The following is a 144,179-nucleotide window of genomic DNA, read 5'->3' on the forward strand; positions in this document are numbered from 1 at the left end:
AGAAGTTGAATCTCTGAATAGACCAATAACAGGAGCTGAAATTGTGGCAAAAATCAATAGCTTACCAACCAAAAAGAGTCCAGGACCAGATGGATTCACAGCCGAATTCCACCAGAGGTACAAGGAGGAACTGGTACCATTCCTTCTGAAACTTTTCCAATCAATACAAAAAGAGGGAATCCTCCCTAACTCATTTTATGAGGCCAGCATCATCCTGATATCAAAGCCAGGCAGAGACACAACCAAAAAAGAGAATTTTAGACCAATATCCTTGATGAACATTGATGCAAAAATCCTCAATAAAATACTGGCAAACCGAATCCAGCAGCACGTCAAAAAGCTTATCCACCATGATCAAGTGGGCTTCATCCCTGGGATGCAAGGCTGGTTCAATATACGCAAATCAATAAATGTAATCCAGCCTATAAACAGAACCAAAGACAAAAACCACATGATTATCTCAACAGATGCAGAAAAGGCCTTTGACAAAATTCAACATCGCTTCGTGCTAAAAACTCTCAATAAATTAGGTATTGATGGGACGTACCTCAAGATAATAAGAGCTATCTATGACAAACCCACAGCCAATATCATACTGAATGGCCAAAAACTGGAAGCATTCCCTTTGGAAACTGGCACAAGACAGGGATGCCCTCTCTCACCACTCCTATTCAACATAGTGTTGGAAGTTCTGGCCAAGGCAATTAGGCAGGAGAAGGAAATAAAGGGTATTCAATTAGGAAAAGAGGAAATCAAATTGTCCCTGTTTGCAGACGGCATGATTGTATATCTAGAAAACCCCATTGTCTCAGCCCAAAATCTCCTTAAGCTGATAAGCAACTTCAGCAAAGTCTCAGGATACAAAATCAATGTACAAAAATCACAAGCATTCTTATACACCAATAGCAGACACACAGAGAGCCAAATCATGAGTGAACTCCCATTCACAATTGCTTCAAAGAGAATAAAATACTTAGGAATCCAACTTACAAGGGACGTGAAGGACATCTTCAAGGAGAACTATAAACCACTGCTCAATGAAATAAAAGAGGACACAAACAAATGGAAGAACATTCCATGCTCATGGAAAGGAAGAATCAATATCATGAAAATGGCCATACTGCCCAAGATAATTTATAGATTCAATGCCATCTCCATCAAGCTACCAATGACTTTCTTCACAGAATTGGAAAAAACTACTTTCAAGTTCATATGGAACCAAAAAAGCACCCGCATCACCATGTCAATCCTAGGCCAAAAGAACAAAGCTGGAGGCATCACACTACCTGACTTGAACCTATACTACAAGGCTACAGTAACCAAAATAGCATGGTACTGGTACCGAAACAGAGATATAGATCAATGGAACAGAACAGAGCCCTCAGAAATAACACCGCATATCTACAACTATCTGATCTTTGACAAACCTGAGAAAAACAAGAAATGGGGAAAGGATTCCCTATTTAATAAATGGTGCTGGGAAAACTGGCTAGCCATATGTAGAAAGCTGAAACTGGATCCCTTCCTTACACCTTATACAAAAATTAATTCAAGATGGATTAAAGACTTACACGTTAGACCTAAAACCATAAAAACCGTAGAAGAAAACCTAGGCATTACCATTCAGGACATAGGCATGGGCAAGGACTTCATGTCTAAAACACCAAAAGCAATGGCAACAAAACCAAAATTGACAAATGGGATCTCATTAAACTAAAGAGCTTCTGCACAGCAAAAGAAACTACCATCAGAGTGAACAGGCAACCTACAAAACGGGAGAAAATTTTCGCTACTTACTCATCTGACGAAAGGCTAATATCCAGAATCTACAATGAACTCAAACAAATTTACAAGAAAGAAACAAACAACCCCATCAAAAAGTGGGTGAAGGATATGAACAGACACTTCTGAAAAGAAGACATTTATGCAGCCAAAAGACACATGAAAAAATGCTCATCATCATTGGCCATCAGAGAAATGCAAATCAAAACCACAATGAGATACCATCTCACACCAGTTAGAATGGCAATCATTAAAAAGTCAGGAAACAACAGGTGCTGGAGAGGATGTTGAGAAATAGGAATACTTTTACACTTTTGGTGGGACTGTAAACTAGTTCAATGATTGTGGAAGTCAGTGTGGCGATTCCTCAGGGATCTAGAACTAGAAATACCATTTGACCCAGCCATCCTATTACTGGGTATATACCCAAAGGACTATAAATCATGCTGCTATAAAGACACATGCACACGTATGTTTATTGCGGCACTATTCCCAATAGCAAAGACTTGGAACCAACCCAAATGTCCAACAATGATAGACTGGATTAAGAAAACGTGGCACATATACACCATGGAATACTATGCAGCCATAAAAAATGATGAGTTCATGTCCTTTGTAGGGACATGGATGAAATTGGAAATCATCATTCTCAGTAAACTATCGTAAGGACAAGAAACCAAACACCACATGTTCTCACTCATAGATGGGAATTGAACAATGAGAACTCATGGACACAGGAAGGGGAACATCACACTCTGGGGACTGCTGTGGGGTGGGGGGAGAGGGGAGGGATAGCATTAGGAGATATACCTAATGCTAAATGACGAGTTAATGGGTGCAGCACACCAGCATGGCACATGTATATATATGTAACTAACCTGCACATTGTGCACATGTACCGTAAAACTTAAAGTATAATAATAATAATAATAAAGACTAAACTTTTATTTGCTAGTCTCACAGTGTGATTGAAGCTTGGAGGCCAACCTCAGTTGATCTCTGATGGCTGATTTGATGCCCCTTCTCAGAAGAGATCTTACAGAGAATGCTGGACAAGGGTAAGAACATTGCCCAGAAAAGCCTTAGGAGGGACAAGCTAGGATAAGAAAAAGGAAAAACAGACTTGAAGATAAAGTAACTATTTATTCTGTGAAATGAAACTAATAAACAGTAGCCAGTTGACTTCCATTTTTGTAAGATCCATATTCATTAATTTATGCAGTAGTAAGGACTACCATGTTCCAGAAACTCTTCTGTGGAAAACAACAATAAGTAACTCACATAATGATAGGTACTTCACACGAATGAACAAAAGTTCTTGCCCTTGGGAAACCTGTTTTGATAGGATTCAGAATTGATTCAATGTATATGGGAATGCTTTATACATTGTAAAATAGAATTATTGCATAGCATAGGTAATACTTTAAAGATAAAGGGATTGTTTTCCATGAAATATTTCTAAGAAAAGATGTTCATAACACGAATATTTGGGGGAACAAAGAAAACAATAAGAAAACACATAAGATAACATCAATTGAATGTGTACCATACATTCTCAAAACCTTGCTATGAGATAAGTACTAGTATTTGACAGATTTCTAGCTGGAAAACGTATTTTAACAGAAAAAAAAACACTCTGTATGATTACATAGTTATTTTAAGGCAGAAACATGAGGTGCCCCTGTCCAAGGTACTGAAATGTATTTGGTTTTGACTAATTTGAACAATTCATATCATTAATTTTTCTCACTATGCACTTTAAATATTTTCTGTGATGCACTGTTTAGGAGAGTAAGACTTTATGAATGATTTTTCTGATGATAGCATTGCTTATCAAGAGCATTTAATGAATGATATGACACAATCGGTTTTTTCTTGCTGTGAATGTCTAGAAACACCATTTATTATAAAATGAATAATGTTTTTACCTTTTAGCCCCCCATAGTTTACACCTGAATATACTAAGTAATATTTAAAATGCAAAAGTTTTATTTTTAAGATATTTATTAACAATTGTTTCATGTGATGTATGTTTCTGTTGTAGAATTTTATTTAGTATGATTACTACATTGGCAGGTGTTTCTTCATCTCTGATTCCTCTTCCACATTTTATATTGGGTTTGGGAAACCTCTATATAGATATATCAGGACTCCAAAAATTAAAATAAACTCAACAAATCTCATCACGTTATCTCCAAAATTTTCTCCCATTGGTCTCAAACTCCTGGGTTTAAGATTTGCAAGATCATCTCTTACATGCAAAAACAGTCTCTCACTTCAACCTCCCAAAGTGCTGGGATTATAGGCATGAGCCACTGAACCCATCTTATGTCACAGGTTTTCAATAAATGGTAACTATATCCTTTCTCCAACTAAAGTTATCTTCTTAACAGCCTGTTTTCTAAGCCGTAAACATCTTCCAGGTAACTCAAAGACCAGAGAGAATAATAAAAGAAGGAGGAATTGGTCTCAGCCATGAGCAATTGAGGGCTTAATCTTGCCATAATCTTCTGATAAGTGTATAGGATACCTCCTATAATTTTCCACTTGAGAGATACCACAGAAAGAACCACTGATTCATCACTACCCTTTCCTCATTGATTGAGAGTTTACTCAGACATTTTTAACTACCAGCACTTCCAGGTAGCAACTTTGTGTATGATAATCAGGCTGCCATCTGACTGTTTCTCTCACCATTGTACCAGAGCAGAAAGCAAATGATGGAAGTTACAGCATTGAGTTGAGGAACTGTCATCTTGAAGAGATGCCAAATCTGCACATAAGTATTTCTTGACTCTAGGACTAGACTGAGTGGCCTCAAGTATATGAAGTTAGCCTCAAGAGACATTGGTCCACCAGATAAACTGTTAAAGAAGCAGAATATTTGAAGTTCCAGACTTGGAAAGAACTGGGAACATTTAAAGGAGTTAAAGAAAGCCAGTGGACCTCGAGACAAGCAGAGGGAGAGAAAGGTGGAATATCAAGAGAAACGTAAAGGATAATTATGTGACATAGTTTTGTATTCTGTTATCAATCAAACCAGATTTAAGTCTTTGAAATGTGCCACACAGGGGATGGGTTTTTTTCCTGAACCATGATCTTGTATTTTCAGTACCCATTGCTGAATGTATAATTTTCTGTGTGTTTCCCAATTTAGAGTCTTGAAAGTGAGGATTAGACTGCCAAGATTATTTTTTACGTCCAGAAATATCATTTTGGATTATAGGATATTCAGAAGAATAGCTGCCCTTGGATCAGGAAGTCATTTCTGATTTGCAATCAGCTGTATTTAGAGAAGTTCAAGGGACAGCAGGTGCCATGATTGACATCTCTAATGTACATGGTGTAGGGAGTTTCTGAATTATATTAACCCACTAGATAATAGGGAAATATGTTCGAAGACATTCTTATTCAGTCTGCTTTGGAATGCAGAGAAGCATTTGCTTTTACTGATAAACTATCAGCGGCATCTACATGATCTATAGACAAAAAAGCGACTTGAGTGTTCTATCATTGAATGTGAGGAAACGGAAAAAAAAACCAAAGCAGTGGAATTTAGAAACTAAGTAATAAGATATATTATTTGCTAAATCTTTAGTTCAGAAATCTTGCTGAATTTTATATGTGAAAACCATACTAATGCACAACTCACATCTCCTGCCATGGAAAGCATAGTTGACCTGTAACCCACACTGCTGCCCCTCTGAATCTACTACAGTGCTTGTACTGAGGATACTTTTCTTTCAAGTTGTACCCAGCCAGTGAATGGGCATGATGAGCATCACAATTCCGAGACATTTCTAGAAGACTCAGTACTCCTCTCACAGGTGAATTGGCTTGAGGACTCCTAATTGACCTGACCAAACGTTTCTTGGAGCTGTGCTGCAGTCACAGAATCCTCCTACCCAATTCTTTCTTCATTTCCATCACAGGTGTTAGACATGCATCACAGTCTGAGGCTCTTCCTGTCTTCTCTGGCTGTTTCTTTCATCCTTCTCTGGCATTCCTCCTAATGAATCTCTCACATATCTCTTTTCATGTTGGATTCATCTTCTTGAAGAATCCAACTATCACAAGATACATATTTCCCTGTACTTCACTGCTACATATGCACCAAAGAAGGAAGTAATTCCTTTATAGGATGAGCTTCTAGTATTTACTTCAAAGAGGACAGATAAGAAGGATAAATAAAACATACCTATTGTTTGGAACCCAGTAATATAAATAAAAAAATATTTATTCTCTGGTGAGATGAGATCATCTAGTTATTCTCAATGACATCAACTGTTTTTAAATGCTTTGGTAGTTCTTAGTTTTGAAAGTTGAATCTTAAGAGTCCAAGTGTTTCTACTCTTATTCTTAGGGCTGGAAGATGTCACACTGTGTCTGAAAAAAAGTTACTGAAAAAGTAATGAATAGCAGATGGTATTGGAAGGACTTTGGATTCAGAATTTCAAAATGAGATTCAAAATACTTGGACTGTATCCAAATGAGAGGGAACTGGGAAATGAGAACTGTAGTCATAGATTTAATGTGATTGTGTAGAGTAGATGAAAGGTGTTCGGTTTGGCTCTAACTAAACATTTTTTCCTGGTTTTTATTAAAATGCTAAGTTTAATATATATAAAATGAATACTATTAGAAGCACAGTTCAGAGTTTCATAAACCAAATAAACAAAACAAAAAGCGTTTTATAACTTGAAACTAGTTAAGCTACCCTTGTGTAAATGTCCATTGAAATTCAATGTTGAACATTTAGTGAATGTGTTTTATAGTTATTTGTAAGCATTGAAAGTTAGAAGTAATAATAGAATAATCCAGGGAGGCAAAAGGAAAGAAGCCGAGTCCAAAGTTTTCACGTTTCTTTGATTTTGGTGGCTTCTGACCATTAAAATCACTGCCAAAGAAATCATCATTAGATTTCAACAAATTTGAATAGGAACAAAAACCATAGCCAGAGTCCTCAGGTACTTTCTGATTATCACAAACATGTTAATTATTTCCATTTTTCAATTTATTAGAAAATTTGAAGTTTGTTAAAATTGCTCTTGATTTTTATGACTGTTTAAAGCATTAGTTCATTAATAGCTGTTCTCATTAATGCTGAAGGAAATTTGGCTTCAATATATTACTTTGTTAATGTATTGAGATAATAGTATGTTTATGGTATTTCACTAATTTGGAAATAAAATATTATTCTAAAAAAAATCACTTAGAAAACTATTCCATTATTTTTATCACATCTCAAATACACAGCCACAGTTCCTAATGTTTCTGTAAATTGCTTCTTGTTGTTTTTGTTTTGTTTTGTCTTTATGGAAGTAACCACATTTCTCTTATTGTTCTCCATATCAAAGCATAAAAGAAGGATGTCTACACACATACAATCACTCACACATGTGCATACACAAACACACTATTTAATTTGAGGTGAATATAAAATTAAATAATATGTGATTTGGAGCAAAGACCATGGATATTGGTCTTGCCACCAGCCTCATCTAAATTCAATTCTCACTCTACCATTTACCAGCAATATGACCTGAAATACACAACTCTAGTATTGAGACCTTCAGTAGTACTGGAATTAAATGAAATCATGTATCGAACATTGCCGTTATTTAATCCCATGTTGACAATGAGTTTTCTCTTTGACTTGGTTCTATTTCCTACCTTCGCCCTCATCTCCAGCCGGGAAGTTTTCAAATAATAGAATTCAATAAAAACAGTTCATATGCTTTTCCAGCTGGCTGTGAAAAACATATACTGCATGAAACTTTCTTGTGGGAAAGAAAATTAAAGAGAAAGGTTGTATAAGCTTAGATATTCAACTTGGAATTAAGTTTTATCAATTGCAAAAAATAGTATTTATTGAAAACCTTTAGCACATGTTTCCTCAATATATTACTTGATTTGAAATGTCTTCAATAATGACAAATTTGCCTGAAAGAAATAATTAACAAATTGCTCTTTTTGAACTAATTTCCTTGAAATACTAGAAATATATTTGTATATGAGCACGTTTATTACCATAATATTTTTTCTAAGTCTTGAGCTAGCAATATTACTTTAAATTGCCACTGTACGAGATGTCATACTAAATATTCAGCCTGCAGAAATGAAAATCTAGCATCAGGAAAATGCTCTCTGAAGCTACATCTTCGTGATCTCTGTGAGGAATTGCTGATCACACTCGTGGAGTGCCATTTCAGAAGATTATGGTAATATGTACCCCGTAATATTCTCTGTCAGCCATGGAAGAATGTTTGCTGAATTTTATTTGATTGAGATTTCTGTAAGAATGTATTGCTTCTACACAGTAATGCAACAGAGTTGCAGTTTTCTTAGTTCTATTTATTTTCTTAATTTAAAATAAATTTTCTCTGAAAGACAAATAGTTTTAAACTATATTTCAATTGTGTCCATTGAAATATTGAAATTATTCACTGTTCTATTTCTCCAGCTTCAGTGCCTTTTTCCCTTAATTCACATTGCTCTTGTTTTGAAGCTAATGCTTTCATGTCAATCTCAAATATTCCACACTGCCTCATTACAATTGTGTAATTGTACAAATTGTGTACATTGTGTAATTGTACAATGTATTCTCAGATGCTTCAAGTAGTTCTCTGATGTTTTATCTTCCGTACATTTCCAACTTTGGTTACATGAGTGTTGTTCTTTATTTTCACTTCATTTGTCAGTGTTTCTTGTTTTTGTTTTCTATTTTACTTTTAATATTGCTTATCTGTGAGCAGAGAGAAAAAAAACAAAGTGTTTCTCCTACTCTCTTATACAGTCCTTCAGCACTACATTTCTGACACCAGATGCACGGCAGTATTTTTCCACACACCAGACAATTCTCCAGCAGGCATTAGCTGGGTGCCACTAATTTGATTCAACTCTAACACTAACTGCCTATAGATAAGGTAAGATCCCACAACTGAAGAGCTCAGTCCCACAAGACTGCCACCAATGTCTGACACCAGTCACAAGAAGTAGTAGGTTGTCACCTATACTTCTGACCTACCAGCCATAATCTGAGATCCCATTGCCCCTTTCTTGGATTTGATTAATTTGCTAGCGTGGCTCACAGAACTCAGTAACATTTACTTACATTTACTGATTTATTAATAAAAGATACAGATGAACAATCAAATGAAAAGGTACATAGGGCAAGATCTGGTAACATCTGGAGTGCAGGAGCTTCTGTTCCTTTGGAGTTGGCAAACAACACCCTCCTAGCCCTTGCCGTGTTCACTAATCTGGAAGCTCCTGAACCTCACAGTTGGATGGATTCAGGCAGCTAATGAATGATGGATTATTAACTGAATTTCTAGTCCTTCTCTCATCTCTGGAAAATGAGGTTAGGGCTGAAAGCTCTAAGTTTATAATCATGGCTTGGTCTTTCTAGTGGTTAGCAGTCATCCAGGGGCACACCAAGAATCAACCCATTAGATGAAAAGATCTCCTATCACCGAGGAAATTCCAAGTGATTTAAGAGCTTTGTATCAGATTCTTCTATCACTCAGGAAATTAGAAAAGTCTTAGGAGCTCTGTGTCAAGAACCAGTTCAGATATCAAATATCAGAACAAAAGATTCTCCTGGAACCCCTAACTTTCAAGAAATCCAAGGGTTGTAGAAGCTCTGTGCTAAGGATTCTGGGCAGAGATCCAATATTTATATTTATTATTTCTTACCTGTATTTATCAAATTGATTCTTTTTTTTAATCAATTTATAATGTTCTGTCTTCATCTGTATTATTTTTCTATTTTCCATTGTTTCTTCTGTTTGTTTTATTATTTTATTGAATTATTATTCAATTTATGTTCTTTCTTTCTAGTTGATAATGATAGCATTAAATATTGTTCATTTGCATGATTAAATACAGCTTTCATTCCATTACTTTTAAAAATAATTTTTCTAACATTTGTTACATATATATGTGTGTGTGTGTGTGTGTGTGTGTGTATGTGTGTTTATATGTAATGTTTAACCAGTATAATTATGACTTTTAGTTTTCTCTGGAACCATTATTTCAATGATACTTTTATATAATAATTATTAATTACTTCTTCTGTGGTAGCTGTTTTGACCCCTGGTTTTATTTATGAAGTCAATATGGAGGACAGACATGTATATATATATGTGAAATATATAAATGTGTGTTTATTTGTAAAAGTTACTGCCTATGATAAGTGCTCTAATGTGAATAATTGGGGCTCAATGTCGGGGGGATTCCCACATTTATAGGGTACACACAAAGGATGCTTCCTTTGGAGTACAATTAGGCTTAGATTTAAAAGATAAGAAGGGGCCTAGAAATCATAGGGGAAAGAACAGTCTAGGCTGAAATAACAGGTTCTTAGCTGTGAACACCTTAGGGTCTTTAAAATGGCACTAGACAAACTTGTAGATATTGGCAAGGCCAGATATTGCAGAACTTTCTAGGAAATAAGTGCCTAATTTAATTTATATTAAAAACAAAAACAGAAAATGGCTCAAGTTGCTGTGTGGAAAATTGATTGCAGTGAACAAGAGTGGAAGTGGAAAAACCAGAATATTGAGCCAATTTAGTAGTTCAGGAGAAATCATGAAAATGGTATTCCTTAGTCTGGAGCAGTACAGCTAGAGAAAAATGAATTATGGAGATAGAAACAACAGAAATACAGTATAGGTGTATGTGTTTTTCCAGAATCGTGAAATAAATTTTTATGTCAATGCCATTAGTTAGGATAAATGCCACTAGTTAGAAATGCATATTCTTTGCAGTTTGCTGCCATATCTACCAGTCTACCAGTCTCAGCTAGGCTGCTTCAGAAATTATATATTTAGGTAACCTATTTGGCTTAGAAGGCATTTAAGGAGATGAATATACATATTCACGCATTCATGAAGCTCACATGCATTCAGCATAATTGGAGGGATAATATGTATAAGTATATAGGTTACAGCATTCCTATTACTAAGGAATCCTGGCTCCATCACTCAGAGTTTCTTAACTTCCAAAGAAATGAAGTTGTAGCAGTTACTATTACTGTTTAACAAAGTACACCATAACTTACTGCATGAAGCAATCACATTAACAGACTCAGTTTTTGTAGATCAAGAATCCAGATATAGCACAGTGGGGAAGGTGGGATGGTTTATCCTGATTATACCATGCCTTGGGCATCAGCAGGGAAGATTAGAAATCTAGAGGTGATTCAGTACCTGAGGGCAGGAGTTTTCTGGGGTCATCTTTACTCAAATGTGGAGTAGTTGATACTGATTGTCAACCGAGACCTTTGCTGGCCTAATGGCTAGAAAGCCTATGCATTACCTCTCTCATGTGATCTCTGAGTATGGACTATTTTGGGCTCCCTCACAGTACACTGGCTTGGTTGCTTGACCAGGTACCTCAAGAGAATCAAACAAATGTGTTATCTTTTATGATCTAACACTGCAATACTCATAACCTTACTTCTACCAGAGTCTCAAGTCTACCAGGATTATAAAGAAATAACATAGGTCTGACCTCTTAATGGAAGTTAGGTCAAAGTTGCATCGTAAGAATGCATGCATTGGGGAATATTGTTGGAACCATTTCTGGAAAATACAACTTATCATGCATGTAGTTTTAGTAAATAATGGAACTCTGGAAGTATGATAGACTATACCTACCTTTCAAAAAGCCAGAAACATCTTTACTTCATTGAATATATCATTTTAGTTTAAATGTTACTTTAATTTTCATCTTGACAGTTTAAGGAATGCAGGTCATGGTTGAAAACTACATCATTTAAAGACCATTAAGAAATATACATTTTCCAGAATAGTAGAAAAAGCATTTCAGTTTCTTATTAGATTCCCTATGATGAATCACAAAATGAATCAGCTTTACACTAGGAAGTCAGCATGGCTCAATAAACCAATCAATGAACTAAGGCTTGAGCGTATGGTAAATATACCCTACTCTCCCCAAGATATTTTAAGCCTCATCAAAACAGTCCAAACCAGATGCATGTCTAATTTTTTTTACTGCAACTCTAAAATCCATACCAGAAATGATTTTTAACCCTATGGAAGTTCTTAAAATATATTCATATCCATTCTTGAATATCTGCTTTCCTAACTTTTCAGCTTATCAATTAGAATATATTGGAACTAGCTCAAGAAAAACTGAGAAAACCTGTAGTACAACTGGCTTTTCATGGTATTTACTGGCAAAGATTAAGAGAATGATAAAAGTATTGAATTATGACCAACATGTATATTGATACCAGTACATTCTTCTTCTAACCTACACTCAGTGTAATAGAATATGGAAGAGAAAGGTTATAAGAAGCACATTAAACTATCCATGCCTGTCATTTAATAATACTTTGCTGCAAGCAAGTCACCTAAGTACTTATCTCCATTTACTTACTTTAATGTTTGCAGTAAGCCTATACAGTATCTTAAATGAACAATTTTTGTGTGTTTTTTATTCTACCCATCAAGACAAGAAATTCTGGGATACACAGCCTGAAGCACATATGGAAATTTAGAAGTGGATAAATAACCTTTCCATACATTCACTTTTGCATCTCCAAGATTTGTTTCTGAATAACAGAGAAGAAGGTGAAGACCAAACCTGAAATTCTAAGGACTGATGTTACACATCAGCCTAGTATATTCCTTAAGAAGAAAGAAAAAAAAGAAAGCTTAACAGAAAGATCACTCAGACAATTTCTTATCATTAGACCTGGGTCACATGATCACCTTTAGACTACATAAAAATATTTGGTACAACAAATACTTTTTCTTCCTTTGCCTCTATAGTAGAGAAACACTAGGGACTGTGTATATGTTAGCACCTCGCAGCGTCTGCTGCACATCCTCTATGATCAGGGCTGTTATTCTTATCCACATTTTACAGCTGAGAGGAGTGTGGCTTGGAGAGCTTAAGTAGGTTTCCCAGAGTTATATTGTCACTTATTAATGGAGCTGGGCTAGAAACGGGGCTTGCGAATTTAGAGTCACATTTTCAGTGGGTACACAGTATTGCTTCTTATTACTGTCGTGGATCCAAAAGTCATCATTACAAGAAAAGGGTTGAAAAGGGCATTTCATGCAAATGGATACAAAAGGGAACAGGAGTAGGTATCCTTATTTCAGACAAAACAAACTTTAAGGTAACAGCAGTTAAAAGAGACAAAGAGGGACATTATATAATGGTAAAATGTCTTGGCCAACAGGAAAATATCACAATTCTAAACATATATGCAACTAACACTGGCACTCCCAAATTTATAAAACAATTACTAATAGACCTAAGAAATGAGATAGCAACACAATAATAGAGGGGGCCTTCAGTACTCCATTGGCAGCACAAGAGAGGTCATCAAGACAGAAACTCAACAAAGAAACAATGGATTTATAGTATACCTTGGAACAAACGGACTTAACAGATATATACAGAACATTTCATCCAACAACCGCAGAGCACATATTCTCTTCAACAGTGCGTGGAACTTTCTCCAAGGTAGGCTATATGATAGGTCACAAAATGAGCCTCAAAAATTTTAAGAAAATTGAAATTATATCAAGTGCTCTCTCAGACCACAGTGGAATAAAACTGGAAATCAACTCCAAAAGGAAACTTCAAAACCATGCAAAGACCTGGAAATTAAATAACTTGCTTCTGAATGGCATTGAGTGAAAAATGAAATCGAGATGGAAATTTAAAAGTTCTTCAAACTGAATGACAGCAATGACACAACCTACTAAAACTTCTGAGGCCAGGCACAGCGGCTCACACCTGTAATTCCAGCCCTTTGGAGGCTGAGGCAGGAGGATAACCTGAGGTCGAGAGTTCGAGACCAGCCTGGCCAAAATGGTGAAACCCAGTCTCTACTAAAAATACAAAAAATCAGCCGGGCATGGTGGCAGACACCTGTAATCCCAGCTACTTGGGAGGCTGAGGCTGGAGAATCGCTTGAACCCCGTAGGTGGAGGCTGCAGTGAGCCAAGATCACACCACTGCACCCCAGCCTGGACACAGCAGAGCAAGATTCTATCTCAAGAAAAAAAATTCTGGGATACAGCAAAGGTAGTGCTAAGAGTTCTGGGATACAGCAAAGGTAGTGCTAAGAGGAAAGTTCTTAGCTCTACACACCTATATAACAAAGACTGAAAGAGCACAAACTGACATTCTAAGGCCACACCTCAAGGAACTAGAGAAACAAGAACAAACCAAACTCAAACAACACAGAAGAAAGGAAATAACCAAGATCCAAGCAGAACTAAATGAAACTGAAACAAAAAAAATGACAAAAGATAAATGGAACAAAAAGCTGGCTCTTTGAAAAGATAATTAAAATTGATAGACCATTAGCAAGATTACCCAAGAAAAGAGAGAAAATGCAAATAAACTCATGAAGAAACAAAACAGGAGGTATTACACTGACACCACTGAAACACAAAAGATCATTCAAGGCTAGTATGAACACCTTTATGCACATAAACTAGAAAATCTAGAACAGATGGATAAGTTCCTGGGAAAATACAACCCTCCTAGCTTAAATCAGGAAGAGTTAGATACCCTAAACAGACCAATAACAAGCAGCAAGATTGAAATGGTAATTTAAAAATTACCAACAAAAAAAAAGCCCAGGACAAGACGGATTCACAGCAGAATTCTACCAGACTTTGAAAGAAGAATTGGTACCAATCTTTGTGACACTATTTCACAAGACAGAGAAAGAAGGAACCCTCCCTAATTTATTCTATGAAGCCAGCATCACTTTAATACCAAAACCAGGGAAGGACATAACAAAAAAAAAAAAAAGAAAGCGCACTAGCATGGCACATGTATACATATGTAACTTACCTGCACATTGCGCACATGTACCATAAAACCTAAAGTATAATAATAATAATAATAATAATAATAATAAAAAAGATTAAAAAAAAAAGAAAATTACAGACCGATATTCTTGATGAACATAGATGCTAACATCCTTAACAAAATACTAGTTAACCAACCAAATCCAACAACATATCAAAAAGACAATCCACCATGATCAAATGGGTTTCATACCAGGGATGCAGGGAGAGTTTAACACACACAAATCAATAAATGTGATACACCACATAAACAGAATTTAAAACAAAAATCACATGATCATCTTGACAGATAAAGAAAAAGCATTAGAGAAAATCAAGCATCCTTTATGATTAAAACTCTCAGCAAAATCAGCATACAAGGAACATACCCTAATGTAATAAAAACCATCTGTGACAAAGCAACAGCCAACATAATACTGAATGGGAAAAAGTTGAAAGCATTCCCTCTGAAAACTGGAACAAGACAAGGATGCCCACACCCACCACTGTCCTTCAACACAGTATTGGAAGTCCTATTGAAAACCCTAAAGATTCCTCCAGAAGGCTCCTAGAACTGGTAAAAGAATTCAGCAAAATTTCCAGAGATTAATGTACACAAATCAGTAGCTCTTCTATACACCAACAGCGACCAAGTGGAGAATCAAATTGAGAACCCAACCCCTTTTGTAATAGCTGCAAAAATAAAAATAAAAATACTTAGGAATATACCTAACCAAGGAGTCAAAAGACCTCTACAAGAAAAACTGCAAACACTGCTGAAAGACATCATAGATGACACAAACAAATGGAAACATATCCCATGCTCATGGATGGGTAGAACCAATATTGTGAAAATGACCATACTGCCCAAAGCAATCTACAAATTCAATGCAATCCCCATCAAAATACTACTAACAGTCTTCACAGAATTAGAACAAACAATTCTAAAATTCATATGGAACCAAAAAAGAACCCACATATCCAAAGCAAGACTAAGCAAAGGAGACATTACACTACCTGATTTCAAACTATACTATAAGGCCATAGTCACCAAAACAGCATGGTACTGGTATAAAAATAGGCGCATAGACCAATGGAACAGAATAGAGAACCTAGAAATAAGCCCAAATACTTACAGCCAACTGATCTTTGACAAAGCAAGCAAAAACATAAAGTTTGGGAAGAAAAGGGTGTTCCCTTTTCAACAAATGGTACTGGGATAATTGGCTAGCCACATGTAGGAGAATGAAACTGGATCCTCAACTCTCACCTTATACAAAAATTAACTCAAGATGAATGAAGGACTTAAATCTAAGACCTGAATCTATACAAATTCTAGAAGATAACATTGGAAAAACTCTTCTAGACACTGGCTTAGGCAAGGATTTCATGACCAAGAACACAAAAGCAAACGCAATAAAAACAAAGATAAATAACTGGGAACTAATTACACTAAAGAACTTTTGCATGGTAAAAGGGGCAGTCAGCAAAGTAAACAGACAATCCACAGAGTAGATGAAAATCTTCACAATCTATACATCTGACAAAGGACTAATATCCAGAATTTACAACAAACTCAAACAAATCAGTAAGAAAAAAATGAAACAATTCCAAAAAAGTGGCCTAATGACATGAATATAGACAATTCTCAAAATAAGATAAACAAATGGCCAAAAAATATGAAAAAATACCCAACATCACTAATGATCACGGAAATGCAAATCAAAACCACAATGTGATACCATTTGACTCCTGCAAGAATGGCCATAATAAAAAAAAATCACAAAACAGTAGATGTTGGCATGGATGTGGTGAACAGGGAACACTTCTACACTGCTGGTGGGAATGTAAACTAGTACAGCCATTATAGAAAACAGTGTGGAGATTCCTTGAATAACTAAAAGTAGAACTACCATTTGATCCAGCAATCCCACTACTGGTTATCTACCCAGAGGAAAAGAAGTAATTATTTGAAAAGGATACTTGCACATGCACGTTTATAGCAGCACAATTCACAATTGCAAAATTGTGGAACCAACCCAAATGCCCATCAATCAACAAGTGGTAAAAATCCTGTGAGACGTATGTATATGATGGACTACTACTTAGCCATAAAGAAGAATGAATTAACAGCATTTGCAGTGACCTGAATGAGACTGAAGACTATTATTCTATGTGAAGTAACTCAGGAATAGAAAACCAAACATCGTATGTTCTCACTGATATGTGGGGGCTAAGCTATGAGGATGCAAAGGCATAAGAATGATACAATGGACTTTGGGGACTTGGAGGTAAGAGCAGGAGGCAAAGAGGGATAAAAGACTACAAATATGGTGCAGTGTATACTGCTTGGATAATGGGTGCATCAAAATCTCACAACTCACCACTAAAGAACATACCCATGTAACCAAATACCACCTGTCCCAATAACTTATGGAAAAATAAATAAATAAATAAATAAATCTGTAGACCCAGTTTAGTGATTGCCTGTTTGTCCCCAATTCATCCCTGTAATCTTGTGTTTGGACATTTAACATGTGGCCTTGATTTTCCAGTTATATGGATTAAAGTAAATAATGTTGTTTCTCCAATTTTTCAGAACCTTAATTAAATATTCTGTTTTCAGTCTTATACTGGACATGTGTATGCTGCTGATTCTGTACTCCAATGTTAGTGACCACAACAAAATAAGTTCATAATAATGCTTTAGGGTTTAGTCTGGGTATGTGGGGCCTGGATTCATAGACAGGCAATCTGGTAAACTGCTCATGAGAATAGGATCAGTCTGGCATGCCTGGGTTTAAACCCAGTTGTACCACTGCAGTCGCTATCTCTGTGTCCTTGGCAGGCATGCCAACCACTACATCACTATCTCTGTGTCCTTGGGCAGGCATAGTCAACCACTCTGTGGCTCAGATTTCTTCTGTGAAAATAATAATAGTAGCTATTTCTTAGGGATGTTGTAAGGATGAAACTGGTTATTATAAATATAGCTCTTAGGGCACTGCCACATATTTATTCAGCACTGGCTATGATTATGTTTTCTTATTGTCATATTAATTTTTATGTTCCCATTCTTTATTCCCAAAAGCCATTCCCTCACATAAGTCCTCATAGAAAAACGTGTCTAACATGACTCCTATTCCCATTTCAATTTCATGTATTACAGTTATTTGTTAAAAGTGGTCAGATTAGATTTAAACTAAGATGTGCCTGTGTGGTAGGCAAATGTTCAATTGCAGGGCCAATCGATATTATCAATAACTTTGGTACATGCCCAATTATGTTTTTGTAAATAATTTTGTGCACATAGTAAAAACTCAGTACAAAATATTTTGCTCTATAAAAATTAATGATTCTTCTCTCACTGGAGTGTCTGTGTGCACATGCGTCCATAGGAAAAATTGAATAAATATGCACCACAGTGAGAAATGAGTTGTATTAAATTTATACTGAAGTACATGGTCATCTTAGTAATTCTAGAACTTTCCATAAACTGTTTTATGAAATGCATCAAAGTTTCTATTTTAGTGTCAAGACACAAGAAAAAATTAAAAAGGATTCTACTGTATTTAGTCCTATGATCTATCATAGGACTATTCATCGAAGTGAAAATACTGGCGCTAACAAAAGCCAACCTTTCAAGAAATGATCTGCCTACAGTGTTCGATCCAGTATCTATACACGTAAAACCAGCTGCAAGATAAGCAATACAATTTAAAACAGTTGTTACAATTTCAAGTGAAATTGGTTGCTTCCAATAAGACTTCCTTTTATATAGAGGGGAAACTCACAGTGTGGCAATAAATTCATATTCATTTAAATCAGTGCGTAAATATAATGTGGGTGGTCTGCCAAGCACTCCTTGGTGAAATATTGGCTAAGAGGTGTTTGGAAAGTCTGGAAGGGTGGGTAGTGATCATGGGTGATAGATACTGTCAAGAACTGAGGACAATAAGGAACTTATATAGTTAGAATTCTAGGGAGAATACATGTTTAAAGGAGTTTTTTGGATAAAATACTACAGAATGCCCAATTAGACATTCAAAAATAAGGAATACTGCCTTTGAGACTCTGAAGAAAGAGGATAAAGGAGCATTAAAATTAAAATAATCACTTTTTATACTCTAGAATATTATCCTGCTTCCCGCCATACCATCACTTAAATGGCTTACTCCTAATAATCTTTTACATCTCAGGTTAGCTTCCGAACAGTTAAGCTTGGATTGTTTTCACCTATATGGGCCTCAATTTAGTTCTTCTACGTAGCTCATATCAGATTGTTCATAATTTTCTGGTTATTATTTGTTTTTTTTTCATTTGATTCTAAATTATTTAGCCAGTAACTATGCCATTTGTATTGTTGTACTTCTAGCAAGAAAGGAATAGCCAGGAAGACCACGACCTTGTGGTGGTCCAGGGTTTGTTTTTTTTTTTTTTTTTTTTTCCCTCCTACAAATTGTCCAAGAAAGGTGTGTAGCGTAGACCAAAATATATATTCTTGGCTAACAGAACCTTTGGCAACACATGTAAATTTAAGAAATCTAGTAAATTAGATTTTGGCTCTTACAACAAACATATGTCTCAAAATTTACTATACCAATGTGCCAAAAATTTTATTTGCCAGTATCCGAAAATACAGAGCCAGAGGGAAAAAGAGCAATCTTCTTTGATGCACCGGTCAAGCTTGCCAAGGCATCCTGGCTAAGCCATGGCTATTGGACCCTGTAACATGAGGTTGAGAATTGAGATTTGCTAGGGGTGCCTCTAGCTCTTGTTTTTCATGTAGGAAGAAAGAATATATGTGACCATAAAGTGCACTAACTTTAATCTGTTCTGAATCCTAATAATATCCTGACATACTCTAAGTATTTCCATTTTCCCTTCCAAATCTTCTCTCTACCCTTCTGCCCTCTGCACTGTGTCCCAGAAAAGAGATGTATGGCTTAGATCAATGGCCCCCTCGCCATCTGGCCTCTGCTTAGGGTATTCCAGTTGGGAGTGCTAGCAGAAGAGCAGAGGGAGGAAGGGAAGTTATGCCACTGGAATATTTGTTCCACAGGTTCCCTACAGCAGCGTTGTCACAGCTGCCTAAATCCTTAGCTGATGAAGGCCACACTTCATGTCAGATGTTCTTTTGCACACGGTTTTTTTTTTTGTTTTGTTTTTCCCTGAGACTTAACTCTTCCTGGCCCCGGCTACACGGCTATAGTGTAGTGGTGCAGCGGCGCGATCTCGGCTCACTGCAACCTCTGTCTCCTGGGCTCAAGCGATTCTCCTGAGTCAGCCTCCAGAGTAGCTGGGACCACAGGTGTGCACCACCACGCCCTTGGCTAATTTGTGTGCGTGTGTGTGTGTATTTTGTAGAAACGGATTTTCACCATGTTGGCCACACAGCGTTTTACAGCTTTTTACAACTACTCCCTCCCCTTGGTTCTTTATCTCCACCTTCTCCTTTCGTAATTTGTTTCAGGATTCTGGAAGAGCCTAGGGGGATATCCTAACTCTAACACTTTCCTATACTTTTGTTAAGTGTCCTTTCATTAAACCCTCCGCAAATTACATGATTTGAACATCTGATTCTTCTTCTGGGATCATTACTAAAAAACACATAAAAAACATCTTGGGATGAAAACAAATTTTCATACCTTCCTTACTCATCCTTAAAGAGACAGTCAGGGAAGATGGGAGAGATTATGCATGTGGTATAAATCATTTGAATTCTTTTATAATATGCCTTAAAACCTGGGGTTTGCCTTGTAAACACAAAACATATAAGCAAAAGTCTTGAGCTTGCTATGCATAATATGGTGTAGGTCAGCCAAGCTCCCTGGCTCATTAGTTTCTTCTTTGTCAAGTGGAGGGCTTAATATTGGTCCCTCATATTCCATAGACTTTGATAGTGGCCAGCTGATATCACTAATATGAAAACGTTCGTACAGTAAAACAATATGCTAATATTAGTTATTAATGTTAATGCAAACAGAGATCTTCAAAGTTTCAAATCTTTTTTATTATGATAGTAATTTTAAAAAATGATAGAAGGTAATAATTGAGATTTTAGCTAAAGTATTTGAAGGCAAAAAGTAAAGACAATTAAGTACTAAAAATCAAATTATCAGTATGAATGTAAGAAAATTTTAGTAGTGACTTGAATCAATATTCAGGTATTTTATTTAAAGTAAACATAGAGTATAGCATGTCTAAACTTCCCTACTCTACGGTGTTAACTTGAAGAGGCTCTCCTATTTTATTCAGAGTATACAACTGTTTAACAAATGACTCTTTATGACTATTTTAAATATAAATTTTAATAATTGAAATGCACATACTGAAATGTAAAAGGAAAGACTATGAGTAATGTACAAAGTGAATTAAATATTTACTCTGATGAAATCATTAAATTATTCATAAAGGGCTGCTTGGGTTTTAGTGCTGCAAAAAAATATTGTTAAAAGCAAGATTTCATATTGACACAAACAATCTTAATGGGAAAACATACCTTATGCTGCTTCTAGAGGAAAAACATTAAAATTACTTTAATATTTGCATTTCTCACTTTTCTTTTACTTAAAGCATCTTGTGTCAATTTTAGTGGTGACAACAACCTTCTGTCTAGATTAACCTACTTTATCTACTTCAAATAATATGGAAATAATTGTGAAGAAGCATGTATTTTCATTAATGAAACAGATTTATAATAATTTTTTACACATCTTAAAAAAGTGGGCATAGTTTTAATTAATGTCTCTTTGAGAGAAGTTAAGAGGATGAAGTACAGTGGAGAGCAATTAATTGCATTACTTCACACCTTCAACGAAGATCTTTTCCTTTTAAAGTTAAAAATTAAAAGAATTAAAAATGCACTTTAAATATGTGGTGCTTTTTAATTAGTAGTAAAAATTTTCTAAAACAATAGTTGGCAAACTTTTTTCTGTAAAGTGACAATGAGTAAATATTTAGGCTTTATGGGCCATTTAATTTCTTTTGAAACTACTCAGCTCTGTTGCAATAGCAAAAAAGCAGCCATAGACAATAGCGAATGAACAAGGTGATTGTATCCTATTAGTCACTGCTATGGCCATAGTTTGCCAATACCTTCTTAAAAAGTGAGTTCTCTATATTTTGAGTGAATATCAAGATTAATTTTTAAGAACATACGTAGTATATGTTTAAAATGTTCCAGCTGAAATGAAATCCACTTTAGAAATAAAGGATGAAAAGAGCATGCTATTATGCTGTTACTAAATAATATAGTGTTTTCATGCTTTAAGCAAAGGGAGTGGGATGTTTTTCAGGTCTTTGCTTCTCTTTTGTGAAGGAAAGATGTTCTAGTGTTGGAATCAGTCACTCTACCATCAGAGTCCTTCCATGTAAATGAAAGAGAAGGTCTTTACAGATACAGGTACCTAAATTTAATTTTAGGTAACAGGTACATGAACTTGGAGAATGTGTCTACTATACTGAGCTTTGGTCTTTTCACCTGTTAAATAGTGTTCTCTGCTTTGAAAACTGTTATTAATATATAATGCACTTGTAGTTCCAGACACGTAGCAGGTACTCCAGAAACAGCAGTCATCCCCTGCCTTCTTCAGCTTTATGAAAATAGCATATCTGTTATTTGGACCTGAGAGAAGAATCACAAAGTTTTAAAAAATATTGTACTGTGGCAACAGGGAAGGGAGAACTAGGAGAATGAAGCAGATAATACCTTATCTCTTGATTTTCTGACTTTTAATTTTCCTTCAGTAACTGTTCCTTCAAGTGGAATAGAGTTTTTCATAACATGGGATAGTTGGAACGGTCTAGATATTCATCCTGACTAATATATATTGCTCTCACTGGCACACCTACTGAAGAATACCTGGCCATTCAAATCAGGGTAAAATCACAAATAGTTAGAATAATCTAGACATTCATAGAGCAGTGAAAACCATGCATAATCTTCAATTATCTTTACCTAAGCTTTTCTAGTTAAATTCCTTTCCAAAAGTCTCAGTCAAGAAGAAACTTTTTAAGGCTCTTAATTGAAAAACTAATGTGAAATTACAAGAATCAGAAATGAACTTCAATACTGAAGCTATGATCACATACTCTGAAACAGTGAAGGGATATATCTGTATGAAAACTATCAAGAAAGACACAATTTAAGAGAATGTGACTCTTTATTTATAACAAGTTACCGGTATTTTTTTTGTCCTAAGGATCATGAGAGTAAAGAACACTGAGAAATTGATACACCTTTGCCACAGAATTACAAATGTTCCTCAAAACAATGAGGCAGTAGCAGAATAACAGAAGCCATTATAATCACAAGTCATAAAACTTTATTATACAAAGTGACTACATACACTTAATAGATGCAAATAAGTATTATTACAGTGAAGGATTGAAAACCAAACTATTTCCATTTAGGTAAATCATGTCTTAAAAGTCTACTAATTAGCCCTTTTTGCTTAGCTGCGTTTCAGTTATCACAGCCTTTACTATTCACACACTCAAAAGGTCCGGTATGTTTCATTGTCCAACAATAACAATTCTTTTATTTATTCTGACATAAATATTTCAGAAATTGTTTGAGGAAGAGAAATCAACTTGCTGGATTTGTCTACACACAGTAGATTATTTCTACCCGCAATTCTCTTATTCTGTTTGTCCAAATATATATATAATTTTTAATATATATATAATTATATATATATATGTATTTCTCAGTTAGAAAACTGGAAATGGTTATTTGAATAGAAAACCCTTTTAGTGAGGAAAATTTTTTAAAAAATAAGAATCTAGACAGATCGCCTTAGGATTTACATTTCAGATTATTTTTTCTTCATCTTTTATGTGTGAAAAGGATAAATCAATAGGAAAAATAAGCCTTTGATCAAAATGGAACAGGAAACAAGATTGCATTACACCCAGAATTTCCTTATGGTGTCTTTGTACCCATCTACATGCAAACAAGTATCTACTACAGGATCCCTTCCACCCAACACACCATGTCTCTCAGTTATGTTGTCTGTTAGTCAAAGCTTAATGTCTGCCACTTTTCTTTCTATTTGGGGCTATCATCCCCCATCTCCGCTGAAGACTTCTGTCACAAGAGTACGGATTTCATCCTCATATTAGCCACTATAAGCCTATACTCCTAACTGGCTTATTATATTCCAAACCATCACACACAAATAAGATGAAACTTCTGCAGAAATTTTAATAATGTCTCTTTTGTACTCAAGTATCTCTGTGAACTTTTTATGACTTCATAATTTCTCCTAGTCTCCTGAAGTCCACATTCGTACTTCTCAGTTTATTGTTCTAACCTAACCTTTCATTGTCTCTATATGAATCTTAACTTCCAATTAATATGGGATTTTCATTTGTGCCCATGCTTCTGTTTCTCTTTTCAAGCTGTTTACCCAATTAGAAATTGTGATCTCTTTCCCTCTCGCCTGTTGAATCCCCAACTCACATCTCTAAATGCACATCCTCCACAAAACCTTCCCAAAGTTATCCTCCCTTCCTTAAATTGTAGAACTAATCCTCTCATCTTTCTGACTACATTATATGTTCCTTGAAAGTTCATCTTTATATTCCCTTTTGTATTTAAAACAGTACTTTGTACACAGAAAGTGCTGCATAAATATTTGAATGAGGTTACCTCACTTCCGAAACGCAAACACAAAAAGTCAGAGCTGACCTTACATTAACTAGAGCAATGTGGTCAATAGTGTTTGAAAACTCCATTTGGAAAGTCCTTGATAAAGATTTGGTAATGGTTTTTGTAACGGTATAGAAGCCTGGCAAGACCTCCCTACCAGTAAAAAGCAATAAAGAATGACCAACAGAAATGGAAACAGCAAGTATGTCTTGCCATCATATGGTATAGCACTGAGAAGCTGAATAAATTTGATTATGTGAAGAAAACTTGGTAGGTCAGAAATAAATGTTTCTGGTAAGACAAGCAGTAAAGGCTTAAGAGTCTACTGGGTACTTTCAATGCCAGTTCTAAAACCAACGAAATAATTTCAAATGTAGTATTTTTTTACGGAAATTTCGTAAGAGTAAAAATAGGCACTGGTATAGAACTTTGAAAATATTATGCATGTATTTATTCATTTGTTATACATTTACTTAAATACTGGTTATTTATTTCAGTCTACTAAAATCATCTTATTTAAAGCTCCTCTCTTGTAAAATAAAAGTGTTTTGTGTATTTTTCACAAATTTTGACCTGGAATATAATTTCGCATTTATAACTATGCGGCCCTTGGAGTGAGAGAACTGTAGCCTATTCTTTTTTATGCTGAATTGGCATGAATGCAGATTTCAATTTTATTCTTGTCTTGAGACAAAAACATTGTCTATTTTATGATGATATACCAATGCCAGAATATGGAAACACAAATAAAAAAATCCTTATGATTGCCTTCATATTTATACACATTTACTGTGCTTCAATTTAAAGTTGATAAATTTTAAAAATTTATTAGTGAAATCTGTCTTTAACTTAAAATAAAATGCCTCCAATGAGTTGTCTAATTCTCACTTATATCAAGACTTCAGACTTACTGGGAAATTTTTCCCTGTCCCTGCTAAATTCTCAAGTATTCTATGTATTTTTTACTTTTTTTTAGAACTTACTGGGGTTTACGAAAATTAATTTAAGTGAGCCTAATTTTGTCTGTGGAATTCAAAGATAAATAGAATATTACCCTGTCATTGTAAATCCAAAATCACATTTTCTCCTCTCAGAATTTCTAGATCCTGGTCACATATTTAGAGGATATGTCTACATAAACAAACATTTTTACAAATGATCCTATTCCTTTTGCTCCAGGTATCCTTTCCAATTCTTTATATCTAATTTTGGGGTCTATGTTAGCATTAAAAACATTGAAATCATCCAGGAAAATCAAGTTCCAATAAATTCAATAAATTATCATATAACTCTCTAGAGAAAGAGGAAGATTTTTTTTAAAAAAATTATTTCTCAAGATGGTGAAACTTATACTTGGAAGAGAGGAACAGGAAATGAACTGAATCAGCTTTGAAAAAAAGCTGTATTTAATTTCTTGAAAAAGAAGTCTAAATGTAGTTTTACCTTTTTATTCTTATTTTTAGAAATAATACAATTTGTACACCATTCTTTCTGATCACACATTTAAATAAAACTGATCAAAGTACCACTTGCTTTGAAAACAAAGTGCTTGCTTTACGGTATATACAAGGAAACGCATCTTTCATATATTTACAAATTTTATTTCCACTTGTAATTATTGTCAACATTTAAAACCAAGTTAATGAAACACCAGTGAGAAAATCAAAGCTATTTTTTTTTCTTTTACACAGAACTGTGGTTCAGAAGGAAAAGCTATTTATATCAAGCACTTTTAAGTATTTTAAAATACAGTCATGCTCAGATACACTTGAAAGAGTCCCAAAATCAAAACTGTCTCATGATAGTAAGCTATAGCTTCAAACATGAAAATAGACATACGATATTTTAGTAAAGTATTTTATTCTTTATGAGTACTTTATTTTTTATTTATCCTAAATGAATGCTCACTTTCAAAACATCCATCAGTACTCAATGTTATTAAAATGAATGTATGAATAATCTGTAAATGAATATATAGATGGCCAAAGTTTAGTTTGGCTGTTCATTCAAGAAAAGCAGTGTTGGTGGATATTGGGCATTACCATTTGATTCATGCTTATTTTTTTTCAGAAGTTTATGAGCAAGTGAAAAAAAAATAGAGTTAGCTGGGAACACACAGTAAACTATAAATAAATTAATTAAAAATTTAAAAAACTAGATGTTTCCAATACATGTGTATAATCATGCCAGACATTCACTAACCATGTAGCAGAATTATAACATTAAAAACTAGAGTGACAATTGCAGAGGTGACAGGTTCCCTCTCAAACCTTAAGTAAGGTAGGCTGTGATCATAAAACTCTTCATCATGGTCATTGGTCTTGGCAACAGAAACAATCTTTAAAGGTTATTTCCAAGCTAAACCTGGTGGTTCTCCAGAAATTTATGTGATGAATCTTACAAACAATTGATATGTCAAGCTACTTACAGGATTATAATGATTGAAGCCTAAATTTAACTCTCTTCTTAACAAAAGAGACGTTTTTAAAACTATTAACTGATAGATTTTACATTCAGTGAGATGCTAAGAATTTAGAGAGCTCTCACACTCATGTTCATTAAAGATGCCTCTAACAAAACTCCCTCTTTAACATGATTTTGAGGCTGCCCCCAGTTTCTAGAAAAAAAAAGAATATTATAATAATGTATAATGTAATTGCGAAACTGACAGGGTCCAAAACTTTGGAGCTGGAAGAGGCAATATGTAACGCAGGCCTAAAACTGTTTTCTGCATATTACTAGTCTAAAAACAATGCTAATAGCACATATTTAAGATTTTGTCCTCAATATGACCTGCAACTCAGTTTGCCAGGTAATAATTTTTTAACCACATGAGTAAATACAAGCAATGTTCCTCAATATTTTCATTTTAGGGACTGCAATACTTTCATAAAACATAAAGAAAAAAGTAATCATTTCTCTCTGCATTTAATTTGCATTAATGTGCATTTGCAGATTTTAATATTTCAGTGTTAACCTCATCATACATTATAAATGCTATGAAGCAGAGAATAAAATGGTTAGATTTTACCTGATTTTTTCATCTTGCATTCTTAAAAAGTGACTGGTGGCTTCCTTCCAAGTTTGCGAATCACCAAAGTAAATGCAACTGGCGTTCTGTTTAATATTGGATTAAATGGACTGGATTAAAAGACAAGTAAAAATTGACCTTTTCATAAGTCTTCAGTAACTGATAGTTTAAAAATAAATCAATTTCTTCTTGGGAATACAATATCTTGGAAGAAAATCCAAGAAAACTATGGCTTTGTGTTATCGACTAACTATATTTCAAGCAGGGCAATCAAATGAAAAGCAAGAAAAAACAAATTAACAGTCTTTTTTTCTGGCACAAAAGTTGCTACATAAATATTAGTAATTAGTCTTACATTACAAAACAATTATAGATTATATTTAAACAAAATATGTATTAAAATTATTCCATCTTTAAAACATGAATCATAGAACTCAAAAATTCAAAAATTATAATAACATATAAGTAAATTTTTAACCTACTGGATTTTGCAACTAATCAGTTTCACGTAAATTAGCCTGAAAGCTGCTACTTTATTTACTTCTGAAGGCTGTAAAATAGTTACAATACTATTCACATTTTAACCATTGGTTTCTCTGCATTTTAAATTTAAACTTCAAGTTACTGAAGTACAAAAGATTCTATTGAATTTAGTCAGACTTCTTTTGATTTTTGCTTATGAAGTAGATTTTATAAGTAAAGATAGCCAACCCAATAAACCAAGTTGAACAGGGCAAAAGCTGTTGGGAAAAATATTCTAGAATAAGAGTCAATCTTGGCAATGCGTATGTGTATCCTTCCTTCCCTCCAAGATCCTGTTCTGCAGTCTTCAAAGCAACAGAAGAAGCTGGCACAATCTTTGCCCTCCAAACACTGATACCCATAATCATCTTCTTGCGACACAGAAATACTATTCATTGGAATCAGAGTGGATCCAGGATGGAGACCAGGAGTCATCTGAGCACAATAATAAATGAATTTTTGACATCAAAAAAGTAGCATAAGGAAAGATCAGTTTGCTCCTTTAACGCAAACTCTAGGAGACTGATAGGTAATGAAAATAATCTTGATTTCAAAAAATCCAGTATTTTCAATTATAACATGTTTTATATTATAATTTGCTCTGTAATAGAACATTTGTTACATTATATTAAGCAGAAATGAAATACCCCTGAAAAATAAAATATATTTTTATACCTTTAGAAAGTTGACCCACCAAAATATCATTTACCATGGATCTAATTCTAAACTAAAATGAACTGTATATTCTATTTTATATTAAAACATTAACAGTGCTATACACATCTTTTTTTGCTATTATATATTATTTATCGACTTTAATAAAAATGAGAATAAATAGCAAAGAAGACTTTTTTTTTCCTTTATTATTATTATTATTATACTTTAGGCTCTACAGTACATGTGCGCAACGTGCCCGTAAGTTACATATGTATACATGTGCCATGCTGGTGTGCTGCACCCACCAACTCGTCATCTAGCATTAGGTATATCTCCCAGTGCTATCCCTCCCCCCTCCCCCCACACCACAACAGTCCCCGAAGTGTGATGTTCCCCTTCCTGTGTCCATGTGTTCTCATTGTTCAATTCCCACCTATGAGTGAGAATATGCGGTGTTTGGTTTTTTGTTCTTGCGATAGTTTACTGAGAATGATGATTTCCAATTTCATCCATGTCCCTACAAAGGACATGAACTCACCATTATTTATGGCTGCATAGTATTCCATGGTGTATATGTGCCACATTTTCTTAATCCAGTCTATCATTGTTGGACATTTGGGTTGGTTCCAAGTCTTTGCTATTGTGAATAATGCTGCAATAAACATACGTGTGCATGTGTCTTTATACCAGCATGATTTATAGTCCTTTGGGTATATACCCAGTAATGGGATGGCTGGGTCAAATGGAATTTCTAGTTCTAGATCCCTGAGGAATCGCCACACAGACTTCCACAATGGTTGAACTAGTTTACAGTCCCACTAACAGTGTAAAAGTCTTCCTATTTCTCCACATCCTCTCCAGCACCTGTTGTTTCCTGACTTTTTAATGATTGTCATTCTAACTGGTGTGAGATGGTATCTCATTGTGGTTTTGATTTGCATTTCTCTGATGGCCAGTGATGGTGAGCATTTTTTCATGTGTTTTTTGGCTGCATAAATGTCTTCTTTTGAGAAGTGTCTGTTCATGTCCTTCGCCCACTTTTTAATGGCCCTGTTTGCAGATGACATGATAGTATATCTAGAAAACCCCATTGTCTCAGCCCAAAATCTCCTTAAGCTGATAAGCAACTTCAGCAAAGTCTCAGGATACAAAATCAATGTACAAAAATCACAAGCATTCTTATACATCAATAACAGACAAACAGAGAGCCAAATCATGAGTGAACTCCCATTCACAATTGCTTCAAAGAGAATAAAATACCTAGGAATCCAACTTACAAGGGATGTGAAGGACCTCTTCAAGGAGAACTACAAACCACTGCTCAAGGAAATAAAAGAAGATACAAACAAATGGAAGAACATTCCATGCTCATGGGTAGGAAGAATCAATATCAGGAAAATGGCCATACTGCCCAAGGTAATTTACAGATTCAATGCCATCCCCATCAAGTTACCAATGACTTTCTTCACAGAATTGGAAAAAACTACTTTAAAGTTCATATGGAACCAAAAAAGAGCCCGCATCGCCAAGTCAATCCTAAGCCAAAAGAACAAAGCTGGAGGCATCACACTACCTGACTTCAAACTATACTACAAGGCTACAGTAACCAAAACAGCATGGTACTGGTACCAAAACAGAGATATAGATCAATGGAACAGAACAGAGCCCTCAGAAATAATGCCACATATCTACAACTATCTGATCTTTGACAAACCTGAGAAAAACAAGAAATGGGGAAAGGATTCCCTATTTAATAAATGGTGCTGAGAAAACTGGCTAGCCATATGTAGAAAGCTGAAACTGGATCCCTTCCTTACACCTTATACAAAAATCAATTCAAGATGGATTAAAGACTTAAATGTTAGACCTAAAACCATAAAAACCCTAGAAGAAAACCTAGGCATTACCATTCAGAACATAGGCATGGGCAAGGACTTCATGTCTAAAACACCAAAAGCAATGGCAACAAAAGCCAAAATTGACAAATGGGATCTAATTAAACTAAAGAAGACATTTTGATAATGCAAAAGGTTTGTGAAGATATGAATGGATAAAAAAATTATGGGGTTTGTGATGGGTAAGCACAAGGCACCATATTTGGGAAAGAGGATGTGTAGGAATTAAAAGCTCAGACTTGGGAACAATTGGTGTTCAAATTCTGCTCATTCTACCAATGTAGCTGTCTTCATAGCTGGAATTATATTTGCACCTAATTTCTACGATAGCTATGATAAGTAAATTTCAATGGCTTATGTAAAATGATCAAAGCTCCATCATGCTCAGTAGTAATAACTACCATTATTAACAGTTTTATTTGGAACATGTTGAATTAAGTGTTTATAATACTTGATTTTGAATAATACTTAAATAATTAAAAAGTGAAAGTATTATTCTTTGGCTTCTATGTTTTCTTCTGTACAAAAATGGCAATAAAAACATTGTAGGTTTGCTTGATTATTAAATGGGATGATGGACATAAAACACTAAGCAAAATACTTGAAACATAGCAAGTAATCACCTGCCAGTAGATAACATCATTACTGTTGTAATTGTTACTGTTTATTCCTGATGAGGCCTATATCACAATTGGTTATAAAATTCATGCTAAGATAAACATACAAACAATAATAATAGCAACAACAAATAGTCCTAGACCACAAAAAAATGTTACTGGAAAAAAATTAATGACTCCTTTAATAAGCTGGCAAGTAAAATATGAGTATTTCAACTTTAGCAATTCTTCATTTTTCAGAACTCAACATATTTTGAGGGTTATCTTAAGATGTGAATCTTGCAACTTATTGTATTCAGCAATTTCACTATCTAAACACTAAATATAGTGCCAATTTTATGAAAATTGTTTTAACAAGCTCTTACATCTTTTCCCATGCAAATATTTGTTAAATGTTTTCATCCTAAATTTTGAAATAGGTCAACAAAATTAAATATTTTATGAAAAACATTTTTACAATTATATACAAAAGTTTAACATTTCTTACAACTTGAACTATATTCATGTCCATTTTAGTTCTAAAAAGAAACATAGATTCCAAATCACCAAATATTAAAAATCCAGTAGATGCAAAAGGAAGCAAATATTCACATTTAGTGATATTTTTAAAAGATTAAAGCATCATGCAGGTCACAATATTCATATTAGAGACAAATGTGCACCTTGAGGATAAGGAGAAATGCCCAAAACACAAATAAGTTCATGATTAAACTTGCTTAGCTATATCATAAAAAGCAGAGGCAGTATCTTATTAAATGTTAATGACAGATCTTTTGAGGATGGAACTTGGGGATAGTTGATTACATTCCTAAATTTTAATGGAGCACTAAAATCATGTAAAAAAAAGGAGAGAGACGAATTGGTACCTATTTCCTTGTCACTTGATACTTGAATAGCATATGCTCTTATGCTAATCAGAATGAAAATTAATTTTAAAGTATTGTTAGGAGGCAATTTTAAGATTATGTGGTAGAAAACACATTCCATATATGAAACAGCATTATCATAAATGGAAATATGGCATGTTTTTCAGAGGATATTAGTTGCTCATGAGAGAAATGATTAATTTTTTAAGTGCACTAAAATGAAGAAAAACTGCAAGGGGTTTATTTAAAAAATGAACTAATCTCTGGTGAGCAGTGTCATGGAGAGTTCTATTGCAAATACATTTTAAATTGGCAATTTTCTAGATTTTTGCTGCCTCCACCCCTATCCCCTCAAAACTCAAGTTCATGAACTGAAAGAAACTACACATCGGTGAACAATGAAAGTAAACAGAAATGGACATATAAATGCTGAGAAAAATAGACAAAAATCTAACACAATATCAATAAAATAAAATATTGATGAAACACAGATTTCTGACGTTTAAACCACGAGAAATTAATCAGAAAAATATATACATTCCAAGTCTTATTTATCTGAAGTGCAGCTATGCTACCCATCTTTTAATTTCCCAAGTATAGACCCTGCCTTCCCCAAAAAAGCAAACATTAAAAAACAAATCAGTTAGAGCAACTTAAAAAGTAGCAACATAGTTGAATAGAATATTCTACCTTAAATAAAATAGTTTTTAAAATATACTTTTAAAAAATTTCAAAAATTACTAAGAATATAGCTGAGCTTACTATATTTTGAGAAATTCATCAAATTTCACTATTAAGGATATATCTCTGTCTAGTTATATACTAATAAAATATATTTTAAGCACCAAAATATACTAATATCAAATAAATATGAAGTGATAAATAAATCAGTATTTACATACAATTATTACTTATACCATCTGCTAATTATACCATCTGCTAAAATTATTAAATATTAGTAATATGAATAGTAAATATTATTTGATGATTATATTATTATGAAATACTGACTATATAATATTATTAATTTCCCATTTAAAATATTCCACGTGAAAATGCCAAACTAAGCACTGTTTACCACTCCTTCACAAAATCCTGTTTAAGTTGGGATGTTCAAAAACTGTAGATTATACCATCAACATTAAAAAATCAACAGGAGAAGGCTGGGCACTTTGGCTCACACCTGTAATCCCAGCACTTTGGAAGACCAAGGTGGGCAGATTTCTTGAGCCCAGGAGTTTGAGACCAGCCTGGGCAACATGGCAAAACCCTGTATCTACAAAAAGAGGAAACAAAAGAAATTTAGCTGGGTGTAGTTGCATGTGTTTGCAATCCCAGCTATTTGGGAGGCTGAGGTGGGAGGATGGCTTGATCTCAGGAGGTTGAGGCTGCAGTGAGCTGTGATTGCACTACTGCATTCCAGCCTGGGTGATGGAGGGAAACTTTGTCTTAAAAAACAGAAAAAAAATTCCAGTAGGTGAATCTTGGGGACGAGGAGCTGCCAATCAGCAGATTGATAAATTTCTGAAGTACAAGATCTGATAAATTTCTGAAGTACAAAAAACAGATGGAAATAGGCCAATGGATAAAGCAGACCAAAAGGAGACACATCTCAGAAAGGCTCAGTAAACGAAAACATGACTGTGGAATCTACTCTTCCACTCAATATAAGGAAAGAAGAATGAGAGTAATGAATAGAATGGAAAACATGGTGTTAGCTAAATGTCCACCTCCAGATCAGGTGCACTCCTTTGAACTATAGCTCACCTACTGTGCATGTAGAGAATAAAGATGACGATGGTTGGCATTCACTCATCTCTAAACTCTATAACTTCTAAAAAATGAGAAGAACCTTTCACTATCCTAGGAGAAAGGTTAGGGCTCTTGATGTTGGAACTGAAATGTCCTAGTATTGTGCCATCATCCTATCATTTAGAATGTATATGTGTATATTTGGAAGGAATCAGATGTCATGCCCCACAAACACACGTATGAAAGTAAAATTCGATGGTTGCAAACTTGACAGTTACATACGAAACTTACCGGGCCTATTTGGGGAACAATCAGGAAGAAGTTTTGAGGTAAGTGAGCAATGCAAAGGAGAAAAGTGAAAATGAACAGCTGGAATTACTGATTCTAATATTTTAGGAAATTTGAGAACATAAATCTAGTTAGTCCACTCAGAAATACTTGAGGAAGTAATACATCCACTTAAGGAAAAATGAACAAAGAACAGTTAGAGAATATGACCTCTCTGAAATTCATAAAGTTATTGTAAATTTTTAACAAGCTAAAAGTTTTAAAATGAAATCTTGAAAAAAACTGCTCATAGTATGGAAAAATGGCTTAAAATATGATAAAAAGAAAATCTGGAATATATGCTGAACCTAGGAAGTCGAAAATCTAACTACCAGTAGTTTCCAAGGAGAAAATAGAAATAAATTGGAACAAAGAATTGATAACATTCTCAAAAATAAAACATAAGAATATTAAGTAACGAGGAAATGAAAGAGGTCAAAACACAGAAAACATATGAATCCTTAAGAATTTTTTTACACTGTAAAAAACAAGATGATGCAAAGTTTCAGGTAAGAAAAGAAAAAAAGTTTTATCTGCAAAGAATAATAATAAAATTGGCACTAGAATTAATCACAATCATGAATTCAGAAGTAGAGATTTAAATATATTATTTAAAGTTTTAAAATTAACCAAGTGCCTGACTAATTTTTTGTATTTTTGTAGAGACGGGTTTTACCATGTTGGCCAGGATGGACTCAATCTCCTGACCCCGTGATCTGCCCACCTTGGCCTCCCAAAGTGCTGGGATTACAGGAGTGAGCCAACGCGCCAGGTCAATAACTATTAATAGTAAGTTAAAATACTGAGAAAGAGAATAAGAAAGACACAACAGAAGAGCTATTTTTTCTTTTGTACCAAAGAGTTATAGATACCTTGAAATTTGGTACAGTAAGAATCAGAAATACAATGAAAATACTCATTACAAGAATGTAAAAACAGAAATGGTTACAATGTAGTTGATTCTGAGATTTGGGACAAAATGTTCTAGGTAGAGAATTTTCTTTATTTGTACATTTATGAATTGTTCTATTTGTTTATTAGTTTCAACCATGCTCCACTATTACTGTTAAAATTAATTTTTTTAAATGGGAATTTTACTCAATGATTAATCTGGTCCCTTTCTGCTATAATAGTCTATGATGTTTTAAATAGAAATATAAATATTAACGAGTGTTCTTTGGAAGCCAAGGTAGAAAAAAGAGCTGTTATTGGTGGTCTCTATACACTTCAGGGAAGCATCATATGGCCATTGTCACAACTGGGACTAAATGGTTACTCTATCTATTGAAAACATTCCACCATGCACCGACACTTTACAATTGTTTAAGTAACCTTCTTGCTGTATTTCACATTTCACCAATATCACATAATCCTTCCTGGGAGCTTTGCCAAATACTATTATAAGAAAGAATCTATAAGTTGTGACACTGTGGATTGATACAGCTTTTCATTAGTTTAGTACTCCGAGAGGTAGACAAATGTTTATTCAATAGGCATGCACTGACTGAAATGAAAATCTTCTCTTTGCTGAAGGAAGGTGGGGTGGGGCGGTGCCGGGGGGACCCAAAAACTTGCTATGCATTATTTTCAGCCTAATATCTTGGTTTCAGCTTTTAGTATTATATTACTTCTGGACAATTGCAATAGTCTCCAAATTTATCTCCCTGCCTATTTTGCCATCCAAGTATATACTGTATATTATTTCTAATTATCTTCTCAAAGCATACATAGAAATATACCACCCTGCTTAAAAACGTGTATAACTTGCCAGTGCTAACAAGACAAAATGTAAGTTCTTAGCATGGCTTTAAACATTTTGCACAACCTGGCCATAAACCACTTTTCTATCCTCAACATAGGTTATTTTCTTTCCTAAGAGAAAATGTTTCTTTCCTATTTTCAAGATAAACATTACCCAATAGCACTTTCTGTGATGACAATGTTTTACATCTACAGTCTTCAATATGATAGCCGTAAGTCACATGTGGCTATTGAGCGCTTGAAATGCTACTAGCGCTACTAAGATACTGAATATTATATTTTATTTAATTTTAATTAATTTAACCCAACCTATCTATATGTGGTTAGTGGCTATTATATTAGACAGCACAGCTTGGGACCTATACTAGTCTACTTTTGTTCTCACATGTAAGGCTCAGCCCAGCTGACATAGTTCCCTCTATCTTAAATGTTCTTCCTAATTTGTTATCTTAAAAACTGCAACTTGTTCTTCAAGAAATTACTTCAGTGAAGCCACACTTTCTCTGGAATTTTCCTTGCCAAACTTCCATTAGTTTACATGTTTTATGAATGAATTATTTACACATGAAATGAAAGGAATCCTCTCCTCTCCACAAGGTTCTCTTCAACACTGTGTGCCTGTTCAATGTTTCACAGGCCATGTAACATGATGTCTGAAGACCGCCTGGGATGCTAAGCATAGGCCACATAGGTCTGGCTTTGTGATACCTGTCTGTTTCCACAAGAACAGTTCCTTTAAAAATACATTTTATGTTTTTATAAAAAATAAAAAAATATTGTTATTTAAAAATAATAAAATATCTTCTGTGTATTTGTTATCAAAATACCCTACTTCTGAAAAATATGAGAAATTATTCATCTAATTGTTAATTCCCTCACAGACTCTTTGTTTAATTTTGATCTTTATCTTGGACTATTATTTATATTGTATCTTATTATGTTTGTATTTGCAATGCATTTTTTCACAACTGGATGTAATCATCCCTGAAAGCAAAGAATACATTCTATCTCTTTTTTGTCTCCATAGTGTCTCATCCATAGCTGGATAAATAAATTTCTATAATTTCACATCTTAATAAAAGCAGGAAACTAAAAATAAGTAAGTTCAATCCTCAAATGGCTATAGCAGGCCCCTGAAGTAGGTACAACATGGTTTTCTGAGATTTCTGCTAGCCTATGGGCCGAATATTCAAGTTTCAACTACTCTTCACTTGGCAAAGGCTAATTTATTACTAGTGCCTTTCGGTTTATTACTAGTGGCTTTATCTGTTGCATAAAATGTCTTGATTCCATAGTTCAACATATTTAAGTTAACTTCTTAGACTTTCTTGAAAATAAATTTTGGCACAAATACACCTGAATTATATACTTACCGATTAGTAATAATATATTGGATGGACATATGAAACAATCTAAAATGTCATTGACATGTACAATCAAATAGAAGGAAGAAAAATTTGGTAATAATGGAATAGAGAAGGAAGGAAAGAAGGAAGGTTCTTCCAAGGTAGAAAAAAGAGCTGTTGGTGGTGGTATCTATATACTTCAGGGAAGCATCATATGGTCATTGTCACAACTGGTACTAAATGGTTACTCTATCTATTGAAAATATCCCATCATGCACTGACTCTTTACAATGTTTAAGTAACCTTCTTACTGGAAGGAAGGAAGGAAGGAAGGAAGGAAGGAAGGAAGGAAGGAAGGGAGGGAACGGAAAGGAAGGGAAGGGAAGGAAAGGGAGGAAAGGAAGGAAGGAAGGAAGAAAGGAAGGAAAGGGAAGGGAGAAAGGAAAAGCAAGGAAGGAAAAATAGAAAGCGAGCATAAAAGACAAATGAAAGGAAGAGAATGAGAGAAAGAGTAAGAGAGAGCAAGCAAGCTGGCCCGATATTTCATGTGGCGAGTAAGTTAAAAAGGGTGTTTATCAATTTATATTTTTAGGCAGTTCATTGAAGCTAAAAATCTATTTTTTTCAAGTATTATCTCTTTCAAAAAAAATCTGAACATTCTGAGATTCTCAGTTAAGCAGTCAACAAGATGTCAGGAAAATGATTTTCATTTTGCTTAATAACAGACTTGTTGACCTTTCAGCAACTCTCTAGCCAAAGTATTGCATCCCAGCCTGATTATAGCCCTAAACAATTTTTTTTAAGAGGGAAAATGCTGGATTTTAAACTACTCTGAATTTTAATAAAGAAATGGGGAGACTAAAGAAAAGACAAAGAGGAAAGGAGAGAGAAAGGCGGAAGGAGGGGGTGAAGTCACAAACATTTAATACAGGCTTAATGGCAAGATGCTACAACATCTTGCAACCAAAGAAAAATGTAGATGCCAGAAAGCCCTTAAATAGAGGATTTGAGACAACAGCAAACAGAGTTGCCTATTCCTCATAAAAGTACATTCTGATTTACCTGATTAGCAAGACCATATGGCTGTACACTGAACCATGCAAGGAGTCAGATTTGATTACTGATCCTGATTTTTCACTCAAAATATCATTTAGGACCAAAAGAGCTCATAAAGTACATAACTGAACAAAGAAAAGAGACTATCAAACTTCATTATCAATGGCAGTAAAGAAAATATTTTTGGTACTCAAGTAGTCAATTATAATATGTCAATTTAACTGTTGCTATTTGCCATTTAGTACTTCAATATTATCATTTAATTTTTGTTCTTTACCTTTCCATAATTAGTAGTTTGCAACCTGGGCTTGATGCTAAATTTGAAAGACTTACTTAACATATGGATTAAAAATAATAACGATTCTGGAACAATGCCTAGATTATGGAAGTCCTTAATAAATAGTTAATGAATGATTGAATAACATCATAAGTTTGAAGTCTACACTAGAATAATCCAGCTCTCTTGAGTAAGTGTGCCATTGGAACTGTGGCTGAGTGTACATGATCTGCAGTCAAGCTGATTAGCTATCACACTAGAGTAGCCATGTTTTGGTTGTGTCCTTTGATAATATAATAGTGGTACCTAAATTATTTACTCTTAGAATGAAATTAGAGAATGGATGTGAGATTGTACATTGCCTGGCCTCTCTATTAGTTATTTTTATTCTAAACGTCTCCATTCAAACTTTCCAGAAATAAAACTTTCAAGGCAATAATCCAGCTTAGATATAGATGAATAAATGATAAAATGGAAAATCCAGAGAAGATGCATGGCTTTCATGAAAGGAAAATTGTAGAAAACATTCATTTTCATAGGTGGGAATTGAACAATGAAAACACATGGACACAGGAAGGGGAACATCACACTTCGGGGACTGTTGTGGGGTGGGGAGGGGGAGGGATAGCACTGGGAGATATACCTAATGCTAGATGACGAGTTAGTGGGTGCAGCGCACCAGCATGGCACATGTATACATATGTAACTTACCTGCACATTGCGCACATGTACCATAAAACCTAAAGTATAATAATAATAATAATAATAAAATAAAATAAATAATAAAATAAAAAAAAGAAAGCATTCATTTTTCTTTATCTAAAAATTTAACAATGGATATTACAGTTGACTTCTGATTTGTCCATTCAGGAGCCAAAATATATCTGGTAGATAAGAAAAAATGATGTGAAGTTGACGGAGTCATGGGCTAATTCTACAATGCAAGTAATCAAATTTGTACTGCTAGCAATGTGCTTTGCTTTCTTGGAATATTGTGGGTATCTGAAAGCAAAATACACCAGGTTTTTCTCTTGGAATATAACATGAAAAGTAAAACATAACTTAAAAGTATAGCAGAGTTTTATCAAGAAACCAATGAAAAAAGATTAGGGAAAAATGCATTGACTCCTAGAACTTAAAAAGTTGGATAATATGGAAAACTCATTATATATACATTAAGGTAGGCTTACAAGCTTGCCACTAATGCCTGGTTATTTGATACATTCCTTATTTATTTGAGTATTTTGAAACAAATCTTTGAAAGCATTTATTAAATTAAATGTTTTCTTGTTAATTTTAGAAAAATAAATGTCTACTTTTCTAAGCCCTATGAGAACAGGATATATAAAGGAAGGGTCACAAGCTTGAGTTCTGGCACCAAAAAGGACCCAGGTCTGAGTCTTGCATCTTTCACTTACTAAGGCTGTTCTTGTGCAAATCACTGAACCTCTACTTAGATGGTTGCTCTAAGCATACATGAAATCATGCGTGTAAAATGCTCTGCAGAGTGTCTGGAACATTCAACATGTGTTAGATACTACTTTCAGGTTGCTATAATTGATAATATAAAATATAATCATAGTCAATAATCCCATACATGAGTATATTAGAATCAGTAGAATCCATTTTAATATATTAGACTTGATGTCATATAAGTTAAGGTAATTATATGATTGAGATGGGAGAGTAAAATAATACAAATATACAAAAACAAAAAAAGAACGTTGTGGTCATGACTTTTGAACACAGCTGGATACTACCATTAAAGAGGAATCTTCATCACTAAAAGTAAGGTAATTTTGTTAGAAATGTAAATCCTAACACAAAAATCGAATCAAAGGTAAATCACAAATAATGTTTGAGGTATAAAGAATCTACCACTGTGGGAAAATTCAAGCCATAATAAACCACTCTTTACACAGGGGATCCAATGGGAGATATTTAAAAAACAGAAATACATTTTTCTTGGTGAGCAATGTTAGGTACTCCAGTTTCATCTTAACTTTATTATTTGTCTTTGGTTATGAGTCTCAAGCATCCCTATTTCTGTAAACAAACACATAAATATTCAAAAGAGTATCTCTAAGTAAGTTGAGGTTTATGAAATAGAAATTTTTCTTTTTCACATACCGAGGCTTTATTTTTTAGCTTTCTGTCTTTAGTAGCAGTCTTTCCTTTTTTGTTGCTGGTAAAATAATGCAAGGTTCCATATTCCATCAAGGCTGCAAAAACAAAAATGAAACAAACAGAAACAAAGAGATCCATCGCAGTCACATAAGAAACCTTAGGTAAAGACTTCCTGGCAATTGTACTCAGGGTTGTCATTGTCAGAACTGTAGTGATACCTATGGAGAGAGGAAACAAAACAGGAAATGAAAAATAATAGACCACATTTATTCTTCCATCTGATTTGGCAATATTGTGAGTGAAATTAAAAAATAGAAACAAAAAATATGATTACTAGTAATTTATATTAATAATTATTGGTAGCCATAGCAACATTGTGTCCAGTGTGCTCTTTGTGTTTCTGTGAGTTCTAATCATTTAAATTACTGCGGAGTGCAAGCTGACTCCCGATATCCTTTCTTCCCTTCCTCCATTGTAATAGAATATGAAATATTTAGCTGGCATGTGATTGCCCAGAACAACTTTATTTGCCATCTCTCTGCAGCTGAGTGTGGCCACAGGCTGATTTCTAGCCAAAGGGAACCAAGTCAAGAATGTAGGCAGCACACAATATCTGAAAGACAGCATTAAAGAGACAAGGAATTCCCTTCTTCTCATTGCCTTCTGCTGGAATACAATGGCCAGACCAACAGCACTATCTTAAAACATTGGATAATATTGGAAATTAAATTTACTCACAATACAGGAGAAAGCCAGAAGGAGCCTGAATCTCTCATACTGTAATGCACTCTATCGCCATGAAATAAAAAAAAAAAAGAAATACCTACCCCTAGACTTCACATAAGCAACAGATATTCTTCTATCTAATTGAAGTGACAGTGACTTGACATTTCCCACCATACATATACAGTCAAAATTAATCCAAACTAACATAGCTTTTTGTTATATAATAACTTGAGTTAAACCTACTTTTTAATTTCAATGTTTAAATGAGGAATACTGGCACAGTTATATCAAGGGAATACTGCTTTGAAAGCACAGAGTAAATCCTTTTATTTTTGAGAAGTCAGCATGTATAATTGGGATGTCCCCCAATCCTGTATGTGTATCCTTGAAGGGATCTGTTTCTCATCAGTCTTCGTGTGGTTCTTACCACTATTAATCTTAGGTCTCCTAAATTACAGATGCATATGCTAATATTTCTTTTAACCTAAACTTTCATAATCCTCATTCGTTTTCCCAGTAAATATGGCCCCATGGGGGAATTGTTTACACTCTTAAAAGTACTAAATATAATGCTAAATGCTTCTTAATTTGACCAATATTTACTGTGACAACATTTACGATGAAAAGTAAATCAAAAACAGCTGCAGCAACAGTCTCTTTGGTATAGTGAAGGCAACAGCCACATCTTCCCCTCATGTCTCCATTGAAACACACCCTAAAAATTCTACTCACAAACCTGTCATTTCACTTTTATCATTTCTTAGGATTAGAGAAAATATTAAAGGCGATAACAATTGTCATGAATTTGGAATTACGAGACAAATTTAGGTTTAATCTCTGACTCTTCTACCTATTAGCTCTATGATCTTAACAAAGTTTTTCAACTCCTTTGTGCCTCTCATTTAAAAAAAAACAAACACAGTAATATCTTGCTTTGTACTTGTAGTAAATATACACAAAAGGTACTTAATTTAATTATTTGTCTTTTTAAAAAATTTCCAAATATACAAGGCCATTGTCAGTTATATTATTTTTATTAATTTTTAATTTACTTCCTTTTTTGCTAGAAAATATACTCTGAAAATTTTTGTGTTTTGTATTTTAGTAATATCTTGTTTAATGACCTATATGCACTTGAAAATATTGTGTGCTCTGAAGTTAGGTATAGTGTCCTATAAATATCAATCAGGTAAAGTAGTTGACGATGATTTCTTTTCAAAGTGTCTATATCCTAATTAACTTTTTCTTGTAGTTCTAACAATGAATGAGAAAACAGTATGGTTGCAGATTTGTTTATTTCTCCCACTATTCCTTACAGCTTTAACTTTAATTATTTTGAAACTAAATGTACATTTTAAAGGCTTTGTTATGGTAAAGGCTAAAAAAAAATGATATATACAAGTCTCCCTTTGCCTCATCTCCCACACAAGCTTATTAAATCACATTGTTCCCAGCGTCAGCCCAAGTAGGTTTCCAAAGTGTTTCTTGGCTCCACAATTATGTCCTCTATCTGAAAAATCTTAAATCCAATGTGTGGTTTCATTTTATTATCCATGACTGCAGTAAATTTTACTTTATTAAGTTTCTGTTACATTCTTTTTTAATAAGGCAAAAAAACTAAGCAGAACTTTGCTTCCAGACATTTATTTAATTTAGTAATTATTATCACTGTCATTATCTTGAGAAGAACATGGTGGATTTTCTATTAGAATATTTCTGAGTCCTTGATAATAAAAAACACTTAGGATATTAACAGGATATTGAGAAAATATTTTGGATATCATTGATATATTCTCCATGGCTTCCCCTACTCAAGATCCTACAATAGTCTCCCATCACATTTGAAATAAAATTTAAAGTCCTTAAAATGGCCCACAAAAATTTACATGATCTAACTATTGGCCCCTTCTCCAAATTTATTTTCTGTGACTATTCATTCAGCTCCAACCACATTTGTCATTTTTCTGAACCCCAAAGCATGGCATAGCAGGAAGATCTGGCTTCAAAAACCATATGGTTCCCCCTGCCTGGAATATCTTTCTGCCCAATATCCACCAGGTTAGCACCACACTTCACTGGGTCACTGTTCAAATGCCACATCATCAGAGGTATCTATTGAGACTCCACAATATAAAATATCAAATATCACACCACTCACACCCTGTCATTTTCTAAACATTGATTTTGCTATCTCTTCACAGCCTTCATGACTCACTAAAATTTTATTGTATGCCTTTTACATTTGTACATTACCTGTTTTCTCTACTAAAAAGTAAACACCATAAACACGAAGTTTTAAAATTTTATTCACTGTTAACACTGCAGCACCAAAAACACTGCTTGTTTTACAGAAAGCATTTGATAAATTTTAGTAAAAAGCAAGGTTGAGTTCATTGAGTTCAGGAAATTGTCTTTCAATGATATGTGTGTGCATGTATATTTAAAGCAATTGTAATTCTCTATCTTAGGGTACACAATTACAAGAGATATTTGTCAAGTTACATCTGGCTGTGCTTATCTTTATGATTGATATGCTAATACTGAACAAAAATAAGTTTATGCAAAAACGACTTCACAGTTGGCTTTTCTCTTCATGACACTCTAGCATATAACTTTATACAAAACCAGTGGCATAAATAATCCATTCAAATTCTTTTAGAAACTTCCAAACTGTTATGCATAGTGGTTATACTAATTTACATTCCCAGAAAAATATGGAAATAGAAACAAAAATACTATGTTTAAGTTATAGTAGCATACAAAGAACCTAAAATAATTTATACAACTTATAAAATAATTTTAAACAATGAAAGGAAACAAAATTAAGGTATGAATGGATTTTGTCCACTAGCTATGTCAATACCCCTGTTTAGATGCCCAAGAGAACTTCTTTTTCAAATATAGACCCATGTGCCTCAAGCATTGTTGTTGTCACTTTTATGTGACCTGCATTTTACTGTACTTATTAGATGAAATCATTTATAAGCTATCATAGAAATCACATATAAACTTCTTTGTGGTTAAAAATAGAAACTGTCTCATCTTTCTTTACATATTTTTAAGACACAATTATGAGCAGTGTGATTCATGTGTCTTTCACTGATTTTGGGGGTAAATCAATTGATTAACAAGTTTTCTTCATATATCAATACCTGATTGCAGGTTATCATTTTCTTTTAAATAACTATACTGTAATTAGTCGCTTATTTTGTTATATGATTTGATTATTGCAATAGATTGTTACAGAAAAATAGTAAAAGTCTATTTTGTCAAGTATGAATCACAATTACCCTGTTAATCAATGTTATTGTACAGGCAACTCCAGGCAACTCTCAAGTATTCACAGAATAAATACACATTTTATACATGACAGAAGCCACGGAAGCCAGGGAGCATCTTGTTCCTTTCAGCTACTTGCCCTTTGGAAAAATTGACTTCATTAGCAATGTTATAAAAGCAGGTTATTTTAAAGCCATCTGCACACCTCAGTAAATAAACAGCAGTTATTAGTGACTCGGCTATAACATAAAATAAAATCTTGATGAAACGTGATAGAAAAACAACCAAAATAAGATTTAGGAATTATGTATGATTTTCATGTATTAATTCTCGTTATGTATCTATGCTTCCCTTGGTCTTCTTTAGCAGAAAAAAGAAGGAATTTTCTGAAATTTCAAGTTCTTTACAATTCCATTTTCTACTTTTCTTTTTTTACATATCTCTTTCAACATGGTATTGTCCCTTAGTTCCTATCAATTTTTTTCCTGACTGTAGTCTAGAAGAATATATCTAATAAATATGACTACAAACTTTTATGACATCAAAATGATTTTTTAAAGTTCTATGGCATTATAGCATAATATTACATGTCATACCCAACGATGTTCTTGCAGGCACTGCATCTTTATTGATCCAAAAAGACACCCAAGAAAGAACAACTGTCAGAATGCATGGAATGTAGGTCTGAATAGTGAAATATCCCATTCTTCTGCTCAGGTCAAAAAAAATTGTCATGATAACATAATCCCCTGGAAGAAAAAAAATGTTTTATTTTGGCTATATAATATAAATCACAATCCATATATTTTAAATAAAAATGTCATTTAATGCTAGTATCATTCACTATTTGAGTATTCCTTTTACCAGAGATTGTGTGAGTGATTTCAGTTGAGTTCCGTAACCCTACAAATGCAAACTGATATAATCTCCAGTATTTAGGATCAGCCACTTCTACGGAGGGCTTTTTCCACTTATACTCAATTTCATTTTTAGGGTATCCATCTATAGAAAAAAAATATGTAGATTAGCAAGATCCAAATTTGATACCATTGCAATGCCAACATTATCCAAAGGTAGATTCTCGGAACTTTTTCCTCTTTTTTTATTATAAGATATGCCAAACATAGAACATTTGAATACAATAAATATTAATAAGCAGAGTTTAATGACTAATCATACATGGATCAAATAATGATAACCCATGTAACCTACTTAAATTAAGAAATAGAAACTTGCTAACATATAGAAAACCCAATATGTCCACCCCAATATAGTACTCCCTCCCCAATCTAGAGGTAATAACTATCCTGATTTCTGCGATGATCTTTTCTTTTTAATATAGATTTTTCATATGCATCTTTGAAAAGTATAGCATAGTTTGGGTTCCTTTGAATTTTATTTGATCATTGCCATACTTAAGGCATTCTTTGGCATATTATTTTTTTCTTCTTTTTCCTCATGCTACCTTGTCTAAGAATGTCTTTTTTAATATATTGTGATAGTCATCATTGTACATAGCTAAATTTCTTCCATTGTAAAAACACACCAAAATTTATCCATTATACTGTTTTAGACATTTGTGATATTTTCTTTTGGCTACAACCAACATTGCTGCTAGTAACATTATTATACATGCCTCCCGAAATGTGTATATGCAAGGGTTACTCTAGGATATAGTATGGAGTAGCTGGTTCATGGGTTACACATAATATCAACTTTATGAGGTAGTGCCAATCTTTTTTCCATAGAGAGTATACTAACATATTCTCCTTTTTTTTAAGACGGAGTCTCACTCTGTTGTCCAGGCTGGAGTGCGGTGGCGCGATCTTGGCTCACTGCCAATGTCTGCCGCCCAGGTTCAAGCAATTCTCATGCCTCAGCCTCCCAAGTAGCTGAGACCTATACAGGTGCTCGCCAACATGCATGGCTACCCTTTTTTTAAATTTTCTTTTTATTTTTATCTTAGAGACAGGGTTTTGCCATGTTGGCCAGGCTATTCTCAAACCCCTGACCTCAGGTGATCTGCTCCCCTTGGCCTCCCAAAGTGCTGAGATTACAGGCATGAGCCACCATGCCTGGCAACTAACATATTCTCTTATCAGCCAGAGTGTGAAAGTTAACATGAATGCATATTCTCATTAATCTTGATATATGCAGTCTTCTTCATTTTTACTCATCCATGAAGTGTACTTTATTTCACATCCTCCTGATTAATAATAAAACCTATCCTTTAAAAAGTATGTTTATTAGACTCTTGGATTGCTTCTTTGAGGAACTGCTTGTTCAACTGCCTATTATTTATTTTTTACATTCTCTCATTTTTTCCTCTCTTTTTATATTAATGCTTTATGTATTCTAGATACTAGTCCTTTGTTAAGGAAAATGTTTTTGTCTACTTTGTAGCTGTCTAGAATGGAGGTATATCCTTTCATCTTTCTAAAAAATATTTTTGTTTCTGGCTTGTGTCAGGAATATCTTTGAGGACTTTTTGAACCAACCAAGTGAAAGAAATTTGGGCTAAAAATCTACTTGAGGGTAGGCTTGTAATTAGATTCTCTCAAAAAGAATCATTTCACCCTGTATGCTGATTTCAGAGGCAACCTCCCTTTTAGCTTTTGGTGGTTGTGTGTGTGTGTGTGTGTGTGTGTAGGAGGTAATTCTTCATGTGATCTCAACTGGTCAGGCTTTTGTATCCCAACTTTATGTGGAGATTATGTTCTATTACACTACCATCTTACAATACCATCAAAGCAAAGCTTGAAGGAAATTACCATGTTTTGTCAATGTCCTCAGGTCAAAATCGGCTGCAACTTTACCTTTCTGGTTTACAGTTTTCATGTAGATGTTTGTAGCTAAAAAGTTCTCTCTACATATGGTCACATACATGTGTTAGAATATTTTAATGGTATAAAATTTTTGTTTTCCACTGAAAGATTGGTAGCACATTACATAAACAAAATTCAATAATTAACTTGAAATTTCAAAAATAGTATATCCAATATTTCCAAAATAACATGTATTTTGCACTAGGATCTCTATGAGTCATGCAATGAAATAGTTATCATCTCTGCTGATCTATTTAATAACCTATTTTATCTTTCCTTTTCTCCATCTTCTTTCACTTGCTCTCTAGGGTTGTAGCCATTTTGATTTCCATAGTTTTTGTCTTTACGTTTAAAAAGTTTTAGAGTCAATAGAGTATAGACATAGTATACAGTAATGTGGGCACAAATAAACATGATTGGCTAAATAGCCACTCTGAATCTCATGATATTAATTTTTAAAATTGGGGCTGTAATGAAATCTTCCACATATATTTGTTGTGAAATATTAGATGCAGATGGCTTAATTCTCTACTGGGCCCATTGTAGAGTGCCTGAAAAAAATTAGCTATGATTATTATATGTTTGTTATTGACACTCAATTAAACTCACAAAGATAAATGATTAATTACCATTAACAACAATCAAAACCAGAGAGCTATCACACCAAAATTTAAGAATGGCTTCTAGAATGAAAAACAACAACTGCTACATCAATTATTGCATATGAACTTCTCCTTGAGTTCCTTGAATTCTATCAATCGAGTATTTGTTGCTATTTGGCTGTTTTATCCATTTCAAAGTTGCTGTTTAAAAACCAAAGCAGTGAGATAGATCATTAATATAAAAGAATGCTTTAATGAGACAAAATCATTAAGAAAATTCAAGAATATCATTAATAAAAGGCAAAAAATATGTGGAAATTTAGTAAGTGAAGAAGTAGGGTTATGCTTATGAATGAATTGTCATATCACACTGTACCACATTCTAGAATGTGATCTGTGAAAACTATAAATTTCAAAAGAAAGAAAATAGCATTAGACAATTTGTGGGTAAAGGCAACCACATTTTTATAAGCCATTTGACATATTTTTAAGACAATTGTATGTATCTAGAAAAATACTTTTATAAAAATACATGTGAGGATACATATGTTAGTAAATATAAAATAAAATTAATATGGCTCTGGAAAGGTTATAATTATTTCCTTTAAAGAATATACCAGGTTTTTATACTCTAATTATTCACCTCTAACCACTTCTCTATGAATCAATCTTTTTTAATTAAATCAACTTATTTCTACCTTGGTTTTACTGACTTATTAAAGTAGTCTCAAATATTTGCTATTCATATGGTAAATACTATTTGCCTAACCAATTTTTGAAACACATTTCAAAATCTAATATAATAAAGTTAAATCTTGCCTCCAGGAAGATGAATATAATTTGAATCACCTTTTTTTGGTGACTGTGTAAAAATATTTGAATACAAACCTATTTTCAATACTCCCTTATTTAATAAAAATAAGCAAATAGCATTGGAATAAAATTAAAAGTTGTAAAGAATGTTTTAATAAAATATATGCATTCATTACACATTTATTGTAACCTTTTAGTTTAAAAGCAAGAAGCAAATACATTATTTGTAATTATTTTATCTAAAAAAATTGAACATAATTTACACTTTTGAAAATCCTATTTTATTTTCTTTCATTTCATTTTTAAATAAACAGCTTGTAAGGTTAAAATTCAGTGAAATTATCAAGCGCTTTGTTACTTACAGCTTGAAAATTCCAGTGGACAGGAATGTTCATCCATAGGAAAGTTATGAAGCTGAAGATAACATTCTGCATTAATTGTCAATCTATTTAGATGGAAAAAAAGTATTAAATAAAGATAAATAATTTGAAGCATTAAAAATCTCCTGTCTAATTTTAAAACAAGATTTTGTCGTATGATAAAAGACTGTGACATATTAGAATATAATAATAATTCTAAAGTCTCAAAGTTTTAAATAGCAATAATATTATAACATTCATGTATGAGTATGAGAATTCTAACAATTTCCTCTTCAGTCAACTAAGTTACCTCTGTATACATTTCAATATGATCTCTGTGTTTACACATAATAATTCATACTTCAGTATGTCAACAAAAACATGTGCAAACACAGCAGATTAACAGATTATAAATGGTTAAGTATGGTAATTTTTTCTCTTAATTTATTATGAATATCTTTCCATGAAGGATGGTTCTTAATAAGCAGATATGTTTAAGTCAATGAGTTAAATAAACTTGAAACTTATACGTCAACCTTCATTTAATCCTTTCTTAGGGATGTTTTACTACACCATTCAAAATAAGAGTATTATAAAATTTTATAGCAGGGTGGGTTTCTAGAGGAAATCTTACTCAATTATTTGCACTGCAGGTTAAGAAAACCATAATCTTTATGCTGTAACCTCTTCTGCTTCAAAGGAAGAAATTCAAATAATTTTTTCTCTTTGCTTTTAGTCCTTTTCACATAATAGTAACTGAGCTTAAAAAAGTATTGCCAAAGTATTTCACCATTTTATATTTTAGCATGTGAAAGGAGCTCCATATTTTTGGTTTTGCAACTTTGAGAAATAAAAATTAGGAGTTGATTAAATATTAGTATGGAAAATAAATGAGAGTAACTACAGATTTTTAAACCAATATTACCTTAGAGTATATAGAACTCGTCCATCATTCCAAATTCGAAGCAGACGATTAGGAGTTGTTATCCAGTGAGCATCAGATTTTCTTGAGTTTCTGAAGAAAGTGTCAGGAATCCAAATTTTTCCAACCATATTACTGTTAAGCATAAGCACTTTCATGGTACTATTGAATTTTAAACGACTGTCAAACCAGGTTTGGGCAAAAATTATATCTATTGTGTATTCCTAAAATATAAGAAGAAGAGTAACAGCATATTAGTAAAGCTACTGTTTTAGTTGTTTTCTCGAAAGTTTGAATTTTTATATTGCAAAGTTTCTGCAAGTAACAGTTAAACTCAGTCTTTTTGGAGGAAAATAATGCCATTATTTTAATTTTTTTTTAGTATTTTGCTTTTTTTTCAATTTTTTTCAGGTTTTATTTTGTTTCGTTTTCTTTTTTTTTTTTAATATTATTATACTTTAAGTTTTAGGGTACATGTGCACAATGTGCAGGTTAGTTACATATGTATACATGTGCCATGCTGGTGTGCTGCACCCATTAACTCGCCATTTAGCATTAGGTATATCTCCTAATGTTATCCCTCCCCCTCCCCCCACCCCACAGCAGTCCCCAGAGTGTGATGTTCCCCTTCCTGTGTCCATGTGTTCTCATTGTTCAATTCCCATCTATGAGTGAGAACATGCGGTGTTTGGTTTTTTGTCGTTGCGATAGTTTACTGAGAATGATGATTTCCAGTTTCATCCATGTCCCTACAAAGGACATGAACTCATCATTTTTTATGGCTGCATAGTATTCCATGGTGTATATGTGCCACATTTTCTTAATCCAGTCTATCATTGTTGGACATTTGGGTTGGTTCCAAGACTTTGCTATTGTGAATAGTGCCGCAATAAACATAGACTTAAACGTTAGACCTAAAACCATAAAAACCCTAGAAGAAAACCTAGGCATTACCATTCAGGACATAGGCATGCACAAGGACTTCATGTCTAAAACACCAAAAGCAATGGCCACAAAAGCCAAAATTGACAAATGGGATCTCATTAAACTAAAGAGCTTCTGCACAGCAAAAGAAACTACCATCAGAGTGAACAGGCAACCTACAAAATGGGAGAAAATTTTCGCAACCTACTCATCTGACAAAGGGCTAATATCCAGAATCTACAATGAACTCAAACAAATTTACAAGAAACAAACAAACAACCCCATCAAAAAGTGGGCGAAGGACATGAACAGACACTTCTCAAAAGAAGACATTTATGCAGCCAAAAGACACATGAAAAAATGCTCATCATCACTGGCCATCAGAGAACTGCAAATCAAAACCACAATGAGATAGTATCTCACACCAGTTAGAATGGCAGTCATTAAAAAGTCAGGAAACAACAGGTGCTGGAGAGGATGTGTAGAAATAGGAACACTTTTACACTGTTGGTGGGACTGTAAACTAGTTCAACCATTGTGGAAGTCAGTGTGGCGATTCCTCAGGGATCTAGAACTAGAAATACCATTTGACCCAGCCACCCCATTACTGGGTGTATACCCAAAGGACTATAAATTATGCTGCTATAAAGACACATGCACACGTATGTTTAAACTTTTTTTTTGAGACAGTGTCTCGCTCTGTCTCCCAGGCTGGAGTGCAGTGGCGCGATCTCGGCTCACCGCAAGCTCCGCCTCCCAGGTTCACGCCATTCTCCTGCCTCAGCCTCCCGAGGAGCTGGGACAACAGGCACTGCCACCATGCCCAGCTAATTTTTTGTATTTTTAGTAGAGAGAGGGTTTCACCGTGTTAGCCAGGATGGTCTCGATCTTCTTACCTCGTGATCCGCCCGGCTCAGCCTCCCAAAGTGCTGGGATTACAGGCATGAGCCACCGCACACGGCCTTAACTTTCTTTTTGTTTGCGTGAGTCATGTAAAATAAAATCCAAGATTTCCAGTAGTTATTGCTGCTCAGTGTTGCTTTATTCTTTTTTATTTTTTGTGTGTGAATTTTACTGAAGATTTTGTAGTATGTAGGATGTACTCTTTAAACTTAAAAGCAAATTGTCTTAATGTTAACAATTATATTAATTTATACATAGAGTTTAAGTCACATAAACAAAAAAAAATCTAGATGCAAAAAACAACCAAATTTTTTAAGAGCCCTTACATTGTTTTTTGTCTAAAAAGTTAATTCCAATTGTTTATATCTACTGTTTTTAAATGTTTTAAAGCAACCACAAACTAACTTATTGAGCAATTCTAAAATGCCAAACATATGTTAAGAGTTTTGCATGTTCATGTCACTAAATCCTTATTGCAACTCTGTGAAATATGTACTACTATAATCATTATTTTTCAGGAACATGTATTAATAGAAATATAAAATAATTCTTCTCACATCACAGAACTAATAAGCAGTTGATATGGAAACTGAGCCACTGCAGGCTAAATCCCAAGTCCACGTCCATAACAAATGCATATAATGGTGGTTATAGTGAAGTCTGATGGGTTCCAAGGTTGGAGCAAAGCCTTTGTCCATAGTAACTGTAATTAGGAAATTCCACGATTAACAGAGAACCTTCAGGAGTAGATGATTAGATATTATCTACCTTTGTAGCCTGACAAAATGTCTGCCATATTATAGGCATTTAAAATAAATAAAATGAACAAGAATGCAGCAGTAATCAATGCCATGGAGGAAAGGAAATACATATACATATATATATTATATATATGTACTATATGTATGTGTGTGTATATATATGTGTGTGTGTATGTATGTTTGCATGTGTATATACTTTTGATATTTAAAAGAATAAGTAAATTGAAAAATAGGTATTATATAAGTTACTTCTGGTGGGAGGGATTGATTACTTGCACTTGATGTCATATTAGCAATTGGCCAATTTTCCTGAAGGAAAATATTTAATATAAGAAATGGAAGTACAATTGGGGAAGTGTCCAATAAATGAAAAATGGAAAAAATATTACAAGTGATTAATAAGTAAACAAACTAGATTCAACTTATTTATAGGGAAATTGAATCAAATCCTAGGTTCCAGGCAGACTACTTATAATTACAATTTGCTTAACTGGAATATAAAAATAAATTGAGAAGTTACCTCATTTTATCTATTTTTGATGAACAGTGTTACAATTCTGGAAAAGTATATACATAATAATTATTTAAAATCCAATAGGTACCAGAAACTATGTAATTGAGTATGAGATGTATGTTTTATAAAGGGCTTAAAATATATACACTTATAATTCTGAATAATTTATTCATATAATGAAGTAATGTGTAATCATTCAATAATCTACCTATATATTTAACATCTATATTATGTCAGTCATTGTTTTGAATGGATTTAAAATATGAAGTTTTTGTGCACAAAAATGCTTGCATCATGACTGTCTCTACATAATTTTGATTGCTGTGCTAGAGTAACTTAGGGACATAATTAAAATTTGATTTTTTGCAACTTAATATGGGATGGCACAGATCAAACTGTGCTGTGGAATATGGACTGAAAGTACTTTTGCAACCATGTAAGCCTTATAAATCTGATAGCCACAACCTTGCTTATATACTGTGTTTAAAGCACAGGCTGAGTCATAAGGCAAACCACATCCCATAACACATAGTAATTCGTATTTATGCTGTAGATGTTTAATCGTCTTATTGAGTAACATTAATGGAGTAACACATAAATTGTGCATGCATTTAGGAGGTCCAAGAGACCCTTATACACAATATCACTGGTGTACCTATTCTTTGAACCTTGTGAAAAATTCTTGGACAACTTCACTGAAGTTATCATTAATCCCCACTCTGCCTGCCTGTATCTCAGGCCAGATGTCTTGTCTTTGGAATCAATTATAATTTATCCAAGCAGCCTCTTCACCTGACACAAATGACTAACCATTCAGTCTAACTATGTAACCTACGCTAATGACGTGGTGTCTAATTTTAATGGCAAATACAAATAGACAGAAGGCTCATACTCTACTATGGCAAACTAAATGCCCTGGAAAGAGCATTTAGTCAACTTTATTTGCCAGAATTATGCTGTACTTTTGCATAGGATCAAGCAGCAGAAACTACTTAAGATACCAGTAAGGATTGCGGCTAGGCAAATATTCAACACTGGTTGGTAGAGGGAATGTAATGCTACTCAGCAGTTATACTTAGCTGCAGTATTCCTAATTCACAAGGCATTAAATGTGGCACATGAGAACCAATTTGTCTAAGGCTGGGATTTCCAAAGCAGCTGTCAATACTGCTTAGCAGCTGCAGGACCTTCTTTAAAATCCCTGATTCTGGAAGTGTTAATCACTCTTGGAAGACTTATGATTTCCAAAGGATCAGAAATGGAAAAAGTTTTCTACTCACAGTTGTCCCCTCAATCTAATATCAAGAAGAGAAAGACTCAGAGCATGTGTCTTGATAATCCATCCATCCCAAGCCCTTTGCAGAAGCTAATACTTATAAGCCCTTTTAAATTGCTAATTTTTAATAAATGCCTCACTGAAATAAGAAGACCATTAAAATCTATGCCATGTTACATGTAATAAAAATAATCCAGTTTTGTTTGTCCATTTGTATTAGTGTAATTTCCAGAAAACGACCAAACTGCTCTGGTACTTCATGTTCCTGTTCACAGGTTATAATGATCTACACAAGAAATAAGCAAAAGAAAAACACAAAATGGAACTTCTATTTACTCAGAATGACAAATACAATAGCTTCTAAGATAAACATTTTGAGATAAGGAACAGTGCATTAAAAATTTGACATCCAATGTACTTTACAAAATGTACTGTATCTCCTTGCAAGTTAGCTGACAAAACAGCATTAGTGAATAAATGTGAAGTGAGCAATTTTGATTCCTAACTTAATAAAATCAAATAATAATTGATAAGTGTGTAGTGCAGTCTCATTAATACATTGTCAGTTTGCAATTAAGCACTGTATCTCACATTTCAAAATACCAGTTAATTCAATATTACTGTCTTTCTAGTAATAGGAGAAACTTCACAAAAAATTCAAGACCTGGCAAAGCAATTAACCTAGGTGCATAATTTCATCATAAAATTTGATTGATGCTGATTTATTCTTCCTTTGTTGGCATTAATCTCTTCCAAAACTGTCTAGTCACATGGCCAGAAGAGAATGGTGGACCTAATAATTTTTAGCAGTAATGGAGCTATAGACATGTAGAGAAAAAGTACAAGTACAGCTAACCCATAGGACAATTAAATACCTTTAGTGGTAAAATTTTATAGGTATCAGCTCCAGTTTGCTTAATTATTGCAAAAGCACCAGCTTCTGAATTCTAGCAGGAAGAGGTAAATAAAAAATTTGGTGTTATTCTAGGTTTGAGATAGAAAAAGAAATAGGGAGCAAAGAGGTTATGCCAATTGCTTAAATCATTGAAGTCATCAGCAATACAGGAGACAGATTCAAAAAGTAGACACATATTCCGGATTCAGCTACTAACCCTTTGTGCTCTCTTTTTATATCTATGAATGTAGATTGCCAAAGGCACATAGCATCGTGTGCATTCATCAATTAATTTTTTAGCAGAAATTTTTTCAGTGTTCTTGTTAGTTTTATAATGTACTTGGTTTACAAAGATGAAAATGGAACCTTCTTCAGATTGCGTTATTTCATCTTCTATTTTATATAGTTTAACTGTTCTGTGAATATAATGTTTGATATTTTACTCTTTTGACTTTTATACAGAATATTATATAATATATATTCTGGAAATATGGTTATATATTTCCAGTAGGAAACGTTGATTGAGCATGATGCAGAAAATTAACACATGAAATACAGGATTTTCAGTTCATTATTCTCAGTGCAGTGTTCAGAGCTGTTTCTAGGCTGCAGGGTCAATCATTGGAAATTGGAAATTAATAAAATGTAGAAGGGGTATAAAGAGAAATAGAAATAGTAGAGGTTATTTTTAGTTAGGGGAAATTAAGAAAGATTTCATGACAGATGTTGCATTTAACCTGAAACGTGTAAGATTTGGAAATATTTCGATTTATGCACCAATTAGTAAATGGTGGAGGGAAGGGAGAGGACAAAGAGGCAGTAAAGGGCACGGCAGAATGGAAAATAAAGAATGCAAGCCATATATAATGAAAAAGTAGCACATCTTCTGTATGTCAGGGAATGTGCATTCCTCAAATACACAGGGTATCCTACATCTGGAAGAGCTTTTTAGCAACTATTATCTAAAATTACCAATTTCCAATGATTGACCCTGCAGCCTAGAAACAGCTCTGAACACTGCACTGAGAATAATGAACTGAAAATCCTGTATTTCACGTGTTAATTTTCTGCATCATGCTCAATCAACATTTCCTACTGGAAATATATAACCATATTTCCAGAATATATATTATATAATATTCTGTATAAAAGTCAAAAGAGTAAAATATCAAACATTATATTCACAGAACAGTTAAACTATATAAAATAGAAGATGAAATAACGCAATCTGTAGGGTTTTATAAACCCTATGAATGAACTCCCAGTTCTTAAGAAGTTACAATAAAATAGGACAAGGTCAGCTTCCAGACCTTGGAATATATATAGTACTTGAGTACCTGAATTCTGGGTTTGGAGCAAGCTATTCTTGTGAGCTTGTATTAGAAAGGTACTCCACAGAAACACAGCCAACAGGATAAATAGGTGGACATATAGATGCTGACTGATAGGTAGAGGGATAGATAGATGAGAGACAGAGAGAGAAAGGGAAAGAGAGTTGAATCATGTGATATTGTAGGGGCTGGAAAGTGCAAAATGTGCAGGGAAGACTGGTAGGTGGGGAGGCAGGGAAGAGTTTATGATTCAGTCTTGAAGCCAAAGGCAGTCTGCAGCCTGAGCCTCTTCTTCCTAGAGGAACCTCAGTCAATCTTTAAAGTGCTCATCTGACTGGTTGAGGTCCAACTACATTGTAGAGGGTAAACTGTTTACCCAAAAACTACTGATTTCAATGTGAATCACATCTAAATAATACCTTCACAGCAACATCTGGACTGGAATTTAGCCAAATACAGTCATGCACTACATAATGACATTTTCAGTCAATGATGTACAACGTTGGTACCATAAAATTACAATGCAGCTGAAAAATTCCCAACACCTAGTGATGTTGTGGCCATCCTAATGTCCTAGCACAACAGATTACTTACATCTTTCTGGTGATGCTGATATAAACAAACCTATTGTGCTGCCAGTTGTTTAAAAGTATAATACACACAATTATGCACGGTGCATAGTATTTGGTAATGGTAATAAATAACTAACTTAATACTGGTTTACATATTTACCATACAATAATTTCTATCATTATTTCAGATTATACTCTTTCTACTTTATACACACACACACACAACAAATATATATGTTAACTGTATTATATAGATACATAACACATATATATGTTAACTGTAAAATGACAGAAAGTATAGCATAATAAATACATAAACAAAAATACACACACATATGTTATATATGTAATATATAAATATATTATAATGTAATGTATATGATGTATTTATGTATTAGTATACAATATGTATATGTACCATTATATATGTTAACTGTGAAACATCCTCAGGCAAGTCCTTCAGTAGGTATTCCAGACGACATATTGTTATCGGATCAGATGACAGCTTTATGCATGTTATTGCCCCTGAAGACCTTCTAGTGGGACAAGATGTGGAGGTGGAGGACAGTAATGATGATGATACCGACCATGTAGACTAATGTGTAGGTTTTTTAGTTTTTAACAAAATGTTGAAAAAGCTAAAAAAAATAAATAAATAGAAAAAAGCAAAAGCTTACAAAATAATGACACAAAGAAAATACTTTGTATAGTTGTAAAATGTTTTTAAGCTGTTATGAAAATGTCAAATTTATAATAAATTTATAAAATAAAAAATTCAGTAAGCTGATAATAATTTGTTATTGAAGGAAGAAATTAAAAAATTAATTTAGTGTATTCTAAGTGCACAGTGTTCATAAGGTCTAAAGTAGTGCAAAGTAATGTCCAGGCCTTCACATTCACTCACCACTCACTCACTGACTCATCCAGAGCAACTTCCCTGTCTGCAAGCCTTCAGTAATAAGCCCCTTATGCAGGTATACCATTTTTATCTTTTATACCATATTTTTACTGTATTTTTCTATGTTTAGGTATGTTTCGATATGCAAATGCTTATTGTGCTACAATTACCTATGACATTCAGTTTAATAATATTCTTTTCAGGTTTGTATCCTAGAAGCATTCGGCTATATGATACAGCCACAGTATGTAGTAGACTATACCATGTAGGTTTGTGTAAACACATTCTATGATGTTTCCACAATGGTGAAATTGACTAAAGATGCATTTCTTATAATGTGTCTCTGTCATTCAGTGATATATAACTGTATTTGGGTACCATAACCTGGCTAAATTGACATGTAAAATTAACCATCACAGAGCTATTAACAGTAGGAATAGACACCCATGGATTCAGAACGCTTTTACAAAAATTATCCATGCGTTTCTTTTCCAGACAAGGGAAAATTTATACTGTGGCAAGAAGGAACATATTCCTGCATCTCATGTTCTCTATGAAAATCTGTATTCTTGTCATTTTGTCCCATCTCTTGGTCTCTCTGAAGTTTGCTTCATATTTCTCAACTGAGTGGATGTAATATATTAAAAATCCATTACCTATAGGTTATTGTCTCTGTTTATTTCTCTGCACTTTGCACTTGATCTGAATGACCATGAAATCTGAAAAGAAGTGACCTACACTGAAAACATAAGAGTATTGAGTGACGTTTCAAGAAAATAAGGACAGAAAAACCATTGTGATACTAGCTTCGCATGTGCGATGAATTTTTTAATTAAGTGAGATATAATATAAGTGCGTTTACCTGTTTTTTAAACCTATTTTAAACTTACTTTGCCTCTGCTGAGATTCAGTACTGATTTAAAACGGAGCAGTTCTTAGTAAAAATACTAATATTTGACAGATTTTAGATATATTTATAATATAATTTTTATTTAAAATCTAGCAATCTGGCAAAACAGTAAAGAATTTCATGAAGTTAGTTTATGTCAAGAGTTGTCATATGCCATAAAATAATTTTAAAAAAATATCCCAAAACATGTAAATAACTGAGCCTATTTTTGATAAATTAGAAATGTTTTCATAAACCTTTATTAAATTCAAACAAAATTTGTATTTGATAGCCTTTAAGCAGAGAAAGCTAATGTAATTCCCTTCACAATATTTTCATTTGCTTTCCAGATTCCATCAAATTGTTTTTGCCCAGTGACTATTCTATATTGCCAAGCTCTATCTTCTCATTTTTTTTCCTGCTTTTCCCTCATTTTAATTGAGATACAAGGAAGCCTTTCTAAGATCATACAACGTGTAAGAAATTCTGATCATGTACTCCACAATTTTAACCTCTTTATTATAACTCAGGTCATCCATATCAGACAAAAATTTTTAAACCAGAGAAACGAAATTTATATTTTGACAATTAGTAGTTTTGGTCACTTATTTCACACTTACCTTTCTTTCATCTTGTTTTTTACTTTCATGGCATTTGTATCTATGTTATCACTGTGGGGTATTTGGATGAATAAACGATTGAATAAGTCTAACCTGCATGGAGCACGCTTCCTAAGTATGAAACAGTATGATAACAAATATACAAAAGATCCCCCTTATTCATGGGGATACATTCCAAGATCCCCGTTGAATGCCTGAAACCTTGAATAGTTTGGAACCCTATATATACCATGTTTTTCCTATACATAAGTACCTATGATAATGTTCAACTGATAAATTATGCCCAGTAAGAGACTGACAACAATGAATGATACAATATAATTTTAATAACAAAATACTGTACTGAAAGTTCTATGAATGTGATCTCTACCTTCTTCTCAAAATATCTTACTGTACTGCGCTCACCTATTTTTGGATCATTGTTGACCATGGGTAACTGAAACCGCAGAAAGCAAAACCACAGATAAGGAGGGACTATTGTATAAACACACTCAAACTATACTTCCCCATTACAGTTTATTACCAATTAACAGCATGATAAGAAGTTCTCTGTGGCAAATGATTGATATTCAGATGAAGGTTCTGCTTCCTAGAAAAGCTTCATCGCCAATAGGCGAACTTGCTTTCTATCCACATGTGCAACATTTGTTATAGATTGGTTCAATGCTAAATAGCTAGACTAATTGCTGTATGATCTGAATGGGAAAAGTGTTTCTACATCTGTGACTGCCCTGTACTAAAAATATTTTCTTGATGTCTGAATTAGTCTATCTGAGCAAGAGAGAACACTATATTTGGAAATGATATATTTAGAAATAGTCCACATGACTCATGTTTTAAATTATTTATATTATTACCAGTTTATAAAATGCTTACTGTTGTCCACAGTCCAGCTGCAGAAAATGAAGAACTTTCCAACATTGGATCCTGCTAGTGGGGCATTATTTGCACTGCTGTCGGAAGCACTGGCTGCTTCTGTTTACCTCAGGCGTTTGAATCCTATTGCGCATGTCACAAAGCTAGGTACCCCTACCAGGAAATCCAAGGCTTATCATACAGTTTTAACAATTTCAGTTATGGTAATCTGTTACAATTTTTATTATAACAAAATGTCAAAAGTCAAGATATTTAAATAAGTTTTCTCTACTTCACATTTTAATTAAACTGAAGAGCAGCTGGTGTTAGTTCAAATTCATTGCCAATCTAAGACAAATTTTTACTACATTATTTTAAGGCTTTGCTAGATATAAAAATAACACACTGAATAAGGGATAAGGTATTGTCTTTTAATTACATACATAATTTTAAATACTTTCCAGATAATCAATAGAACAAATACTGAATATATCCAAAGTATGCATTATAGTAAGAGTAATGTGTAGTACAAAGAACACTGATTGGATGGAATGGGAAAATTTTGGCATAATTCTGATTCTGAGACTTACTAGAGTAGGTTGCTGACCGAGTCACTTATACACTCTTATTGGCGAAATGTGGGCAAAAGGCAAGATCATAATTATTATCTTTCCCAGCTCTAAGACTCTATGATCATGAAAACATTATAAAATATTAGAAATTAATATATATTTTTTAAAAAGTCCTACCTATAAGGAGGGATAAAGTCTAGGGTGAACATGGTTTCTTTCAATGACTCTTCCTCATACAAATACTTTCAGTGTATAAGTATCAATGTTTATTTTCCTTTAATCCTACCTAATCCCTACTAAATTTATAGGTGAAAATGGCCTAGACTAGTAATCTCCAAACCTGGTTGACTGGAATTCTCTGATAAGCACTTTCAAAATTCTTTTTGTTAATTTTTAATTTTTTTACTTTTAACGTTTTATTTTAAAATTTTACTTGCAATTTTATTTTAAAAAATTAGAGGCAAGAGCTCACTGTATTGCCCAGGTTAGTTTTGAACTCCTGAGCTCAGGTGATCCTCCCGCCTCGGCCTCCTGAAGTGCTAGGAATACAGGCGTGAGCCACTGTGCCCAGCCAGCATTTTCAAAATTCTAATTCCAGGACTCCATCTGAGATTACTGTATTGGAATCCCCTGGCCTGAGAACTTTTTTTTTTCTTTTTCACAAAATTGCCTTTTTCCTGTCTATCATTTGGGGTTATGAAGGTTTGAAAACCTATGGCTTTATATTCCATTTCTTTATCAGGGTGTTTATATCTACAAAAAAAAATCAAATAAAAGAAGAAAGAAAGAAAGGTCCTTGCACCAGCATGGCACATGTATACATATGTAACTTACCTGCACATTGCGCACATGTACCATAAAACCTAAAGTATAATAATGATAATAATAATAATAATAATAAAAGAAAAAAATAAATATTATAAAACACAAACACGAAAGTTCTAGAGAAAGAAAAAAAAAAAAGAAAATTATATCTAATTGCAGAATTCTAGGACATTTAAGTTCATTTTGGAGTTTATATAATATCTTTTGCAGCAACATGGATGGAACTGGAGGCCATTGAGTGAAACAGCTCAGATAAAGAAAGATAAATACAAATATTTCCATTTATAAGTGGGAATGTAAAACTGTGTACACATGGATGTAGAGTGTGGAATGAGAGACAATGGAGATTCAGGAGGGTGGAGTGGCAGAGTGGTGAGGAAGATAATAAATTCCCTAACGGGTAAATGTACATTATTGTGATGATGGCTACCCTAAAAGCCTGACTTCACCACTGCACAACCTATCCATGTGACAAAATTGTACTTGTACCCCATACAATTATATAAATTAAAAAATCTACAGATGAGAAAATTTGTCTAGGACTCTTCAATCTGAATCATGGAGGCTACCACTTTTCTAAACAGTAGCTCTTTATACTAAAATCTATATGAAAATATGTGTGTTTGTGAGTGTATGCATATGTACATTTAAGGGAATTTTGGTTTTTAACATTCAACTAATATATGTAGCTCTACACAATTTTAGAATGTAATCTCCTAACATGACAAAATATGAACTACCTAAATTTGTCTTAGGTCATGTTAATATATATATATATATGTGCTAAATTACTTTTTCTTATATATGTATGGTTGGGTGTGTGTTTATATTATTAGCAAAGTCACTCTTTTCCGATAAATAAATGTGTAAATAAAGGTGTAAAAAATTAGGAATCATAAGGGTATGTTTGAATCAGCTATAACATCTGAGATTTGGAATAGTGACTTGGAGCAGCTGGTTAAAGCAAGGCCAAAAACCAAGTTTTAAGTACATTTATGATAGTCACGAGCTGAAGCAAACTAGACATTCTTTCTGTCAGAACATTGCCCACAAACCTGCCCTGAGGCCAGAATTACCAAGCAGTACATTCTACAACATTCTATGATTACTAACCCATAAAAAACTAAAAAAATTGTAACCAATTCAAGACTGTCTGCCTTGAGGTATCTATCTTGCAGTTTCAAAAAATTCAAAAAATTTTTGAATTTGCTTTCTAAACATTCAAAATATTCACTTTCAATATTTGACCAAAATCTATGAGAGGTCTAGGGTGTGTATACACATAGCCTGAAGAAATAATAATGGTGGCTAAAATATTTAATAATAATGTTACTCTTAATTACAGCAAATTGGAAATATTCCACATGTAAAATAATTCATTACTAAATAATATGCAACATTTAACGGATTTTTTAAAAGTAATGACATAGTATACAATTACTTTTAAAAAATCCGTTAAATGTTGCATATTATTTACAATGAGAACACATGGACACAGAAAGGGGAACATCACACACCGGGGACTGTTGTGGGGTGGGGGGAGGGGGGAGGGATAGCATTAGGAGATATACCTAATGCTAAATGACGAGTTAATGGGTGCAGCACACCAACATGGCACATGTATACATATGTAACAAACCTGCACGTTGTGCACATGTACCTTAAAACTTAAAGTATAATAATAATAAAAAAATATTTTAAAAAGTAATGACATAGTATAACACACAGAAAAACATAATACTATAAAATAGTGAGGTTAATAAAGCATTGGGTAAAACTATGTACATAAAGTTATGTAACAATGGTGACCACTAGATATAATATTTCAGGATATTTTAAATTTTTTCTTTTATCTAAATTAAATTTCTAATTTTCCTAGATTGAGTATGTCTTTCTTTTATAATAAAAAACTATTTTTATGAAAACATTTTTAGAAGAAAATAGCTTTAGGATCACCATTTACAATTTAAAATAGGTGTAGCTTCATACACAGCATTTTTCTTGCCTTTTCCCTTCTGTCTCAGTCTAATTTGCATTTTTAGTCATCTTCCCTGGTAGGTTTTATGTCTTCTGAAGAAAGGATGACATATGTTTTCTGATATCTTTTTTAACAATGAACCTGTTGTCACTATAATAAATGGTAAATAAACATATGACAGACAAAACAATGAAATATACATATATAACGTGTCTTTGAATTAAGAAATAAAATTATTTTGATAATTTTTAGAGATTCTAAGGTTAATCTAATTTCCTAATACTAGGAACTTTCACTTCATATTTATAGAGTCAATGAACACACTGGATAAAAGAAACAATGATGAAAATGACTTTTATTTACTTCTAATATTTAATTTTTTCTCTACAAATGTTGAATCAAAAGTAACTAAATTTTTTATTATTTTAAAATAAGATCTGTTAAAAATGTATTTTATGTTATGTAGTGGCAAAAAGTTAATATATGCAGAAGAAAAGAAATTAAAACTATAGTTCCAAGCTTTAAAATACTGAAAACACCAAGAAAATAAACTTATAATAGATTTTAAAAATACAAATGTGTTTCCTAAAGTACGGCAATTAATCACATCTAAGAAGACTAATACCTTTTTCTTCCCCACCATTAGCATATGCAGGTCAGTTATCTAAATAGCAAACAAAATCTTATTTCCAAGCATTTGCCATTTCAAAATTCTTCAGGCTAATGTACTTGGCAAGAATTGACTCTTTCCAGTTAATATAGTAAAATGCATAAAAAGGACTTCTTTGATATGTAGAAACTATAGCTAAAGGTTTTATCTCCTAAAACTAGAAGCCCAGAAACATACAAGGGAGAGAGGGACAGAGTAAGGAAGGGTGGGAGGGAGAAAAAGAGAGGGTGAGAAAGAGATCAGCCTATGGAATGCTAGAACCAATTGCATGAACCACCCTAGAAACATGTGTTTCTTGCAATGTAATAAATTATATGGGAAGAATATCTCTATGAGCACCAGTTTTCTCCATATGTTTAGAATGCTTAAATACAAGTTATATGTCTTGAGAGTTTATTATCAAAATGAGTTTGAAAAGTTAAAGAGGCTTACTTAAAATCAGTTCTCACCATTTTGAACTGCCTATTAAATCTATTTGACCATAGATTTTGGTCAAATATTGAAAGTGAATATTTTGAATTTTTAGAAAACAAATTCAAAAATTTTTTGAATTTTTTGACACTTCAAGATAGATACCTCAAGGTAGACAGTTTTGAATTAGTTACAATTTTTTCTAGTTTTTTATGGGTTAGTAATCATAGCCTATCCACAATAAGGTTGGATACTTGGCCTTTTCACTTAAATGAAGGAAAAACAATTATTATTGGGAAAAATCCCTTATTTACATTCTATAATAAATAATGTTTGTGACTTCTGTAGCTCCACATACATTTTTGTTTAAAAAGTTTTTTTTTTGTTTCCTTTTGTAGAGAGCAATTAGATTTTCATTTTCTGTTAAAAAAGATTCTGAAAATGGGCATTCCTGTTACATATTTCTGCACAGGCCAGAATGAAAGCATTCTGTCATTTGCTAAGTTTGCCTGATCCTCTTTGCCTACTGCTCACCCCCTTGTAGTCCTCTCCAGCATGCAGTTATTTTGAAGTATAGCCCAGGTGACTTCCCAGCTCCTTTTTATTTTTTTTTTTTTTTTTTTTTTTTTTTTTTTTTTTTTTTTTTTGACTTTGGAATCCTTTATTATAAAGGCAGAGAGCCAGTTATCCAACCACTCTTTTTTTTTTTTTTTTTCTTTTATTGTAATTATTATTATTATTATTATTATACTTTAGGTTTTATGGTACATGTGCCCAATGTGCAGTAAGTTACATATGTATTGTCGTCTTTGTAACTGGTGCCCTTGTTCCTCAGCCCTGTCTCCATTACTAAGACGAATCAGAATTTCTAGCAGGAAGATTCTATCCAGTTTCAATTTCTAGCAGGAAGATTCTATCCAGTTTCAATTTCCAGCAGGAAGATTCCATCCAGTTTCAGAAATATATTCTAGGACTGTGTGACATATCACTTTTGCAATTAGAAAATATTTAAATTAAGTTCTGCAGTTGCGAACTGGGATCTAGTAGTTTTTATTAGTTGTTCCTTGTCCCTTACTTTCAAAGTTTCCATATTAGTCATCTCTTAATATTGGATTATATAAGGGTATACCAGTTCCTACAATTAAATTCATGTCCAGATTTTACCTGGAATTTTTAGTTGTAGCTACTTTCGTACTTACTAATCTTATGCTGTAGCCTCCTGTTAGATACCCATAATATCATCTTGAATTTCCTGGAGCTCTTACCAATTTTGACTTGGCTTTAAAGAATTGCTATGGCCCTTGAGTGTTGTACTTGCTAGTCAGAGGGTACCCAACACCGTGAGATATTTACTCAGAAGAGTAAAGATACAAAATCTCCCCCAAATCTGAAAGGTTACAAGGTTATAACTATTTTGTCTCATAAACTCTAGTAACATGTTCTTGACTTCAATTCTGATTGCATATTTTTGTTCTGCTTATATTGAAGATAGTTTTAATCAAACCATATATAAAATTGAACAGCTTCTTTCCAAGTCACTCTATTTTTCCCCAGTCTTCATTAGTGCATCTGTTACTCATTTTGACTATAAAAAGAAAAGCATATTCCATTGTAGAATAATGTCGTTTTAGGCGTTATTCAGAAATCTATGGAAATGCTATTTTATGTATCCAAGTTTAAAAAGAAACACCCATTTTACAGCAAAACAAATTTTGGCTAACTTAAAAAAAAAGAACTAATATATTAATTTTGTTTCTTACTGGTCACTTAAATTATATGAGTACTTAAGGGGGTGGTGCCCTCTTGCTTAAATATGCTTAAATCTGCTTCCTTGATTACACTCACATTCAAAGCAATTTTGCTTATTTTACGAAAAGTGAATTCTAATTTCCCTGTATTGTTTAGTTAAAATAGTCTTCTACATAACTTATTTCTTATTCATCCCTAGTATTACAATGCTTTTCTTTTTAATAAACATTATCAAGTGTTCCATGCGGTTCTTTTATTTGTTTATTTTCACCTGTTTTAGTATCACTAGTTTCAATAGCAATTTTATTTAATTCGGTTTTTTTTTAAATGATCACTGTTGAAGGTTACAAGTGTGTAATTTGCTCCACTGGGGAAACTAAATCTTTAATACCATTAAACTTTTATATAGGAAGATCATTGTAAAAGTCTGTGATAGCCATTCTTGTCAAAGTGTTTCTAGAATACCAATACATCCTTGAATCTTGTTTCTCTTTACTTTAATGACCATATTTTTATTTAATGTATTCATGCAAATTGAAAACATAAACCCCAAACAAAAAATATACAATTCATGAAAATGCAAACATTCCCATATGCTCAAACAGGCTTATTTTCTCTAGGCATTGGTTACTTAGAAACTAAACATTACAATGTTCCTCTAAAGAAAAAAATATAACATTTTAGCAATGTATTACTTTATGAAATCTGATATTTGCGTATTGTTAAAAAATGCACCTGTTACACATGTATATTAAAAGTTTTCTGTTTGCAAAAATCAACTTATTGTATAGTAATTTGTTTGAGTAGAACTAATACTAAGAAGATTTGTTGAAACTTTCTCTTCCCTTGGTTTCCACGTCATTGTTTTGTCACTTTCTTGCCAACCTTGATGTTTCATTTACTATCTCAGCTTCATCTTTCAGGTCCTTAAATACATGTGTTCCCTAAGGTCTGCTATTCATTTCTTTGTTCTTCTCTCTTCACTTTAAGGCTGTTTTCCCCCATCTCACAGAGGTTTAGCAAATTCCTGACAAAGATTTGGCCCCAGCCTCAACTTTTCCCTGAATGTTAGCCCCTAATTTAAGACTAACTTCTAGGTCAGTCTATTGGAACACTCCTTCATCCTCTCAAATTCAATTTATCCACAGCCAGTTCATATTTTCTTGCACTAATGTGACAAAGATGTCACTTATGGCATGGCTAGAATGCTGTCACTACAGTAATCAGTGCAGACAGCTGTAAAAGTTAATGAGAGTCACGTGAAGATTACATCGAATAGGAGAAACACTGAGTGTGACTGTCACACCAAAGGAGTAGGCAGACATAGGCAACTGTTAGGCATATTATAAAGGTTCACCAGCTATAAAGTGGTAAAGCCTGCAATAAAGGGATGATTTGACTGTTATAATATTGAATATATAAAATGAAGAAGAAAATCAGCAAAATATTTGAGAATTATCTTTGGATGTCTTATGGGCTGAACTGTGTTACCCCCTAAATTCATATGTTGAAGACTTAATCCCAAGAACTTCAGAATGTGACTATATTTAAAGGCAGAGCCTTTAAAGTCAACATGCGGCTTTTAGGGTGGGCCCTAATACAATGTGACTTGTGATAAGAAGAGAAAAATTGGATACAAAAAGAGACACCAGGGATGCACAGGCACAGAGAAAAGACCATGTGAGGACACTGTGAGAAAGCAGCTGTCTGCAAGCCAATGACATAGACCTAAAAAGAAACCAAACCAGCCAAGGCTTTAATCTTGGACTTCTGGCCTCTATAACTGCAAGAAATAGATTGCTGTTGCTTAAACCACCAGTCTGTGCTACTTCGTTGTGGCAACCCTAGCGAACTAATACCAAAGGCAAAAGCAAAGGAGAGGAGTAGAAGACGTTATTGAATGCATTCCATGGGACCCAGTAGTTTGAACTCACAGAAATGGGATTATTAGCATTTGGAACTGAACATTATGAAGTCTTTTTTTTAAATAATGCTGGGTGCTTATATTGGCATTGTTAATTTTGCTCTTCATTAGTAATAAAACACTGTTTATTCTATGTATAAAACATAAAAAATGAATATCGCACTTTCTCAATTTTTATTCTAAATGGTCCTGTCTTGATATTTTCTCAAATTATCTCTCCCTCCCTTATTTCTCTTATTCTCTCCTCTACCTTCTCTACCCCCATACTCTTATCTCATCTTCTTCTAAGCCATGTTTCTCAAAATAGTGGTTTATAAAATTAAAACTACATTCCCACTCACTCCCTAGCACCCAGAAACCAGCACATGACTACATGACTATCCCTACAGGAACCATATTTATTCTCAGGGATCCATGGCAAAAAGTTTGGACATGAGATCAATTTTGAAGATGAAGGAGGGATGTGCAATCCAGCTGTTATCCCTTTCCTGCCTTCACCATTCCAACTGAATTTCTCCTAACAAAGATAATCAACACCACCTATTTGCCAATGCCAGTTATCACTACCTAATCCATTTTATTGTATTCTCATGTGGATTTGTAATTCATTATCATTCCCTCCTTCTTTATCCTCTTTACTCTCTCAGATTTTATAATATCATCTTCTCTTGGTTTTGCTCCTACCCTTCTGACTTTTCTGAATATGTCCCCTTTCTGTGCTTCTCTTTCTTGCAACTATATTTTATATACATTCATCTCATTACACCATCTGGTCCTCAGATCTGTGATCTTCTTAATCTGAATCTTCTCTTAGATCATCTCACACATTCTTAATGTCTTAAGTTTTATTATATACTGCTTGTCTCCTTTCTCTTTCTCATCTACATCTATACTTTGTCCTAACATCTTCCCTGACAGCAGATCTATAAGGCAAAATGCTGCTGGACAGTTACTCCTGAATGAACCATGAGAATTTGGGGTACATAGGCCTTCACTGTATTCCTACATCTGATAATGACTCTACCACCTTCAAAGTCTCTTCATTTCGATACCTTGGAGTCAGGTTACACATAATTAATAAGTCACCAAATTCTCAAAAAATTACCCATTTTGAAAAAAATATATTATTTTCATCTCCAGCTTGATTGCAACTGCAGTAGGTAAGCCCTTGAAGATCTATTGTCCAGACTAATAAATAACCTGTAATGGGTCTCTGTAACCCTAACTTGGACTCTTACCTCCATCTTCTATACTGCTATAAGAGAGATGTATTAAAAAATGTACATCTGCATTTGACAATCTCCTGGTAAAATGTTTCCTGTCATTTATCTTCTCCCAAGGGATACAATTTATACATAATATAATTACTAGCTTCCTATTACGATGGCTTACAAGACTGTCCTTGATAAGACCCTTAAATATCCCTTTTGCCTCAATTCCTTACTTTACACTTTATATTCCAGTAACATCAAATTGCTGGAAGTCCCCCTGATCTTATTAGGCTGTTTCATTCCTCTGTGACTTTGTGCATGCTGCTTTCTCTGCCAGTAAGTCCTTTTTTTTCTCTGATTGACTACTTTCCCCTCAGGATTTCTGATTTTTTTCTTTCCAGATTTCTTCAGGGACCTCTTCTTGGTGGATCAGATGATAATTTGTTATGCTGTTGCATAGTTCTACCAAACACAGCATATTGGAATAACAAGATACAGATTTTTAGATACAGGTATAGTTTTGCTCCAGTTCCCAATACCTGGCACAAAGTAATTGTACATGTTGATCTGAATTCATTCAGAACTAACTATAAAAAATTACTCACATGCAAATTCTATTTTGGAGGCGTACACTTGAGAGATCTCTGTGGCAGATATTATTTTTAATATTTCTTACTCACCATATTAATTGGATCAACTGGTCCAATGCTGTTTACATAAACATCAGTTTCAATTACCGTGGGCCTCACTGCAAAATATCAACAAAAAGAAAGGTCAAAGATATGATTAGACATTGTTTTAAATAAATCTTAGTTTTAAAGAAATCTTAATAACTACTTATATCTTACCATTTCAGTCATAAAACATCTTTTATTATGAAATGCAGAAATGTAGCCATTATAAAAACAATCTTTTCGGTTTGCAAATCAGTCACAGATAATTATATAGAGATAAAGCACATGAGATAATGCAGAAAAATGACCTTGTAGACTGAAAGTTTCTGTTATTGTGGCATGTTTTTAGTCATACATGCTCAGTTATCCTTTTCAAACTTCATCTGTTTTTCCTATATAACCGAGTACTTATCACTCATAATCGCAGTGCTGTGATTGACCAGGCAAGATGTATTTATTCTTTTAATACACACACAAGTCTGCCAGGGTGAATATCTATTCAGTCTCAGTCTCCTGGTCTTGGCATTTTTCAATCTGACAGAGCCCTCAAGCTACCAAACTTCAGTGAAAAATTTGAAGCATTTTGCAAAACAATGTCTATCAAATTTTAGAATAATATTTTACCCCTTGCAATTAAAAACACACTTAATAAAACACACAATACTTACATAGTTTGTCTTTCCTCAAGAAAAAATTTTATTATATGGCATACATATTTAATAACACAGATTTAATTTTAGTACACAAAACTATGTTTCTAGACCTACACAATACTTGAAAATGCAATTCCATTTGCTAGCCATCAATTAGATATCTTAAATAAAAGTAGGTCATATGATTTATAGAAGGTTTTACAATTTAAAATAGGCTGATGACTTCTGAGATGAGTTGCTTTAACTGTTTCTCATTTGTTTCTAACTAGCTAAGAATTGTAGCCAATAAATATGAAATTAAGCCAATTATAGTTGGATTTACAGAATGATTTTCATGAAAGTCAATTAACAACAAGACAATAGATTTATTAGTTCCATTTGTAAGTATATTTTTACCACTTATAAATAATTATAACTGGTATAAACAATATACCATTCTTATATAATAAGAGATTTTTTTTTCAGTTAAACTGATAAATCAGCAAACGCCGAGTGCCTACTTTTATTTCACATATTCAAAGCTGAACATTGTCTACATTGAGAGGGAAATTGTTCCTGGGACAATTTTATTTAGAGGATAAATGTTTTCTACATTTACAGTGTAAGAGGTTATAGATATAAGTTAACTGTCTTGGTTTCCTGACACAACATTTCTCAGCCAATCATAAGATACACATATACATTAGAAAAATAACTCTGGCATTTTGGCATGAGTTACATAAAAGCAGAGATACTGAAGTGTTTTATGATGAGCATAGTGCAATTGCACCCACGATGAGACAAAAGAATAATCATATCAGTAAGTCCAATATTGCTACTAATATAGAAGATACTTAGTTAATAATTGTTAAATATGTATGTGAAAGCTATGACGAATCTTTTTGAGTTATTCTCTTCACCATTTTGTAAACTTGAGATGCTATTTGATCCGATCCTTGAATCTGCAGCACCAACCCACAAAGACAAATAAACCATAAAGCAGACTAAAATATTTCATATTAATTTTGAAACCATGGCTGGTGACATGCTTTAAAATATAATTAAGAAAAAAAACCCAGAAATCTGTAATTGCTTCTTAATAATGACTCATTCTTGCTTTGATTCATACTATGAACAATATTTATGAGTAATATTACTTAAAATATAGGCTTTTTGGAAATTGACTAAGTACTCTTTCTTAGCACTATGATTTTCTCCATCCAAAGTTTATTCAATTGCAAGATATGAGTGATGTTCAAAAACTAAGACATTATATTTTAATTTAAAACTAGAAAAATAAAACTAACATAGAATTGTCATTCCAGACTCTAAATAACATCTTGAAAGTAAGCACAGACTATGTTTAATTCATCAATACACATGGAGATCAAAGATCTCTTTTTGGTAATAGCATAACAATGCATGAGAAAACCATGTACTGCCATGGCAAATCACATATGTACATATAAATGTGAAGGCAGGTAGAGATGACACTGGATTATTTTTGCAAGGTTTCTTTCTGTGCTGTTATTCTAAGTACTTTGCTTTAAGTTGCTCAACAGGATATAAGTAGATATTTTCCCAGTGGGAGTCAGTATATAGAAACAATAGAGGTTCAGGGCAATTTAAAGAACATCAGAAAATAGAAATAGGAAGAAAAACTTAAAATTTTAAAAAGAAAAAAGCTGTGTGATCAATAAAGTTTCCACATTCAGATTCCAAGTAGCAAAGGTAATAGTTAGGAGAGCCAATTGTAGAGGTGGGTAATTGGTATATCAGTGAGAAAATATAAACTACAATAGATTTTAAAAATATTTTCTTTATAATTGATTTTAACCATGCTTTCCTGGACACACTATTCTAATTTCACTAAGATATCCTTAGTAGGTTATGTAGCTTTTTGGTCACTTTTGTATATTAAAATTAATTTAGGTCAATTAAAAACTCTAATCCTGGAGAGTTTTATAGACTTTTCTTATTGACACAGAATAGGCCTTAAAAAAGAGAAATAATCCCACTTATTCAGATATTGCAGTTATCACACATAATTTTTTCTTTATGTTATGTTATATAAATTTTACTTCAAATTTAAATATTTCATTCAACCAAGTATATTATTGTTTGTAAATGATATAGGTACAATTCCAAGAAAGCAAGCAACCACCTAGTGTGAACACTCTTACACAACTGATTGCTTTTGGACTCTCTTCTGGTCCTTGCCCATATACAGGTTTATTTTTATCAACCTACTCAAATTTCTATGAATATTTTCTTTTATTGTGAAAGCAAGTTTTTTGTTTGTTTGTTTGTTTGTTTGTTTTTTAGAAAGCAAAGGAATAAAAGAATGGCTACTCCGTAGGCAGAACAGCCTCTATGACGATTTTCTGAAAGTTTATTCAGGGAGTCAACTGTTTTTATCTGCAAATAATTGCTTCTCATAAATGTACCGTTTCATTCAACCGATACATTCATGAGAGATACAAGTGTATAATTTTTTTTTCTTGTAATATCCCTGTCTGGTTTAGTTATCAGGATTTTGCTGGTTTAGTAAAATGAGATGAGTATCCTTTCTCTATTTTTTTGGAAGAATTTGTGTAAGCCTTGCAGTAGTTCTTTCTTCTATATGTTGTGAAATTCACTAGTAAAGCAACAAAAATGTAATATGATTTCTGAACTGAATCATCCTTCTGTGAATACGTTATTGAGACAATTCGGAAGTGGGGCCAAGTATCCACTGGTAGTAATATACCAATATTATCTTCCTGGTTTTCATTATTGTATCATGCTTATATAAGGTTGAAATAATATAAGTATATTCTCTGACCACAACAAATTTAAAATAGAAGTCATTAACAAAAAAGGTACCTTTAAAAATCCCTAAATATTTAGAAATTAAATAACATTTAAAAAATAATCCATGAATCAGGAAAAAATCAGGAAGAGATAAATTTTTCAAAAGTAAATAAAAATGAAAATAATGTTACAGGTTATAAAATTGAGAAAAATAAACTATCGATCTAGTTAACAGAAAGCCTATAGTTATTAAATGGTAGAGCTTATAAACATGTCCCAAGAAGGAAAACTCCAGACCCATATCACATATAGACTTTGAAATAATTATGATTAACATGTTCCAGTTTCCCTAGACTATACAGTAGAAGTCTTTGACCCAAAGATAGATGCCAAGCTTGAGTTTAGATACTTCTTCTGAGACCTTAATTAACAAGGAAATGTCAAACACCACTTGACAATCAACCTTCCCAGGTTACATTTAGATACATGTGGATGAAAAGGTACATAGGGATAAGTGGATTCTTAAGGCTGAGCTGTCTAATACTGTAGCCAGTAGAAACATATGGCTGTTTAAATTTAAATAGAAATTAATTGCATTTAAATGAAATAAAAATATTTCTTAACCACACTAATCACATTTCAAGTACAGAACAGCCACTTATGGCCAGTGCTTCCAAAAATGGTCAATGCAGAACAACATTTCTATCATTTCAGTAAGTTTTAATGAACAATGTTCACCAGTGCTTCTCAATGAGAACACTATGTCTCCTGTAAATTATTTTGAAAATTTCTGGGCAGCTGTTCGTGTTCGTCACAAAAATTGGGATTGTTAGTAATAGTGTTTAGTGGATTAAGTGATTGAACTTCATAAAACAGTCATATGCAATGAAAAATTGTCTCACATTTAACAAGATTTTGAATATCCTGTCTAGCATTCATATAGGTAAGACAGTATGCCTTATAGTCTGAACCTAGAAGATAAGTTTTTTTACACATAAACACAAAGTATTTCTGTGTTTGCCAGGAATTCCTGAAAAATAAAACACAGGAAGACGGTATTTATTTTGTTCTGAATTTTACAAAATGTTGTACACCATTTTAGATAGCCATATCACCAACTACAATGTTGCTTATAGTACTGGAGTCACTGATAACACACATTTATATCTCTTGACTTATGCGGGCTTTCCAATATGCAGTCATTCTGTGTATAAATGCAAGCATCTGGAAGCTTCACAATTTCTTTCAGTGTAGTTAAACTTGAGCATTCGCATATAGAATGCCAAATATTTCATTATAAATTACTTTTCACACCTTACAATACAGGCATGGTATAGTGTATATCCCACTATAAAATACACACACACACACACACACACACACACCCCATATATCTATATTTAAATGGCATGTGTGTGTGTGTTTGTGTGTGTGTGTGTATGTGTGTGTATATTCCCAAGAATGTCTTCTCAGGAAAATTGAAGGCTGGTTTCTCATTCTCTACTTAAATATATGTTTAGGCAGCAGACTTGGCAACCTGCTCTTGCTCCCATACCTGATCAGGGAAAAGGAAAAACAGAAGTGATAGGACTTAAAGAAGAAAAAGCAGAGGAAGAGCTGCACACCTACTCTTTAGCACTTTTAGGATATTTTATTTTCTTGTGGGTATAAAGCATGCCAAAAGAAAATAACGTGGTTAGCAGCATCTCACAGGTTTTTAGACCTCAAGAGAGTTGTGCATCAGCAGCACATATCTTCAGACTAGATTGCTGATGAAAGGAGTTAAGGCAGGTGGAAGATACAGAAAAGCAACCAGATTTCCCAAGCCAAGGAATTGAGCCATATAAAATACCTATGAAAAACAACAAAAATTATTTATACCTCCTAACCATAAAAGTCATTATTTATACGTCTAGCCTTTAACTTACACCTAAGGCCAGTTGGTGTCACCCCAAAAAGAAGTAACAAGTAACAAGACTAAGGTTGCAACTATGCCCAGTTAAAACGTAGACCAGTCTTTATATCTCCCCCACGTCCTCATCACTAGAAACATAGAAGAGATAAAGAGATGGAATAAAACAACAAGCCACACTACTCCCTTTCTTACCATCCTCTGACCCCCACAGTGTCACCCTGGTGGTGCTTGTCTTACCTGTGTCTCAAGAGAGGATGTCTTTTAATCTGGATATTAAATTTTTATATTAGGTTGAACTATTGAAATAACAAACTGTTTGGAAACTCATAGAATCTACTTGTACAGTTGTTAAGAATAGGAAAATAGGCTAGGCATGGTGGCTTATGCCAGTAATCCCAGCACTTTGGGAGGTTGGGGCAGGCAGATCGCTTGAGCTCAGGAGTTTGAGACAAGCCTGGGCAAAATGGTGAAACCCCGTCTCTACAAAAAATACAACAATTAGCTGTGCGGGGTGTGGCACGCTTGTAGTCCCAATTACTCAGCAGGATGAGTTGGGGGGATCAGCTAAGCCTCAGGAGATTGAAGCTGCAGTCAGCTGTGATCACACCATTGCACTCCAGCCTGGATGACAGCATGAGACCATGCCTCAAAAAAATAAAAACATAGGAAAATAATATTCATCATAAAGCAATAGAAGCTTAACTGGATGAACAAAACCTTTTTATGTTAATTCTCCACTAAGTTCAGAAGACCTCAATAAGTTTGTTATATAAGTTTTCGTAGCATCACCAAAGACAAAGGGTACTAAAACATATTTTGGACAGAAAGCGATACATACAAAAATTACTTCAACAATTAAGTCACCTATGATGTAGTCAGATGCACAGAAAAAAAAAAATGCTACTATGCATGATACAGTTATCAAGGTATCCAGGACATATTTAACCTGATGTATTAAACACAGTGATGCTATCACAATTGTATATAAAATTTGAGCATTTATAGCTTGATCTGAAATAAATGTACTTAAAATGCAAAACTCATGGAGTAGGGCAACTATCAAAATACCTACACATGGACTAAAAAGACTATATACAATGGATTCTATTCTACAAATACTTGGTAAATATTAAGAGAACCTAGTTTATATTTTAAGCATTGATTTAGCAATTAGGAATACAGTGATTTATAGTTTTAGGGAACTATATATAGTTCTCTATATATAGAGAAAACAGACACAAAATAATAATAGTAAAGTATAAGGAGTAAAACAGAAATACAGACTTCTGATGCTTCCTTTGTGGTTTAATTGCTATCAAAATATCCAACTCAATGAAGAAAACTATAAATTTTTTTTAAATAAACACACACAGATAGCGAAGAAAGCAGAGCAAATCAGATAGCCAGAATTTGATGTAACAATTCCCTGAAAATAATGAAAATGACTTGAGTTCTACATTATTCTTTGGTCACTTTTTCCCCTTGGTATATTTGCTGTTTGACAGCGCAGCAATAGTGACTGAACAGAACAGAGCAGCTTAGAGCTTTTAGATTTTTTATTTGGCTGGAGAGACAAAACTTCGAATTAAGGGCTATCAGGACAGCTGGGACTTCCCTGGAATACACACACACACACACACACACACACACACACACACGGAATTGAATCGGACATTCTACATGGGATTTCCCCTCAAGGCATTTGTTGTTTCCTAAATTGTACATATGTGATGTTGACAAACCAAATATAAGCAGCTCCTAAGCATCTAAAACAACAGGAAGAGAGTTGAGCTATTTTAGAGATGTCTGGCTAACCAAGGAGAGAGGATCCTGGTACAAACCTCAGACTGTCAGTCTAGACATCTCAAATGGTTGTGTCTTAGGCAAAATAAAAGTTTTACCAAGGAAATTACGCTAGTTCTGACCAAATGACAGTGATTTTCTTTACTCAACCTGACTATCGAAACAAAATTAAGTCCTCTCTGGAATAAAATAATATCATGTAGAATCTCCATTATTTTTCACATACTCTACTCGCATTCAACACAAAATTAAGACACATTCCATGAAATACAACCACATAACCTTAAACAGAGAGACACAATGGAAAAGAAAATTTTAAAAAGTTACTCAAGTTATCAAGACATTGTAATGATCAAAGATTTTAAAATAACTTCTGTTAATAAATACAAGACAATAGAAGAAAAGATTGCAAATATTATAGTATACCTGAAATTGATTTAAAAATCGGGTGTAAATACTACAAGTGAGAAACATTGAACGGGAAATTAGGTCGGTAATAAAGAGCAGATTGAAACACAAAAAGAGTAGAGAGAAAATTATAGAAGAGCGCATGAGATGTAATGACATAGCAGAGGTCAAACATACCCGCAAGTGGAGTTGCAGAGAAATTGAGACAGAAGAAAAATGTCTGATGAAATACAGGCCGAGAATTTCAAAAGCAGCTATGTTTCAACCCACAGATTCAAGAAGCTCTGTAAACTCCTCAATATAAATATGAAAACAAAACAAATCTAGGGACACTAAAATAAAATGGTAGAAAATCAAAGACTAAGAAAATGTTAAAATTGTCCAGAGATAAAATACATTTTATCTTCAAAATAGCAAGATTAATGTTGAAATGTGACTTTCCAACAGAAATAGTAAAAGCCAGGAGAAAATTGAGTGATATTTATGAAATTTGGAAAGGAAATAACAGGGTTTCCATATCGATTGGAAATATTCAAAGTGAAGGCAACACAAAATAATTTTCATATAAAACTGAAATACTCCTTTTCAAGAGACTTGCACCAAAAGAAATACTGCAGAGAATATATTTCTAAATGGAAATAGGGTATTTAAGAAAGGAATTAACACCAGAAAGGATAATTTATTGGTATAAGTTAATTGCTTTTAAACACCTTAAAACAATAATAATCATGTCTTTCGGTATTTCAGAAAAATATAGAATAAAATATATGGACATAATAGCAAAATGACACTGTAGTTTATGGAAAAAGGTTTGAAATTTCTTTGAATTATGATAAAGTTACTGATTTATGATTAAATCTAATAAAGTGCACATTTTACTGACTAAAATTTATAAATGAATATGTGTACAATGCAATGATAGAAGGATAAAATAAAACTGCAAATATTTAATGAATTCAAAAAAGGAAAGAATAGAGAAAATATAAGCAATAGAGAACAAATTAAATAGCCTAACAGAACAGAAAACAATAGAAAGGTAGTAGATTTAACACAAAATATTCAATAATTACCTTAAACATATCTGCATTAACCACTCCATTTAAAAGAAAATAATTGTCTGACTTGATAATTAGGAAACAGGAACAATATACATATTTCCTAAAAGAAATTACTTAATGAAGGACACAAAAATACTGAAAACTAAAGTATGAAAAAAAGATATTAAAAAATCATATTGGCCAGGAGCGGTGGCTCACGCCTGTAATCCCAGCCTTTTGGAAGGCCGAGGTGGGTGGGTCACCTGAGGTCAGGAGTTCGAGACCAGCCTGACCAACATGGAGAAGCTACGCCTGTACTAAAAATACAAAATTAGCCTGGCGTGGTGGTGCATGCCTGTAATCCCAGCTACTCAGGAGGCTGAGACAGGAGAATTGCTTGAACCCAGAAGGAGGAGGTTGCAGTGAACCAAGATTGCACCATTGTACTCCAGCCTGGGCAACAACATGAAACTCCATCTTAAAAAAAAAAAAAAAAAAAAAAAAAAAAGAAGTCAAATCATAACTCAAAGAAAACACATATAGATATATAATATCAGTCAAATTAAATGTTATAGCAAAATGTATTCTACGGACCAGAACGATTGTTTCCTAATGATGAAACTGCTATTCACAGAAGGTGTAACCATCGCAAAGAAAATTTGGTATATGTATACAATTGAGTACTATTCAGCCACAAAAAAAAGTATAAGATTCTGTCATTTGCAACAACATGGATAGAACTGATGACATTATGTTAAGTGAAATAAGCCAGGCACAGAAAAACAAATATCACATGTTCTCACTCATTTGTAGCGGTTAAAAATCAAAACAATTGAACTTATAGAGTTAGAATAGAATGACGGTTACCAGAGGGTAGTGAGGGAAGCGAGTGGGGATGGTTAATGTGTATGAAAATATAGTCAGATAGAATAAATAAGATCTATTATTTGATAGCATAGCAGGTTGATTACAGTCAATAATAATATATCATACATTTAAAAATAACCAAAAGAGTATAACTGGAATGTTCATACCAAAAAGAAATGATAAATACTTGAGGTGACTACTCCATTTATCCTGATGTGATTATTACACATTCTATGTGTATATAAAAATACCTCATGCACCCCATAAATATATACATCCACTATGTACCCATAAAAATAATAGTAAAATTTTTTTAAAAAAGGAGACAAAAGAATCCAAAATTTGTGTGTACCTAAAACAGTTTCAATACGTATAAAACAAAATCTTACTGGACTGAAAAATTTTTAAAGGCTAAGTCAATCATTGTAGTCAGAGATTTTTAACACACCTCTCTCAGTAGATGTGTAGAATTATACATCTATACATTTGAGCAACAAGAATTATAAATCTGACTTAAGTATGTTTTCAGACCCAGATTAAATTAATGTAGATATCAATAACAAAAATATTCCTAGAACACATGCTAATTTTTGAAATTAAGCAATATTCACTAACTACTGCATGTGACAAAGAAGAAATTACAAAGAAATAAATCATAAAAGTCTAAAGCAGTACATGAGAAAATTTACATAAATTCCCTGTGTCTTCATCTCCCAATATTTCCTTCAAAAATGTATTAAAAAAAAGAGAAAAGTAGAAGTAAACAAAAATTAAGTTCTCAGTATAACTTAAAGACAGAAAATGCCCACACTTCAAAATGACTGTAAATGTCAAACAAGCAAACAAATAAAACCCCAAATACCGAATCGTGGAAAGAAATCTTTCAAACATTGTCTCATCTCTACTCTAAGGCAACAGTTTGTGGTGGGCACAGCAGCCTGAAATAGGCTCTGTAGAAGACAGAAGGGAGTCAGTGATGGGCCTAAGTCCATCTGAAGAAAGTAAGTATACCAAAGTCCACTGAAGAAAGTAAGTATACCATTAATATGAAAGTATTTAAACATGTATTTGGAGACCAGCACAAGAACTAAGAGGAAAAGGATCTACAAGTTGTGTGATGTGAAAGAGAGATGTTCAAAATAGGTTATTTCTGGGCCCAGAAAAATGTCAAAAACAAAAACAGAAGTGAGCTTAGGAAATCGTATAGTGACAAGGAAAAGTCAAGGGGAGTACCTCATGCTTCTACAAGGAAAAGAAGAATCAATGAATTAGAAGTAACAGAATTTCTCCCCCCCCAACAAAATAAATACACCCCAACACCACAATCAAATCCAAAGTATCTGAACTTTGCTATCATGACATTAAAATACATCAATAAGCTAAGATCTTGTAGAACACCCATAAACCACAAAATTAAAAGGGCAAAATAATTATTGCAGAATTAAGATATCAAGATCCAATGCAAATCAATTGTGGAAAATTCCCACACAAAATAATAAGCAGAAGAAACTGTAAGAAAATACTCCCCACAGTTAAGTATATTCAAACAAAAATTTAGGAATAAGAAAAAATCACCTTGAATAAAATAATTCAGAATCTCAAGCAAGGTAAATACATTTCTCATGCACACACAAATACACAAAAAAGAAGAAATAAAAAATTGGTTGAACTTTAAAAAATAGAAGAAAAAGACAAAATTATGATGGTCACCAATGAATCAACTAAAAACGGTTTAATAATAGGCAGGAAAATAATGAAGGGAGTACAAATGAGATGAAGAGAAGTCAGAAAGTCAGAGAGAATATTGTGCAAATACAAGGCAGGCAAAGTGTGACTAACATACCTACAGTGGGAATTCATGAAGAAGAAAACCAAAACAACGTAACAGAACAAATATTCAACTTTATGTTCCGAAATAAATAAATACAGAAGTAAATACATTTTCCCAAGGTTGAAAAGAAATCCTGAAATTACATTTTGAAAAAATGTATCACGATCTAGAAAAACGGTTATCCAAATTGAACAGCTCTGAAACATATACTAAGAAAATACTTCAGTTGAAAGCTTTCTTAAAAAATCCTAAAGGCTTTCAGAAGGAAAAAAAAAAAAAGACTAAGTAAATTACAAGGACTGAATAATAGACTGACATTAGACTTTTCAAAAATAACACACAAAGCAAGTTACTAGTGCAATTAGGCTGTTAAAGTGAAAAGTCAGTGAAAGAAAACATAAATTGAGGATTTTCTATGTAGCCACTATGTCCTTCAAGTTTCAAATCAATAGAAAAATAATTTTACATATAACAACTTTCTGAAAAATCTACTCAATAAAGAGATGACTAAAATAACTTTAGCAAAATATACCAATGATGAGAATTTTTTAATTATTATTTAACTTTTATTTTAGGTTCGGGGTTATAAGTGAAGGTTTGTTACGTAGGTGAACTCATTTCACAGGGGTTTTCTTGTAAAGATTATTTTATCACCCAAGTATGAAGCCCATTACCCAATAGTTATCTTTTTTTGCTCCTCTCCTCCTTCCCACCCTCCACCCAGTATCTGTTTTTCTTTTTTCTTATTTCAGACTGTGAACTCCTTAAAACATTAGTGACCATTCTAACCAATAATCTTCAAATAATTTTCAAATTCAGCAGATTCTCTGACATACATCAGACACTCAAGGAATAAGAAACAATGATTAAAATAGTACCAGTAATGATATGTTTAATGGTCATCAAAATCCCAGAATGGTAACTCAAACTTACCTCCTATATCTGGACGAAGTTTATTGTCATAGCCTTGAAGCAATGAATTAAGAATTTGTGTGATATCTCCTTCATGAATTTTTGGGGCCAAGACCCAGGTTTTGTTCACCGTTAAATCCTCATCATCTTCATCATCTGCCTTATCAACACTAAATAATTCAAAGAAAAAAATGGATGGTAGAAGGTTCAATCAAATCACGTATAAAAGTATAGTTTAAGTATATTACAATTGAGTAGAAACTAATAATGGCAGACAAAGAGGTACTACAGTAACATTACATTTAGTAAGACCAATACATTTGTCATATAAAGTGCCCTGATATAATACTCAAAAAATGAGAATTCTGTGCAAGAAATACACAATATTAAAATAATAAAGTAAATTTTGACCACTCCCACAACTGTCATTAATATTCATAAAAATTATTCCACCAAAATATGACTGGTGTCCCCTAAATTTGTATAACATAAAATCTGTACACCCAAATGTGGTGACCTTAAACCATCACAACCAAAAATAAAAATTAAAAGGTAAAGAATTACAGGAAAAGATGTAATAATTAGTCTGGTAAAATGTATAAAAAATGGATGTGTAGAAAAGAAGAATTAAGAAAAATTGAGTAAAGAAAGGCTTGAATAAAAAGGAAAACATGTTTGTTGTACATACTGTTGCTCATTTCTTTTAAGTCGGAAGAACCCAGCCATCTTTTTCCAAGAACTTTGCCAAAGATTTTATGATCATCAAATTATCAATAGGTGACTCACCTTGCACATATATTTGGGAGGAGGCATAACTATCACATTTTACTAGAAGTGATATTGGGGAGATCAAATAACTCTCTTCCTTTATTTTATAAATGGGAAAACCAAGGACCACAGAAAATTAGCCAAAACACAAATCTATTAGCAAAACTGAGACTCAAACATTGCCTCTCCAACTATTGCTTTCTGATACCCCTGTGTGCTTAAAAGTGAAAAGATTCAGCTGACTTCTGAATTGTGATAGAAACATCCAGTAATAAAGATATTCATCAACAATTCATCAAAGGTAATAAATTACTCTTCTCTTTATTGCCCATAAGTAACCCCATCTTCATTTGAGTAAGGTCATTCTAGACTTAAACACACCTATTTTAGGAAATCTCTCATGCTCCAGTGAAAAGGGGTCTAAAAAACTAAACACTAACATTGGTAAAATCAAGTAAATCTGTAATTTTCCAGATTATTCACATATATTTCAAAGATGTGTTTCCCTCAAGCAGTAAATACCTAACGCTTTCTACAGTATCTATTCAGACCTCTTTTGCTTTGAATCTAAACACCTTAGCAAATGCAGCCCCCACTCCTTTTATCCTTAACCTCTCAAGCTGATTTGAATTGCTAAGAAATACAGCAGGCATGAGAATACAAGAGAACACGCCAGTTGAGAATACAAGAGAACACGCCAGTCCGAGATGTTTATGTTGGACTGCCCTGGCCTTGAGAGAAGTATTATTACTTTCGATTGCCACCTCTTTGGTATTTTTTTAGTGCTTGCCTTCTCATTTTGTGAAAGAAAGTGGAGTGGCCAAACAAATCCTGAATTTTCAGTTCCATTTCCCAAACATCAGCTATAAAAACCTGGGTATCACATCTGCTTTGTAGGCTATCTGTACAATGGTTGGGGGGTTGGGTGGGGGACTTAATTGTATTATCAGATTCACATTGCCCTCTATGTTGTTTTTTGTGAAAATATTTTTGTTAAGATGCTTATGAAGATGCTTGTGAAGTAAAAATCCTTATATTGTCATAAAAAACTTTTATGATATTTTAACATCATAAATTAAAATTTTACTTTCAAAGAATTTACTATATTATTTCATCTTTATAATAATTATATTAATAGTTGTCTTCCACGGATTAATAACAGTGTATTATTAACAATGTTTCTCTTCTTCTTGTGAAATAATTATGCTTCTCACCCCACTAACTTTTAACTTGCCTGTAATCTGCAATACTCGTTCCTGCAGGAGGATTATACATCCCTGTCCTGTTGAACTCAAGTCTGACCCTGTGATTGACTTGGGCTAATGGTATATAACTGACATGCATCACTACCAAGCAGTGGGTTTAGTGTCAGTGAAGTTTATTACATCTCTTTTGTTCTTCCGCCAGGTGATACTCAGCCATACTCACAGGCTACTCCATTACTTCACTCTCAGAGTGAAGGTGACTTGGACAGAGCCACGGCTGAACTACAATGGACATGTAATCTGAGTGAGACATAAACATTTAGGGTTGGAAGCCACTGGGATTTGGAAGTAGTTTGTTACCACAGCATAACCTAATGTGTCCTGGCAGATGGCCTCGGGATGGTCAATTTTATTTGTAACACTTTGAGAATACGAATTGAGAGATGTTAAGTAACATACACCTCAGTTCTGCTATTCCAAATCTCACCAGTTTCTCCCACCACCAACACTTAGTTAAACGATCTTAGCAAAATCTCTGCCAAAACAATTCTGGCCCTCTCAAGTAAATATATCACTAAAGTACATAGAATGTGCTTTTTATGCAACCTCAAGAAAGCTTTCTAGTAGTCAGAGGCCAGCTCTCAGACCCCAAAACCCATAGTCCTTCTACTATTATTATATTCCATTACTTTGCAAATGAAGAAAAACTGTGAGAAGTGGATTAACTTGACCAATGTAGCACTGCTACTCTGGTAGAACTGGGGCTCTGATACCCGCAGTATGCAATGAGCACACTATAATACTATTTTCAATTTGAGATACGTTTATATATGAGTAAAAATACTTTGAGCCTGTACTTCTAAGGATGCATTATTATAAAGTATACAAAGCTTCACTTATAACCCTATGTAGATTCCTGGAGAACACATTAGTCAACATATTTTTACTTACGTACATCATTACAGTAATTATTTTGCTCTACTTAACTTGTGCACAGTATAGAAATTTTGTTATATGATTTCCTTCAAATAATTTCCTATTATTTTCTCTAAGTAAATAAGTACATATAAGCTGAGGAATTAGAAATACTGAGTTGTCACATGTTCTCACTTTTAAGTTGGAGCTAAATGATGAGAACACATCGACAAGTGGAGGGGAACAACACACACTGCGGCATATCAGACTGGGGAGGGTGGGAGACGGGAGAGGATCGGGAAAAATAACTAATGGGGACTAGGCTTAATACCTGGGTGATGAAATAATCCGTAAAACAAGCCACCATGACACAAGTTTACTTAACAAACCTTTACATGTACCACTGAACTTAAAATAAAAGTAAAAAATATACTGAAGTATTAAGAATCCTTGTTGGTGTGTGCTTCTGGAATGTTTTATTTCCTAATTAGACTTGTTGAGATATTGGCAACAACTTAAATTTTAGGTTTTCATTCACCTCCAAATTTCAGTTTTATAGAATGAAATATCTGGTGGATATGGCAGGCCACTGCACATATAAGCAGTTGATCTTTCCTTGAATAATGATTGCAATCAAATGGAAGATTTTAGAAAAAAATAAAAGCTTTTTCTGTTTTTTTTATGGTGGCAATATTTTGATAATCTAAAATCCTCAAGCTGATACTAATTTATATTGCCCTTTTCTCAGGTAGTAGAGAGTAATATGAAAATTGACCTCAAAAATACTATAAAGTTATCTTTCCTCAGTTTTCGCAATAACATAAAAGAAATTTCATTATAGGTAATTTATCTACACCTTTTCTCTAAGCTGTCTAAGTTATGTTCAGAATATTCATTAATTACTTTGAATATTACATTGGTGTTATTTTGGTGATTAAAAAGTACTTCATAATTTTAAAAACATAGCACTTATAGTGTGTTTCATGTCCTGATGTTTTTTGGAAGCTGGGAGATTTTTGTAGCAGTTACATGTTTTGGATAACTATTTATTTGGAAGAAACAGGTATGATTTTTTTAAAACAATACTCTGAGAATTTATTAAAAATTAATATACCTACCTTAAAAGTGAGAAAATATAAGATTATAGAATTTACAGGACACACAGCTATTAAACAATAGACCCAGAATTTAAAATAATGTTGATTTAATTTGAAGACGTATTTTCTGCTTCCTTAAAGTTTTCCTGGCACAACGTATACCTTTATTGAATAATCTAGGGTGGTTCGGTTTTGAATTTCCTAATTCACAAAACCACAACAAAACCTATGATACGTAATCAGCAGACACATTTGGATTGTATGTGGCTAGGGTAGTCTCAGCCCTTGACTCCTGAGAAGGTAGAATAATAAACTCAAGGAGTCGCACACTGTTATGACCAAAAAAGCACTGTTAACTCAATCTCTGACCCAGTGTTTTTATCCATCTTTAGAGATAATACCGTGTACTAAAAATGTGCTAAGTGCTAGGAATACAAAGAAAAATGAAATTATTATCTTGATCTAGATGGTCTCATTTTCTAATAAAGGAGAAAACATTTTCAATCCAATGACACAGAAAAGCATCAGACATTAAGATGCTTATCACAGTATTACCTATGTTGTATAACTTTTTTTCACAATAAGAGTATGTTTAAATAATGATTTATTAACAAAAAGTACACATCTACTGTTTGTTAAGAGTCTGTAAAAACATCATATTATTTTCATAATTTAATATTACATGAAAAATAACAGAAAACAATTTGCTTTAATTGTCATCTATGTATAAACTGGCTTAAAAGATTTGATGGAAAAACAGAATAATGTATACACTCAACATTCTATACAGTGAGATCATAGAAAATTTATTTTTGTATGTTAATAGTATCCTGAAATCTTCATGTACACATTGTATAATATAAATACATGAAAAGGAGTTAATTCGATATGAATGCCTACCTAAGAATGAACTTCTTCTTATATACCAGATAGTGCTCTGAAATAAATTTCTAGTTATAAAATGAATAACTAAATAGAGTATTTTAGAAAGATAGATAGAATATCATACTCTCTTAAGAAAATTATTGTGGCAGCCCTGAAAATTTGCCACTTGGTTCTCCTGCTGTGAGAACATAGCTGCTTGCCAGTACTAAGGATGAGCCCTGAGTCTGCACCAGACCCAAGCTGTCTCAGGCTGCTTTCTGTCAATAACTGAACATAGTAGGAATATTAATTCAGATCCATTCCTGTCAGACTAGGAGCCCCTGTGAAGAGCAATTTGTGTTGGAGGATTCCTACCTGCCTGGCCAAAACTTTCTTAGAAGGGTATTGCACTCAGATTCTTTTGATCCAAACTACTTCTTCCCCCCTCTACTTTCATAAGTTTCAAACATCTTTGTTACCTGAAGCCTCTCTTGCCACTCCCTCCTCCTCTCATTTATGTTTCCCAAGCATTTCTCTCTTACAAGTCTAAGGCCATCTTGACATCTGTTTCTCAAAGACTTCTTCTCACATTCAATTGCAACCTGTACTTATTTACTAAAGAAAATCTTTGAGTCATTTAGTATATGATTATTATTTCTTTTTGTCTTACTAAACTCAGCTGTTTTAATGTATCAAATTTCTTTGATGAAATAGGAAATTACTGTATATGGAAAAAAACCTTTAATAACTATATTACTCTTCTATATAACAAACAAGAGTTGCAAAATAATAACAAAGGGTTAATTTAAGTAAAGACAAGGCATACTTTGCCATAAAAATATGAAGAAAATCCATCCTTATTACTAGAGAAAAAATATATGCCTATAGCAAGTCAGTCAATTAATATAAACTATTTTTCATGCATAAATTAAACATTCGTTGAGGTTTGCCAAGGAAAATCTTGGTTTACACCTGCACCCCAAAATGATTTTTAATAGCAGCTTCTCATCACAAAATGGCCTACTTTGGATGATTAATTATATAGTCACCCTGTATTTAGTTCATATAAAGGTTACTGCAAATTTCCTGGTTCTGACACATGAGGGAGCTTCTTCCATTAATCTGTTAAGAAACCAGAGATGAAACTCAAAGTAGCTTAATAAGGTGCCTGAGGAATGTGAGTAAACCTTGAAGGAATAGTGATAGACTATTTTCCCCACAGTGTGAAAAAAACATTATAATTGCAAGTGAAATTGATTGATGAGGCCATTTACATACTTCATTGGAAAAAAATGATAATTGCTACTTGTACTGAGTATACGTACAGAAAAAAATTCACTGGATAGTAAATATAATAAATGTTTTGTCACTGGTACTTCCTCATAAACACTTCTGGGTTAGTTAATTAGTCATTTAGTCATTATTTCCTCAAAGGGAAAAGTTCCACCATGTTTATTAAAATAAATATAAAATTTGGTTATTCATACTGTTACCATTTGAGGTTATCATAGCCCTATTTTTTAAAAGTAAGTGGGGCTAACAATATTTTAATAGCAAATTAATCAGTGAATCAATATAAAACCCAGATAATAGGTAGATATACTCAATCAAGAAATCCAAATTTTTGTCTGTTATAATTAAAATATAAATAAATATGTTCAGAAATCATGACTACCACTATTATTCTTGTCATTTGAATGCCATTGACTAGAGTTAATTTTGAGCGTCATTTTGCTACTCCTATTATTTCATACTAATAAACACAATTGACTGGGCGGTTTTGCTATCCCTATTAGTGCTCATTTAGATAGCTGAGCAAAAGCATAAATGGTTAGAATGAAACAAAAAGTATAGGTACATTCTCAAAACTGATATTTTATATATTTTATATAGCAATCAGGAACAAAATTCAAGTTATGATTAGCTATATGTAATCTCTACCAAAGTTCTATATATGTTACACTAAGCATTTCTATGAACATAGAATGTTTGAACTAAGAGCACGTTTAGATATCCTTATGTCCTACTCCTTATATTAAAAAATAAGGAAACTGGAGTTCTAAACACATAAATGACTTCATTAAGGCCTCCCAGCTACTTAGTGCCAAGAATTTCATATAATTATTATATTCACATGTAAAATGATTATAATGATTCAAATGTATCAATGATCTTACCACATTATATATCAGTTACTTAGAGAAATGACTCCTCAAAACATACATAGAGGTTGTAGTAAAAGGAAGTTATGAAGTATTTTAGAAACTCTTAAAAAGTAGTTAATGATGTAATCATTAGCTGTCTATGAAACCAATACACAGTTTAAGAAGCAAAACGCTCTACATTCTTCTCCATCCTCAGATATTATAAATGTTATGATGAATTTATTGCCGTGTTGTAGTAAATGTAATAACTAATGTGTTACATTAACTAGTACTAGTTAGTTATTACATTTTAGCATATACCTATGTATCCCTGAATGACACAAAGTTACATATAGCCATAATATATTATTATGTGTAGTCACATACTCCCTTTTTCCAATCTATTGGATATGAAATAGTATCTAATTTTCATTGCATTACATTCCTGTAATTATTATAAAATAAAACACCTATTTATATGTATTGAGTAATTTGCCTTATGTAAACTACACTCTAGTTGGGATTTTAACACTTTTTAAACAAGTATAACAAGTATTTTATTAAACTTCATTTGACAAATGTCTATTAGGTGCTTATTGTGTGCTGAGCATCCAGCATTTCTGGGTGCTGGGGATGCAAAGATGACTAAAGCAGCCCCCAGAAGAAAGCTCATGGAAAATAGAAGGCTTAAGTATTAGTATTAATCTTTTAATAGTAATGTGGGATTTGAACAAATCATTACAAATCTTTGAACCACAGTTTCCTCATCAAACTTTTAAGGTTTATATTTCTGTAAACCCTTAGGAAATGAATATATATTAAACATTACTGGATTTATAAAAGGTAATTCAGAACTTTCTCTTGAAAATGGTAAAGTGGGCACACTATCCTTCCTTTTTCAGAAATCAACCAAAAGTAGCAAGGAGATAGAAAACCAGATTCCCACACTCCAATTTTTATAAGCAAGGAGACTTCAGAAATCCAAAGCACAAACAAAGAGAAGGAAGCTGGCAGAATGATACTTGCTAATTAAGGCTGGGGCAAATTATTGATACAAGATCAACAAACAGATGCACCATTGGCAGAGGTGGGTGGTCTCTAAAACTGACTTGTGAAAGAAAATGAAAATGAAAAAGAAAAAAAGAAAACAAAACCAAACTGGCTTACAAAAGAAAATGAAGCAAATGCCAATTTGCTAAGGCTGATGGAAGAATGATACAGCCAAATATACACCCTACTGTTTTTTTGTAATGTGGTAGAAGACAGTCCCAGCACTTTGAATAGCCCTATAACTGCCTATCTTGGCTGCCTGTACATTTAGGAGATTTGGAGAAAATTTGGAAATTATTTTAAATTACTAGTACATGCAAAACAAAGGGAATGTTTTAAAAGGACAATTATTGACTTGAGGGAAAAATTTTTAAGTTCAGAAAAATTGTTATTACACTACATAACATGATTCATCTGTAACTGTATTTATACAGCCATAATTAATTTGAATGTCCAATATGGGTTTGATCAACATCACACTATCTCCAGACACATAATCTTCCAATTTTCTAAAATTACTTACCTGTATAGATAAATAGGTAAGCAGTTAGATAGATAGATGATAGATAGATAGATAGATAGATAGATAGATAGATAGATAGATAGATAGATAGCTGATAGATATTCTCTACAAGTTAGTCTGTGTATGCACTTTCCTTTGTATTGATTGTTTTTTATCATCAAAAGGCAAAACAAGTGAAGGAGTCCTATTTCAACCAATTAGATGGCTAGAATTATTTTCTTCTCCAGGTTCCAGTAGCTCTTTACTGTCCTTCCCGAAATGACTAGTTTTATAGGCACAGCCGCTGAACTATACTTTGAGCTGGTATAAAAGCAATCAACAGGCAGCCTGCTTAAGCAGGTCTGTTTATACTCCCAGGTCCTTTCTCAGGCTAAATTGTTTAGAATAGGGTAGACACCTGAGCCTCAAAAGGTTAGCCAGCCTTTCACTCCTGACAGTGGAGAATTTTAACCAATAAATTCAGCAATAGCTAATTTGTAGTGCAGCCCGTTTAAAGGCATAGCTAGAGAAAGAGAAGGAATTTCTGCCACCAAGACTGCCCCATCCCCAGCTTTCCTGATGTCTGGTTGATCAGTCCTTCATTGAGTCCCAGGTGATACCCCATAATTAGTCATTTATGTATTTACATTGGTTTGTTTGGTTTGTCTAAGCGCAATTTTGTAATTTAAAATGAAAAGAATCTTATACTACAAAAGACTTTGACAAAGAGTTAGAAAAGCAAAGACATTTTGCCATTGTTTTATTTTACATTGGTAGGAAATGAGCAGATTTACTTCCTCAAAATGTAATACAGCAAGAGCACTGTTAATAACTCAAATGTACATAAACGCTCATAGCTTGAACACAATGAATGCTTGGTTCTACTCTGCTCAACTGAATTAAGCTCAGGATGGACAATATGTTAAGTTCAATAATTAGGTATATGAACTTCTCTCACCTAACACCTCCTTTCCTTGTGACCTATCGTGACTTTAAAAACAGTTCATTTTCAGTCATTTTTTTGGTAAATGAAATAAAACGTGGAGGTTACTATAAAATTTTTTTTAGCTGGGTCATTAAGCTTGAGATGAAAAAGAATCATGAGTGAGGAAGAATCTGGCATGCATGGTCACCTAATTCATCCTTCCAGCTCCAAACGCAACTACATTTACATCATTTTTTAATTAAAAAAATTGTGGGTACAAAGTAGGTGTATATATTTAAGGGGAATGTGAGATGTTTAGATACAGGCATGCGATGTGAAATAAGCACAGCATGGAGAATGGTGTATTCATCCCCTGAAGCATTTATCCTTTGAGTTACACATAATCCAATTACATTCTTCAAGTTATTTTAAAATATACAATTAAGTTATATTGACTACAGTCACCCTATTGTGCTATGAAGTAGTAGGTTTCATTCATTCATTCTATTTTTTTTACCCATTATGTGGTTTTACAATTGTCTGTTGATCTTTTCTCTACTCTTGGATATTATTTTCTTTTCATTTGTCATTAACTAGAAACTCATTATAGTTTACCATTTATCAGCAAAAGTTTTATGAAATCGTATAAATTGAATAATATATATGTTCCTAAGGTAATACCTTATAATAATGTACACAACGCTTTATTTTTAACGTGATTATACGTCTTACTATTTAATATTTTAATGCAATCATTCTAAATTCTACACACACAAATGTACATGTACACCATCCTCATTGTCACTCAGTTCCTTCCTTTCTTGTTTCCTTTCCTTCTCTCGTTCTTCCTCCCTGTCACCATTCCTCCCGCCTCATTTCCCACCCTCCTTCTTTTTCTTATTGCTTCCTATCTCCCTCTCTTTTTTTCTCATATGTGAATTATGATGGTGATACTAAATTATATAATTTTGAATCATTAAATAGAAATGATGATTCTCTTGATGTTGCCTTTGGAGATATCAGAAATCCTATCTTATTTTAATTTATTTTCTTCAAATATTCTGTTAACTTGTTGCTACTCTACAAAAATCTCATGTTCTACAAACTTTCCAATTGAACAATACTTCTACTCAAAGCTTTGACATTTAAAATACTTTATACATATGATTATTTTTAAAATTAGACTATTAGAATACTATTCTACAAGTGGTGACATAACTTGATTATGAAAAGAAGGATCAATAATAGAATAAGTATTTACTTATGTATTTGGTAAAATGTTTATGTATATGTGATAGACAAAAATCTATGCTAGAGGAGATATGACAAAAAAATGGGAAGGTAAATCAATAGATTTCCTAGCACATTCTGCACATTTTAAATATTTGTCAGAAGGAACATTAGAAATACAGAAAAATTATTATATTAGTAAGTTGGAAATACTTGGGAAATATTCTATATAAATGATGGTAATAAGTATGGAATGAAAAAATTCTAAGAAACATATAGCATTGGGGAATTGTTAGCTAGAAGGGAACATGAATTGATACTCTTTTCATGCACATTTCTTAAGTCAGGAAACAAGCATTATGGTCTGTCAGGGTCAAGCCAAATATGAAAAAATTCTGCTGAGTAAATTTTTGGCACATACATTCAGTTTATATGTCACTAAATCTCCCTGTGAGAAGTGGTGTTTTGCACAGCCACTTGAACTAGAAATTGATTTTGTTCAATTCACATTTGCTTTGCTTAATATAGTCCACTCATTAATCAGTCAAGTAGGAGCAAAATGTTGAGTTTCTGTTCTCAAGAATCTTAAAATTTGTTCAAAACTAAAGAAATTCACTCACTCACAATGATCTAATGACAGAAGTTTTGTGCTAGGATTCTGAACATATTAATCCTTACCACTATCCACGAGTGTGGAGTCCTTTACCACTATCCTTACCACTCTCCATGAGTGTGGGATTTTTGTTTTGTTTACGGATGCATCTCTAGTGACTAGAGAAGTGATGGGCACTAAGTTAGCACTCAATTATTATTTGTTGTATGAATGAAAACATGAATGTGGATTTTATAAGGTAGGCATTTTACCCTAATTTTATAAGTGAAGATCACTCAGTTTCTGAGAGATTTAAATAACTTGCCAAAATTCTTACTATTAGTAAGTGGCAAAGGAAGAATTTATCACAGGTAAAATTCATCAGGAAGACTCAAATTATTTTAAAAAGTCTCCTTTGGGTCTCTTTAATTCTTCCCTTGCATTGATAACATAGTCTATTATCAATACAACACCCATAGTGATGTTTTTAATATACAGATCTTGTCATCCCACATCTATGCTCAAAACTCTGGATCTTAGTTGGGGGGTTTTCCATATCTCTTAGGATAAACAGTGTCTCCTCAAGTTTTTAGAATACTTTCAGTAGAATTGGTACCAGGTTTTCTTTGCGTGTCTAGTAGAATTTGGCTGTGAATCCATCTGGCCCAGGGCTTTTTTCGGTTAGTAGTTTTTTTGGTTTTTTTTTTGTTTGTTTTTTTAATACTGATTCAATTTTGAAACTCAGTGTTGGTCTGTTCAGGGTTTTAATTTCTTCCTGATTCAATCTTGGAAGATTGTGTGTTTCCAGGAATTTATGCATTTCCTCCAGATTTTCTAGTTTGTGTGCATAAAGGTGTCCATAATAGTCTCTGAGGATCTTTTATATCTCTGTGGGATTAGTTGTAATGTCACCATTGCCATTTCTGATTGTGCTTATTTGGATCTTCTCTCTCTTTTTCTTTGTTAATCTAGCTTTCAGTCCATCAATCTTGTTTATCATTTTAGAAAAGGTTTCATTGATTCTTTGTATAAATTTTTGGGTCTCCATTACATTCAGTTCTGTTCTGATATTAGTTACTTCTTTTCTTCTGCTACTTTTGTGGTTAGTTTGTTCTTATTTTTCTAGTTTCTCCAGGTGCAATGTTAGATAATTAAATTGAGATTATTTTAACCTTTTCAGGCCCACAGTTAGCATATAAACTTTCCTCTTAACACTGCTTTAGCAGCATAACAGAGACTTTAGTATATTGTATCTCTGTCTTCATTTATTTCAAATAATTTTTTGATTGATCCTTTACTTTCATTGTTTACCCAAAAGGCATTCTGGAGCAAGTTGTTTAATTTCCATATAATTGTGTGGTTTCAAGAGATATTCTTGGTATTGATATCTATTTTTATTCCACTGTGGTCCAAGACTATAGGTGGTATGATTTTGACCTTTTTGAATTTGTTAAGATGTGCTTTATGGCTGAGCATGTGGTTGATCTTGGAGTAGTTTCCGTGTGCAGATGAGAAAAATATATATTCTCTGGTTGATGGGAAGAGTGTTCTACAGATATCTGCTAGTTCCAATTGGTCAAGTGTCAAATTTAATTACAGAATTTCTTTGTTACTTTACTTTTCTCCTTCAATCTGGCTAATGCTTTCAGTGGGATGTTGAAATCCTCAACTATGATTGGGTGACTGTCTAAATCTTTTTGTAGTTCTAGATGTACTTCTTTAAATGTAGGTGCTCCAATGTTGGGTGCATATAAATTTAAGATAACTGAGTCTTCTTGTTGAATTGTACCCTTTATAATTATGCAATGCCCTCCTTTGTCCATTTTTACTGTTGATGGTTTAACGTCATTTTATCTGATATAACATAGTGAACCCTGCTCTTTTTGCTTTCTGTTTGCACAGTAAAACTTTCTCTAAACTTTATTTTGAGCCTATGGGCATTACTACCTCTGAGACAGGTGTCTTGAAGACAGCAGATGTATGGGTCTTATTAATCTATCCAACCTGCCACTCTGTGCCTTTTAACTCCTCTCTAACTAATTCTAAAAAGCCAGCACCACCCTGATACCAAAACCTACCAAAGACAATGAAAAAAGAAAACTACAGGCAAATATCCTTGATGAACATAGATGCAAAAACCCTCAAAATAAATACGGCAAACTGAATCCAACAGTACATCAAAAAGTTAATTCATCACAATCAAGTAGGTTCTATTCCTGGGATATGAGGTTGGTTCACCATATGTAAATCAATAAATGTGATTAATCATATGAGCATAGTTAAAAAAAACACATAATCATCTCAATAGATGTGGAAAAAGCTTTAGATATAATCCAACATCCTTTCATGATAAAAACCCTCAAGAAACTAGGACTTGAAGGAACATACCTCAAAATAATGAGTCATCTATGACAAATCACAGCCAACATCAAACTAAATGGTCAAAAGGTGGAAGCATCACCCTTGATAAATGAAATAGGACAAGGATGGCCACTCCTACCACTCCTATTCAACATAAGACTAGAAATGCTAGCCAGAGCAATAAGGCAAGAGAAAGAAATAAAAGGCATCAAATAGAAAAAGAAGAAATCAAACTATCTCTTTTTGGAGATTGTGTGATTCTATACCAAGAAAATCCCAAAGAACTCCACCAAAAGCCTCCTGGAACTGATCGACCACTTCATTGTAATTCAGCATGCAAAATCAATGTTTAAAACTCAGTAGAATTTCTATACAAAAATAATGTTCAAGCTAGGAGTCAAATCAAGAATGTAATCCTATTTACATTAGCCAAAAAAATAATACCTAGGAAAACATGTAACCAAGGAGCTGAAAGATTTCTATAAGCAGAACTACAAAACACTGCTAAAACAATTCAAAGGTGACTCAAAGAAATGCAAAAACATTTCACGTTCATGGATTGGAATAAACAATATTATTAAAATGGCCATATTGGACAAAGCAATTTACACATTCAATGCTATTCCTATTAAGCTAAAAAAATAGTTTTTCACAGAACTAGGAAAAACTATTCTAAAATTCATATGGAACAAAAAAATAGCCCAAATAGCCAAAGCAGCTCTAAGAAAAAAGAACAAAGCCAGAATCATCACATTATCTTATTTTAAATTATATGATAAGGCTGCAGTAACCAAAACAGCATGGTACTTGTACAAAAACAGACACATAGGCAAATGGAACAGAAGAGAGCCCAGAAATAAAACTGTACACCTACAGACATCTGATCTTCAACAAATTTGACAAAAATAAGCAATGGGAAAAGGACTCTCTATTCAATAAATGGTGCTGGAATAGTTGGCTAGCCATATGAAGAAGACTGAAATGGGACCCTTATCTTGCACCACATACAAAAATTGACTCATGATAGATTAAAGGTTTAAATGTAAAACTTCACACTGTAATAATCCTAGAAGAAAACCTAGGAAACACCATTCTGGATGTCAGCCTTAGGAAAGCAATTATAGCTCAGTCCTCAAAAGAAATTGCAACAAAAACAAAAATGGACATGTGAGACCTTATTAAACTAAAGAGCTTCTGCAGAGCAAAAACAACTGTCAAAGAGTAAACAGATAACTTACATAATGAGAGAAAATATTTGCAAACTATGCATATGACAAAGATCTAATATCTAGGTCCAGAAGGAACTTAAACAATTGAAAATCCAACAAAAAATAACCCATTAAAAGTAGGCAAAATACATGAACAGACATTTTTCAAACAAAGACATAGAGGTGGCCAACAAACATAGGGAAAATTTTCCACACCTCTAACTGTCAGAGAAATGCAAATCAAAACCACAACAAGCTATCTTACACCAATCAGAATGACTATTATTGAAAAGCCAAGAAGCAACAGATATAGACTAGGCTGTGGAGAAAAGGAAATGCTTATACACTGTTGATGAGAAGGCAAATTAGTTCTGCCAAAGTGGAAAGCAGTTTTGAGATTTCTCAAAGAACTTAAAACAGAACTATCATTCTACCCAGCAATCCCATTACTGGGTATATATCCAAAAGAAAACAAATCATTCTACCTAAAAGACACACGCACTCACATGTTCCATGCAGCACTGTTCACAATAGCAAAGTGATAGAATCAACTGATAGGTGCCCATTAGTGGTGGATTGGATAAAGAAAATGCGGTAAACACTATATAGCCATAAAAAAGCCATTAAAAAACTACAAAATTGTGTTTTTTGCAGAACAGAAAAGTAAATACCCCATGTTCTCATTTGTAAGTGTGAGCCTAACATTGGGTGCTCATGAACATAAAAGACAATGGGGACTATTAGAGAGGGCAAGGAGGTATGAGGTAAGGGTTGAAAAACTAACTATTGGGTACTATGATTCATATATGGCTGATGGGATTATTCCTACTTCAAAGCTCAGCATCATGCAATATACACAGGTAACAAATCTGCACATGCATCCCTTGAATTTAAAATAAAAGTTGAAAAAAAAAATAACTACAAGGCTACAAGCAACTACAAAGCCCCCACATTATGGTCTTCCACTTCAAATGCTTATCTCCCCAACCCTCGCTTGGCATGACTGAAAGCTTCACTCACTTCTAGTATTTGTTCAAATATTATTTAATCATTGAAATCTGTCTGATCACTATTTGCTCTTCTATCCAAATTCCACACCTCCTTGCCCAGCTCATTTGTTTCTCTATGTATTAGTCCATTTTTATACTGCTATAAAGAACTGCCCAAGACTGGGTAATTTATAAAGAAAAGAGGCTTAATTGACTCACAGTTCAGTATAACTGGGAAGGCTTCAGTAAACTTACAATCATGGTGAAGGCAAAGGGGAAGCAAGGTACCTTCCTCACAAGGCAACAAGAAGGAAAGGTGCTGAGAGAAGGGGGAAGAGCCCCTTATAAAACCATCAAGTCTCGTGAGAACTCACTATCACGAGAACAGCATAGGGGTAACTGCTCCCATGATTCAATTACATTCACCTGGTCTCTCTCTTGACATGTGGGGATTATGGGGATTACAATTCAAGATGAGATTTGGGAGGTGGGGGCACATGAAGCCTAACCATATCACCATAGCTCTAATTTAATTACAAAATCCTATACATAAATGATAAAGGATGAAATAGTATTAACCCATTAAATAATATTTGCCCATTTGGACAAAAAGATAATTTTATAAGTTCCAATTTAATATATTTATGCTTATTGTTTACTGTGTATTTCTCCCTCCTGAGTGCCAACTCCAAAACGGTAGAAGGTGTTTTATCTCTAGTTCATGGACATATCACAAGTTTCTAGAACAGCTTCTGTCACACACAGGGTTTCAATAAATATTCCTTAGTAAATAAATATATGTTGTCTCCACAGGCCCTATCTGTGATCTGTTGTTCATGAAAAGTTAGGTAGTATTTATTTACAACCATCAAACACATTTTCATAAACACAGTATTTCAGGGAAAAGTTCCAGAAAAGAAACGTATAGGTTCTAATCTTTCTGAGTAGAAGATACAATATACTCTATGTCAAGAACTGTAAGAACTAGCTTTTTAAAGGGTAGGAAAAATCACTGATTTTAGACCTAAAATCAAAAAGTAAATAAATTTTCTCTCTTTTTTGCCTTCATGTTTGAGCTACTAAACCCTTTTGTAGAAAGGTTCCTTTCTAGGGTTGTAGCTCTGAATAATTTTTCACTGTACACAAAGCTGTAGGAAAGCAAAATAAGTAAAAGAGTGATAAATAACAGCATTATAGATTTAAACTTTCAGAATTTTATTATATGTGCTGCTGAAGCAAGCACTAAACTTCCAGAGTTTTAAAGAGAATTGATAATCCACTCAATTCTATGATTATTTTATGAGCACAAAGGAAAATACAGTGGAACCTATCACTTAACATACATAGAGAGATGCTTTGAAAACTTGAAATGGCAGAAGAGAACCAAGCCTAGAATATTAGGTAAGTGTGTCCCTGTATGCTTCCAATCTGTCCTGTGGTTAACTCTGCCATGCAGTTAATCATATTGTATCTTAATTAATTACTTATTTATTTATGACCCTCTCTAAGCTTTAAGCAATTTGAAGGTATTTAGGTATTTAAATACCTTAGAGCCAAAGGTATGTAATGTGATACCCGCAGCACCTACTCCCAAATCTGATAGTTTGTGCCCAATTTAATAAAAATCCATGAATAAGTAAATAAACAGAAAAAAAATTTTAGATCCTATTGTGCTATTTTCAGATAAAATTACCATGAATCAAGAACATAACTAAAACTATAACTGTGGTCCTTAATTTAAAAATTATGGTAGATAACCTGACATAAAGCTAATTTAAAAAACACAGTAACTTTCTGATACCAATACTAATTCATCAAAAATAAAAACAGAAGGAAAAAACTTACTCATTTGACAATGACAACACAACATATGAAATGATTAAGCGGAACTATAACAGGGAAGGTAAATGTCTTATGTGAAGAAAACTAAAAACTTTACTGAGGAACATAAAGACAGAAAAAATAAAGACAAAGTAAATATTTTGTCTATAAAATATTGTTAATGTATGATTCCTAAATTTTTGATGCGTTTAATACAGGTTTAATCAGAATCTCATCTTTTGTGTGTAACAGGTTAAAACCATTAAAATTAAGTAGAACAATCACGTGAGAGTTTATAAGATATTATTTAAAAAGGGAATTCTTAGATGGACTTTTTCTGCAAGAATAAAAAGAAAACAAAATAAAGTTTCTGTAATTAAAACCTTATTGTAGCAATAAATAATGAAAACAAAATTAAGCTTTCAAAATAAAATCCCAAATATATAGAAATACAATATATGATAAAAGTGAATTATCAGTTTAGAAATACAAGAATTATTCAGTAAGTTGTGTTGAAATGCTAATTAGCTCTTTTAGAAGAAAACAAAATTAGATTCCCACCTTACACAGTAAATTGTTATATATATCATGGCATTGGGGAAAATCATTTTTTTCTTATGTTTCAACAGCAACAATTGAAAATATTTTCGAAAAGCAAGTAAAGAAAGAAAAAGTTGAGTAAAAAACTCAAACTGTAAAGTAAAATTAATTTTCTGTCTACAGACCAGAGCATGAATAAGATTATACATCAATGATTTTATAATTTGAGATGTGAAAAATTGATTTAGGAGAAAGAAGTAAAATGTGGCTTCATTTATAGTCTATTTTATATGGTTTCCTTGGTAGGGTTGAAGATATAGATCTCTTCAAAATTACATCTAAAATAGGAAACAAATAGCAATTTAAATTGCTTTTAGCACTGTGTATCTCTGTTACTTTCAAAAATAAGTCTGGACAATTGCCAATCATATCAGAGCATAGTTTATTTACTTATATTCAATATAAGATTAAACATAAGATAGCTAATGAAAAAAGAGTAATATCAGAATACATTTAAAAAATTAATTGGTACAGTGGCATGTTTTTAGAAAGAGGATAAAAAAAGACAATTATACAACAGATTTTTTTCTTAATGCCTTTGGTTATAGACTTGAAATTTTTGTAGCTTTTTGATTGATTTTTAATAAAAGAATAAATACTACAAATAAAACACTATAGCTTGCCAACTTTTAGATTTTTGTCTTTGTTGTTTATTTGCTATGTTTAGTAGGCCAACTTTGTTCCTCAAAGCAGAGTTTAGAAAACTACAAACGACCCATCCAATGAAATCTTCAGAAGGCTGGTGAATGCCCAGAAATTGTAAATGTTATTTTGTGACCATTTCTATGTGAGTGCTTTTTGGAGTAAGAGAAAGAAAATGTAATTTTTATTATAGTCTATTTAAAAAATGAACACTGAATAGACAATATATTGAAATTATCAATGATTTCTCCATTTTTAAGTTCATTTTCATAGTGCCTGACAGAACATAAGTTAGACTTAGAAAAAAAATACAAATCTTGGTGACATTCACACTCTCTGAGACTTTGGGATATCTATGCTTCAGATACATTCTTCAAGGCTGCTAAAAATATTGCAACATGGAGGCGTTATATTGAGCTTATTAAATTATAAAACATATTAAAAGACCTTAAAAGTGGAAGAAAGAAATGGGAATTCATACCTCTGAAGGCAGAAACGTATATATTTTTCTAAGCCTTGGGATCTGAAATGTGTGTCAAATATTTTAATTGACAAAAGATTGTCTTAGACTATTCACTTCAAAAACTAAGAGAATACAAATAAGTGAACAGAAAAAGCAAAACAGTCCAGTCTACTCTAGTTATGACAATCTGATGATTTTGGAAATGAATTGTTACTAAGAAATTCCAGAGACAAATATACATTCATAAGCCACCTGCAGAGGGTAACAAATTAGGTTATAAAATACAGGCATCTGAATTAATACTTAACTTCAATCCAGCCAACAGAGCTACTCAGTGCTAGTAAATATGGCTCTTTTCTGGAACAGGTATTCTTTACTCAACACACTCTATTACACGTGCTGGAAAATTATTATTACAATTATACCCATCTAGGATGACCAAGAGGTGAATGATATCCCTGTACTTAAGCATACTGTACCTATTGTACAACCATTAGTGATTGTTCTGGAAATCTACCCAAAGATTAACCTAGTGGCTAGAACCTTTGATTCTAGCAGTCTTAAAGCTATCTAGGGAAACAAATCACATCTTGACATGACGATTAAAATATATATTAAACTCACTATTTTATAATCATAAACTTTCTGATCCTATATTCTAGCTATAGGTTGATGAGCAGGGTCTATATTAAGTTTACTTCTGTATCTCTATTGCATAGCACAATCTCTATTACTTTTTAGTCACTTAATATTTGTCTAACAAATAAGGAGAAATGTCAAATCTCAGAATACATTGTTCCTAGGAGGAAAAGATTTCTACATTTCAGGATTTAAAAATTAAACTAAATTATATAGCCTTCAATAGGATGTTTCTATTTTAATGCCACATCTTACGCAACCAGAGTAAAGGCTCACCTAAAAGATATAGGAAATCTATATACAAAAAATTCTACCAAACTGTGAGACTCTACCTTTGGCACAAGATGGTAATGTTATCTCTGTCTCTCTCTCTCTCTCTCTGTCCCTCTCTGTCTGTCTGTCTGTCTCTCTCTCTCTCTATATATATATATGTATATATATATATACACACACACACAGCTACAGTATAATACTCCTTACCTTTATCTTCAACCCCCTAACAGAACATATAGCCTACTCTTTCCTCAGATGTAAGGATATATACTATATATAGATCTATCTATCTATCTATCTATCTATCTATCTATCTATCTACCTATCTCTATCTATCATCTATCTATCTATCTATCTATCTAATCTATCTATCTATCTATCTATCTATCTATCTATCTATATCCATCTATCTGTCTATCTATGTATCTATCTATCTATCTATCTAGATATATATATATATATCCTTCACTCATACTGACCTGAACTTATGCCTATGACAGCTGAGAACATACAATATTTTCCCAGAATTGCAACTGATGGCAACTTCTCTATTGCCCCCACTGTACCTCCTCTAGAATTCTGAGTAGCAATTACAGCATTTTATTGTGTTTACTTGTTTATGTTAATATGCTATCTTGACACGAACTACTAGAGTTTATGTTCATTGAGCAGGAATTCTCATTTCTGTATCCTGTTCATCTAGCACATAGTATATGTCCTATTTATGCTAGTTGAACACTATAGGGCAATGGCTTTGTCTTGTTTATCATTATTACCATTATATCTAGTTTCCAGAACCCTGCTTAACACACAATGGGCACTGAGTAAATATTGGTGGAATGAACAGTAGTGCTCAGTGAGTATTTACTCAATGAATTAATAGCTAAGGCTATTTCTTGAAACATGGGACTTCAGCTGGCTAAACTATTTTAGTACTGATAGACTTAGATAATGAAATGTTTGAAAATAAAAAAGACCATAAATTTAATCTACCTCCTACAGAGCATGAGAACACACTAACAAGCTTCTGCTTGAACATGTCTAGTGATAAGATATCCATTACCATGTTAGATAACTTTTGTATTGGGAGAAAATCTGCCTTCATATAATTTCTACTACTTGGTTATGGTTTGTCTACTACATATATTCATAATAAATTCAAGCATGATTATATATAGCATCCTTTAGAATAGGATAACCATTCAATTCCTCAGTAAACTTATGTAAATTAAAAATTTTTGCTTTTAAGTTTTTAACATAGTTTTGTGTGTGTGTGTGTGTGTGTGTGTGTGTTTTGTCTGCGTCAAGTACTTCAGTGTGTCAAAATTTTCTTTAAAATAATCTGGCACTACCCATAATACTCCAGAAAGTATGTGATAGGTACAAAGTAGATTTTTGTACTTAATGTGATTTTATCAATGAACTCACAATTTACTGTAGTATCTCTCTTCTCTTCTCTTCTTTTTTACTCCATTTCCTTTAAACAAATTTATCAACAGTAATGTTCATTGTTTTGACTTATATTGCATTCATAATCTGAGAGATGTGGTAGTTAAAAATGCAGGCGGGGGTATAGAACACAGGGATTTAAGTTTTGGTTTTAGCACCTATCAGCAAGATGACCTTTAATAAGTTCACAAAAATGTCTGTTCCCCTATTTTTCCATCTGTAAAATTGAGAGAATAACAATATCTAGACTATATTCTTCTTCTTTTTCTCATTAGGTAATTTGGCTAAGTATAATCTTCTAGGCGGAATACTTGACTTCAGATTTGAAGACATTTTCCCCATAGTCTTCTGGTATTGCTGATGAGAAATCTCTTGGCTCTTTAGTTCTTTTTCCTTGATTATGATCCATTCTTTCAGTATACCTTCAAAAATTTAGGCTCCTATGTTTATCTTTAGTGTTCTAGAAGTGTATTTTTAATTTTGATTAAAATATATTTTTTTCTTTAGTGTCATAAATCTAGGTCTTAGCCATGAATAAGTATAAGCTGCATTTAAAAGACATTTAAAAGACTTAAAAGACATTTAAGAACACACAAGGATCCACATATTTCACTCTACTGCACTTAAAACCACTTTAGCGAGGCTATATCATACTAGAATAACTATAATTCCACAGAATATCTGTTATGACTTTCTTTTCATATAAAATTTTAAGTGTTAGTTTCTTTGCACAGATTTTCTTTCTTGGAAATTTCATTTCTGGAAATGCATACGACAACTCCACACTAATGAAGATTTTCCGCCGCAAAGAGTTGTCTGAAATCACTCCAGTGAGAAATGGTGGAACTGAAGCTGGAATTTAGATCTGTTGGTAAAGGCCAGGATTCTCACTTGAAAGCCTGCCCATATGTGAATTACTCTCTTGAAGCTCATTCTTCCTTTTCTTTCATGGCAGTCATTTATCATATTTTGGTAATCATTTTCTCAGTATCTCCAGAGTCATTTTTCAGTTTTTTTTACTCTTTCTTTTCACCCCTCCTTTGGGCCTCCACCTTCATCCTTATATTCTTACATTCAATTAATCTATTTAATATTTGAATGAAATATCAAACATTTCCTCTTGTTCCTTAGCCATAAGTGTTCTTCGTAGTATAGAATGGAAGAAAGATACTGATTGTTTGGATAAACTAAAAGACTCTGTACACAGGGGGTTTATCAATTATGACATTTGCATTTTAGCTTCAAAAATCATTTTCCTCTCAGTCTTTTGCATATTTAATTATCATGGAATATCTTTACTTAGTCATTTGGTTCTCAAGTCTGAATGGTTATCATCAACATTTTATTACAAAATTAAGCCAAAAATCTAGACACTTAAAAAATTATTCATTCATTACTACCCACACAAAACATATTACTGAAATTGCTTGAAAATAATGTATTTTAAAAAGCAAGTTTATTTGAATATTTTCAACCGGGCAACTGAATGCCACGTAGTATGATTATTGACTCATGGAAGTTGTTCTGAAAAAAGAAAATTGTGATTTTTTCCTGGAGCTCTTTCAATATATAACTCTTAGTCAAGGCTTATTGTAGGTTACTTTTGGTAACAGCTAAAATCTCTTTTTAAATTCTTTTTAAAAAACTGATTGTAACTAGATTTTTTTCATCATTACAAAGAAGTTAAATCAAGCTGAAGAGATTCTAAAGAACTTGTCAAGATGCCAAAGAGTCTCCTAGAAAATGATACACAAGAACCATGACTACAGTTTTAGTTACAATGATAGGATAGGTTTTCATAGTTCAGCAATAAAAAATAAAATAGTGTCTCTCCTCTATAATGTTGATGGAAATTAATGAGGAAACTAAGCATTACAACTGATTAAATACAAAAAAAAAATGCTTCCAATTTGGGGAGTCCCCAAAATAGATGACTTTCAAGATATATTTTGGAAATCATATAAAACACTAAAATGCTCACAAATGAACTATTTATGGTTAGTTTTGGAAGGGAAAACCAATCAAAAGAAAGGGAAAAGGAGAGAGAAATACGATCGTACATGATTTATACATGTTAGCATCTGTTACCTCCAACTAAATATTAAAAGGATAAAAATTTCACCCAACTGTAGCTACTTTAATTTACTTATTTTAAAAGAATGTTCATTGCAACATTATTTTTTAAATTTATTTTTTAGCAAAAGCATGCTTTATTTCCTTTTAATTGCTGTATTTCCCAACTTGGTCTCATAGAACCCAATGGAGAAAGAAACATATTTTAATAACATTCTCATGGTTTGCCTACAAAAGTGTTTCTGTGTCAAACTTTTTCCATTCACTGAAGAAAAGAGTTTATGATGCATCTTAAAGAAAGCATGCTTACATTTGCCTTTTATTGCTAGCTTTCTATCTCATTTTTAAAAATTATGTTTTTAGGGGGTACTTTTAAATGTATAACATGAACTGTCATAACTGAGGCCTTAAGGGCTAATTAGAACAACAGCTTATAAATTTATCTTTTAATGTATATTTATTCACTGGACAAAATAATCCAGGTTATCTATATTACTGTGATAATAGAAATTATGTGTTAACTGTACAATACCTTTCTCACTTACACATATGGTTAAAAAGTCCATAGCATTCACACTTATAATTTCCCTCCTGAAAAGTACTTAGATAAAACAGTGAAGCAACCATTGACTTATTACATGTTTCAGTTGAAATCATAGATGTATGATTTCAGTTGAAATCATTGAATGTGAAAATCTTAAGAAATCATACGTGGTCTAGTGTCCTTCATTTCATAGATGAAACTGTGTTCAGAGAGGTTAAAGTCCCTTGACACATGAGATCATGTCTCCAGGCTGCTAAGCCTGTACTCTGTCCCTTCAGCACACATCTCTTCAATTCTGAGAGCTTGATGTAATTGGCTCTGGAGCCAATTACAATGATTGCAAATATTCCCCAAAACAAAACATGTTTATTTAAAATAAAACATCTCTTGGGATAGATAATATGCTCTTTACTAAACAGCTTGCCTATTTCGTTGAAAGGAAAACTCGTATACAATGATAAAAGGTTGTTATTTCAGAAAACTACTGGTAAATCTGTTTTTACTTTTGTAATATTATGATGTACATGTATACCTAAATATCTTTTATAAAATGCTATAATATTTTCAAAGAATAAGCCATTATGACACAACATATATAAGAAATAATTCATCCAGTAGTATGTTTATGTTTGTGTCAAACATTTAAGAATCTAAGGGAACAGGGTTAAAAAAAAAAAGAGAGAGAGAAAACTTCAATCCTAAAAAAGCACTAACTGTCAAAAAATTCTAACAAGTCTAATATTACTTAGTATACTTTAATCCAATCTCTATTTTCTAAGAGAAAATATACTTGTTCTGTATGCTGGTATGGTAAAAAAATTCACTCTAGCTTTACACTTACGTTTATAATAATAATTCATTTTAGCAGTGATACAAGTAGTTATAAAGGCATCTTTCTATCTTCATAATGATTGTACTCTACTTTTGAATTCTATACAGAGTTACTTTTTTAATAATGTAATGTTAAAAGTACATTTATTTGAAACAAGTTGCATGGTATGTGTACCATGTCCCAGACCTTTATAAGTGTCTATGTCTTAATCAACATATTTTAGCTCAAGTCACCCACTACTCCTACATATAATCCAAGAATGATACCTGAGCATTTTATATGTCTACCAGAATGACTTAAAAATTTTACTGAAAGGTATTACAGTCCAGTTTTGTTCCTGTTAAATTTGAAATTTGTGATTGGTGACACTTTTCTCTCTCTCTCTCTCTCTGTCCCATACACACACACACACACACACACACACACACACACAGCCAAGACATTCGTGTGGCCACACGTTTTTAATTACTGACGGACAGCCAATTAAAAAAAAAAACACTCAAAGCTGGTTCAAATGAAATATACACGGTTATTTTTTACTTGGATACTATATATTTTTAATGCTGATAGATTTGTTTTTAGCCAGATTTACAATATTTCTTGATGTAAAACACTGCTTTGTTCCAGAAAGTTACCAAAAATGAGGAAAGGGGAAAAGCAATAGCAGTAGGTAGAAACACATCATACATATCATGCTGTGTAACAACAAGTTTCTGAAATAACTTTGTTTTTAAAATGCAGAATCATCCAGAAAGTTCATCGGTGGCATTCATTCAGTAAATTTACTGGCAAAGTCATTTCTCCTCCCCCTCACTCCCTCCCAGTAACCCAACCTTCACTAGTTCGCTAGTTTATACTCTGCTTGAAGTCAAAAACAACTGAACCAATATCATGCTTCAGAAATATGTTACTTTCCTTCTATCTGGGAATGAATAGATCTAATGAGAAAATAAAACGATGGTAAATACCACATATGTGTTAGGAAATGCAAATTAATTACTTAACGTAGAATAATTTTTAAAAGAAAGGGGAATAAGGGGAAAGGGGTGGATAGCAAAGAATAGTTTTAAGCCCCTGAATTTACTCACCAGTTTCCCAAATGCAGGGTCAGTAACAAGAAGACCAACCTCACCCCTCTACTTTGACTCCGCAGAAGAAAAGGGGAGAAGAGAAAAGCTTTCAAAGGACCCATCGGAATCGCTTTTTTACGTGTGCTGCACTAGCTCAATTCTCCCAGCCAGGACTTTTCCTCCCACCTCAGCAGCAGCTGGCTGAGTACAGAAGGGAGAGTGTGGAAAGGCAGTGCACCTCCCAACCAGGTAGGATGCGACTCCCAGCAGAATTGAGCCAGGGAGCCAATCAGGCCGAGAGGATGCTGGCATAAATTATCTTAAAAAGAGTTGAGCCAATCAGTAGCCCAAGGAGGCGGGGTTCTCCTACTAGAAATTGAGCCCAGTAGGGAAAAGGGCTCCGTTTTTCTAAAAGAAAAACAAACCTCTTCTCCCTCGCAGCCGCGGAGAAACGTTTGAGTGGCCTTGAACAGAATCCCTCCCTAGGGAGAGGCTGCCTTTCTCCTTCCCTTCTGCTCTTCCTCTTGTCTGACTCTATTTCGGTGCGACTGCCTCTTTCCTCTCCCGCGTTCGGATTCTAAATTTGTCTTCCAAGAGAGACCCGTGGGAAGCAGGCAGTGCCTAATTGGTTTTCCCCAGGTTCGTGAGGATTCTGTTAATTTGTGTTAATCATTTTGTTAATTTTGTGGGTGGGGCGGTGTCTCCTTTCTCTTTGCAGATCCAGCACCTGGCAGGATGCCCCGCACAAATGAGCACTAAGGAGATGTTGAATATATAATTGAATGAATGAATGAATGAGCAGGCTCCAGGCATTCCTGGTCACCACGTTTGCTCCCCCCAAACCCCTTCCACCACCTTAATAGTGAGAGAGGCTATGCAGTCTTCTTCTCCCGCCGGGCACCGAAAGATGACACTAATGAATAATACCAGGCAAGAACTATCTCATCTTACAAACACAAAAACAAAAGTCTGATTTTATAAATGTTGTCTTAGCCATAGGAGCTGTAGACCTATTAGATGGGCAATCCTAGTTCTCTTCCCCACTCCCCATCTGCTTTTGCATCTGTTAAGCCCCAGTGTTTGGTACCTAACTTCAGAGGCTCTGCTTTGAGTTCCTAGCAGAGCCCGACAGTTGCCGTGGTAACCAGAAAGCCTCTGGCAGCTGGAACAACTGTACAGGCGAAGACGCTGGAGGTGGTGGAAGCAGGCGCTTTCTCTGCCCAGCCATCTTCTGTCTTAAAACGCCTTCCCAAGAACCTGCTTCCCACGGAAGCCTCCTGGGGTTGGACTCTCTAGCTGTTAATCCACCCCACAACTACCTGGAATTGGCCAGATTCTGGTTTGAACTGCAATTTACTACCCAGTTACCTGAGCATATTTGTCTGCCTCAAACGGTTCAAGCCAGAAGTAACAGGGTTTGTGCACGGCCGTAAGGTAACTGTTGCTGCACTACCTACTGAAATCACTTAAAGAAACTGGATAGGGGTAATGAGGTTACTGATTCTTGTTCTCGCCCGAAATAATAAACGGTGCAGTGCTAGGCGTTTCTCCCCCTCTTTGATTGATTCTCCACCCTTTTAGTTTCCTCTGGAAATGCGCATTGACCCTCCTTGTTTTTCTTCTCCCACTACACATTAATTAGGCAGTATTTTTCTCTTCCACAAAGCATGTTAGTCAAGGTAGCCCATATCAAATAGTTTATAAAACAATAAAGTTTAATTATAATACATTTTAGGGTGAATAAATTTACGTAAAATGTGATGTCAATATAATTTTGAGGTTTTTTTTTTCTTTTACTGCTTCAATTAAGAATGTGCTTTGGATAGCTATTTAACTGTTTCATTGAATGCACACACTAACTCACTGATCTGATTAGCCAGAGAACTAGGAATTAATTCATTAGAAGTATGTCATGAATAAAAATACTTGTCTGATTACCCTTTGCATTTTGCTAACATTGGATAAGGTTTGTAAACATTGATGGGAATATGATACTTTATAATATTGCATGCAACAGTAGCTGATAGTCCTTCTGTCAATAATTTTTAACAAGGTTTTACTCTTTAATTTTACATATGTAACTGAAAGACACTGACAACAGTTAAAAGAAATTAATGAGGAAAGGTGAAGGATATCTCCTTGGGTAGTAAGAATTTGCCTGTTTATTCTTGTAAACGATTTTTGACAGCCGGAGAGAATTTCCTGTATTCTCCAAAATCCAGGTTTTTGCAAGTTTTATGCTGAAATATTTTCCAACTTGTTTCATTCATTTCTTTCAAGTACTTTTATTTAACTATTTCTGTTTCCTCATTTGATATATATTTTCTATTTTTATAATATGTGTTTTATGGGAAACTGATCCTATTCTGCTATAGTTAATTATAATTTCCTATGGACTATTATATGTAAAGGGGATCTGAATCCTGCAGAACCTGGAAAAAAGAAATGATGGTGTTAGGTATCACCCATGTGTTGGCCCTGAGAGTCTGCCTTATTTGATTTGATAAACCGGTTGTATGCATAGTGGGGAGGAATGTGGGGAAAGATACATACTATCAGTTCTGAATAAAGCAAATAAGGTACATCATACTCATCAAACAAAATAGTGTCTTAGAGGGGCACACTCATTGACTTGGAGAAATAAAATCAGTTGTATTATAGAATTCTAGGTTAGAATACCAGAAGTTGCTATAGGCAAGGAAGTGAAGAAAGCTCTCTGTCTTCCATTATGACAGTGGTTTTCAAGTGGAGGCAACTTGACCCCGTGGGACTTTTGTCAAGGTCTAGAAATATTTTCAGTTATCATAATCTGGGGGTAAAGGCAGCTACTAGTATTGAATGGATAGAGGCTAGTGTTGCTGCTACATGTACTAAAATGCAAAAGAAGGCCCTCCCACAGCAAAGAATTGCAGAGCTCAAAGTGGCAATAGTACCAAGGCTGAGAAGCCCTGACTTATGAGTGAAGAGAATAGTAACCAGAGTCTACTGAAACTGATGATTTCCTTATATTGTCATCGAAGCCACCATTTCCCTCCTCCTTCTTTTGAACCACTGTCATTATCCACTAGGCTTATATACAGTTATAATGACTATCAACACAGTGCACAACAATTTTTTCCCCCAAAATTTGTTCAGGGATCATCTTAAAATAAAATGTTTGGGGTATCTCTTTAAAATACAGATTAATGGGCTTCACCATTAAATATAATTTTTAGCAAGAAATTCTGGAGTTTTTTCTGCATCTGAGTTTGAGGACAAAGGTTCTACCACCATCTCACAAAATAACCAGCGAGACAGAGACCTGATCACATATGTGCAACCATGACCTTAGTAAAGCAGGGGCTCAGCATGATTCCTGTATCCATTGTTAATTAATTCATTCAAAACTATTTTTTAAGAAACTGTGATGTCAGGAACTAGGCCAGGAATTAGAAATATAATGGTGAACAAGTCTTACTGCCTTGGTTTCTTTGTCTATAAAAAAAGAGATTAATAATTCTGCTTAGTTTATAGAGTTTTTTTAAAGGATTCAATGAATTAATACACAGAGATCACTTGAAACAGTGCCTGAATAATTAAAATTACTCAAAATTTTAATACTGTTATCTCATCGATGGTAGGTTTCAAATCTAATTATTCATTCCAGTCTCTAGTACAGCGCCTGGTACAGAAGAGTTAATTTGTAAAATGTACAGTCTATTAGGAAGAAAGGAGATAATTAGGAGACACTGTTGTGCTCACCCTACCTTCAACATTATCTTGATATTTGCTTTCTCCAGATCAAGGAGACATTTGGAATTGTATTCTACCTCTCCTGATACACTTTTCTTCTGATGACCGAAACTCTATACTTTAGCCAATGCATCAATTTCAGGTTCCTAAACTTATCCCTCAAAATCATCCATTTTTGTCTTGTCACAGGCTATTCCCTAGGAGACCCTTCCCTCTTCATCATCTGCTTAATCCCTTTTCATTGTTTCTGATTAATTTTATGGGTCACTTTTTTCAAAGAAGCCTTTATTGTTCATTGCATGCTCGTCTGTGTTACAGAGATGTCCTATATATAATAATGGTTAAAAATTTTCAGCATTAGCTATGTGTTCCCAGGCATTGTTCTTAGCAGTTCTAGGTTATGGGTGCACACTGTTATCTGTCCTCCTAAAGCAAATGCTTTATTTCTGTATCATGGAATACATTACATTTTTTGGGAACTGTCTGTATTTCTACCTAAACTTTCAGTTCTGTTTTAAAATTTTACATAGTAAGGATTGATACTGCTTATCAGATCTGGTATTATGTCATGTGTTTAATAGTATATGTGCATATTTGATTAGTACATCTCTCTCCACAGAATGTAGCTCTATGAAGGTAGGGCCTTAATTTGTTTTCATCACCTCTGTATCCCTTTCATATAAAGCAGTGGCTAGAGGGTAATAGGCAGTCAATAAATATTTGTAGAATGAATATAGATTCAATACAAAATTTACTAAATAAGCAGATGAATAACTTTAACCTTTTGAGATATATATATATATATGCTATGAAGGGATCTCTGTTCCTTAGTAGTGTTCTCTAGTGTTCAGATCCAAGTAGACAAATTCCAGATTTTGATGCTTGACTTATTCCTTCCCATGAGACCATAAGGAACAATTATTTTTGTGATTCACTGCTTGTCAAGACCAAAATCAACAAATCCTGCCATTTCAGTTTATATAATCAGATTATTTTTTATAATGAAACAGAGGTGATGAACAGCACAAAGATATTTTAAAAGACTGAAGGCATGCACTCTTTCTTTGCCAACCTGTTCAATCTCCTTAATCCTGCACCTGGCCTCCAGAGTGCTGCCGAGACAGAGTGCAGAAGTTAGTCCTTGATGTCAGATAGGAATGGATCTCCGGCTTCTAACTTATTTTGTTTTAGCTTTTGTTTCTGTATTATAATTTCTGAATCTGAACTCTCGTCACTGATTATTATTATCTCTACTCTTTCTTATATCTTCCGTGTTTTCTTTTTACTTGATTTGCCCACAAACATGTAACTGCTCTCGTGTCTAATAGTAGAGTACACATGTACACCGTGTTTTCCTTTTCCCCCCTCAGCCATCCATGCCCTTTTAAAGCCATCCTTCTCTTTTCACCAGCCATTCACTCACTAAACTCTCTGGTCTAGCTTTTGCCCCTGTGACATTAATGCCTGCATGTTGCTAATCCAACAGAAGTTTCCAGTGCTCACCTGTGTGATCTCTCATCTGCATTTGATCATTCCCTCTTTCTCAAAACATTCCTGGATGTTATATTTTTTTCCCATGCACCTTTTGCTAATTCTTTCTAGGCTTCTTAACATGCTTTTTCTACCTTACCTCAACACTTTGGAGTTCCTCAAATATTGGCTTGACTTCTTTTCTTTTTGCACCACACTGTCATCATTGGCAAGCTCATCTATTATCAAATATTTATATATTATTGTAAGAACTTAAAAATATCTCCTTAAATCATATTGCAAGTCAAAGAAGTTTTATTGGGCTTCAGACACATAAATCTAAAGAAAAAAAACAGCTAGCTAGTCCAACTAGAGAACTTACAGTTTTTTTTCCCTTGACATGTATGTCATCTAATCTATCACTAGCGCTTTTTAATATTCTTAAAACTTATCTTCAAACTATCCAGTGTAAATAGATTGTGGCAACCATAGGTTCATACGTAAGGTGGCCTTGGTTCAAAACCAAGATCTTCTATTTACTTATTTTTTCAATGCCTTAGTTCTTATGTGGTTACTGTAAAAATTACATTAGTTAGTTACATAAAATACTTAAAAGAGGGCCTAACACATACTAAGTGCTCAGTTAATCTTAACAAGCATTACTACTGCTATTATCAATATTCAACTTCTGCTCAGTTAATCTTAACAAGCATTACTACTGCTATTATCAATATTCAACTTCCTTCTAGCTCTACTGCCAATTAATCTAAGTGGCCATCAAACCACTACAGTCACCTTCCACTTCTAATCCTGTCTACCTTTTGCTTATTCTTTATATAACTACTAGATAGCCCTTATAAAATGTGAAAACCTAAAATTCTGTCCATTTTAAACCATTCAATGACTTCCTATTCTAGTTAGAACAAAATGCAATATGATTATGATGGCCTGTGAGATGCTGAAGCTTCTGGCCCCTATGTCTCTCTCCTGCTCCATCTTTCCAGCTCTCTCCTCTTCTCAATGTGTTCCAGCCAGAATGACTTCCCTTGAGGCTCTTCATTGCCATGCCTCATTTTCACCCAATGGTTTTGTAGGTGATTTTTCTATATCCTAATTACTTCACCTCACCTTTCACCCTTCCTTAGCTATTGTCCTATTTTCACTCTCAGCTTAACTAGCCCATCCTTAAAGAAACCTCAGTTCTCCAATTTAAATTAACTCTACCATTATAGCATCTAATAACACTCAGCACTTTTCCTTCCTGACATTTGATGTATTTTATAATTAATTGATTCATTTAATTTGAGATAGTCACTGAGCACCTGGGTTTCAAGCACTCTTCTGTGTACTAAGGATGCCATAAATGCAAAAAGCAGACAGATTTTTATGCTCTCATGAAGAGCATTCTGTTGCATTCTGTTGAACTTTCTATAATATAAATTATAGTTTTATTCTTAAAAATATTTTACAGCCAGTCTAATTTTTGTCTCTTTTCTAGACTGTAACTCATTGATGACCAGTGATTATTGTTTCTTTCTTTATTTATACTATCCCTAGTCTAGAATAGTGTCCATCATAGCCATTTATGGAAGAATAAATGAAGAAAGAGATGAAGTGCAACATTTCTACATTACTATCTCTATAATTTGGATATTATACTTCATTTCTGTACACTTAAGCTTCTTTCCTATAAAAAGCTAGGATATTAATACGAAATTTGCAGAATTTAGGTAATATTATTATATAATTTAAATAAATTGTCTACCAAATAGCTGTCCCAATAAATGGTAGGGATGTGGAGTCAGGAGGGTAAACCCATGTAAGCATCATGAATCATGCAATTATGCTATCTTTGCAAAAAGAAGAAATGCAAAGTCAAGTAACATAAATTTATATCCTGCTTACACTAATTATTTTTGTGATCTTTGGCAAATCATATCTCTCTGAACTTTAAATTTCTCAATTACAAAATGAAGTTAATGATTATTTTTATCATTATGGGTAAGTATGAAGATAAAATAAAATGATTTTAATGCAACTCTTTGTAAACTATTGTGATGCAGAAGTATAGTTTTTAATATTGTTGCTATTACTTTTTGATGATCAGTACAAAATGACAGGAATCAGAGAAGGCATAATAAAGAAACACAAAATATCAAGAGTTAACAATTACATAGTCCTTCTGGTTTGCTACATATTGTATATCTTAATTGATTTGGATAACTTCACTTACTTAAATCCTACAACAATCCTATCAGGCAGCCACCAGTAGTTTTCCCTTATTTTATGGATGAGGAAACTGAAGAGAAGAGGTTTAGTAATTTTCCCATGTCACAAAGAAACTATATAATGAAGCTGAAATTTGAACCTAGGGAGTCAGTTTTTAGAGCCCAGGTTTCGAACTGCTACATGATAGTGTACTGAACAGCAGATTAGTCATGACATCTGCTTTAAAATAAATTGTTCGTATTTCTGCCAAGGCCACCTTTTCCCTCTCAGATAAACCAGCGTGGCTACTTCAGTGACTACATACCAGGGTATCATGTTGTGAAAACCTTTCATATTTCACTTTAAAGGGCCATGCCATAAAAATGTCAAAAGTATGAAGAGTTTTTAAAGAATGATCCTCATGCAGCCACGTTTCAAGAGAATATAATCCTATTTAAGATATGAGACCCTTACAGGAAAGAGATCCAGTACTGGGAGATTTATTGTAGTCTGAGATTTAATGAAAACCCTAAAGGTTTTGATGGAGCTTTATTACATCAATTACTCACTTACCTCATATGTAGCCTAATGTATTTTATTTTTAAAAAGCCTTGCTTGCAGAACTGGCATTGAAATAATAGCCCCCAGGGCATCTTTGAATGGGTCCCATCCACTACCTAACTCCCTACTCATCCAATTTGTAGCCTGTGATGTGTGGCTTTGGCTAGCAGCTAAAGAATAATATAATTTCCTATGGTTGTAAGGGTCCAGAGAGAAAGAGAATCTTCTTCTACTTGCATATTTTCCCCCTCATTTGTCTCACTGTAGCTTCCGATCCACCAAAATACTAAGCAATTGCATATAAATACTGGGAAATTATTTAGAGCCCCATGAGGAGGTACCATGCACACCAACAGAATTGCCAGTGTTTATTGATAGAAATCTGTGGAGCCCATATGGGAATGAGTTCTAAGTCAGTTGGATCAGATTGAAAAGACTATAATGTTTACTTGGCAAAATGTGTTAAAATGATTGGTACACTAAGCAAAGATTCTGAATTCAATATATTAAAGCAAGAAGCTAAAGAGTGTTTCTGACACTTTGCTTCACTAGTTCACTAAACCTTTACTCAAAGGTAATCTATAATAGTGAAGTTGAAATGTCCTTAGATCTGCAAAGCAGTTATCCAAAGTTTTAGGAAAAAATGGTGGTTAGAGTGGATTGGTCCTGTAAGACCTGCTAGCCAGCCCCACTAATGCATTTATGAGGCAAACTCCAGCAGATTTAAAGAACTCTATAGTGGCTGTTACGTACAGGCCAGGGATGATAGTAGGAAATAGTATGATCAAACTGGATTCCTGAAATTCAATGGGAACAATGGGATCTTGGGAATTCTCTGTATTCAATGGGCATGATAAGATTCCAGAATGGCAGGGGCCAATTGGCAACAATAATAAGAGATAAAATGAGCATCATCTTAAGAGTTAATGTGAGCACCAGATTTAATATTACAGTATTGGACAGAAGAACCCTAGCAGCCAACAGTGAAGTTTGACGTGAAAATATCCTTGGCACCAGAGTTATAGGTCAAATGTTTGTATCCCTCCAAAATTCATATGTGCAAATCCTAACCCCCAATGTGATGGTAAAAGAAGGGGGGGATTTGGAAGGTAATATATCATAAAAATAAATCCCCTGTGAATAGAATTAGTGTTCTTACAAGAAGAAACATGAAAGAGATTTTTCTCTTGGTGACGTGAGAATACAACTGCACGTTCTCACTTATAAGTGAGAGCTAAATGATGAGAACTGATGAACACAAAGAAGAAAACAACAGACACTGGGGCCCACTTGAAGGTGGAGGGTGGGAGGAGAGAGAGGAACAGAAAAAAACAACTATGGGGTACTAGGCTTAGTACCTGGGTGACAAAATAATCTGTACCACAAACCCCTCTGACCAGAGTTTATGTATGTAACAAACCTGCACATGTACCCCCAAACCTAAAATAAGAGTTTTTTAAAAACTGTCAAAAAAAAAAAAAAAAAAAAAAAAAAAAGAAGACCACTATCGGCAAACCAGGAAGAGCGCCCTCACCAGACACCAGATCTGTTGATCCCTTTATTCTTGGACTTCCCAGACTTTAGGACTGTGAGAAATAAATTTTTGTTTAAGCTACTCAGTCTATGTTATTCTACCATAGCAGTATGTAACTGACTAAGAGGATTAGCTAATTTATTATGTTGTCCTCAGAACTGAAGTAGATGATTGTTCTACAGAGCCTTATTGATGTGTACAGGCAGAAAGGCAATAGGTCTGATAATGAGAGATGTGATTTCAAGTACCACCATGATGTCCAAACCTCCTATCCAATTTTAGTCGTGGACCAATTTATGGACCCAGAGTATCTTAACAAAGGATTGTGTGGGTTCCTTTAAGTAATGATGTGTCTATACAAACAAAAAATTGTACTGAAAATCTACATCCTAGTCTTCCTCCAAGAAATCCTGCCACTATTTATTAGAGTGACTATTTTAGAAAGGGAATAGCCAGTCTTTTAGGGATTATAACGCCCTGGCTCAAGCTGACAGAAATTTCTGGGTACTCAAAATGCCACTGTGGTCTAGTTGTCATAGTAAGGGCCTATGAATATCAGGTGATAACTGTGATTATGGTTAGGTCCACAGTCGGCCTATGTCTCTCTGCACATATCCTGCAGCTTTATCCTAATTAAACAATGTGCAATGGTAAGAAACATAGAAACTGGCAGAAAACGAAAGGTTTTTTGACTTGTGGAGACAAAACCAAGTGAAAGCCATAATAATTACTGTCACCTACCAACATAAGAAAAACATAAGACCACATGTTTGCCTCATCTAGGACTTAAAAAGTGAAGCAGTGGTATTTCTTATCAAATGTACGTTCAGTTTGTTTATTTGCTTTGTATAGAAGGCAGATGGATAAAAGAAAATGATGGTGAATTAATAAAAAATGTAGCTAGGTAATGTTTCACTTGTAGCTGCTATCCCAGATGTGGTTTTATTGCTGCAGTTAATTAACAATCCCCTGACACCTTGTATGTAGCAAACATTTAGTGGCAAAACCCATTAGAAGAAATCTACTTTCAGCTGACAGAGTTAACAATACACTGCGAACTGACTTGCCTCAGTGTTAAATCAAACATCCAGCCCCATGATATAATCTAGTCTAAACGAATGTTGATTGGCTGTCTGTTTTATAAGACATCATGCTGTTGTTCCATTACAGGGATGACACCATGCTGATTGGATCTGGTGAACATGAAGAATGAAATAATCTAGAACTTTTATGAGACATATACATACAGGGTAGAAAAAGAATCTCATAAAAAATCAGAGGCCTCATGATATTTCTAAGGTTTCAATGGTCTGCACATGTCTAGATATCCCTGTGAAGGTGAAGGGCGATTCGCTGCATTAGGCTCTTCCTATCATTAAGGAAGAAGCTTGTCTCTTTCAATTTTGGAGGCAGTATATACTTTATCTAGGTTTATTACTCCAACCCATTTACCAAATACCCTTAAACTCTGTTTTGCATTAGACTTTTATTCTTTTTATTAGGACTCAGAAAAAGAGAAAGCTTGTAATAAGTTTAGACTACTTCACAAGCTTTTCTCTCACTTGGGCCACAGGATACTGAAGATTCAGTTATGTTTGACACGATTGTAGCAGATAGGGTTACTGTATGGCGCTTTGGGGAAGATTCCTATTGATAAATCACAAAATAGACTTTTAAGATTTCAGAGCAAAGCTATAAGCTAAGCCATCATTTTAAGATTATTATCCCCTTTTAAAGAAATAATTTCTGCCTTGCTACTGGTACCTAGTAGAGATTGAACACTTACTACAAGCCACGAAGTTGCCATATACCATGAGCTAATATTGTCTGACCAACAAATAATAAAATAAAAAATTGACAGAAGCCAATCATAAAGTGCATGTGATACATATGATATCAGGCTTGAGTGGTGCCTGAAGATGTAGAAAAGCCACATGAGCAAGTCAGCCAGATATCCATGGACCTTACTCTAGCTTCATTTCCCCATCTATTAACCTTCACCCTTAAGCCTAACTAGGAGTTTCCTAATACTATTTAATTGAAGAACGAAAAAAAATCAGTCTTTGTTTACAAATTATTCTGCAGGATTGACTTAAACCACCCAAAATGAAAACCACAGTTGTGCAATTCTACTTCAGGGTATCTCTGAATAAAACAGTAAGAAAAAAATCTTCAGTAAATTCAAAGAGTATATACCTCTTTGCAGTTTTTTCTTCCTGAAATGAGAACTAGCCAGAGATAGGATCTACATTAATCCTAGACTATGGCCAAGGGTCAGATACTTGGAAAGGATACAGTTTAAAGTTGGTGAAAAGTAGGACTAAGGGAGAGGAATTTGGATAGATCTCTATAAATGGGCAGGGAGTCAAGATTTTTTTTGTTCCATCTGTGAATTCTCACTAGATTAGCCTCAGCAGAGAAAGATACTCATAATCAGGTGAACAAGATCGTTTGTTGTGTGGATATCAGTCTCTCGCTTTCACCAGCCACCCTGTCCATATGGAATGTGCTCTTAAAGTAAACAAGGCAGCAGGGATGAAGGTTATACATACATTCAACAACATGGAATTTTACTCACCAGGTATTGTCTGACTTGATGACTGTCCAGCCTATCTATAGCAGAACATTATATTTATCCCAATAATGGTTATATCCTCTAAGACCATCAATCAGTCACTTGGTAGGAGAAAAGACTCCCTATTCAATAAATGGTACTAGGATCACCAGCTAGCCATATGTAGAAGATTGAAACTGGACCCCATCCTTTCACCATATGAAAAATCAATTAAAGCTGGATTAAATATTTAAATATAAAACCTAAAACTATGAAACCTCTAAAAGAATACCTGGAAATACAGTTCAGGACAGAGGCCCTTGCAAAGATTTCATGATGAAGACACCAAAAGCAATTGCAACAAAAACAAAAATTGACAAGTGGAACCTAATTAAACTAAAGAGCTTCTACACAACAGAAGAAACTATCAACAGAGTAAATAGACAACCTACAGAATGAGAAAAAATATTTGCAAACTATGCATATGATAAAGGTCTATAAGGAACTGAAACAAATTAACAAGCACAAAACGAACAACCCAATTTAAAAATTGGTAAAATAGATGAACAGATGCTTCTCAAAAAAAGACATACATGTGGCCAACAAGCATATGAAAAAAATGTTCCACATCACTCATCATCAGAGAAATGTAAATCAAAACCTATATGAGATACCATCTCACACCAGTCAGAATGGCTATCATTAAAAAGTTTCAAAATAACAGATGTTGTTGAGGTTGTAGAGAAAAGGGAACACTTATACACTGTTGGTGAGAATGTAAATTAGTTTTAGCCACTGCAGAAAGAAGTTTGGAGATTTCTCAAAGAACTTAAAACAGAACTGCTTATGTGACCCAGAAATCTCATTACTGGGTATATACCCAAAGGAATGTAAATTGTTCTACCATAAAGACACAAGTATATGTATGTTCATTGCACCACTATTCACAATAGCAAACACGCTGAAACAACCTAGATGTTCCTCAAAAGTGGACTAGATAATGAAAATCTGGTATATATACACAATAAAATTCCATGCAGCCATAAAAAAGAAGAAAATCACGTCCTCTGAAGCAACATGGGTAGAGCTGGAGCTCGTTATCTTCAACAAACTAACACAGGAACAGAAGACCAAATACCACATGTTCTCACTTATAAGTGGGAGCTAAACATTGAGTACACATGAACACAAAGAAGGGAACAATAGACACCAAGGTCTACTTAAGGTTGGAGGGTGGGAGGAGGGTTAGGATTAAAAAAGCAACATCTGTTTTTCTATACTTCTACTACACTGTATATGTGGTCTATTTGTAGCAATTTGTATCTTTCATTATGGTGATTTTTTTTTTAAATAAATAGAAGACTCTGTCAGGAACTCTCTTCTCTCTCTCTTTTTTTCAAATTACTTATTTATTTATTTGAGATGGAGTCTCGCTCTGTCACCAGGCTGGAGTCCAGTGGCCCGATCTCGGCTCACTGCAACCTCCGCCTCCTGGGTTCAAGTGATTCTCCTGCCTCAGCCTCCAAGTAGCTGGGACTACAGGCAAGCACCACCATGCCCAGTTAATTTTTGTATTTTTAGGAGAGATGTGGTTTCATCAAGTTGGCCAGGATAGTCTCAATCTCCTGACCTCATGATCTACCCGCCTCGGCCTCCCAAATTGCTGGGATTACAGGCGTGAGCCACCACGCCCAGCCAGGAACTCTCTCTTTTAATTTTGTGTCCCTAGTACCTAGCAACAGTGGGCACATTCTTGTGTATGAAAAATAGTGCATGCGCATGTATACATATGTAACTTACCTGCACATTGCGCACATGTACCATAAAACCTAAAGTATAATAATAATAATAATAATAATAATAAAAGAAAAAAAATAAATTAAATAAAAATAAAATACAAAAAAAAAAGAAAAATAGTTAATTTGTTGTCAATTATCTATTTATCTATATTTACCCATTTGATACATCTTTGATGTTTCCTATAAATGTCACATTGAACTGTAATCCCCAACGCTAGAGGTGGGGCCTGGTGGGAGGTGTTTGGGTCACAGGGGCAAATCTCTCATGGGCTGGTGCTGTCCTCATGATAGTAAGTGAGTTGTCATGAGATCTGGTTGTTTAAAAGTGTGTGGCACCTCCCCCACCCCTCTCTTGCTCCTGCTCTCATGTGATACACTGGTTCCCCCTTTGCCTTCCACCATGATTGTAAGAAGCCCAAGGCCTCATCAGAAGCTGAGCAGATGCTGGCACCATGCTTCCTGTACAGCCTGAAGGACCATGAGTCAATTAAAATTATTTTCTTTATAAATTACCCAGTGTCAATTATTTATTTACAGCAACACAAGAATGGCCTAACATACTATCTACTTAACTATCATCTGCAAAATAACAAAATTTAAGTCATGAAAACATAGTAAAAATTAAAGATGTGTCAATTGATTTGGATGCAAATGGTGAAATATATAAAGGTTAATATGAGAAGGAATTTCTCATTAGCAATTGAGATATTTCAAGGGTTTGCTGCAATTGAGTTGTTCATAATTATGATATATTGCAGTATTGTTGGAGGAAACCAGACTTGAAAGTTAATCAGGGAAATTGTGTCATATCTCGTGGGTAAAAGAGAGGAATACATTTGTCTGGATATCCAGGGTAGTGACAAAGAACAAGAGTATGCCAATTAATCTCTGAAATATTATGAAGCACATAAGAAATACAGAAACAAATGGAAGAAAAATTCATACTAAAAGGTTTTGCAAGTAGAGTAGCTGGAGAGGAGTAAGTCTCTATAGATTTATATAACATATATGCATAATATTGTAAGCATTTCTCCAAAATCAAATACTTGATTAATACTACAGATTTTTAGAGTCAGTTTCAGTGATGTTTCTTCCATCATACGCATTATGATGTTCTGTGTTATTCTCTGAAAACTGAATTTTATTTTAGCAATACGCTATTAGTTATTTGAAGTCAGTAGTTCATTTAGTAATAGCCCCTTAATTACTGTTAAAAGTACCTATAAATTATTCTGCCCAAAACAAATGGTTGAAATGGTTATAAAGATATGAAACTATCTGTCGTAGTCTTTAAGAATAAACTTATAATCAGTAATTTTTTCTTAAAAATAAAGTTAAATTAAAGAACATGTTAGATAATTTAATACCTTTATAAACATTGAAAAGTAGACACAAGAATTGTTTACTCTTGAACCAAAACTTGGCTGCTCCAAACTTGGCTGTTTAACAGAAAGACCTAGTGGAGCCTGTAAAAATAAAATGTGTGCAGTTGGTTCAATCTGATTTAGAGTTTCAATAGGTGAAATCCTGAAATATGTATGTTAAAGAAGCTTCTCAAGAGACTGTTATGTAAATATAGACCTGCATTTGAAACTGCTGATACCAAATACAGTGGCGAGATGTAGTCACTATATAGTTTTTCAGTGACTATATAAATGAATTAATTGCTGTTTTTTTAATTTATCATTTTCTAAGAATGTTAAAATATTTCCTAGAATTTAAGTATTTATAGGCCAATATAATCATTCATACATGGGTGAGCTACCTCTTAGAGCTGATGACCTCTTAATGAAATGATGGATGAGATTCATAGTCTTTGAACTCCTTTTTACAGAAATATTATGCATTATTTTTTCTGAGATAGGATTCCATCTCATCATTGATGCAGCAAATACTTGACTACATATAAAGGGTTCCTTAAAAGGTTAAAAACTAATGCCATAAGTATTTGTATAGCCATTGATTTGCCTGTATACTGATCTTTATTCTGGACATACAACCAACATAATTTAAATTTCAAATCTCAGTGCAATTACCACAAACCTATGTACCCTTAGAATAATTTTTAAAAAAAATACAGTATGAGTAAGAAACAAGGTCAAATACTGCCATTTTCACACATTACTTTACATATGTAATAGCCTTAGATGTCTGGTTTTTAATTTTTTTAATAATGGAATTCAGGACAGAGATTGCTACCTTGAGATAATTTTATCAACCATCTGTACGGCTCAATGGAGCACATTGCTAGAACTTGCTTCTGGCAAGTATGAAGGAGGGCCGTAGTTTTTATGTCCTTGTAGTTAACATTACTTCACCCTGTTAGGTAGCAATACCTTGTGTGAGATTCAAAGTTGGTAAATCAACCATGCAAGCAGAGGATAGATTAAATTGAACAATGTCGCCCTAAAGGGAGATTAAAAGGCATCTTCTTCAAGATAGTGAAAAACATGAGGCTAGGAGATAAAGTTTACTTATATAAGAGATTGATGAAATTTTTCTGAAAAATCATGATGTAATTAAAATGCAATTGGAATGGCTGTAAAAACTATTTAGGTATGTAAAATAATGGTTATTTAGGTACAATTGACAAATGGTAAAATTCATCCTTTTATGTGTATGATCCCATTGGCTTTGACCATTTGTAACCACTGTCACTATGAAGATATAGAACACTCCCCACAAATTTCATTATGCATCTTTATAGTCAGTTCATTCCAACAGCCAGGGTCTAGAAATTACTAACCTGAATTCTATTCCTATGCTGTGCCTTCTCCAGAATATAATATAAATGGAATCATAAAGTTTATAGTCTTATGTGTCTGTTCCTTAATTTAACATAATAAATTTGAGATTCTGCCTTACTAAATATTATCAATATTTTGTTCCCTTTATTGCTGAACAGTATTGCATTGTACAGATGTGCCAAGGTATATTTACTCATTAAATAGTTAATGGATATTTACCTTGTTTCCAGTTACAGCTATAAACATATCCATTCTCTTGGGTAGATGCCTGGAAGAACAATTTCTGGGTTCATATTACATTATGTACATATATGCATTTCATATATTATAAGCAAAGTATTAAACTGCTCTCCAAAGCAGCTGTACCATTTTGCATTCCTAGCAGCAATGTATGAGAGTGGTTCCTCATCTTCATCACCACTTGATACTGCAGTTTTTAAAAACCATTCTTACATATGTGTAATAAAATCTCATTTTGGTTTTTATTTAAATTTCCCTGATAAATAATGCTGCTCTTGCATGTGCTTGTTTATCATCTATATCTCTTTTATAGTGAATAATCCATTCAATTTTTACTTTTAGTATTATTTTTTGTATCTTAGTAGTTTTTAGGGTACATGTGATTTTTGTTTACATGGATGGGTTCTTTAGTGGTGAATTCTGAGATTTTAGTGCACCCATCACCTGAGGAGTGCACACTGTACCCAAAATGGAGTCTTTTATCTCTCACCCCGCTCCTCCTCACCTCCAAAGTCCATTATATCACTTTGTATGTCTTTGCATCCTCATAGCTTAGCTTCCAATTATAAGTGAGGACATATGGTATTTGGTTTTCCATTCCTAAGTTACTTCACTTAGAATAAAAGCCTCCAGTCCCATCCTAGTTGCTGCAAAAAACATTCTTTCATTCCTTTCAATGGTGGAATAGTAGTCCATGGTGTATATATACCACATTTTCTTTATCTGTTTGTTGGTTGGTGGGCACTTAGGTTGGTTCCATATCTTTGCAATTGTGAATTGTGCTGCTATAAACATGCATGTGCATGTGTCTTTTTCATATAATGAAGTCTTTTCCTTTGGGTAGACACCCAGTAGTGGGATTGCTGGATCGAATGGTAGATCTACTTTTAGTTCTTTAAGGAATTTCTGTACTGTTTTCCACGGTGGTTTTACTAATTTACAATCCCACAAGGAGTGTACAAGTGTACTCTTTTCACCAATTCCATGTCAACATATATTGTTTTTTGACTTTTTAATTATGGCCATTCTTGCAGGAGTAAGTCGGTATCTCATTGTGATTTTAATTTGCATCTTCCTAATGATTAGTGATGCTGAGTATTTTTCATGTTTTATGGCTTTTAGTTCATCTTCCTTTGAGAAATATCAGTTCATGTTCTTTGCCCATTCTTTGATGGGATTTTTTTTTTCTTCAGGATTTGTCTGAGTTTTTTGTAGATTCTGGATACTAGTCCTTTGTCACATGCATAGGCTGTGAATATTTTCTCCCATTCTGTGGGTTGTCTGTTTATTCTGCTGATCATTTCTTTGGCTGTGCAAAAGCTTTTTAGTTTAATTAGGTCCCATTTGTCTATTTTTGTTTTTCATATATTTCCTTTTGGGGTGTTGGTCATAAACGCTTTGCCTAGGGCAATGCCCAGAAGAGTTTTCACGATGCTATTTTCTAAAGTTTTTACAGTTTGGGGTCTTAGATTTAAGTCTTTGATCCATCTTGAGTTTATTTTTGTACAAGATGAAAGATGGGAATCCAGTTTCATTCTTCTACAAGTGGCTTGCCAGTTTTGCCAGTACCATTTACTGAACAGAGTGTCCTTTCTCAAATTTGTCTTTTTGTATGCTTTGTTGTAGATCAGTTGGCCGTAAGTATTTGGCTTTATTTTTGGGTTCTCTGTTCCATTCCATTGGCCTATGTGCCCATTTTTATACCAGTACCATGCTGTTTTGGCAATTATGGACTTGTAGTATAATTTGAAGTCTGGTAATGTGATGCCTCCAGACTTATTGTTTTTGCTTGGTATTTCTTTGGCTATGTGTGCTGTTCTTTGGGATCCAGAAGAATTTTAGAATTGTTTTTCCTAGTCCTGTGAAAAATGATGATTTATTTTTCTTTTCTTTTTCTTTTTCTTTTTTTTTTTTTTTTTTAGATGGAGTCTCACTCTGTCACCCAGGCTGGAGTGCAGTGGCGCAATCTCAGCTCACTGCAACCTCTGCCTCCTGGATTCAAGCAATTGTCCTGTCTCCACCTTTCGAGTAACTGGGACTACAAGCACCTGCCACCATGTAGCAGGCAGCACCTGCTAATTTTTGTATTTTTGGTGGAGATGGGGCTTCACCTTGTTGATCAGGGTGGTCTCAAACTCCTGACCTTAGATGATCCACCCACCTCGGCCTCCCAAAGTGCTGGGATTACAGGCATGAGCCACCGTGTCTGGCTGATGATGGTATTTTGAAGGAAAGTTCATTGAATCTGTAGATTGCTTTGGGCAGTCAGGTCATTTTCACAGTATTGATTATTCCCATCCATTAGCATGAGATATGTTTTCATTTATTTGTGTAATCTATGATTTCTTTCAGCAGTGTTTTGTAGTTTTCCTTATAGAGATCTTTCATCTCTTTGGTTAAATATATTCCTAGGTATTTTATTTCGTTCTGTAGCTGTTGTAAAAGGGATTGAGTTCTTGGTTTGACTCTTAGCTTGGTTGTTGATGTACATTGATTTTGTAACCTGAGACCTTGCTGAATTTATTTATCAGATCTAGGAGCCTTCTGAATGAGTCTTTTGGGTTGTCTAAATATATGATTATATCATCAGTGAATAGTGAAAGATTGACTTCATCTTTTCCAAGTTAGATGCCTTTTATTTCTTTCTCTTGCCTGATTGCTCTTGCTAGGTCTTCAAGTTCTATGTTGAATAGAAGTGGTGAAAGTGGGCATCCTTGTCTTGCCCCAGTTTTCAGAGGAAATGCTTTCAAATTTTCCCCATTCAGAATAATGTTGGCTGTGGGTTTGTCCTAGATGGCTTTATTACTTCGAGGTAAATCCTTTCTATGCTTACTTTGTTGAGGATTTTTATCATAAAAAATTGCTGGATTTTATCAAATGCTTTTTCTGAATCTATTGAGTTAATCATATGTGTTTTGTTTTTAATTCATTTATGTGATATATAACATTTATTGACTTATCTATGATAAACCATCCCTGTATCCACTTAATCATGATGTATTATCTCTTTGATGTGTCATTAGATTTGGTTGTCTATTATTTTGTTGAGGATTTTTGCATCTATGTTCATCAGGGATATTGGTCTATCATTTTCTTTTTTTGATATTTCATTTTTTTGCCTTTGGTGTCAGGGTGTTACTGCCTTCATAGAATGACTTAGGGAGGATTGTTTCTTTCTCTGTCTTTTGGAGTATTATCAGTATGATTAGTACCAACTCTTCTTTGGATGTCTGATAGAATTCCGCTGTGAGTCCATCTGGTGCTGGACGTTATTTTGTTGGCAATTTTTTTATTACTGATTTAATCTCTCTGCTTGTTATTGGTCTGTTCACGGTTTCTATTTCTTTCTGATTGAATCTAGGAAGGTTGTATGTTTCCAGGAATGTAGCCACTCCCTGTAGATTTCTAGTTTGTGCATATAAAGGTGTTCATAGTAGCCTTGAACTGTCTTGTGTATTTCTGTGGTATCCGTGGTAATAGCTCTGGTTTCATTTCTACTTGGGCTTATTTGGATCTTTTCTCTTCTTTTCTTGGTTAATCTTGCTAATGATATATCAATTTTGTTTCTCTTTTCAAAGAACCAACTTTTGTTTCATTTAGCTTTTGTATTTTTTTGTTTCAATTTTATTTCATTCTGCTCTGATCTTTCTTATTTCTCTTTTTCTGCTGGGTTTGGATTTAGTTTATTCTTGCTTCTCTAGTTCCTTGAGGTGTGACATTAGGTTGTCAATTTGTGTTCTTTCAGGCTTTTTCATGTAGGCATTTAATGCTATGAACTTTCCTCTTAGTACTGCTTTTGCTGTATCTCAAATATTTTGGTAAGTTGTGTCAGTATTATTTATTTCAAAGATTTTTTAAATTTCCATCGTGACTTAATTAACCCCCAAATCATTCAAGAGCAGATTATTTAATTTCCTTGTATTTATACAGTTTTGAGAGTTTCTTTTGTAGTTAATCTCCAGTTTTATTCTACTGTGATTTGAGAAGATACTTGATATAATTTTGTTTGTCTTAAATTTATTGAGACTTGGTTTGTGGCCTATGATATAGTATATCTTGGAGAATGTTCCACGTGCTGATGAGAAGAATGTACTTTCTGCAGTTGTTGGGGAAAATGTTATGCAAATATTCATTAAGTCCATTTTTTTCTGGGGTATACTTTAAGTCCATTATTTCTTTGTTGACCTTCTAGCTTGATAATCTGTCTAGTGCTGTCAGTGAAGCATTGATGTCTCCCACTATTATTTTGTTGCTGTCTGTCTCATTTCTTAAGTTCAGTAGTAATTGTTTTATAAATCTGGGAGCTCCAACATTAGGTGCATAAAAATTTAGGGTTTGTGATATCTTCTTGTTGGGCTGAACTTTGTATCATTATGTAATGTGCTTTTACATCTTTTTATTTTAACTGTTGCTACTTTAAAGTCTGTTTTGTCTGATATAAGACTAATCCTGTTTGCTTTTGGTTTTCATTTGCACGGAATATCTTTTCCACTTATTTACCTTGAGTTCATATGAATCCTTATGTGTTAGGTGAGTCTTGTGAAGACAGCAGATATTTGGTTGGTTTTTTTTATTCATTCTGCCATTCTATATCTTTTAAGTGGAACATGCAGGTGATTTATATTCAATGTTTATATTTAGGTATGAGGTATTGTTCTGTTTATCATATTATTTGTTACCTAGAACCTTTTTTTCCATTGCATTATTGTTTTATAGGCCCTGTAAATTTTATGCTTTCTGGAGGTTCTGTTTTGGTGCATACTGATTTTTGTTTCAAGATTTAGAACTCTCTTTATAATTTCTTGTAAGGCTGGTTTTGTAGTGACAAATTTTCTCAGCATTTGTTTGTCCGAAAAATACTTTATTGCTCCTTCATTTATGAAGCTTTGCTTTGCTGGATACAAAATTCTTGGCTGACAATTATTCTGTTTAAGGAGACTAAAGATAAGGATACATAAGAAGATAGCCTGATTCTTACGTACCTTGATATGATCTTTCTTGCCACGAATTTCCTAGGAATTCTTTGAGTTTCTTAAATTTGGGTATCTAAATAAACTCTAGCAAGGCCAGGATAGTTATCCTCAATTATTCCCTTGAAAACCAGTTATTCATAAGTTTGGTCATTTTACATAATTCCATATTTCTTGGACACTTTATTCAATTTTGATTTTTTAAAAATCATTGTCTAATTGTGTTAATTTGAAAACCTTATCTCTGAGCTTTGAAATCTTTATCCTTCTTGTTCTAGTCTATTGCTGAAGCTTTCCATTGAATTTTTATGCCTTTATGTCTTTCATTTTCAGAAGTTCTGGTTGATTTTTTTAATGATATCTATCTTACTGGAAAATTTTATATTCATATCCTGAATTGTTTTCTTTTAAAGTTTTGTTTATGTTGGCTTTTACCTTTCTCTGGCTTTTACCTCTCTGTGGCATCTCTTTGAGTAGTTTAATAATCAACCTTCCGAATTCTTTATTTAGTATTTCAAAGATTTCATCTTGGTTTGGATCCATTGTTGAGGAGCTAGTGTGATATTTGGGGGGGTACCATAGAACCCTGTTTCATCATATTACCATAATTTCTTCTCTGGTTCCTTCTCATTTGAGTAGACTATTTTTTCAAATTTTTCTTGAATTTATTTTGACTTGGCTACACTTTTTTAAATTTCTTTTCTTCCCTCTTAAGGACATGACTTTAATGTTTATAGTTTATTCTAGCCTATTTTGGTTCTTGGTAATTTTAGGAGTGAAGACTCTGTATGAGCCCCTTAGTTATCAAGGGTCTTTTTTTGTTGGCTTTCTCACACATTGGTTGTAGTAGTTTTATACTACTACATCCACAGTATCTGTGTGTAGCAAGTTGACTATTTCCTTTGGGGTTGAAATGGCAAGAATCCCTTGAAGTGTGTCTCATTCCCTTATTGTGAACACTTTTCTTATTGATTTATTTTTTCCCCAGTATTTTATTTACTAAGTTGATGGATCAGGCTTCAGACTGGTATGGGAGGGATTTCTGGATAGCAACTAGCTGTAGCTAAAGCAGGTGGGTAGATGCAATGCCCCACGGTGGGCAGAAGTCCCAGCCTTGATGAAAGTGGCTGGGGGAGCTCTCAATTCGATATACTGAGTTTTTATCAGGGTGAAGGATGGGAGTTACCTCATCTCCCCTGCCAGACAAGCAGGAAAGCTATCCACCTCACAGTCTCAATGCTGTCCCAGTTTTCCAGCTATTGAGATAAAATACACATCTCTTTTTGTCTGTAGAAAAGTTGATGTTCCAAGTAGAGAGGAATTGTGATTCTGCTTCTCATGCAAGCCTGAAACTTTGGGGATGCAATCACCCTGAAGTTTTCCAGAAAGGCTCCCTACAAAGTGCATCCACACTAAGTACCCATGGGAGAAGCCTCAGCTGTGTCTGCAGTGGTGGACTAGGGGAGAACAAGCATCCATTCTCCAAAATCCTTCACGAGCACAAAGGCTGCCTGCCTGTTGGAGTAGAAGTGCAGACTCGCCCTGCTGTGCCCAGCACTGCAATTGTGTCGCTGCTGTAAGAAACTTCCCACCAGCAGAAAAATATGAGATTGGAGGCTTGCCATCCATATTCTTTTGTTCCACTGGGTATTCCCTTGATGTGATGCTCTTTCCCTTCCCCTAAGAGTAGGAGCTCCTGAGAGCTGAACTACAGTGATTGTTATTGCTCTTTTGGATCTAGCCATGCAGCAGGACTGTCACATTCCAGGTTGGTGCTGAGGCATATCTGCAAGGGATCCAGTGATGTGACCTTTCTTCATGTCTCCCAGAAGTGGGTACCAGCATCAGCTCTGATGGAGGTGGCAGAGGAGTGAGTTAGACTGTGCGATTCCTTGGTTATAGATTGGCATAGTGTGCTGGCTTTCTTGAATACTTGTTATAATTGTAGTGAACTGGTCACATGGACAGACTCAGGACCTCTGTCCTGAGCCAGGGTGTTGCAAGCAGTGGTTATAGCTGAGGTTACACAGCAGTTTTCTCCTTCATGGGGACAGTGCGATTCTACCTAGAGGTGCTGTAATGGATTGTCAGTTGCCTCCAGTCAGGAAGTGGTGCTTGCATCAACTGTGGTAGTAGCAGTGGAATTTGAGCTTGCCCTAAGTTGCCCTGGGAAAGTATTTTGGTTTCTCAGGTGATGGGTGGAGCTATAAAGCTCCCAAAAGTTTATGTCTTTTGTTTTAAGCTACCAGAGTGAGTGGAAAGGTACAACTACTTGGGAGCAGAATCAGGAGGGTGTGTACTCTGACTCTTTGGCAGGGGCAAGCAATATGCCCAGTGAGGGTCAGGATGTGGTTCTTAGGCAACTGGGGTAATGTTCCAGAGGGGACTGTAACTGTCTATCCTGCACAGAAGAGTTCTGAATGGAAGAGGTGACTAGGAGGTGGCAGTAAGCCTCACCCAGCTCCCACGCAACTGGCAAGGCAGATCTCACTTTTGCAGTGCTTCCCTAACAGCACTGGGTTGAGATCCAGGCTGTCTATGGACAGAAATCCGACCTGCCCCAGGCCATAAGCCTTCCCCACAGAGATAGCAACCACACCTATCAGGTCATGCCCTCCCTGTCTGCCTGCAAGGCCAGGTGCTGAGCTCCTGCACTTGTGTCTGCAGTTCACTTCCTGCTTGTTCCCCGGGTTCTGGTCAAAGGAGTTCATCCCTACTTGAGATTATATCATGAAATTCAATTGGGAGCTTCTTTCACCCTGCAACTCCTCCCTGAGGTAGTTGACTGACTTCTCCAAGGGCCCCTGTGAAATATAATCAGGAATAACTTCCCCTGGGTCCATATTGGAGACTGGAAATGCCTGCAAGGCACTTCCCACTGCTGCCTCTACTTTCATATTTATCTTTACTTCCAAAATCAATTTCAGCTCTGGATAGGGGTAAGGCCTTCTCCCATGAACTGAATTTTCAGATTCCTCAGTAGGGATTTGTATTCTGGAGGTAGTCTCTCCCTCTCTTACACTTTGGGGACTTACATTTTTTTTCCTTTTTTATGGAGTAGGCTATAGTCTGCTGCTTCTTTCACAGGGTCTGTGGATTCTTTCAGTTTTCCTGTTAAGTTCCTGCATTGCTTCCTGGAAAACGTTTACAGTGTGAATCTCTATATGCCGTTCTGTCCTTCTAGATGAGAGAGGTATGCTAACACTGCCTCCAATCTGCCATCTTGGAAAAAATAACAATTTTTCATTTTTAATAAGTGTATTCTTCTTCTCATTGTTGTTATTATTACTACTACTAGATCATGAGAGTTCTTTATGGATTCTAGATAGACTTCTTTTAATAAATATATAATTTGCCAGTATTTTCCCCAAGGCTGTATCTCATCTTTTTATTTTCTTTACAGTACCTTTGAAGGCCAAATGATTATCATTTTTATAAAGTACAGTTATCAATTTGTTTTTATCATTTGTACTTTGTATGTTTTTAAAACTATTTGCCTAATCAAAGACCAGAAAGATTTCCTCTTATATTTTCTTCTACAAGTTTTGTAGGTTTAAGGTTTAGTTTTACAGTCCAATTTATGTGTAATGGTTATTTTTATGTGTCAATTTGACTGGGACATAGGGTACACAGATATTTGGTGAAACATTATTCTGGGTATGTCTGTGAGGGTGTTTCTGGATGAAATTAACATTTGAATCTGCAGACTGAGTAAAGAAGATTGCTCTCTTCTATGTGGGTCAGCCTCATTGAATGTTTCAGAGGTCTACACAGAACAAAAATGTGGATTAGGGAGAATTTGCTTTCTCTGCTACTATATTATATATAAGAAATACTAAAGATAACACATCATTTAAATTAAAAGTGAAAAGACACTAGAGAAAAATCAATGAAGCAAAAAGCTGATTCTTTGAACAGATCAATACAATTTATAATCTTTAGCCAAACTGATCACAATATCAAGAGACGATTCAAATGATTCAAAAATCAGGAAGGAAAGAGAGGACATCTTTCGATCCTACAGATGTTAAAGCAAACATTGGCAAACGTTTTCCAAAAACAGACCTAAAATAAATATTTTAGACTTTTCAGGCCATACACAGTCTCTGTTGCATATTCTTATAATTTTGTTTATTTTTAGAACCCTCTAGAATGTAAAATAATTTTTACCTCATTGAGTATGTAAAAGCAGGTAGTGAGACTGATCTGGCCAACCCCACATTAAAAAGGTAATAAAGAATAGTTATGAACAGATTTAGGCCAATAAATGTAGTAAAGTAAATAAAATACAAAATGTCTTTGTGTTAGATAAACATCCAATGTTAATTCAAGAAGAAATCAATAATAGCATTGATTACATATCTATTACAAAGATGGAATCTGTAGTTAACAACCTTCCAACAAAGAGAGCTTTATGCCCAGATGACATCACTGGCAAACACTAACAAACACTAAAGGAAGAAATAGCATCAGTGATACACAAATTCTTCCAGGAAATAGAATTTGGGAATTTCCAATTCATTTTATAGGAGAGAAAAAAAGGCCTACTGAACAATATCCCTCAAGACTCTTACATTAGTTTCCTCTGGCTGCTATAGCAAATTACCACAAACATAATGGATTACAGCAAAAACAAGTTCTTCTCACAGTACTTGAGGCCAGAAGTATAAAATCCATATCAACAGGCCTAAATTACGATGTTGGCAGAGCTGTACTATCTCTGGAGGTCTTAGGGAAAAAAACAAAAATTCATTCATTGCTTCTTCCCAAAAGGTGAAGTCCTGTTAAGAGGAGCTTCCTAGTAAATGACTCTCATTTGTCTGGGGGTCCTCACCTGTTCCACACTGACATATTACCCCAAAATTAGCCTTTAATTACTTCTTAAACTTGTAATCAATTTTTCCTTATTCAATTGTATGCTGATTTCCCTTTTCTTCTGTGCTTTGCTAAAAGTGAAATAATTCTTATCTCTCATCTGTCCTCATTGGAAATCAGTTTACTTAGTTGCCTTGTAACCTTAACTCTCTGATAAGCTCAAGAAAAATACTGATTTTTAGATTATTCATTGTTTTTTGTTTTTAATTTTAGGATGGTGATGACATTCTTCACAGCTTCTTACTTCCTAAGCAGAAACAAAAATCTACACTTAGTTAAAAAAGAAGTTGCTCTTTGTCACATGACCAAAGGGGAAAAAAACAGAAAAGAAGAAAAAATAATAATTGCACAATTTCTGAAAGGAAGGGATTAGTGTAATTATATTCCATTTGAAGAAGTAAAAATACCACATATTTTATGCAACTACATATTCAAAATTATTTAACATAATGCAATGGTGTAGTCTGAAAGTGAAGAACACCTATATACCGATCAAAATTTAAATTAATACAAATCTTATATAAGCATCAAGAAAAACAAAGTTTATATTGAATACAAGTAATTAAACTACATTTGTACTATTTTAATTATGTATATCCCTACTTTAAAAACACTGACAAATAAAAATCTATGATGGTTGAGCATCATCCAAGAGACTAAAAGATATGTTTATGCAACTGAAGTTATTTGGAAAACAGATGACAACTCAAATTAAGTAGCAAAATATGATAATGATCCCTGCAAAGCTCCCTGTGGAAAATAAACTGCTACTAACAAGTAGAAAAGAAAATTTGTTTTCTTTTAGAAATTATTAGAATGAGAAATGTTATTGAGAATATGTTTTACACTTTAGATTCTCTGTTCTTGTACTTTTCTAGACAGGTAAGTATAAACAAATTATTTAGCACCATAGAGTTCAAAATAAAGATGTGTAAAATTGATAAAATACTTATTTCACATATTAGTTGTTTGGTATGCAAAAGCACTTTGCAATTTAAAACATGCTTTAAAACCGTAATTAAAAATAAGTAGAAATAAAAAATTAGTAATAAATATACATTTAAATATAAAATAGTAGTTTATCATCATAGAAAGTTGAGAATACCAACAATGAAGGAATCTATGAATTAGCATATGCCTATTATATGCTAATCACACTCTTATATACCTTATTTAAATTTTCCCATGTAAAACAAATGTATAAAGTTTATCTGTGTTTTAACAACAATTCCATTTTCTATTCTGTTATATTTCTGATGTCTACCTCCACTGAAATTCATAGACCTCCCACTACGTCTTCATCAAATTGCTGCACCTTCATAAATATAACCTAGAACTTAATTATCAGATCAGAAATATACCTTGTGCCACCAGTCCCCTTCATTTGAATTTATTAGTAATTTATTCTTCTTGCCATTAAGATCACAAAAATTAAAATGAGATCTTTGAGTCTATTAGAAAAGGGTCAAGAATGCAAATTCTTTTATTCAATGAAAACCATAGAAAAGGAATACATAGAGTCTTGTTGGGACAAGTATGTGTAGTCCAATCCTGTTCGTCAAAGTTCAAAACTCCATGTAAGTGTTTAGTGTCAAAGCCTTATACCAGGATTTCCCAAAATGTTTTACAAAAAAAAATTAATTCTATAAGATTTCCTTGATGTCAAAAGTTATTGCAAAATACTTATTTAATTTAAATAAATATAAATAACCAAGGAGACTTAGATTTCTTTGCTATGGCAATTCTCAAAGCCTTGTGTGTTCTGTGAATCTCCAAGAAGTATAGATAATATTCAGTATTAGTTACAGAATCTCCATCTCCATTTCATTATTGTTGTTTTATTGTTTTATTAGATATTTATTTTTTTAGATTATCTCACATTTGAAACCCTACAGAACATGTTTTAGGAAAAACTTTTTATTATGATGCTTTTATTACAATAAAAATTGACTTTGCTATCGTGTATTCTAGCCATGTCTCCTTCACAAACATGCGGTAGTTTGGAGACACTGGTTTAGCATTCATAGTTTGACTTATTAGTCAAACACCTTTTCATGTAGAGAGAAAAGCATAAACTTCACAGTTGAGAGAGAAAATTGAGACATAGAAAATAAAACTGTGTCTAAATGACCAATTGAAAATTTCTAGAATATTATAAATTAAATAGTTGATATTATATTATTCTAAAATATTTGTATTTGCAAAGTAAGCCATTAAAATTGAGAATATATCAGAAGAAAAAATAATAATCTTATCACTAAATGAACAATTACTTTTTGGTAGAACCTGTGTTGTCTTTTTGTAGATTTATTATTTTATTTATCCCAAGAAGAATTATTCCAATTGAATGTATTAAATCTATTTTATAGATAGAGTAATGAAGACTTAAATAAGCTAACTTGCTCAAGGTTACACAGCTACTAAATGGCAAAGCTGATATTGAAATCTCAGCACTTCCTAACTCTAATATCCTGCTGTTTTCCACTATACTTCAAAAAGATTTAAGCAGCTACTTAAAGCCAAGAGCATATTTGTTTCATTTAAGTAACATGATGTTCACAAAATATCAAAGAAGAAATTTGCAAATTGAATACGAATGGAAAAAAATCATTGATTTTATTAATTACAAAGGAAATTTGGGACTTGAATAAACCAAATAAATAAAACTACTTACCCACCTAAATTTAAATATATCCTCACAATGACTTTTCTTTGTTCTTTCTAATTTACTTATTAGATGCATGGCTTCTTTGACAACACTTTTATGATTACAACTAATACCCAGGGTATTCAAATTTAATAATGAAGAAGTCAGTCTCACAAACATCAGCTCAAGTGTCTTTATCATAATCTCTAAATAAAGATAGTATAAGCTTACTCTAAGATTAGATGATCACTATGTTACTGAGGTGAACATAATTTATCAGGTATGAAAATACAGATTGAGCATCTCTAATCCAAAAATCAAAACCCCAAAATGTTCCAAAACTTGAAATCTTTTGAGCTCTGACATGATGTCACAAGTAGAAAATTTCACCCATGACCTCATGTGAGAGCAGGAGTGAACAAAACCTAGAATAATAGCCCTTTCTCAAGTAATTTTGCCTTAACAAACCTGAATTCTATTTGGGTATGCTGCACATCACAGCAGCATTTATCCAAGTATTTTTAACATTTATATTGACTGTCTGTCCCTAAATGAACTGAGATTTTGGAGGGGAGAGAATTGTGTATTATTCATCTTCATGTCTCCAGTGCTTAACACTATGCATGGAATATAGGAGAGGCTCAATATATTTGTTGACATAAAATGAATAAAGTCTGAATGAATAAAGACTAACAAAAATAAAAGCAATGTGTCATTCCATAATGAGAACTGGATCATGGATGAGAAATTGGTCTTAAATTGTGTCTTTGGCATTAATCAAAGGACGTTTTCAGGCTTGAGCACCCTCATTTGAAAATATAGAGATTGAACTACATCTATTGTTTGTAAATACTTAGTTTATTTTCCAAATTTTTGTAGGTCGTATTTTAATTATGGAGCCCTGTTCTCCAGTGAAAACTGACCACAAATCTCAATATAGACAATGTATAAAAATAGACCTGAACTGGGTGAACGAGTTCTTCTTTCATTGTTGTTTCATTCTTTTTCTCACATGATCCAAAAACAACAACCTTTTCTATGACATTTTGAAGGAACACAGTTTGAGAAACACTACTCTAATATATGGTCTTAATCAATTAGTAGCCATAAAAATATACTATATATATAATTTGTGTTTAAATAACAAAATATTTTACAGTTAACATACCATCACAATATCCTCCTAGCATGCCTGTCTTGGTGTGATTGAGCTATTGTTGGGGTTTTCTATATAAACTTATGTCTATCTAAAACAATTAAATTGATCAATAAAGTGTTAGGAATAAACAATTTTCTCAACTTATTTTTAAGCAAATTTGCTGTTGTTCTTACATTTTTGTATAACTCTCTTTAGAGCACCAAATTTTTAATGCTTAGTATAGTTGCAGCTACTAAAGACATATAAAATAAGAAAGTTAATTAAATATTAAGGATCCTCTCTCAAGTGTGATTCATTTTAAATTCCATATTTTACTCTTCAGTTGCTTTGAAAAGACAATTTTAATCTAATTAAAATATTGCCATACTCATGCTGCCAGTAATAAACTTAATGAATGCAAAGAGAAGTCATAGGGTAACTATTTTCTATTAAAAAAATCATCACACTATTAAGAAAAATGATTTTTCATTTGCTACAACAGGTTTATTATTACTAAAAGTTGTGTAGGTTGTGTTTTTCTTCATAATTATTTAGTATCCTTGGTTGAATATGATCATGCGTATTTAGTTTATCTCCATTAGTGCCCTATATATTAATAGGGTGCACTGATGAATACATTTCAATACATTGTTTCATTTTTATGGAAATGGAAAGCAAATATTCTTCCAAAGGTATTCACTACTAAAGAAATAAAGTCTCTGTTGCATGTTTTAAATATACAATTTAAATCCAGCATACGTTTATAGCATAAATTTGTAAATAATACCACTCATTTAGACTAAGATTTCCTATTTTTCTCTTGCACTTATATATTCTATTCACTAAGAAAATATTTGTGTAAAATATTAAACCAGACACAGTCCCAGCTTTCATAGATCCTAGGTATAGAGTAAGAAGAAGCAAAAATTTGATTAATAATAGTACTTTAAGTTTCTTGAGTACTTAACTTGTGCCAGGCACTGTTCTAATATTTTCAAGAATGTTAAACGGGAAGAAACATAGAAACAGATTAATGGAGATTCCCTTGGGAATGGGTCCCTAAACTTCTCTCACAATCGGAAAACTGAAGAAGCAGAAAGCAACCTGTAGAATTATTGGTCCCCAAAGCACACTGCTTTGCAGTAATAACCAGGAATCAAGAATCTTTTTCCAGAATGTTGAACTCTGAGCCACATCACTAATTCCTCAGCAGGGGGAAAAAATTTGTACACCTCTCAATCCATTTAGATCATTCGTAAATTCAAATGTCATAGTAATTCATCTGGTGGGCAAGGCTGAAATCAGATCTAGAATCTTAGCTCCAAGGAAATCTAGAAAATATAGTTTTAGCACACTAGAAGGGGTTTGGAATAAGCTTCCAAATGGGCCAATCTGTAGTGTCCATCAAACCCAAATGCCACTTTTGTGTAAAAAGATTGTACATTATTTTACATACTAAGATTGGATATTTTAAAGGTTGGATCAATACAGAGAACCCAGAAAACTATGCCTCCTCCAAGCCTATACATCATGAATTTGTGGAAATTCTATTTTCTGTTAAACAAAAACAAAAACAAAACAAAGCAAAAACTGAAATAAACCTGGAAAACAAAAGTGAATCATGAATACAGCATAAATGTCTTAAAACTTCTGGAGATTGACAATCTTTGCAATCATGATTATGAAGAAACAACATAGAAGAAAAAATATTACAATGCAAAGTACATACCAGAGCAAGTTACTGCATTGATTATTATAATTTCAAAATATTCCAAAATTAGAGTCAAAAAATGAGTGATAAAAAGGGTCCCCTTAGTCAATTCTCAGGATCATTATTTTGTTAATAATACACCTTCCCATGAATTAAATTTATTACAACAGCACAGCTGTCTAAATAGGTATATTAGTATGTGTGTGTTGGAGCCTAAAATATTATAATATGTAGAAAAGAGCTTTTAGAAATTAGGACTCCCAAAATAGTTAATAGTCAATACCACAAGAATAAAATCATCTGTATTTTGGCAATTAGGGGAGCACAAAACCGGGCTTCTTGCTCTCAAGCTATGTACTCTAAAGTGAAACTTGCCAAACAACATTTCACTCATTTACACAGAAAATGAAGACATCATTCTAGCCCCTCTCACTTCAATTATGGGATAAGATTTCTTTGAGGAATCAACTTATACCACTGCAATGGAAACCTACATTAGGTAGCTATGTAAATCAATCTGCATTTTCCTTCAGTACTGTGAAAGTTAATACTGAGTGCCAACTTGATTGGATTGAAGGATGCAAATTATTGATCCTGAGTGTGTCTGTGAGGGTGTTACCAAAAAAAGATTAACATTTGAGTCAGTGAGCTGGGGAAGGCAGACCCACCCTTAATCCCCTGGGCACCATCTAATCCATTGCCAGTGAATATAATGCAGGCAGAATAACGTGAAAAGGTGAGACTGGCCTAGCCTCCCAGCCTACATCTTTGTCCTGTGCTGGATGCTTCCTGCCCTCGAACATCAGACTCCAAGTTCTTCAGCTTTGAGACTCAGACTGTCTCTCCTTGCTCCTCAAGCTTGCAGACAGCCTATTTTGGGACCTTGTGATCCTGTGAGTTAATACTTATGAATATGTATATATATGATTAGTTCTATCCCTTTAGTGAAGCCTGACTAAAACAGATTTTGGTACCAGGTGTGGTTCTAGTGGAACAGGATATTAAGGATGGAGTTCTTTTGCTGGTTTTAGGGTTTCTGGAATTGGCTGCTTAATATGATTACACCCAAAAATGCTAAAGGTTGTACTTACACTAGTATAGAGAACACTGATAATCCTTGGCATGAACTGTTTAGAGACTTATGCAAAATAAATGCAATTTACACTGCTGATCCACCTGTCATGAAAGGCAAGGAGTTTAGTGACTCTATACATAATACCTTTGACCATATGTGGAGAACCAAGGAACATAATGAAGCTGATTGGTTGCTCCTATGTTCAGTGGACAAAGTGATGAAAGAAAATGAACTCATGGATTCTGTCTTCTAGCTTCAGAAGCTGATACTGAACCTCAAATCTGCTAACATTGCCCTGAGTTAAAGTCTTATCTCCTGTGGAGAAAGAGCTGAAATTGTGGAAAAACAGACCCAAGATCTTACATGCAAGTGGCTGACCTGCAATGAAATGTGCATGCACAGCCTCACCAGATGTCTACTGTTAAAAAGAGGACATTGATTGGAAAAGAATGGGACCATGCAATTTGGAATGGGGAAGTGTTAGAGGACCCTGATGAAGCTGGGGACACTGAGCTTGTAAACACTGATGAATCTTTTTTTTTTTTTCCAGAAGGAACAGTTTACCTGTGCCCAGTAGTGGCAACATCCCCTCCCTGACCCACGCTGCCATCAGCCTTTCCACCTATATCTGAAAAGATAAACCCTGTGCTGCCTGAGGCAACAGTGATGACCTCCCCTGAGGCAGTTTCCAGGCAAAATAATGTTTATTCTCCTCAGGAGCCATCCCCAACAGCCCTGTCATCACCCAATGGGCCCATGAACACTGTGTCCATGGTTGCAGGGATGGAGCTTAGGCATGGGCTCAGTAACATGGACTTCCACTCACCAAGGCTGACCTTGCTAATGCCACTGCTGAGTGCCCAATTTGCCAGAAGCAGACACCAACACTGAGCCCTCGATATGGCACCATTCCTTGGGGTGATCAGCTAGCTACCTGGTGGCAGGTTGATTGTATTGGAAGTCGTCCATCACGGAAAGGGAAGAGGTTTATCATCACTGGAATAGACACTTACTCCAGCTATGGGTTTGCCTATCCTGAATGCAATGTTTCTGCCAAGACTACGATCTGTGGACTCACTAAATGCCTTATCCACCATCATGGTATTCCACACAGCATTGCTTCTGACCAAGGCACTCACCTCACAGCTAAAGACATGTGGCAGTGGGCTCACGCTCATGGAATTTGCTGGTCCTACCATGTTTCCCATCATCCTGAAGCAGCTGGATTGATAGAATGGTGGAATGGCCTTTTGAAGTCACAATTACAACACCAATTGGGTGACATTACTTTGCAGGGCTGGGTCAAAGTTCTCCAGAAGGTCACGTATGCTCTGAATCAGCATCCAATATATGGTACTCTTTCTCCCATAGCCAGGATTCACGGGTCCAGTAGTCAAGGGGTGGAAGTGGAAGTGGCACCACTCACCATCACCCCTAGTGATCCACTAGCAAAATTTTTGCTTCCTGTTCCCATGACATTATGTTCTGCTGGTGTAGAGGTCTTAATTCCAGAGGGAGAAACACTGCCACCAGGAGAAACAACAATTCCATTAAACTGGAAGTTAAGATTGCCCCCTGGACACTTTGGGCTCCTCCTACCTTTAAGTCAACAGGCGAAGAAGGGAGTCACAGTGTTGGCTGGGGTGACTGACTGACTGACGTGGACTACCAAGATGAAATCAGTCTACTATTCCATAATCAAGGTAAGGAAGAGTATGCATGGAATACAGGAGATCCATTAGGGCGTCTCTTCATATTACCATACCCTGTGATTAGGGTCAGTGGGAAACTACCATATCCCAATCCAGGCAGGACTACAAATGGTCCAGACCCTTCAGGAATGAAGGTTTGGGTGACTCCACCAGGAAAAAAAAATCATGGCCTGCTGAGGTGCTTGCTGACTGCAAAGGGAGTACAGAAAGGGTAGTAGAAGGAGGTAATCATCAATACCAGCTACAACCAAGTGA

General features: G+C 33.9%; 1 protein-coding gene across 1 annotated transcript; it reads right to left on the reverse strand.

Moving 5' to 3' along the window:
* Nucleotides 1–25,758: 25,758 nt before the first annotated feature.
* GABRG1 (gamma-aminobutyric acid type A receptor subunit gamma1) lies at nt 25,759–109,138 on the reverse strand. Its single transcript, XM_054486409.1, has 9 exons — nt 108,970–109,138; nt 82,717–82,865; nt 70,504–70,571; nt 50,049–50,269; nt 49,127–49,209; nt 45,389–45,526; nt 45,121–45,273; nt 40,523–40,737; nt 25,759–28,273 (listed from the first exon to the last, which is right to left on the reverse strand). The coding sequence occupies exons 1-9, from the start codon at nt 109,071–109,073 to the stop codon at nt 28,007–28,009; spliced, it is 1,398 nt and encodes a 465-aa protein (XP_054342384.1). The 5' UTR covers nt 109,074–109,138; the 3' UTR covers nt 25,759–28,006.
* Between the last annotated feature and the right edge of the window lie 35,041 nt (nt 109,139–144,179).

This window comes from Pongo pygmaeus, chromosome 3, assembly GCF_028885625.2.
Source record: "Pongo pygmaeus isolate AG05252 chromosome 3, NHGRI_mPonPyg2-v2.0_pri, whole genome shotgun sequence".
In the NCBI taxonomy this organism is placed as follows: domain Eukaryota; kingdom Metazoa; phylum Chordata; class Mammalia; order Primates; family Hominidae; genus Pongo; species Pongo pygmaeus.

Excerpts from the sequence above, each read along its gene's own strand:
- GABRG1 (XM_054486409.1), bottom strand. The coding sequence starts at position 109,073 with ATGGGTCCTTTGAAAGCTTTTCTCTTCTCCCCTTTTCTTCTGCGGAGT. Across the intron at positions 49,210-50,048 it reads CGAGTTCTATATACTCTAAG|ATTGACAATTAATGCAGAAT; the intron begins GTAATATTGGTT and ends CCATCTAAATAG. Across the intron at positions 40,738-45,120 it reads GCCTGCAAGAACATCGTTGG|GTATCACTACAGTTCTGACA; the intron begins GTATGACATGTA and ends CTCTCTCCATAG.